This window comes from Cricetulus griseus, chromosome 4 (assembly GCF_003668045.3).
Source record: "Cricetulus griseus strain 17A/GY chromosome 4, alternate assembly CriGri-PICRH-1.0, whole genome shotgun sequence".
In the NCBI taxonomy this organism is placed as follows: domain Eukaryota; kingdom Metazoa; phylum Chordata; class Mammalia; order Rodentia; family Cricetidae; genus Cricetulus; species Cricetulus griseus.
In genome coordinates this window covers 218,767,378-218,888,124 of record NC_048597.1, presented here as the reverse complement: position 1 = coordinate 218,888,124, position 120,747 = coordinate 218,767,378, and the positions used below count along the sequence as shown (strand labels likewise).

Here is a 120,747-nt window from a genome sequence, read left to right as displayed (position 1 = left end):
ACAGGAGAACTGACCCTGGTGGTGTGGGCTCAGGAGACCTGGCTCTGCCCCTCACCTGAAGGGGAGATGGAGTGTCCCAGTTGAGACCTGGGTTAACCAATTCAGCTAATACCCAGGCTCATATCCAGGCTTTTGGGTCAGACAACCCCAGCATGTACCCATCTATGACTTGCTGAAGTGCATGAAGGGACTGATCCTGTGGAACCATAGTCACAGGGTCTCCATGACTCAAGGCAACAGCAGACTATCTGAGAGGAGTTTTTGTGAGGGTCCAGTATTGATGATGTAGCAGAAGCCAGAGGTCTTGAACCAGATCAAAAACCCACTGCAATGAAAATTTGTGGGTAAAGCTGTTTGAGCAGAAGGGTACCTGGGCCACACACAGCAGTTCCCAGTACTACTGCAACAAATGAATATGTGATGGATAGGTGAGCAAGACAGAGGAGAGAAGTGGGTTTGTTTTGGGTTTTGTAAAATCATTTTCCCTTTCTGGGGAGGGGGTGGGGAATCTACAAAGGTGGAGGACAGAAATAGAAGGGCTGGGAAATGAGTGGGATTGGGGTGTATGATGTAAAATTCCCAAAGAATCAATAAAAATGTTAAAGAAAATCTCCCTGCTTGCCTAGAGAGGCAAGGAGAACGTGCAAGTTCACTGACTCCCGCACATGGCTGTCAATCCCTGATAATTAGAAATTAGGGATCACGCATCTTGACACCCTCCGGTTGTGAGTCTGCACAAGGGACTAGAGACAAAGAAGCCTCCTTCCTTCTCTAAGCCGGCACTTCCAGAACTCTCCAGTGTGACCAGACTGGATGTTCTTCATCTTGCCTTGAGCCACCTGCATTTCCACTCCCCCAAGCACACTGCATCATCGCATCACACATGAATGAGCACACACACACACACACACACACACACACACACACACACACACACACACACACACGAGGGGGTGAAGAGACCAGCTTCCGTTGTGAATGCTGTGTAAAAACACAGAACCATGGGAGCCTGATGGAGAGGCTCGGGCTGTACCTGGCAGGCACCTCATCTTGCCCCGGAAATACCCACTGATAAGCTTCTCTATCTCACTCAGCCATTTTTCCTATTTCTTCATTCTTCCATGTTTGCTATCTTCTAGAAGTTTCCAACTGCTGCCTCGCGTTGTCAAATTCCAAATGGGACGTTCACTGTGGCAGGCTGCAGAAGGAGGCTCTGGTCCTGGACCCGGGAGGGGACAGTCATAAGCTATCAGCCCTAGGCGGGCATCTCGGCTGCACAGGCTTGCCAGGACAGCCCACACTTCGCTGGCCCACTTACTGAGCAAGCCTGACCATCTTCACCCTAAACCATCAGGCATCTTTGGGCGTCTAGAGCTCCCCAGCAGGCCATTGGAGGCTCCCATTCGTTCTGCTTTGCAGCTCAACTACCTTTTTAGGCCCACTTCTGCCTCCTTCCTCTCCCTTCCACAAGTATTGATCCTAAGGGTTCTATTTAATAAACAAACTGCAGGCTAAGCTCCTTCTCAATATGAGTTTCCCATGGAGCCCAACCTACAACAGACAGTAACATCAAAAACACTGCTATGTCCCCAGGCAATTAATACACACACAGTAATTCTTTATTTAACCTCCTCCTGCCATCCAAAACCAAAACCATCCAAAAGAATGTTTTTACATTTAGAACAAGGTTTATCAACCTTAACACTATTGGCATTTGAAGCTGAATTTCTTTAGATTTATTGTGTGTGTGTGTGTGTGTGTGTGTGTGTGTGTGTGTGTGTGTGTGTGTGTTTGCATGTATACAGGCACAGTCATGTATATGAAGATTAGAGAACAACTTATGGAAGTTGGTCCTCTTCCTCCATATGTGTCCTAGAGATTGAGCCCAGGTCATTCATCACACTTAGAGGCAAGCACCTTTACCTAACACTCAGCCATCTTGCTGGCCCCTCAAATAATTCCTATCATGGAAGCAGATCTGATCTGTGCATCCACTCAGCCACCTTCCTAACCCAAATAATTCCCGTGGTGTGGCTGACCTGTGTACCCACATGGTTCAGTGCCATTGCTGGCCTCCACAAGCCCCTTTGCAGTAGTGTTCCTTCATAGCTTTTGTCAACTTGATACAAACCTAAACCCTGAGAAGAGTTCATCTCAACTGAGGAATCGCTTCTGTAAGATCGTTCTGTGTGGTGCATGCCGGTCTTCACTGTTAGTTGTTGTGGAAGGGCCGATCTCACCGTGGGCCATACCATTCCTTAAAGTTGCTGTGTAGCTGAAGCTGGCATTGAACACCCAACCCTCCTACTGAGTTTACAGGGGCATGCCCTCACAACCAGCTATCCAAGTATATCCTACACCAATGCTATCTATGTACAGAGGCTACACATGTGAGCCAGACAGGCATGGTCGGGGTTTGAATATAAACCAGACTGCCCACCATAAGCTTCCTCTTTTTACTTCTGTGAAGAAGAACCTGTCTGTGGATCTCTAACCTCCTTCCAGACTTCCCAGTGCCCATACCAGAACTAGGCGAGCATCATCCTCACTTCCCCACTGAAGATTTTAGACCTCAGTTTGCCACTCTCAGACATCAAAGGGCTACTGGTAGTGACACATGACCTCGTCCATATAATTGGTCCACCTCAACCTGATGCATTCCTCCTCCTCAGTTCCCCTACATCCTCAGAGTCACACGTTCTAGACCCGCCCTCCATTTCCTCCCTGTCTTCAAGAGAATCAAGACACCTTGACTTCATGACACATTCCTTTTCCCCTCAGACCTGTAGGAAAGGATTTCCCTTCCACCCCTACCACTCTGCTTAGAGGGCCTGAAATCTCCTGAAGGCTCCCTCCCCAGTGCTGCTGTGTATGTGTGTGTGCATGGAGCCAATACCTCTTCTAAGAAATCTTTTACCCAACGGAACAATCCTCGTCAGTTCCCCCCTTGATTACCAAACCACCCTCCAAACCTTTTCATCTCCAGGATAGGGCAGTTAAAAGCACAGCCTATTTTCTGGGCACAAACCAGTGCTCAGAGCTAGTGTTCAATTGAGTGAAGGGTGATCTTCCCAAAAGAGGCAAGATGCAAATAGAAACAAGGAGCCATAAAGGATGTGATATGAAATATTCATAACTTTCATAACAAGTGTGCTCTGCATGTTATCTGACCTAAGGGACGGTCAGTGCTAAATAAAGTCTAATACCGACTGGAATATCCCTCTTTTGGCCACAGCAATAATCTTCCTTTAGAGATCTCTCTCCAGGGGCTATAGACTGAAGATGTTCCCTCAATATTTGTATATTGAAATGATTTTGTTTGCTATAAGCTATTTGGTCTCTGCCATTTTTGCTCTAGAAGCCACTGGGCATTGTTCAGCTCCCAATAAAGCAAATTTAACTTTTCCTTCCCTTGCCCATGGAGGCCATATAGGTGTTGGGCTAAAAATCCATCTTCCAACGTGACAAAGCAATGCCCCAGGGATTTGTCTGTGCTGTCTCATAAACAGTCACTATGGCAACAACAAAACACAGCAGCTACCAAATGTGCGCATCTCATCAGGCTTTTCCAGACCCATTTGTTCTGCACATGCTCCCCAAAAATGCTCTGGGGAAGTGGTGTGTGGGATGTAGAAAAAGGAAAAAGAGAAGAACTGGGGATTTTTGAGTAAGAAACAAGCAATGAGGAATGATTGGCGTTCATCTGAAGGTAACAAGTTAAAGGGCTGGAGAGATGGCTCAGCAGTTAAGAAAATGCACTGCTCTTACAAAGGGTGTGACTTTAGTCCCCATTACCTGAGCCAGACAGTTCACAGCAGCCTTAACTCCAGCTCCAAGGGATCTTTTGTCCTCTTCTAACCTCCATGAGTCCCCAAACACTCTTGACACCTGCACATGTGAGAGTACACACACACACACACACACACACACACACACACACACACACACACACACAAGTCCTTTTGTTTTAATTAAAAAACAGTAAAGCTTAATGTGTCTGAGGAGTACAGCATATGAGCCAGAAACCATCTGAGCTGAAGGTGGGAAAGTGAAGACGAATGTCTGACTCTTTGGGAAACTGCACTCCAGTGGGAGAAAACAGACAATGGGGAAGAAAACGAAGACTGCCATGGTACCCCATGCCTGCCATCCCGGGACTCAGGAGGCCGAAAGCAGAAGAACCGCTGTTTGAGGCTATGCTGGACTCTAAAGTGAGACCCTCCAGAGCTGCACAGGGGTCCTGTCTTAAACAACTAACCAAGAAGGGGCTGGTGAGATGGCTCAGCCATACAAGCATAAAGACCTGAGTTCAGATCCCCAGTATTCACATAAAAAAAAAAAAAAACAGGGCAGTAGTGTGCGTCTGTAACCCCAGTCCTGGGCTCCAGAATCTGGCTGGTCCTTACAGCTCATTGGCCAGCCAGACCAGCCAATTGGTGAGCTCCAGGTTCAGTAGGAACCCTGTCTCAAAAAAAGTAAGGAAGACAACTTGTGGCAAATTTTGGCCTCCATATGCACACCAACATACAGGTACACACATACATACATACATACACACACACACACACACACACACACACACACACACCACATACTCTCACACACATTCTCATATTCTCTCTCTCTCTCTCTCTCTCTCTCTCTCTCTCTCTCTCTCTCTCTCTCTCTCTCTCTCTCACACACACACACACACACACACACACACACACACACACACAAATTAATAATAAATAAATAAAAGAAAAAAAAAACAGTGGAATTGAAAGCACAACAGAGAGGCCAGGAAGAGTTTCTCTCCTGACTGGCCTCACAATAGTCACTCTCCAGGTGAAGGAGAGAACACAGGAGAGGAGACAAGCAGAGGTAGAGTCCTTTATCATGTCAGCAGACTGTTGTTGCTGTCTGAACCAGGTTACTATGCAACACAGCCACACCACAGGCAAACCTGACAGCCAGCTCCCAACCCAGGTGGGCAAAGCTGATTTTAAGTAGGAGAATGCTCTTCCAGGGATGACCCCATGTTTTTTGTTTTTTGTTTGTTTGTTTAGTTGGTTGGTTGGTTGGTTTTTTGGTGTTTGGTTTTTTCGTTTGTTTGTTTGGTTGGGTTTTGTTGTTGCTGTTGTTTTGGTTTATTCAAGACAGGGTTTCTCTGTGTAGCCCTGGCTGTCCTGTAACTTACTCTGTAGACCACACTGGTCTCAAACTCAGAGATCTGCCTGCCTCTGCCTCCCAAGTGCTGGGATTAGGGGCATGCGCCCAGCCACGTCTTAGGATCATAAAGGAGAGAAAAGACAAACACATGGAAAGAGGCAGCAGCATCAATGGTCCTCATGCCAGAACACAGAGGGAGATAAGAATAAAACATCTTTTTTCCCAAGACTTGCCTTGACCTCACAATGTAGCCAAAGATGACCATGAACTTCTGAACTGTGGGCTTTCACCTCTCTAATGCTGAGGTGATGTGCTAAATGCCCCCATAAGCAGGGCTACCGATAACATCCAGGACTGTGTGAGTACTGGAGTCTACCAAATGACTAAGTCCCCAGCCACTGAAATGTCTTTTGATCTCAGCAATGTCGACAGCAGCAATGGTCAACACTGTGTGTGTCTGTGTTCATGCCCTCTCATACTGGAGCTGGAAAACTAATCCTTGTCATTCCACTACTTCATGGATGGCCCAGTTCAGTGAGGAACTCATCTTGATCAGCCCTGGTGACCTGAGGTCCCTTTCCTGGGCTTTGGTAGAGAAGAATGAATGAAGAAGTACTCAGAGTCTGCTTCAACCTGTGATCAGTCGTGACCTGAGCCCTGTCCTGCCCAATGCAAGGTGTATTTACTGACTGGCTTAGGTCAAGGTCAACAACTCTTTCTCTTTATTTCTGGTAGCTTTGGCTTTTTCTAGTATGGATGGGGGTGGCATGGTGCATGTGTGCCAAAGGGTGTCAAAGGACCTTTACTATGACAGAGTCTCTTGTTCACCATTGCATATGACAGACTAGCCAGCCCTTGAGCTCCTGGGGATTTCCTGGTCCCCACCTCCTATCTTGCTATAGGAAACTGGCATTACAGGGACACACTACTATACCCCACTTTATATGGATCAGGAGGGATTGAGCTCAAGCATAACAAGCACTTTATCCAGTGAGACTTATCTCCAGCTCCCAAGAATTTTAGTTCTGATGTCATGTGGTCACCAACCTTGGGTCCTTGTGAAGAGAACCAAATCTAGCTCTCCTGGATGCCCATGTTAACATGTGAAAGCAGAAGGGAGTCAATTGGAGAACATTTGGAAAGATCTTAGAGAAAACAAGGGTACCCAGGGCCAGAGAAGTTTTTCTTGTTGTAATTCATTCTGAGGCCAAAAAGTCTGCTAGGACAATGAGTTATACTTTGGCCTCTTTGTGGTTTGTGGTGGTTTGAAAGAAAGTGGCCCCCCAAAGGAGTGGCACTATAAGGAGGTGTGGCCTTGTTGGAGGAAGTGTGTCCTGTGGGGGTGGGTTTTGAGGTCTCTTTTTTCAAGTTTCCCTCAGTGCGACAGTCAGTCAACTTCCTGTTGCCTCTGAGTCAAGATGTAGGACTCTCAGCTCCAGCACCATGTCTGCCTGCTTGCTGCCAGGCTCTCCACCATGACAATGAACTGAACCTCTGAAACTGAAAGCCACCACCTCAATTAAATGTTTTCTTTTTTCTGAAGTTTTTTAAACAATCATTTTACATATCAATCCCCCATCCCTCTCCCTCCCATCCTCCCATGCCCCCTATCAATCCTGCCAACCCACCCCCAGTTGCTCCCCAAGGATAGTGAGGTCTTCCATGGGTGATCATCAAAGTCTGTCACATCATTTGGGGGAGGGCCTAGGCCCTCCTCCATGTATCTGGGCTGAAATAGTATCCCTCCATAAGGAATGGGCTCCCAAAGTCCATTTTGCACTAGGGATAAGTACTGTTTCCACTGTTAGAGGTCGCATAGACTTCCCAGGCCTCCCAATTAGCACTCACACTCAGAGGGCTTGTTTTGGTCCAATGCTGGTTCCCCAGCTTTATGACTGGGGTCCCTGTGCTTTCACTAGCTCAGGTCAGCTGTTTCTGTAGGTTTATTCAGCACTATCTTGACTCCTTTGTTCATCCCTCCTCCCTGTCTACAACTGGATTCCAGGAGAATGGCTCAGTGCTTAGCTGTGGGTGCCTGCTTCTGATTCCATCAGCTATTAGATGAAGGCTCTAGGATGGCAATTAAGGTAGTCATCAGTCTCATTATAGGGGAAGGGCATTACCCTTTACAATAGCCACAAACAATATAAAACATCTTGGGGTAATGCTAATCAAACAAGAGAAAGACCTGTATAACAAGAACTTTGAGTCTTTAAAGAAAGAAATTAAAGAAGATACCAGAAAATGGAAAGATCTCCCATGTTCTTGGATAGGTAGGATCAATATAGTAAAAATGGCAATCTTGCCAAAAGCAATCTACAGATTCAATGTTTTCTTTCTAAGAGTTGCCATGGTCATGGTGTCTCTTCACAGCAATAAAAATAAAAAACTAAGACATGGATCTAAAACAAAGTCCAGAAGCCATCAAGCCTCATAACTTGTATACTCTATGGTTAAAGACAAATCAGAAGTAAAATATTTTTTACAAGGAAGTCATCTGGGTGGTCCAGAAAAATTTAAGCTTTGACAGTGTTGGTGTGAACAATAGTGAGGTTCCACAAAGAATTAAAAATCAAACTGCTGTATGATCTGGCAATCCTGCTTCTGGGTAGATACCCACAGAAAATGACACCATCATGTCACAGACATTGATGTACTCATGGTAGTGAGTATCCAGCACTAGCCATGATAATACACACACACACACACACACACACACACACACACACACACACACACACACACACACACTGGAAACAACTTGAGTCCACCGGCTGATGAATATATAAGGAAAATGTGGTGCACAACATATATAACCATACATAATGGTATATTATGCAGTACTGAAAATTATCTTCTGATATTAATTCCCAGAAACATTTTTAGAGATGGCAGCAGAATTTGAAAGGCGAGGTGATATGCTGCTTTCTTTGAGCCTGACACAGCTTAGATCCTCCCACGCACAGCAGAGGACCCACAGCCCGGATTTCCAAGGAAGCCAGTTTGCTCTGGCTACCTCTATTTAAGCTCAGGTTTGACACATAGCTGAAGATTTCCCAGACTTGGGTGGGGAAAGACCTGGAGTGCAGCTCTTTCCTCCTTATTGGCCACATCTCATTGTCTCAATATGATCCCATAGTATCCCTCTCATCTCAGAGTGTCCTGGTCCCCCAGGAATCCAGCCATCTGGATGGGCAGGGCAGAGGAGCAGAGAGGAATAAGGAGCAAATGAGACAGGCCTTCTCAAACATTATGACAGTCTCCCATGTTCTCACTCAAGTGCACACTCTTGGCCCTGATCCCACGCGAAACTGTGAATGAAAATGTGTTTCATCTAGACAAGAAAATGTGTCTCAAATAGCAACTGTTCACCCCCAGCCCTCCTTCGCACTTGTGGCCATGATGAGCATCAGGTGCTCCACTCCCAGCCCTTCCCCCTTTCCCACTGCCTCTGTCCTTAGGGTCAGTTGTAACTTCACTGTGGAAGTCCTCAGGGCAGGTCCAAGGGCCCTGAGACTTCTAAATTACAATTGGCCTCTGGATCTCTTTCTCCTTCTGAAACATTAGTTCAACAAATATTCATTGGGCACCTATTGTGTGTCAACTGTATGCTTAACAAGGGGTCAGACAGACAGGAGCTGGCTATCAGGACTCTAGTAGTAAGGGGAATGTTCTTTATTTTGTACCTGCATTGTCTGACATGTGACTACTAGACTCGAGTCTGCAGAGCACTTAAAATGTGGTTAATGCAATGGGGAAACTGAGTTTTCCATTTGATTTAATTTCCGATTATGTTGAGGCACACGGTTAGTGCTACTCCTTTATTAGATAGCTCAGGGCAGGAAGAAGCAAGCCATACTCCACAGCCCTATTCTACCTTCTGCTCCAAAGTCCTACAACAGAAGCCTGGAAGTTCCTAGGCAGAGGGCACAAAACATGATCCCTACAGCACAGAAAGAGGTAAATTTGTACCTGAGGATTGGGAAATTCCTCTTGGAGTTGGGTGCCTAGGAGAGGAGCATTCAAGGAGGGAAAAATGCTGGTGAGTGGAGATGTTAGCAGGAGCAGGAAGGATGAAGAGAAAGACAGGCTTTGGAGTCCCCTTAGTATTTTAGGAACCTTGGCCATGGCATAGAAAGGTATTTCAGGACAAGCCAATACAAAACAGGGTTAGAGTTTACTAAAAGTATAAAGACACTTGGGGAAAGAATAATGCACAGAGGAGTGTGTGGGAGCTTATCAAGAAGAATCGCACTTGCCCATCTTAGCATTAGTCATTTGTGACATCTTGGTAGCTCTGAAGTTACATCTCACACTCTTGCATGGCATCAAGAATCTCCTTCCCTGTCTCTCTTATAAGTGGCCATTGCAGGATATTTGATCACACTGTGAAACTCTGAGACTGTGTTAATAAAATTAACCTTGGATCAGGGGGCAGAGCTAGCAACTAGTGGACAAGATTCCATAGAGCACAGAGGACCCAGCAATACAGAGAGAAAGACACGGGAAGGAGTAGGGAGGAAATTTGAGAGTCTTAGTCTTTTTGGTTTGGGATAGTATGGAAAGGCTCTCTTTCTTGCTGGGTCTCCAGTCGAAAAGAAGGGACAACTGGTTGCTTCTCAGCTTCTCTGATCTAGCAGGTTTTCACCCCATCATCTGACTCCCAAGTCTTTATTGATAAATAGAACAATTTGGATAAAAACAACATTTGGCAGCCACAGCTGAGGCCAAGCCAGTGCTGGCAGAACAGAAATTCCACCAAACCAAGGTCTGGGAGGCGTGGTGCTGACTGAAGACGGAGGTTTCTGTCCTGCCAGGTCCCACCACCCTTCAGTCCCAAATAAGCACTCAGAGACATATTAATTATTAAACTGTTGGCTTATGGCTTAGGCTTCTTATTGGATAGCTGTCTTAATTGTTAACCCATTTCTATTAATCTGTGTATCGCCACGAGGCTGTGGCTTACCCATAATCTGGCATGTTACTCCTTGGGCAGCATGGCATCTCCTCCCCATAAATTGGTATGTCATCCATATATGGATTTAATTTTCCTATCTGTCCTGGCCCTATACGCTCAACCCATCTTGTACTTTGTTTTACCTGAGATAAAGTTCCAATACCTAGAACTTGAATATTTACCTCCTGAAGAGGCCAATCTGGATGCCAAGATTTGGGTGAAATTATTATTACATCTGTGCCTGTGTCTTAATAAACCTATAATTTCAATGCCATTTATTTGTATTTTTAGTTTTGGTCTCTGATCATTCATAGCAATTTGCCAAAATACATGTTTTATGGTCTCTCTTAAATTTTTTGTTCTATCTACTGAAGCTGTTCTGTCCTTGATCACATCCAGAGCAGTATGGTTTTTAACAACAGGCATTAAGTCTTGTAATTGTTCTGCGGATGAATCTCTCCAAGTGACAATATAAGCAAACCTTGGGTGAGATTGTAACCTGAGATAAAAATAAGGTTGCCCAAAGGAGTTAGAAGACTTCCATTTATGGCAAGAGAGGTGAAAGACCTAGAAAATTTATAATTGGCAAAGAAGAAAGGGATTCAGCAAGAGTTGTTAGTTATGTTGGGATTCTTTCTTTTTAAAAATAATATTTAAGAATACAAGTGTTTTGCCTGCATGTGTGTCTATGTACATGTGCATCGCTCACAGAGGCCAGAAGAGGGCATCAGAACCCCTAGACCTGGAGTTATGGATAGTTGTGAGCCATCATGTGGGTGCTGGGAACTGAACCCCAGTCCTCACAAGAGCAATGGTTGCTCTTAACCACTGAGCCATCTCTCCAGAATCTGTTCTGATTTTAATGTGCCCACGGGGACTTCATCTGATCTCACCTTCAGTGAATCTTCCACTCCCTATATACACTAACACTCCTCCAAGACCAATTATAGATTCAGGCTGCTTGGCCAGAATTGAGCCAAGCCTAAGGGTTGTTCAAGCTACAGAACAGGACTGCCAGCATCAACAGCAATACAAAGATGAACTGAAGTCCCTGGGACAGTTGAAAGTTCTCTGCCTGTTGTTTCCTACACACACACACACACACACACACACACACACACACACACACACACACCAGTGTGTGGTGATGGTCAGGTGACAGGTAGGTAAGGCCATTGTCATGCACCGTGTCCTCTTCTTTATGGGTCCAGGTGAGCATGCTGTTCCTCGGTCTGATGTGTCTGGTAACTTCTTGGACCTGTCTTTTCTGGCATGATTGTCAATTTACTTTGACAAATGTATGAAGTAGCACCTTTTTTACTTTCATAACAGGTTATTTAACCTGTCTGTGCCTTGAGGTGGTGTCAGGCAGACAGTGTTGTTTGCATGGTCATCAAGGTGCAGATGCCCTAGTTATTTAGATTCAAAATGGAGTCGAACGCTATGTGTAAGATGGAGTCTCTCAGGGCAAGGCACAGCCTTAAAATCCAAGTTTTACACAACATGGAGTGACGTAGAGTAGTCTGTGGCCAGGTGGCAACACGGGAGAAACTGCTTCATCCCAACCCATGCTTAAAGGGGCCCTGGTTATTGATGATAGGGTCACGGTTCGGCCCCATTTTTCCCCTTGATGCCAAGAGCAGGCATCCCACCCAACCCTGAGCGGAAGGTCCCTCTCCCTGCAGGGCCCTCCCACACACACCTACTGCCATCAGCACAGAGATGACACGAGGACTTTCAGAGCCTCTCATACTGCAAGCTCCCACCTCACTTTTTAAAATATCTCCAGGAGCGAGGGTAGACTAAACAGAGTTCGTTCCTTGGCCAAGACCGCTTCTCAGAAACATTCCCAGACTCTGCTTCATTTAGTCTACAGCGGGTTTAATTCCATCTGGACACCCTCAGGCAGCCTGTGCAGTTTTTGAACCTTTGAAAATAATGTAAAGAAGTAACAGAATGGGCAAGAGATTCACTTTTATGCACCCCTCCTGCATGCCCCAGCTCCCTCACATGGATGCCCACACACGTGTGTATATGCATGTGAACACACACACACACACACACACACACACACACACACACACAGAGAGAGAGAGAGAGAGAGAGAGAGAGAGAGAGAGAGAGAGATACAAGTACAGCTTTGCCCAGGAGCCATGTCCTATGCATGTCCAGTGCACATGTCCTATCAGCTTTAGCATCTTTAGAATCTATTTTCATTCTAAAAGGATTTATTTCTATTTTAAAATGTTTACATGTTGGTTTTGGGGGTGGCTGGGGAGATGCCTCAGTGGTTTAAGAACACTGCCCACTCTTCCAGAAGACCTGGGTTCAGTTCCCAGCAGATACACGGTGGCTTACAACCATCTGGAACTCCAGTCCCAAGGAATCTGATGCCTTCTTCTGGCCTCTGTAGGCACCAATTACACATATGGTTCACAAACATATGTGCAACAAAACACGCATGAACATAAAATTAAAATAAATACACTGCCTTTAAAATGTCAACTAGAAATTGCCCAGAGGTGGTGGTTTATGCCTTTAATCCCAGCACTCAGGAGGCAGAGGCAGGTGGACCTCTGTGAGTTCTAGGCCAGCCTAGTCTCAGAGTGAGTTCCAGGACAGGCTCCAAAGCCACACAGAGAAACCCTGTCTCGAAAAACAAACAAAAGTGTCAACCAGAAATCTCTATTAATTAATCTAATTAATTAGAGGCCACCTTGGGTCTTTATAGTGTAACTGAGGATAGCCTTGAACTTATCCTCCTGCCTCTACATCTCAAATGCTGGGGTTACTAGGATACACCACATCTAGTCTTATGCAGCACTGGAGAGCAAACCTAGGGCTTCAGATATGCTAATCCAGCCCTCAGCCAACTGAGCTACATTCACAGCCCACTGGAAAGCTCTTGATACAAGACATAATAGAATTCTGGGAAAGTACAACTGTTGCAAGCCCTGGCCTCCCAGGAAGCACTAGCTACCCTGGGTTCTTCCATGCAGAGTGCTGATAAGCCAGCAAAACAGATCAAAGGCATTACTTTGGGCTGGCAAGGAGGACTTTGATATTTGTCATCAAGACCACAAAATCTCAGTATGACAGATTGTGTCCTGCCTTCTATACAGCCATCTTCTGACATCATGTAGCCCCAGGAAGACTTTTTGCTCACCTCTGACTAAATTGAAAAAGTCACCACCTATGGTTGCTTATAGTTCTACATCCCCAGGAGCATATTATGTGAGTGATGCCTTCCATTCCCCAGAGGTGCCCAGTGCTGTTATTCTGGGGTCTCTCTTCAGGGCCAACAAGACTATTGGATTACAGAATTCCATCACCGGGCTCACCTCACAGCTCTCCTCCAAGAAAGTGGTTCTAAGGGATTCAGCCAGCATCTGGGCAGGTACCCAGAGCTCCTGGGCAGTGTCCTGGGGAAACGGGCCCTCCCACTCCCATCAGCACCTGTCAGGGCAGCATGGAAAAAGCCAAAGGGGGAGCTTGAGAAATACCTCAGTGATTCAAAGTGTGTACTTCCAGAACACCCATGTTTGGTTCCCAACTCCCGGCTCAGGTAGCCCACAGGCACCTGTGACTCCAGCTCCCAGGAATCCTATGCCCTATCCTGGGCTCATCAAGCACCTGTATACATGTGTGTATACTAATACAGAGGGGGAGAGAGAGTTTTTTAAGAACCAAGGGGGTCTAGGAAATGGAAATATGCTGGCATTGTTTGAAGGAGACTGAAGAAAGGAAGAAACTGGTGGTGGGGTGGAAGACGGAGGAAAGGTTTGCTTAACGTCAAGAACATGTCCACCCTGCTTCCACACCATCCAAAGACACCTGGAGTGTGGCTAAGGAGGGAATGTGGTGATGAAGGCTCCATAGAGCTCTCTGAGCCTCCATCTCCACCTGCACAATTGATACGGCAGGTGCATTCCTCTTGGACTCATAATATTCACTGGGAAGAGACTGTGTGCTCCAGTATGAAGAGGTCAGCCCATAAAGGGCAGTTAAGGAAACCCAGAGGAGGTAGGAGGACGAAGAGCCAGCTGTGAGACTCAAGGGCAAGGATGCTCTCAGGCAGGCAGGAAGAAAGGAGAGTCAAGGTTACTCAGAGTAGGACATGAGAGGATTTGGGGATGAAGAAGAGTTGGACAGACAGCCTTAGGGGCGAGGCTCTTTCTTGTTCACCAGAGGCTGCAGATGCATTCCATTTGGGTCACGTGGGCCAGTTGTGTGTGGAACTCCAAGGGTGTACCAAAGAGTTGCTTTTCCTGCTAGCTTGTCAACACCATGGAACGCATGACAACACGTCTTCCAGGGCTTTGTTAACACCCGAGTGCCTCCTTGTAAGCACCAGAATGAATTCTCTTCTGACCTTCTCTGAACAACAAACATTTACTTTCTTGGACCTTTCTCCAGTTTGACTTTCAGAAACATTTCCATTGCTTTGTGTCAACAAATATAATACAACTATTTTATAAAACCCACCTCTTACAGAATTCTCAAGGTCAACGCCATCAACAATTCAGGAATGCACTTTTACTTATTTTTTGACAAAAGTGTATTGAACTACCAAGCCTCTTGTGCCGCTTAAATATCAGTGAGTGATTGGACTTTGACAACACACCTGTAGCCTTATAAAAAGTCATTCAAATTTTGCTTTCTTGAAGATGACCCTGAAGTTAACATCTACTCATCAGTTGTAGAAATGTTTCTCTAATATGAATCCCTGAAAATGAAGCTGATGATTTCTTACATGTCCCAGAATATAACCTGGAAAAGGGAAGACATTCTGGCACATGTCACAATGTGTATAAACTATGAAAATGTTACACCAAGTGAAATAAATCAGACATAAATAGACAAACGCTACAGGTTTCCACTTGTATGAAGCATCTATAGTAGGCTTCCCTGGCATGGGAAGACAGGGAAAGGGGAGTTTGTGTTAATGGGTGATTCCAGTTACAGGTTTGTAAAAGTTCTGAGGTGGGTTGTATGGCAATGTGAATATACTCAACATGACTGAACTGTACCCTTAAAACAAAATGGTAAATCTTGTGATCATATGAATTTTGCCACAATCAAAAATGTATTTTGAGCTAGAGAGATGACTCAGTAAAGTGCTTGCCTCACAAACGCAAAGACCTGATATCGATCCCTAGAGTTTATATAAAATTAAATGTGGACATGGCACACATTTGTAATCTCAGCATCAGGGCAGACAGGTAAACTCCTGGGGCTCAATGGCTAGCCAGGCCAGCTGAATAGGGGAAATCAGTGAGCTTTCAGGTAAAAGTGAGAGACCTTGTCTCAAAAAGACAAGATGGATGACTCCTGAGAAATGATAATTGAGGTTTCCATTTGGCCTACACGTGCACACACACATGCACAAACACATGCACACACATATATTTGTGTGCAGGTGAAACCACACACATGTGCCTGCACACACACATACATAAAAAATAAATTTCTTGCAAAGAACAAAAAGAATGCTGGATCTGAAAGTGAATCCATGTTCATTTTAGTAGACAGTGTCACAGTTTTCATTCCCATGCAGTGGGGAAGAGGGCCCTTCTCCCACAGCCTCTCAACATAGTCTTCTCCCAATTGTGGCTTGGTGGTGGCAAGTGAGGGGAAAGGGACAGAAATTAACATATTTCACTTGGAGTGTAACAAAAGAATATTCCTCCTCCAGGCCCCATGAATATTCTCCAGACGGTGAATCTGGGTGGTGGCTTTCTGCAGGGTGGGTGGAGATCTCCATGGACGCCTCCAGAAACTCCAGAATTATTTGTGTTCTCTTCCCCCATCTCACTCCCTAACCTTAAAAATGATGACTCCCAAAAATCACAGACTGACCTACATATTTTCCTGAAACAGCTGGCCTGCAGAATCACTAAAACTTAAGTTAAAAATAGGCTCTGGCTCTAAAAAAAAGGGTGGGCCCTTGGTAACAAAGCCATCTTACAAATGTTCCCCTCTACACAAAGGGCACACAAATGCTGACCCAGCTTCGTTCTTTGAGCTCTTCCTTGCTTGTGACCACCACCCCCTGCTCTGGACACAGATTCTTGGTTCATCTATAGAAGGTGAGCAGGGAGGAAAAGGCATTTACAACTAGACTAGAAGCTGGGTCACTATTTCCATTTTACAAATGCCCATCTGGGCTCAGAGTTGAAATGAGTTGTCTGGATTCACACAGTCAGTAGGTGTCACTCCAGATACTGCAGTGGCTACAATCTGCTCCTCTGTGGCAGCCAAGGTCTCTGCAGATAATCCGGTCATGAGTGTGCATCTCCTAAGCAGAGAACAGAACCCTGAACAGGGCTGGAGTCCTGCAGGATGCGGGGATGAGCTTCTAAATAACTCACCTAAAGAATGGCCAGCTGTGCTGGGGAGACAGCTCAGTGGGCAAAGCACTGCATGAGGACCTGAGTTCTGATCTACAGAACCCACAGAAAAATACAGGTGCTGGGAGGCAAAGGAGACTCCCTGGAAACTTGAGGGCCAGCTAGCCTCAAGTGTGCAGCAGCCATGAGTGACCCCGTCTCAAAACAAGGTGAATGGCGAGTCCAGACACCCATCACTGTCCCCCACACACTTGCTGACACGAAGGTGCACTCGAGCATGTGTGGTGCGCGCTTGCTCTCTCTCTCTCTCTCTCTCTCTCTCTCTCTCTCTCTCTCTCTCTCTCTCTCTCTCACACACACACACACACACACACACACACACACACACACACACACACACGCATGCATCCTGGGTACCTTGCTGACTGATGGATTCTCCCTCCACCTGAGTGAAGAAGAAATTTTCCCAGGAAGGGTAAGTGAGTGGGTGGTCAGAAGGGAGGATCCACTGTCTCAGAAACCTGGCTTCTCCCTGCAGTGCGGAGTTGAAATACCAATGAACTGTTGATCTCTGTGCTGATGGGAATAGGGGCTGCTGAATGGGAAGAGTGGCATTTTGTTCCGGGGGCAGAATCTCTGAGGTGGATCTATAGTGACAAGATCAGGCCAAAGCCAGTTTCAGTCACCTAGAAAAAAACATTTGCATCAGAGACAGGTATCTTTTCAGTGACTTATCCACCCTCCAAATCCTGAACTTGAGGGTGACCCTGGAAGACACAGAACTGTGACAATTACAGATAATGGATGCTGGCACACATGTACGGCATCCTGGGCCCAGATAAGCCTGTTGGGGGAGCATCTCTGAAAGATGTCTTCCATTCTGAGAGGTGGAGAAGTTAGGGAGGAGAGGTAGGAACTGGGAAAATTTTGACAATTTCATGGCTGAAGAAGCTGTGATTCTGACTCCTGCGGCACACAGACCCTAAGGAGACTCTGCCTGGGGAGAGATGACCCAGAAGAGGGGGCAGGACCATACTGCTAGTACAGCACTGTGCCCCAGATCTGCAAAAAGGATACATGCTTCAACTGTACTGGCCAGTTTTATGTCTACCTGACACAGCTAGTCATGTGGGAAGGACTCTGAACTGAAAGAAAAATGTCTCCATAAGAATGAACAATAGGCAAGTCTACAGTGCAGTTCTTAATCAATGACTGATGTGGGTGGGCTCAGATCACTATAGACAGTGCTACCCCTGAGCAGGTCCTGGATGGTAGAAGAAATCAGGCTGAACAAACCATAGGGAGAGCCAGCCAGTAAGCAGCACTCCACCATGGCTTCTGCTTCAGTTCCTGCCTCTACTTCTCTGAGATGGAGTGTGACCTGAGAGTTCTAAGATGAAAGAAATACTTTCCTCCCCAAAGTTGCTTTTGGCTATCTCATTTATCACAGCAATAGAAACACTAAGATACTGGGTACATTCTAGTCTCCAGGTGCCCCTGCCTGCATACCTTTGAGTCTCTTTCCCTCTGATGTCCTGGGTTGCGGATAGAAGGCGGCAAGTCTGGCTGTTGGTAGATGAGAGTACACAGCCAGCCAATGGGTTCGGATGCATGACTGCAATATGCACACACCTGGGAGATCTTTTATAATATAGTATGAAGCATAATGGGAAGAGAGTGGTAGGTGTAGGAAACCTTCACCCGTATTTCCTTTTAAAAGGTTTGGGGGACATGATCTGTTTAATCCTGGCTGAACTAAAATTTACTGTGTAGATCAGGCTGGACTTGAACTTGTAGCCATTCTCCTGCCTGTGGCTCCCATGTGCTGGGATTACAGGCATGCATTACCACATCCTGCCTCCATCTGTACTCTTACCCAAGCTTCAGAAAATGTTAGCCTTATGTTGGCTGTCAGTGGTCCTGGAGAACCAGATCTCCAGAACTGAATGAAAAGGACCAGTGACATTGGTCAGAGGGGCTCAACCATATTTCAAAAGGCCCTGCAACTGATGGCAACTGCACAGCTAGTTAGTTGCCAGCAGAAAAGACAGTGAACACTTGGCTCCAGGGGAGAGTTTTGGGCGCCTCAGTCCTGGGGCCTTAGGGCCTAAGGTGCTGTAGTCCCCACCAGGCCAGGAAGGTGTGGGGGAAACTTTGCCTCCTAACAGCAGACTGAGCAATGGCTCCAGTTGGGAGCTCTGCTGTGCCAACCCAACCTCCTGCTTTGGCTTCAGACAAAAAGCTTTTTTATATTTTACATATGTCACTCCGGATTAAGTGATGTAAGGTTTGGAGTTGGAAGAATACCATTCCTCACAGTACCTGACAGGCAATAGGCCCTCACTTTAGTTCCCTATTTCTGTATAACAAACTGTCACAAACTGGCTGCTTTAAGCCAGGAGCTACTAATTCTATGACTTGGAAGTGAGGATGGGGGTGTCATACACCCAGCAGAAGGTTCTTCTCTATTCGAATCAGCCAAGGGCACTGACCCAGCTATGCTCAGCAGACACCTGGACTGAAACACAAAGATCTGTTCACTCACATGAAAGCCTGTGGGACTCCCCTTGCCTTCCACAGGCTCACCTCACACTAGCCTGGGTCCTTCACAGCATGAGCCCCAAGAAACTGAGTCTTCAGGTTGTAGCTGAGTTACCCAAAGTTGTCAGACCTTTAACAGGTAAGAGTAGAGTTGGCACACTCTTGCCTCTGCTGTCTTGGCTGCAATTCAATCCTAGATGAGGGGGCATTGTCTCCACGTTTAGCTGAGTAGAGTGGTACACACATACACAGATGGGATGAAGAAGCAGGTCATCCTTGAAGTCTACTTGGCCCTCAACTCTATTCATCTGTCAATATGTGCTTGTTCTATTTCTCTCCCCATTCCAGGAAAGTAACCAGGACTTCAGTCCCTCTGTTCAGGGGCAAAGAGAGTGCCAGGGTGTGCTGTGACCGAGCTGGGCTCATATCCATGACAACACAGTGGGGCATGAGAAAAATCTCAAGGGTAGGACACGCTAGTTCAGCCACAGAGACTGGAACACAGACACACCCAAGGCTCCCAGCCTTACATGTGCTCAGCTCTGAAGGACAGTCACCAATTGTCTCAAGACTGTCAGCTCAGAGAGACCTTGTGTCGTGGCAGATGTGGTATACTGGAAGGGAGAGGGACGTCCTCACTGCCGCCACATCACAGGAGCTGCCTAGTCCTTAGAGACTCCAAGTAAGCAGGGGGCTTCTCGATAATGACCTGTGTTGAATTTCCTCAAAAGGAGAACATGATCACAATCTGGGTCAAGTTAAGGAAGAGACATTGCATGCACAAGCAAGATTCATGTGTGAACCCTATTATCAGTCCATTAAACCCCAGGACTATAAGAGACTTAATGTTGTCAGCTGGAAACAGGAAATCTCAGCCAAGCCAGTAACATTTAAAAATAAAAATGCCTTGTATAAGGATTATGTAAAATGCACAGGTCAATTTGTTGACATTTTGAGAGTGTGAAGCTCAGGTCATTTTCCTGGACCACTGGAATAACCCCACTGTTTGGCTTAAAGGTCCTTCCTGTGCAGGAGGAGTGCAAGTCCTATCTACCCACAACCTTATCCCTTTCTCGGGCCCTAGCCCATGTGCCCACACAACAGCAATGACTACAGTGGCCCAGGAAAGCTGAAAGTTGATAGCTGATGTACTCTGGTCACCAGTAGGGGACCTTGTGACAATCAGGACCTACAAGGGTAAACATTCTCTCTTTGCACACTACTGGTAGCTGTGTATCATGAGCTGTTACATAGTGAGCTGTGCTCCTGCGGCAGCCACTGTAGACCAGGGTGCCTAGTAAACCAGGGGCTCATTTTGAACCATAACCTTCCACTTGAGAAACTTAGGCGGGTTGGCTAGGAAAAGGCACCTTCAGTCCTTGAAGAGCTGGGTGTACCCCGAGTGATTCTTGCACCTGGTACCCCTAACTTTGCACCACCTGCCTTTCCACTTTTGGGACATTCTTGGGTTACCTTTGCAAAGTAAATCATCATCATGACTTCTGTTCCACACTGAATCCTTGTATGTTTGTGTGTGTGCGGTTTTTTGTTTGTGGGAGGATTGCTTTCTTTTGTTTTGTATCCTACAATGGTCTTGGGACCCTGGTATATAGCACACTCTGTTCTTCCAGGCACACCTGGCACATGGAAGCTCCTCCCACAGGACTGGGCTCTTAAGCTCAGGTCTCTGCTGGCATTTCTGACTGTCCTGCTGACTTCCGTTCTCTTCTCAGAACTTTAAAAGCTGTGGAGAAGGACTGTTGGGGAAGGACTTTGGATACCTACCCGATGCCACAGGTAGGAAATGCAGTGGGAGCTCCAGTGCTGAGACCCTGAATTCTAAATGGAGCACTTGGAGCACTTGGCATGCTGCAGCTGGATGCCCTGCCACCTTGTGTAAATGCACACACATCACAGCACCAAGGCCTGAGGGCATCCAAACCCCACAGCTCATAGGCCTACTCTGTCAGGTAGAAAGGGATCTTAGGCCAACTTCTCAAAGAGCAAACTGAGACCCAACTGGGGTCTACAAATGCTGCCATTCTCATGCACTGTGCCTCACTATCACCACTGTTTTCTCAGGGCACCAGATCTCCTACACCAGGTCATGAGGCCCTGTGGAAGGTGGGGCACCTGAACACTGTGTTGAGCAGATCAAGCTCATCTCAGGATATTCAGCTCTTTATGGGCAGGAAAGGAATCTGATTCCAGGTCTCCCACCCTGCTAGGGGGAAGCCTTGGTACACAGCTCTGACAAAGTCATGCACTCCAAACCTTACTGTACAGAAGCAGTCAGACTGCAAAGAGTTTGTACAAGGCTGGCCCTCAGAAACACTGGGCTGTGTTTCTCTGAACTTGAATTTCTTCATCTCAGCAGGCACAGGAAGCCAGCATCAACCAGCAGCCCAGAGGAGCCAGCACCAACAGTCACACATTTGTTCCCAGTAGGAATTGTAAATAAACAAAAAGACAACAGCAGGTAAGAGAGATGCTATAACTTTATAAAAATGTGGTAAGACAGCAATATTTGATTAGAATTTTTCTGGCAAGTTTATAAAAAAATCTGGAAAATGAGAAACATAACAATAAAAATTACCAAATAAACATTTCAAGGAAACACATCTGTAGAAAGACAATGGAGGGCAACAGTGAGCAGTGAAAGCAGCAGCAACGTGGAAGAAAAGCTGGTTCTGTGGTGAGACAAAGCCTCCAGAGGCCGAGTGAGCCGGGGCTGAGTGGCAAAAGGGCAGGCAGTGACCATCAGAGGAAGGAAGGCTTCCCAGATAAGACCAGGCTGAGAGTTGCTGGCAGTGGGTAGAGGGGAATGCAGGCCTCATGCAACCCCTCTGGCAGGGCCTGCAGGCCACATGGCAGTGATCCACAGCCAAATCCCAAAAACGTACCATTAGAAGGCTGGTTCCTCCTCTGTCCATTGTTCCCCACCTGAAGAGTCAGTGGGTAGAAACTTGAGCTGTCAACCTGAGCATGGGTTATCAAATATATTGGGGAGAACCAAGAACACATAGATGTACAAGGTATACACAAGGCGCTTCTCTCGTCATCTACACAAGGCAAAGGCAGACCCCCTTGGAGCAGGCTGAAAACACCCTCACGTGTCCCTCGGATGAAAAGGATGTCCAAAGGCTGCTGGGCAGATGTGTGACTACATTCTGAGGTAGTCTAACCATGACTTGCACAAATAGCTGAGAATGATCACAAGGGGGGAGCAAGAAAAATCGACAGAGAGAAAAGGAAAATATACCACAGAAGCCACTCTGACAACCAGAAGGTAGCCTAGGCTGGGGCAGCTGATGGCAAGGCCCAAATGAACTCTGGGCACAAATAGTCTTGGTTCTGCTTGCTGATTTACAGCAGTGTGGCAAAAGATAAGGGATCCACAGATGGATTTCCTAGGCTGGAGCAGGAGCACTCCAAGATGAGGTGTGCCTATCTGAAATGCCTAGTCCTCTGCTAAGGACTCATCACACAGTGACAAGCCAGGGAGCCTGCGCTTCAGACAAAGTAGTCCCAGCGCTCCTTTCATCTACCTCCCCCCATAACTGGGCATGTGTGCTGTCTGGGGGAGCAGTACTACTGTTAGACCTCAACTTGGAAAACTGGAGGCCCCTGAATCTGAGGGAGCAATCTGACCCTACGCCACCAATAAATGGGCACTAACAATGAAGAACAAAGGTGGCTATCCTTTTCAACACTAATTTCACATTCTTTTTCTCTTCTGCCCCAGCATTCATAATTCTAAAACAGGATAGGATATTCTGAAGGTTTAAGAGGCAATAGCTGTGTGAAAATATGTTAGTATTTTCTCTGTTTTCCACATTTCCGGGAACGCCTTCTAGGGCGGAGCTCGCCAAAGTCTTCAGCTTCATTTTCATATTCCTCTTCCTGAACAATACCTAGTTGAAAAGCAAAGAAGCAAAACCCAAGTGAAAATGGCAACTTCCTGTTCTACCATAGTTTTCCATCCAGGTAAAGCCTGATGTGTCTGGAATCATTGTTTCAAGGTAAAGAAACAAAGCTTTGGCCAGGGTAGTGGAAAACAGAACTCTCCACTGAGTACTGGTGCTGTTCCCCAAGCAGAACCCAAGCAAATACCCTTCTCCAGAATTATATCTTCATAGGTTCATTCCTTGAACTGACATGCCAATTATCCCTTTTGAAATAATCACAAAGTCATGATACTCAAGAGGGACTACAGCATAGCAAAGAAATTTGTACCAAGTTCTCCAAGTTTTGGGGCCAGAGTTTTCCAGTAGCACCTGGAAGGGTCTGCAAACTAGATAAAACACTCAGACAAAGAGGAAATGTGGTGTGGCCCAAAGGAGGCAGCAGTCGGACAGGGCAAGAGGGAAGAAATTCCGTATTACATAGAATGCAGCAAGAAAATTATGACTCATGCTAAGAAACCTGATAAACTTTCCACAGAGTAGAGCCCTCTGCAACTTCCCTAGCCATTTGCTCTGTGTCTGAGGGAAACTCCAGGCCCATATTCATGCTGGCACATACAAGATCCCCAGGCTAACATGCCAGACTGGCATAGGCAAACACTCTTATCAAGGGATGGCTTTACAACACTGTCTCTCCTTGGGAACAGCTACACTGAGACTGCATGATGATTGGACATCTATAATAACTCGTAAGCAACCGCTACGAGTCCAGAAGAATGCCCTTCATCAGACAGAGAAAGTCTATCACTAACAGTTTGGCAGATACTCCTGATATCGCTGGCAAACCCACCTGACACTCACCTGGAAGCCAGCAGTACCAAAACCACAGGATCCAAAATATCACCTGTCCTAGGAGAGCAGGCCTTACCTTCATCTTTTAAACGGAGTTCTGTCTTCTTCAGCCACTCCTGTGCATTCTTGACTGACAGGGCCAGAATTCTGACCTGCCGAGCCATCACCTCCTCGGCTACAGAAACCAAAGAACAGAGGCTCTGAGTAAGGGGATGGCTTGAGATATTATCGCATCAAGCGCTAAGCCAACTTCCTCACATCACAAAGCTGCCTTCTGCCACCACAAGCACAGGCTGCCTTAACCACTAGCCCAGTGCCACAGCATCTGTGCCCTGCGGATTGCCAAAGAAAACCCTTCCAGGAAAGGTTTGTATTCAAAAAGTCATTAAGCCCTAACCTGGGAAAAGCGTCCAAACTATAGAACTTTTTTCAATGTAACTTTGTTAATTTTATGCTTAATTTCCAGTTTCTGCTAAGAAACAGCCATTAAAGAAGCAGAGGGGAAACTTGGCTGTACAGCAGATGAGAATGCTTACTAGTAAAGGCTCACACTGAGTGACTTGGGCCATCCTAGGAAGAGACCTGTGTACTCATTTCCTCCCCTACCGTTCAGCATCTTGTTGATGCTCAAGGAAAGCTCACTGGCGAGTAATGCAAAGGCACCTCAAAGTGTTTTCTCAGGGCCTGAAACAGTCTCCCTGCATCCTCTCCATGGAACTAGATAGTAAACCTTTCTCATCTGAAGCACCCAGAGAAGCCATCGCAGCTTGCACTCATCACAAACATCTAATTGAGGATGGCCTCAACAGTGAGATTTTGCTGGAATCTGAGAACAGCTCTTTCTTGTCTTTCTACTAATACTAACATCCCACCCCCACACCCTCAGTCAGCTGTAACTGAGCCCCTGGCAGGCTTACCCCTGTGTGACCCAGTCCCCGAGGCTCTCACCTTCGGCCCAGGCCTTCCGCCTGTAGAGCTCCTCTACCAGCTCTGAAAGCCTCCTGATGTGCTCCTGCACCTTCCTCTGCAGCATGTGGCTCTGCTCCTTAGAGCCCAGGTGACCCCGGATCCAGATGCTCTGCTCAATGTCCTGCACCACGACTTTGCCTTCTTCGATGGCAGGGTCCACCTTTTCATGGAAAAATTCCAGATATTTCTGGTAGGCTGCTTGCTGCCTCCTGTGGCCCTCCAAGCGAATGTGCTGCTCATAGGACTCACTGACTCTCTCTCGACAATCTTTCCCTTCCAGCTCAGCCCTGGAAATCATCACAGCCTCGGGTGCTCCCTCAAATGCTTTGCCAGGACTGAAGTAGCTTTCGGGGCTGCGGGTGAACTTCACCCCACACAGGTCACACTGGGTCCTGTCTACATCGGCCCTTTTGAAGTTCCCAGCCCTGAGCTCCGTAGCCTCCTCCCTGCTATACTCTGTCCGGATCCATCTTCTCCAGCTGATGCACAGAGACACCACCAGGCAGGCCCTGCGCAGCTTGCGCTGGATCAAGGCCTTCCGCTGCTTCTGGGAAAGGATAGCAGCCAGAAAATGATCTCGGTCTTCCAGAGCCAACTCATCTAATTCATGTGTCTCATCTTCATCAAAGTCCCACTCTGGGTCAGCAAACTGGTCCACAGGGCCCATACAGAGCAAGCGGTTCAGTCTGACCTCTTCATGACAGAGGCCACGGACCATGGTGCCTTTGGTGTGCACACTATCCCACCGCCAGTGGCAATCCACCAGGTACTCTTCATCCCGCTCAAAGAGCAGGTCCTGCAGTGCCTCGGCCACAGACTTCACACTGGCTGCCATCAACACTCGCTGTACCACCTTCAGCAGCCTCTTGGGCACCTGGTCTGGCCAGTTTATGCTCATCAGCTGCAGCCTTGTCTGGATCTCCCGAAAGCGGCGGTACAGAAGGGGCTTGCAGAAGGGCTGCAGGACTTCCTCAGCATTCACCAGCATCACCAAGCACAGCACTAGTGTCCGTTCTGCCTCCCCCGAGACCACACAGTCTATTTCACTGAAGGCATCAAGCAGGATATTGAAGTTCATATTCTCATAGCCGCACAACACCTTGACAAGGAAGGAGAGGTGGAACCGCAGGTCCCGGATGACCCTGGCCACATCCTTCGGCTTGTACTCCTGGATGATGGAGAACACATCCCCAGTTTCCTTGTCCTTCTTGCTGAACAGGAACTCCCAGAAATGCAGGAGTGCAATGTAGCTCTTGGGGAGGCACAAGACAGCATTCTTCCAGAGGCGAGCCAACACGGCTCCACAGTGGATGAACTGCAGCTCCAGCAGCACCACCGTGTTGGTAATGTTGGGGACCAGTGGTGTTTTGCACCTCCTAATGAGGACGTTGATGAAGCGGAAAAAGAGCCTCTTGTAGTCTTCGGGGTTCCTATGCACATAGAGCTGGTCCATGGAGCTCTCCAGCAGCCGGATGAAGCATAGATAGGACTTCTCCATGTTCTCATCTTCCCTGTTGGGCACTAACATGCCAAATTTCCCTTCGACGCCTTTCATTCTGCTGCCTCTGCCCTTGCTTCTCTCCTCTCTGTCAGACTCTAGAGCCTTCAGCTCCCGGTTGTAACTGTCCTCCTCCTGCTGAAGCAGTTTCTCAAAGTCCTCTGGATAGCTAGAAGACAGAAGGAAAGCCTGCATGGCACTCAGCCACAGGTCTGTTGACTCCCTGCGGCTGTGTGCACTTTCTTTTTGAAACAGGTCATGGATGTACTCTTTAAAGGCAAACCGGTAGGAGCGCAAGGACTTGTAATTTGGCTTGAGGATTTCTTTGCATGCCATGGGGTTTTCTGACAGCACTCTGTGATGGAAATGCCGAGGGAAGAGGAGGTTTAGGAAGGATTTGCAAGGGCCATATGTATCTAGAGACAAAATACAATCTATTTCTTCAAGTTCTTCAGCTAAGGCCTTAGGGAATACTTTCTTGGCTTCCAGAAGCAATCCATTGATTGCCACCAGGTGCATTTTTGACTGAACCATGCACTTGGCCTCACAGCGCCTGAGGGGCCTGTGGAAATCTTCACAACGTTCATCCACACATTTCAAACCCACAATAAATCTCGTGCAGATCCCTGGGTAGGTCTTCCCAAGCAGGATCTGTGTGATCTGACACAGTCTGCTCAAAAGGTGCTTGTTCAGGGCTAGCTTCACTTGCTCAGTCGCTATTAAGAAGTGATCTTTTGTTTTCTTCTCACTCAAGGTCAAATCCAGGTCAAAAATTATTCTTAATATGGGCCCAGGATCATTCTGGGCTATCTGGCAATATTTGGCATCCACTTGAGAAATTCCAAAAAACTCAAAGCAAGACTTGACCATTTCTTTCTCAGCATTGTTTGTCACATTTTTAAGAGCCCTGACCAGGTTGAGAAGGACTTCCAAGCCACCTGGAGCCAGGGCCAGAACCTTCTGCCGCTCAGATTCACACTGGCTGGCTGCTTCATAGAGAGCTTCTACCACTCCTGCTGAGTGGTTGAGCATATCAAACTTGACGAAGGCATCCTTAAGCTTCTGAAAGTCCCTCAGGATAATCCCTTGCAGGAACTGGGCTTCTGCAATGCCGGACAGCTGACTGGTTTGATAACAGAGATCAAGTGCTTCTCTCAGAATAGCTTTGGTGTGTTCTATGTCAAAGTCTCTGGCCACATTGAGGCGGGCAACCCCCAGTAGGCATGAGGCCTGGAAGTCCTTGTCAGCAGTGAGCCTGGCAGCCTCCAGGAAGCAGCCATGTTGTTTCATCAATAGGGCAGCCTCTTCTCTCCGACCCTCCCTGTTCAACAATTCTGCGGCTTCTGCTAGGCGTTTCCGAGACTTCAGGAACACCAGCTGATCTTCTACATCAAGCTTGGAAAGGACAGCCATCATTTCCTTGCTCTTATTTGCACTCAGGTACTTTGCAGCAGCTTCCAAGTAAAATTGACTGGCAGAATAGGAGAGCTTAGGGATGGGAAAGGTCTTGTTCTTTAACATTTCTTCATATCTGCAAAGACAGAGTATTGTGGGATATTTGTACACTGTGTGAAGATGTGCACCTGTGATTGGTGTAATAAAAAGCTAACAGTCAATAGCTAGGCAGGAGAACACAGGCAGGACTCCACACACAGAGAGAACTCTGGGAAGCAGAAAGGCAGGGTCATCAGCCAGATGCCAAGAAAGCAGAATGGGCCGTGCAGAGATGAGGTAATAAGCCTCATGGAAGAATGTAGATTTTAGAAAAATGAGTTAATTTAAGGGTTAAGAACTAGCTATGAACAAGCCTAAGCTAAGGCTGAACTTTTATAATTAATAGTAAGTCTCTGTGTCAGTATTTGCGGGCTGGCAGTCCTGACAAAAAAGTACAACTACAAAAGAGGGTACACATGTCAATTTGTTACCACTGAAATAGGAGAGTCCCTCCAAAATACAATACAAAACAAATAAAGCTCCCATAAGCAGATACTAGAGAAAAGATCTAAACTTGTCTTGCACTCAAACATTTCTAGAAATGCTTCATTATCCAGGCAAAATTTATGTATACTGAAAACCAAAACATAATAACTATTTTGGGTATTCAACTTTTGTAAACATGACTGTGGTACCAGAAAAGGACATAATGGTGGCTATGTAAACACCAGCTGTTGCAGTAGTCTTGGTTTTTATCTAGCTTGCAACTCTTCTCTTTAGCTAGGTATGCATGTCACTGGAATCACGTCCCACTGATAAAACTCATGGGTCCCTGCCCTCCACTGACTAGAGTCAGTGTATCCTATTACAAACATGTGGGACACATCCTTCGTCTTCAGCCCTCTTTTGTGATGGTGGGTCAGAGTTCAGCATGAGGCTGAGAGGCAGAGTCCACTCTCAAGGAGCTCTGAGATTGCACTGAAGAGTCCTCTCATGTGAGGGAGATTGACATGGTCAGCCACTTCACAAGCAGCAGAGTAACTACCACAGCAGGCCATCCCCTGAGAGAGAGGAGGAGGCAGAAAGATGAAAAGAATAAAACCACCTACTTTTCCACTGCAATAGCAGCTTCCTCAAACAGCTCCTCTTGGCAGTACATTCTGAGTGCAAGGTCAAATTCATGAATCTGCTCAAAGCATCGGAAAGCATCTTGGAAACATTGGCTTCGCTTATAGAAATAGGCAGCGTCTCTTATCTACAACAGCAAAGTTTACATATTTAAAATGTTCCAAGATTTTAATCTTAAAAACTAATGCATGAATAATAAAAGTGATTAAATATCTATTTCTTAGAATCCAGTTAAAACCACTATAGTATAGATAATATAAAAACTAATTCCTTTTAAAATAAAGGGGAAAAGTTAAATCTCAATGTCACATCATGTACAAAGATGGAGTCCAGGTGGATTACAGATTTAAACACAGGGGCTGGAAAGATGGCCCAACAGTTGACAGCACTATCTTTTCTTACAGAGGACCCAAGTTCAATTCCCAGCACTTACATGGCAGCTCACAACTATCTGTACCTCCTGTTCCAAGCGATCCAATGCTCTCTTCTAGCCTCCTCCTCAGGAACTGCAGGTATGCAGTACACATACACACATGCATGCAAAACACCCATATACATGAAAATAAAAATTAAAAAGTTTAAAGGTTCAAATACGAATTATTGAGGGGAAATGTATGGGAATATCTGTGACCTGTAAGTAAAAATGTTCCCAACAAAACCTAAAGATACAAATCTTAGGAGAAAAGTTAATGAACTTTATGACTGCAAATCTATTCAACCCAGGTCTCATGAAATAAAGCTAAGAAAAAAACAATGGAGCACTTGCTTAAGATTTGCGTGAGGTCCCAGGCTCAATTCCCAGCACTGAAAATGGAGGGAAAGAGAAGGGGCAAGGAAGAGACCCGTTTCATCAGTGAGAGCAGCACTGTCCAACAACTCTATGAGAACAGGCGTGTCTCACTATTGTGTGACCCAATCTGCTGGCCACTAACTAAATCTGAACAGAGACTTTGATGTATCGAGTACTATAACCTAAAAGCCAAAATTTAAATTTTATCTAATTTTAATTAATCTTAATTAGCCATATCTGACTAGAAGCTTTAAGAATTGGCAGGTCTACACATTAGCCAAAACTCACATGGATCTGCCTGCCTCTGCCTCCCATGTGCTGAGACCAAAGGCACACACTACTACATCTGGCCTTGGAGTAGTCTTTTTAATTAAGGCTTTAGCTGGCCTTAAATCCAAATAAATAAAAACATAATATTACAGAGTATTAATCTGATCTCATATGTTTATGACCCCAGACAACTATAAGGATATATTAATATAAGAACTCAAAACATCAAACTTTCTCTTATCCCCTTATCCATCATCTTTGAAAATTTATGTTATTTATTAAAGTGTGGCTATTTTCCACAATGCTTTTCCCCTCTTTCTTATTGCTAGACCTCCCCCAGCTGTGTAAATGTCTCTGTAAGGTTGTCACTGGCCTACTTATTGTTGCATTGTTGTGTGGATGACCCTGGTTTTTATTTTTGTTGTTTTTGTTCTGATGTGGTATTACTAAAGATTTCTAAATACTTTTTAAAACATTTTAAATAGAGTGCTGTCTTTGAAAAAGTAATAGATTAATAACTGTAAGCTTTTAAGTAATATAGTGGATGGACTACAACCATTAAAATAGGATTTAAATGGTTTTGAGGTTTTTGCTCCCCATGAAGTAGTCATCATGTAAAAAGCTTTGATTCATGGATAGTGTGTGTGCTGGCTAGTTTATGTTAACTTGATATAAGCAAGAGTCATTTTGAAAGAGGGAATCTCAGTTGAGAAAATGCCCCCACCAGACTGCTCAGTGGGCAAGCCTGTGGTCGCACCAGTTCACTATGGGTGGTGCTACCCCAGGGCTGGTGGTCCTAGGTGCTAGAAGGAAGCAGACTGAGCAAGCCATGAAGAGCAAGCCAGTAAGCAGCACTCCTCCATGGCCTCTGTATCAGCTCCTCCCCTGAGTTCGTATCCTGAAGTCCCTCAATGATGGACTGTGATGTGGAAATGGAAGTGAAATAAACCCTTTCTTTCCCCTCCCCCCCCAAAAAAAAAGAATTGGCAGGTCTAGATCATAAAAAGAATTCCTGTAGCTACAAAGTAAAGACTTCCTTGAAAATAGAATTTTAAAGACACTCAGAGGTTATAAACTTCCATTTACAATAGGCAAGTGTGGACAGCTGACATGAAGCTGCTCAACCTCAGTGACAATTAGAGGGATGGAAATCTAAACCACAGTAAGCTACATCTAGAGGCTTCCAAAACTCAGAATCTGTTAAACATGGCCAAGGACACAGGGGACACAGAATCTTTACACACAGTGTGGCATGGCTATTCTGAATAGCAAGGTGGTCACACCTAGTAAATGAAGATAACAGTCTCTGAAGACCCCAGGGCTCTAGGCTACTCCTATAACACATCACAAATGGCTACAGCAAGACTGAGTCATGCTACACCACAGTGCTGTGTGTTGCAGCCAGGCACTAGTGAGCAGTCTGGACTTTCATCACTGGAGTTATGAGGTAGTGAGACAGAGAACACTACTCTGGAATGTTACCATGGTCATAGACACAGCTGGAGCTTAACACAAGAGAAAAGGTGGGCAAGCCAAAGCATAGAGCAATACAAAGTTAGACAAGCCTAAAATCCATGTGTATAGAAAATACCACTATCTAATCTTCAGCAGTGCAAGCATGAGAGGCTGAGGCGAGGTTAAAGAAACAAGTGATACCTGGCTCCTTTCCCATGGCAGGCACTGGGAGGCAAAGGAGGGGTAGGGAGTGACAAGGAATGCCTGTATCTTGTAGTCTCTTATTTGGGTTCATGATGGAGGACAGAGACTAAAAAAACTGGAAAGCCTAGAAACTCTTAATTCCTAGAATGTAAGATGTCTGTTTCCACTAAAATGCAGTATTCTACCCCATCTCCCATATAAACCACATCCCATAACAAACATGGAGCCAGGTCTGCAGCATTGGGAGGGACTGATCTCCTTCTTAGACACTCATCTGGGGTCCACAACTCCAACTTCTCAATAGGTCTCATTCCCCATTCCCCATTCTGACTTCAATACCCAGGGTATGCTAGGGATCCTGTGTCTGACACAAAGACACAGAAACCCATTTTCCAAATGGAGAGTAGGAAACCTGGATGGAAAATGTAACAGCTCACAGCAGCATGATTTCTAGCACAGTTTCTGCAACTGCCAGACTTTTAAATTCTTACTCCACCACAACTGATACATTGTCAAGGAATTGCTGGGTTGTGGAGATGGCTAGGTAGTTAAAGTGCTTGCTATATAAGTCTAAAGACCAGGGTTCTGATTACCAGAGCCCACTTAAATGCCTGGTGAGGGGAGTGTGTAGGGGAAGCTGTAGCCACGCCTTCTTAGGGGCTGGCTACAGGTGTGCCTGACCAGGCTTGTGAGGGTGTGGTCAGAGTGACATAGTGGGACTGCATTTTGGTTTCGGTTTCTTTTTGCTTCTTGCTGTACAGACCGCTACCACCGGCTGGCTGGTTCGCTCTGTAAGTAAGGCTTTTCCCTATTAAATACCCTTATATTTCTACCTGACTCCGTATTGGTAATTTCCCACTATATCTGGTGTCAGAAGTGGGATGTCTTTCACTTTGCAGAGTTTGGAAATTTGAAATATGTGCATCATACTATAGACACATTCTCAGGGTTCCAATGGGCTACTGCTCTTAACTCTGAAAAAGCTGATTCTGTTATTATGCACGTGCTAGAGGTAATGGGAGTTATGGGTATTCCTGCACAAATAAAAACTGACAATGCTCCAGCATGTCTCTACGAAATTGGAACAATTTTTCAAATATTATAACATAAAGCATGTTACTGGTATACCACACAATCCTACAGGACAAGCAGTGGTTGAGCGATCTAATAGAACACTTAAGGAGATGCTCAACAAACAAGCTTGGAAGACTAAACCCCCCAAACATAGGTTGCATAATGCTTTATTAACACTAAACTTTCTTAATGCCAATGAAAAAGGACAAACAGCTGCAGAAAGACACTGGACTATGAAAAAAACTGCTGAACTCAATCAGCCAGTATACTTCAAAGATGTGCTAACCTCTGTATGGAAACCAGGACATGTGTTACGTTGGGGTAGAGGTTTTGCATTGGTTTCTACAGGAGAAGAAAAACTTTGGATACCATCAAAGTTGATCAAGATTCGAGTGGAAAAGGAAAAACCTCTCGACGAGGACAAATGACAGGTATTCTACTAAGGTATATCTTATAAACTAAATAGAAACCCCCAAAAGGAAAGGGAAGTGTTTTGCTTTTATCTTCACAGGAAAACTCATCTTCAGAAGGCAAAGGACACTGCATGGGTAGATACTTAAGAAGAAAAGGTAGCTATAACCATCAAATAGAAGGAATGTGCCATACGGTAAACTTTACAGCTGTCTCTCAAAAAACTCTATTTCTCTTTATTTCCTAGTCCCTATTCAATTAAACCAATGCTGGATTTAGAGGTGGATTTGGCTTTCCTCCTCTAAAATCCAAGCACGTTATTTAACTAAACTTTAGTGTTTCTGTGTTGTATCAAGAAGCCAATTGATGTAATACAGAATAAAAGAAGAATTTGGGGACTGTCTTTGTCTTTTCTTGGATCTTTCTCTCAAGGTGTACACCCTTTCATAATTGTTATGCTCTCATGGTTGCATTCCCTAGCATGTGTACATACACAAGCAAACATTTCTCTGCTAACTGTTTATGTTTGAGTCCCACACAGCCAATGAAGACCTGCCTGACAGCAATCCCTGGACACCCTGGAAAGAAAATGGGCCACACCTCCTCAACTGCACTGGATCCAACTTGCTCCATTTCAACTGACACTCTGGCCAGAGGTTCGGGTACTGACTTCAATCAAGTTGAGGATTTCAAGCGAGATCTTCAATCAAGTGAATCCCATCTAACATGGACTGGATACTAACATTTTCTTTCTACAGGACCCCACATGACTATCATCGTCCCATTTCAGCAGGAAGTAACTTGGAGAATGCTACGCCCCCTTTCCCCATTGTTGTCACTTAGGATAGTGTATATACCTAGTTAGGAATAGCTTCCTATTGTTTATGGTTCGGATTGGAAGGAGGTGTTCAGGCTTGGACACCTCTTTCAGATGACTTTAGGGTTTAGTTAAAATAGATAGTTAGGATGTGACATAAGCAGATTGTTGTATCTTCTTATATTTTACCTTTATACTGTTAAGTTTTAATCCTCTTTTAGACTAAAAGGGGAATTGTAGGGGAAGCTGTAGCCACGCCTTCTTAGGGGCTGGCTACAGGTGTGCCTGACCAGGCTTGTGAGGGTGTGGTCAGAGTGACGTAGTGGGACTTCGTTTCGGTTTCGGTTTCTTTTTGCTTCTTGCTGTACAGACTGCTACCACCGGCTGGCTGGTTCGCTCTGTAAGTAAGGCTTTTCCCTATTAAATACCCTTATATTTCTACCTGACTCCGTATTGGTAATTTCCCACTATAGGAGTGGCTTTGGAAAGTAAAGATGGAATCCCTACAGCAAACTAGCAAGAAAAACTGGCTGTATCAGTGAGTTCTGGGTTTGATTCACTGACCCTGCCTCAATAAGTAAGGTGAAAGAGGGATGAAAGATGATTCCTGACATCAAGTTTGGGCATGAGCAGACACACACACACACACACACACACACACACACACAGAGAGAGAGAGAGAGAGAGAGAGAGAGAGAGAGAGAGAGAGAGAGAGAGAGAGAGAAAGGAACTGCTGAGAAAATGACTGCCACTTGGGTATCACAGCAATGCAATGTAGCTATGAACAATTTCTAACTGCTTACTTTCTTCTTCTGTTTTAATATTGCCAAACAAGCAGCAGCCATTTATGGCCCACTGCCAACTTGGTGGCCACTGAGAAGCTGTGCTCCAGACTAGATGCTCTGCTCAACAGAGCTTTGCACCATGATTCCATTCTGTAATGATGAGCATGCATATTACAGGTAGTGACACTGAGGGTCAAGCTTTTAACTTCACTTCCTTTTAAATAACTTAACTTATTTAATTAACTTAACTTTAATTAGCTTAACTTACATCAAGTTGCTGCACATGGCTGCTGGATTAGACTGTGATGATCTAGGTAATTACTGGAACACAAAAAAACTTCCATGTATACACACCAGACTACTTACTCAAGCTGACTCCAGACTGTGGACATATGGAAAGAAAACCAGGACTATTCTAATATCCACCTGGTTTGGGTCTGCAACTTGGCCTCCCTGTGGCTGACTTCAGGCCTTGAATATTAACACAGGTGTGGATGAACACACAGACACACACACTTCTCTTGAGCAGGTGGAGAAACAAAGATCACAGCTAACAAGGCCAGCCTCTCCTCCCTTAAGGACTGTAGTCTCTTCCTGCCACAAGCAGAGGCTGAGGACTTGCCCCTCCATTTGCTCAGATAAAGCCCCACTCTTCAAGGAGTACCTCTGGGTTGGGGCCATACCTTCCCCAGCCTCTCACACAACTGGGCAGAGAGTTGGAACTCCTTAGCGTAGCTCAAACACTTAAGAGATAGCTTTGGCTCATTGCATTCCAAGTAAGTCTTAGCCAGTTCCAAGTACTGCAGCTCCTTCTCCCTGGGGGAAAGGGAAAAATCAGCATTGTCATGAAATGTGGCTAGTATAGCCAACCTGCTGCTCTCATCAGAGAGCATCTGAGATACTTACTTAGGGCTGACTTTCTTTGATTTCATATTCAGGGCAGTGTAATGGGCCAGCGCCAACTTCTCCTTCTCAACTGCATCTCCTTTCTGGTAACACTTAGCTGCAACCTGAAATAGATCAAAGGTTTGATTCCCAGCAGGTACTGGAGGTAACAGAACAAGAATTAATGCATGCATTATATTGCTACAGATAGAGCTCTGTGTCTGGCCCAGCCCAATCTGACAGGGAAGAGCAGGAAGGTGCAGGTGATTTAAAGTGAGGAGTCTCCAAAGACAGAGCCCAGCTGTGGAACCAGCTAACACAGCCTAAAGGTTTCATTTGGAAATAGCCAGTAGCCATGAAAAAGGTGAATACAACATATAAATCTATAGGTCACCACAACACCAACTTTTTTAATCTTCCAACAGCCACGTACAGAAGGCATACCCATCCTCATTGTATACAGCAGCAACCTTAGTCAGAGCCATGGAGAAATGGGCCCAAAGTCACCCAGTGGCTTTTCTGGGCTTTGACCTAGTTGCTAACTACAGTGGCAGTCTGTGTGCTAGTGGCTAGCAGTGTAGACATGGTGACGTAGAAATGCATAGAGATGGCATCAGAGCACATCCATATCCTTGGGGCATGCAGATCTATGCTAACAAACCTCTGACTACGAGGTGTGCTAAGGAGTGTCAAAGGGTCTCCAAGCATAACCCAGATCCTGACCAGCAGAAAACTGCTCTTCTGAAACAAGAGTCTTGCATTGTCTCAAAGCACCAGCTATAGAAGCAGTAGGCTCACACGGCACCCGCATTAGGTATCTCAATGCTGCTATGGGAGGCACTGAGAGGTGCTTTCTGGTGAATCCGACAGAACGACCTCTCCCACTCGTGCTCTGTGCTCCTGCCTTCTAGCCCCAGGGGCCTGGACCAGTGCCCCCCTCCTTCCCAGCTGGGGCCTTTGCATGCACTGTTCTAGCCGAAATGCTTCCCCATCCTTTCTCTGCCTAATTCCTCCATTTATTCTACAATCTCAGCTCAAGACCCCCTTTCTCAAAGAAGGCTTCCTTGACCTCCTGTGTCCAGGACAGGTGGCTCTGGGGACAGCTGGTTCTCATCTGTGATGCCTGCAGCCACTCAACTGTGCTCTTTGCTGTGTGTCACTGCTGCTCACCATCATATCTTTAGGATCTAAATATAATGACTGGCCCATAGCTCAACAAGTATTTGTTGGATGAATGATCTTGCATGGTGGTTCTGACACATTCATTGACATGCAGCCAAAAACTCAATAAGCCACCTGAGTCCTGAAGTCCTTTAGCGGGGGTCAAAATAAAGTCAGGCGAGGAGAAGGCTTTTTATAACATTCTCATCTGTGCCGGCTCCCCTAAAAAAATTTTAGATTCAAACATTCAAAAGGTATTTTTAAAGGGGTAAATAATTGGAAACCCATGGACAACACATATGGGCAACATCAAGGATGTTCTGAAAGGAATGCAGTCACATTGTAACTCTCCAGGCTCACGCCCACACCTGCTGCTGCCCATCCTGCCTTGCCATGCCCTCCCTGCTGCCTCCCTCCACCCTGCCAAAAAATATTTTGGTTTTACAATAGCCTAATATTCAGTACTTATTTCCAATTATAACAAGTGTCAATAATGAATAAAAGTTTGGGGCTCTATCAATTTCTACAGCTAAATATTACATATTTTAAAAATGACTTTCCATACATACGAAATCCATAATAGCATGAGATCAAAGGGTGGCCACAGCACCTCACACCTCTGAGCTCTGCCACACTCCTTTGAATACACCTTTGCTGCTTCTACCCTGGCATTCATGAGTCTCTGTCTCCCTGTCCTTATTATGGGCTGTTGACTTATCTAGCCAAGAGAATTCAGCAGAAATGCTACAGGGCTAATTCTAGGACCAGGCCTCCAGGACTGACATATTTCTTTGAACTCTGGCATCATATGAACTAGCTTAAATTGACATGCTAGAGGATCAGGGACAAGTTTTCCGAGAATCTTAGTGACCACCCCCCACCTCCCATTTCCAGAGCCAGAAACCAGCCAATCACCAGAAACAGAACATCACAACTGAATGGCAGCTAAGTGCAGACACATGAATTCCCCTAGGTGAGTCCCGAAGCTATTTAGCTAACTCAAACTGCCAGCCCACACAACTGGAAGCAGCACAAATGACTTGTGATAAGCCACTAAGGTTGGACGGGGTATTTGTTATGCAGCAACAGGTGGCTGGTAAACTCAGACAGGAGTTCTTTTCTGTACATGTGAACCATTTCCCCTGTCACAGCACACAAAACTCTTCTAGAATTTAGACTAAGGAAACTTGAAGAGCTCTGTCTCTGCTACACCTCATGGCATGGCTTTTATCAATTCTGACTTGTAGTATAGCATCTTCACCACTGCCTAGTTCCTTCACTCAGGCCTAGCTTTACAGACTCCAATTATAACTCTGTTGCTAGAGCAACAGAATGAGCCCCACAGAGAAATCACTGTCTCACAGTGTCTGTTCAGACACGGAAGGGAAACTGCAGGCATCTTTCTGGGACACTTGAGAAGCTTTACTCCACACATGAGGTACAGAAGGAAAAAAAAGCTATCTGCCAAACCCAGCACAGCTGCTTTCTGCTGTAGTCATGGGTGCCCAATCACCCAGGTGCCCAAACAGTCAGCTCCAGGAGGTGTGAGTTTCCTGAGTTCAGCCTGTGGTGGTAGATACCCACAGCCTTCTCCTTCCTTTCTTGCCAGAGTGAAAACTCTACTCTACATGTAGGGCTGAAGCTGTGAGGTGGGACTACACTCCCTGATGACTTTGCAGAGATGAGATGAGAGGCATGGGACCTAGTACTGTCCAGGAGAAGTATAAGGAAGTCCACTGGGGACTTGGGCTCTAAAGACAGATCCTAAAGAAGCAAGTGCCTCCCCTCACTCCTGCGTGGGATGCTGCTGAGTGGGATGCCCGAGCTGCTGAAGCAGGCATTGTGCGGCTACAGAGGGGGACATCTCTAACAAGCTGCAGCTAACAGAGGGAAGAGATAAAATAAAGTGGGGCCTGTAATGGTTTTGTTGAGTTGCAAAAATCAACCATAGAAGTAAATAGGATTTCTTGGCAGGGGACAGGCCATGACCCTCAATCTACCTATCAGTACATGCTGGCACTTTGCTGAAATGAAGGACTGCCATGCCTGAACTGATTGGGAGGGAACAGGGCAGCGGGCTCGCCTCCTGTCAGGATAAACTCAGAAATGGCACAATCTCTGCCATCCTCACTGTGTCCTAGTCACCAGTGTGATAGTGGGAACCCTTCCCACGAGACCTGTGAATGCCAGCCAGCGGCCACAGACATCCCTCACCTTTGGCTTCTGGCCCCAGCTCCTTACCTTCCAGCACTGGTGCTTGGCATAATAGTCTCCTTGCCTGATCCACTCACCAGGAGTTGAGGTCTTAACAAACATGCTATCGTCAAAGTCTAAAATGAAGGTGAAAAACAGTTTGTTTCTCCAGGCAGTAACCACTGACTTATACCTGTTTGACCTAAACTATATCTCCCGCCCCACCCCCCAATTCCTTTGTTGAATACTTAATCTCTACTACTTCAAAATAGGGCTTTATTTGGAGAAATAAAGCTATACAATGAAGCCTTTAGAATGGACCTTAATCAAGTCTGACTGATATCCTTGCAATAGCTCAAGATACATACAACACGCACACACACACACACACACACACACACACACACACACACACACACACACACACCATTGCACCACACAAGGAAAGACCATGTGAGATCACAGTGAGAAGCTTTTCTTCATCTGGAAGCCCAAGAGAGGCCTCAGAAGAAACTAACCCAGCCTAATTCTTGATCTTAGACTTCTAGCTACTAGAAATGGGGAAAAAAAAACTTCTGTGGTTGTTTTGCAGGCAAATGCACTGTGTTGGCCTTCTAGACTTCATCAAGATGTATTTTAGCACCAAGACATGTTGGTGTGGGTTTCAGAAGGTAGAGGTAGAAGTAAGAAACATAGATAATTGGCTTTTGAAATTCTGGTCTACTTTCCTTGTCTATAGCTATAAACTAGAAGATGAATAGCAATTATTAATTCCTCCTTGAAAATAAAAAGCCAACAAGTTCTTAGCAAGCTCCTAGAATTCAACATGAAACAAAGTAACAGTTTACAACACACATGCTACTCAGCTTTTGTGAAGCTGCATCTCAATAAACCTTACAGTAAGCTGGAAATATCGTAATTCAAAGGGGTTTTAAATACACCTAAACTGCCAGACATCAAGGCTTAGCAACCAAGCACACTGTGGTTGCTAACTGTACCCACTTAATACAAGCTGAGGACAGGACAAAAATTTGATATATGGTTTCCACTGAAGTGTACTAATTCTATACCATTGTGAAGGTGAAAAATTCCACACCGCACAAAACCCATTTTTTGTGCTTCCAACTGCAGATGTTGTCCTCATCACAGTCTGTGCTTTCTGTTCCATACCAGCCTTCCTCTAACTGCATCAGCCCTCCCCAGCCACGGCCCTCAGAATGTCACCAGCAACGAGCAGCAATACATAGTCCATGAAGTAGCAGAGACACAGTGAATGCCAAGACAATGTCAGCAAACCATATCAAAGATAAAGGGGCCAAAGATGCCTAGACTAAGAAGTAGCAACTAGAAAAGTAAGACAACCATGACAGAAGGAGCAAATCCCAGGCAGAGCTGCCCAGCCTGCTCCCTCCCTACTTTCCTTCCAATAGTCTTCTGAAGCACAACACAGCAATGACTGTGGACTCTATGTTCCAGGTGGGAGTATACTATCATAGCAAAATCCCATGCTACATCTGAAGAGGCAAGCCAAGCTGACCATGCTAAAAAGCCCAAAACGTATCGTCATCACAATCGCCCCACCTTCCCCTGTACTGGAGAAACAGATGCTCTAGAAGAGTTGACTGTGTTCAACTATAGCTTGTGGTTAACAATGACCTTGCTCTTGTGCTCCTATTGCTGCCATGATACAAAAACAAAACAAAAAACCTTTCCTTCTTGAACATTGTAACTTGAAACTATTGCTCTTAATTATCTCTTCCAGTGGGTATTAGAGCATATTTCATGACTAAAAGGAGCATGAGTGAGCCATGCCTTTAAAGGTTGGAGAGGCAGGTGGATCTCTGAGTTCGAGACCAGTCTGACCATCTGGTCTACAGAGTGAGTTCCAGGACAGCCAAGACAGTTCCGAGACAGAGAAACCCTGTCTTGAAAAACCAAAGGGAAAAAAAAGATTATAAGTTACAGGATAAATTGCAAATTATATACTAGGCCAACCTTTTACTTTTCCTTTTAGTGAGGAGGGAAAGGGGCCCATGAAGAGGAAGTCAGGCCTGAACAACATCATATGACTATTCAAATGGCAAGGTCCTTGAGAAAATGAATTTTTAATTTTAAGCCTTCAACTTTCTCACCATAGCACAACAGTTGGGCCCTAAGAAAAGAACACTGGATTCTGGTACCCAACTGAGCGATGAGCAATAGCCAGAAGTAGCCAGGCAACCAGCAAGCCTCTCTAAAGTAGGTAGGCTCCGCTTCTTCCTGATAAGTAGATAACCCTTAGAGAAATAAACCAGAGTCCAGAGGAGCCAACTCTAACTGGTTCTCAAGGAAAAAGGAAGTTTTCTTCTCCATGGAGAGAAGATGGTTTTTCTTTGTGGCTATCTTACTCAAAAAACTTCATTTTTTAATTAGCTAGCCTTTGTAAATATGATAATAATAATATATGCTAACTTTTCAAACCCTTCTAATACTACAGAGTGTCTAAAGGACAAGGAAATAATGTCCACACCTACTCAACAAACACATACCCACAAGATCGATGCAAAGGTAAACACTGTAAGTCTGCTTCAGAAGTAGCCACTGTGCAAATGAGTATTTACACATTTTCTTTATCCAGACCCTCTCACCATGGGGCCTTTTGTTACTCATAACCAGGAGTTTAATAGATACAAATGATGACTCCCTTGCTATCTGAATTCTTGACCCTTGTGCTGTGACATTCTGAAGCCAGAGAGTCCCCTATTGGCATATGTTTGAATGCTTGATCCCCAGTTAGCAGAATTGGAAAAAAAGATTATAAGTTACAGGATAAATTGCAATGTTTGGGAAGGATTACGTGGTGTCTACTTATTGGAAGAGGTGTGGGGATGGGTTCTGAGGTTTTCAAAAGCCCATGCCAGGCCCAGTGTCTCCCTCTGCCTGCTGCCTGCAGGATGTAAAGCTTTCAGCCAGTACTCAACACCATATCTGTCTTCTTCCTACCACAATGATCACTGACTAACCCTCTAAAACTGTAAGCAAGTTCCCAATTCAATGCTTTCTTTTTATAAAAGTTCCCTTGGTCATAGCATCTCTTCATAGCAATAAAACAGTAACTAAGACACTCACTAACCTAATTCTTAATGTACCAGTGTGCAAAATGAGTTTGGTTTGACAGTTATAGGCACTCAAACAGATTTCATATGCATATACACATACATATGTACATGTAAATGTCCTATTCTGCTATATGCTGATGTACATAGTTTTTATATTTATAGTAATATAAGGTTCTTTAAAATTGGATCATTCTATACTGTTTTTATTTTGCTTGTTTTTATATATTACATCTTGAGTATCTTTCCTTATCAGCAAATAGAAATCCATCTGAGTCTTTTTAATAACTGCATGGTATTTTAGACTTTTCCATATGGGATGCTTGGACTACTTCCATTTTCTTGTTATTGCAACTAGGGCTATATGTTCTTAATTTTGATAGGCAATCTCAATCAAGCTGCCCAAAAGCTTATAGTAACTTGTGTTACAACACTGTGAGCTAGTTCCTGCAAACCTTATCCAAAACACTCACTTTTAAAGGACAAGTAACAGATCTTTCCTAAAGTAGCAAACTCTCCCAAATGCCCCCACAGTCTTTCCCAGATACCTTAACATTAAAAAGCTAAAATGCTTTTTCTGAGAAAATCATTCAGAGGGTACTATTAAACAAAGCAAAATTCTACACCCCAGACTGCAAGTATAGGTCAGTGGTAGAGCCGTTGACCTCAAGTGCATAAGGGCCTGGGTTCAATCTTCAGCACTATGAAACACAAAAGAACGAAAACTACCCTTTCTACATGACCATCCAAACAACAGAGACACATCTCTCCTCTGACAGCAAGAATATTTTAATGAGATCTTACCTTTATTTTCATCTGTCTTTACAACTTGAACAAAATCTCTCCTAATGAAATATTTGAAAGCAGGAGCCCGTTTCTCTAGGTTTTCATCAAAGATCCAGAGGTTGACCCGAGCCCGTGTGATGGCAGTGTACAGCTGCTTCAGCTCTCCATTGAGGAGCTAACAATGAGAGTGAGGACACAGATGGTGAGCCCTGTGTCCAGCTGACAATGTGAATATAGTTTAAGGGGCTTATCTGATCTGGGAAAAATACAAAAACTAAGCTTTATTCATTACTGGTATGTGTAGGATATGTGCATGTGTGGGCACGTGTGTACAAGTCACAGAACAACTTTGTGGAGTAAGTTCTCTCCTCCTTATATGTAGGTTCTGGGAATTGAACTCAGTCAGTCAGGTTTGCCTGGCAAGCATTTTACCCACAAGCCATCTCATTGGCCCACACAAAACAAAAGTTTTAAAGCTATAGAGTTTGTTCTAAAGTTAAGAGCACTAGCTGCTCTTGCAGAGGACTGGATTCTATTCCCAGGCATGTAAGCTCCCAGCAGGTAACTCATAAATGACTGTAACCCCAGCCCCAGCCAGTCCAATGCCCTTCTTCCAGCCTCCACAGGAACACAGGAATCCAAACACACGTAAAGAATAACATAAATCTTTTTTAAAAAAAATTTAAGGTTTAAAGAATTACTGCAAACCTTTGAGAAGGATCCCAGGCCCTCAAAAGTGCTGCGACTTGCTTTTTAAAATTAAGGCAGCCATGCCTTGTATAGCAACTATCATTACTGCTCAACTACTTCAGACACATTCTGTGACTTCACCAACTTTTCTGAATAAAGTTTAGTTCCAGAGGTGAATGGAAGGCGCTTCCACTTCCACTGGTGCTCTGCAGACAGGGAGGGGGCAGACAACACTGCGTTTCCTTCCCCACTCCTACTGTCCATGTAATGGAAGGACAGCCTGGTGCAAGGCTCCATTTTTCATCTCATCTTCTCTCCAAGCCTTATTGTCTGGTCCCATAGTAAATCCCTGTGAGGACACACTGCAGATATTCACCTTGTACATTTCAGGGTTCACCATATGGGACCGAGCCTGAGAGGAGCTTGATTTCTCCAGGGGAACTTCAGTCAATGGCCAGTTTTCCTCTCTGGAGTCAGAGGACGGCGTGAAGGAGGAAATGATCTTCCATTCCTTGTATGCCTAACAACAACAACAAGTTGAAGAACAACAGAATTTGCTTTTGAAGTGCCTCCCAAACTTCAAAGAAAATTGAGCCCCAATCAGAGGTGTAGAGCCTTCAACACAAGCTGAGGTATGAAGGCCATGCATCCCATGGCCTCAGAATAGATGGGAGGAACTAAGGTTTCACAGGCAGGAGTCAAAGAAGCTACCAGGAAAATACACCAACACTTGGGTAAGATGATTAAGAAGCCAAACATAGGTACCCTCTATGGGAAGAATGCTAAGGGCCCAGGGTGTTACAGTAATTCAAAGAATATCAACAAGCAGTAAGGACAGAGGAACCCTTACTCCTTCTTACGACGTGGTTAAAAAATACCACATAGGAACAACATTTAGACACAGGTGGCAGAATTATCTAAATTAATCAACCAATGAATGGAGAAAACCAGACATTGCATGTGACATGTTATAAGGCAGACAAGGTATACTAATAACTAATTTTTCCACTTAACTATCTGACCTTGGACACAATGTTCGTAACAGTGGATAATAGAACAACTCAGATTTGTTGGTCAAAAAAAACGAAGATAACACTGAGGGTCTAGTACTTGGTTTTTAGTTCATTCTTGCTTTTACCCAAACCCCCAAAACTAAGGTACTCATATGACTAGGGGATGGGAATTTTTCCTCTAAAGCAGTGGTTCTCAACCTGTTGCTCAAGACCCCCTTAGTGGTCGAATGACTCTTTCACAGGGGTTGCCTAAGACAATCTAAAAACATAGACATTCACATTACAATTAATAACAGTATCAAAATTACAGTTATGAAATAGCAATAAAAAATTTATGGTTGGGGGTCACCACAACATGAGGAAGTATATTAAAGGGTCACAGCATTAGGAAGGTTGAGAAGCACTGTAAAGGGTCATAATTGCATGTACATGCTCTTTCATTGGTCAACCTGCCACAGTGCTAAAGTAACCACAGACAACATGTGAGTGAATGGACATGCTATATTCCAATAAAAATACTGGTCAATGCTAAATTTAGTTTCATATAATTTCCATGTGCCATGAGATATTATTCTTTGAGTGTTTTCTAACCACTCCAAAATGTCAAATCCATTTTTAGTACCAAGATGGGAGGAACAGCCAGTGGGCTGGAATTGGTCAGCAGGCTTCAGAATTGGTTTCTGACCCTAGCAAGGCTGAATTGCCCAGGTTATATGTGATACTTAAAATGCAAACTTCCTAGGAGTCTCGAATTTCCCAATTCACTGTGTCTTCTAAATGTAGTCACTTTATTCTCCTAACCTTTCCATTTTGTAAAGCGCTGCCAACTTGACATCTCTGTAGTGTTCAAGAATGCCCGAAACATGAAGTGGATAGTGCTGATAGATTTAAGCTGATAGGGCTGCTTGCTTTACGTTATTCTACTTAACCACTTGATTAAACTAAGTAAATACCTAAAAACACTGCATACTAAACAACGATGATTATTTACTATAAAAATCGATCATTGGGTTCATCACCATACTCTGGAAAATGATGTCAACCATAGGTGAAGTCATTTGAATAGTTAAAAGGTTTAGAAAAACTCTTTAGGATATACTTATGACATCCTCTTTGCAAAGCTACTTAGAAAGCAGAGTCAAGGAATGCAGGTAAAAATGCTAACATTTCAAGAGGACCCTCCTTGCAGGCAAAAAGGCAAAAAAATGACTGCCAAAGGGGCCAGGGAAGCATGATATATTTTAAAACTGCTGGGAGAAAAGCAAACCTGCTCAGATGGTTTGTGATCCCTATTTCCAGGTATGTTTCCAAGACAGGGACAGGAAGGGGCACATGTGCTCACAGCAAAGAGAAGAGGCCTGCAGCACTTGAGGCAATGAAAAAACTGCTTCTTACAAGGGAAAGGCCTGGGTTCCACTAGCAAGTGTCCCACAGGATGTGTGGTTTTCAAGGTCCCCCACCCCTCTCACATATGAGGGACAGTGTCCACCCATGTCCATGCACATCCAGGCCCAAACCCCCACCCAGGCCCAAATGCCAAATGTTTCAAAGCAGAGCCTGCATGGACACTAAGAGGGACAAAGGCAGATGACCTCTACTGTTCCCCATGTCAAACACTGATCACTGTTCAGCAACCTTCATCCAGCTACCTTGAATTCCAGATCATGGAGGGTGGGAAGCTGTTATCTGCCTTCCCTCTCCTTTTTTTAATGCATTTCCTCTCCCTGTAGCATTTTCTGGTCTAGAGATTGCAAAGGATAAACTGGGGCATACTTTGCACTAGGGAATGCACAATTGCATTACACCAGGAAGCACTGTATCAAAATCTTTATATATACACAGAATAAAGCAAATGTTTACCAAAAGATTCGGTTTAGGTGTCTGTTGCTTTTGTGTTTCTGAATTTCACAGAATTCTGAGTCAACAATGGAAGGACATTGAGAAGCCTGTGCCATTCCCAGGAGCAGGTGAAAAGAAACTGATTTTTCTTTAGAAAGCAAAGCTCCCCCACACAGATCCTTAAATCTTTGACCTTTGACTTTATCACTGGCATGTGCATACAAATGGCACTTAATAAAGGACAGGAACAACAAATTCTTACCCCTTTCTCTTTCAGGAGAGCCTCAGTCCAACCATGAACAGTGGATGTGTTATTAGGAAAAAAAAGTTAGACCTCAGAGATGAAAAATGGTAGCAGGGTTAATGAGCATGCATCTGCTTTCATCAACAAGTCTACTGGGAAGGGGCTGCACAAAAGAAATGGCAATGATATATTTATTCGTTGTGGAAGTTTCTGGAAGCCAATTCACATGTGAAAAGGAAGGCAGGACAAAGGATAATTATTTGGAGCTCAAAGCATTTGGGTTTTCTTCAGATTCTGCTATGAGTATTGTAACTAGGGACAACTTACTCAATCATCTTTGGCTTTACCTACAAAAACGAAGGTAATAAAAATACTTAGGACCTCAGAGCATTGGTGGGATGAGACATTACATTTAAAAAGTTCTTTATAAGCTGTTGAGGCACCTGTTGCAGTACCAGACATAAATATTGTTAAATCAAATATGACATTTAAGAATGATCAGAAAAATGTAAGAAAGGATCCTATTTCAAGGGTCTGATCAGGACATATTTTAAGGTATCAAAGCTCTGATTTAGGTATAAAACAGCCCTTCCAAGCATGTAACAGAAAATCTGCAACAGGGACCAGAACACAGCCAGCTATAGCACAAAGAACAACCATAGCAGCCAGCCTGAGTCCCCACCAAAAGACAATGTTAGTGAAAGGAAGCCAATGGCTAGAAGCCAGAGGGCAATGGTCTTAACTTGGTGGTTCCCCTAACAGTAATTTTAAGATTAAAACACACACACACACACACATACACATGGCAAGGACCCAGGAACCACATTAAGGCAGTGGCTGGCACAGAAGTCACTGGGGGCCAATGCAAGGACCCTGGCTACTGTGGTCTACATGTGTGAAGCTGTGATTGTGAAGCATGCCAAAGGGCTCTGGAGACAGGGTGGCTGTTCTTGTCACCACATTCCCTGATGTAGCAGACTGGCACCAAGCCTCACTGTCTTCTTGGAGTTGTCTTTCTATCAACTGACTTTGCCCAGTTCTGTCCTCATAAGAGTGGACATCGCTAACCTTGCCTTCATGTATGGCTCTCCTTAAACTTGTTTTAACTTAGGCATCCCTGGGAGTCAATGATAACAGCAGCTAATGAAAATTGGCCCCTGAATGCTGGCCATTCAGAAGACACAGATGTATAGAGGGAAAAGTAGCTCATGACATACTGTGGAACAACCCACAGCTATTCTCAAACCCCCTATTAGCTGACAAGCCCCCACACTAAATACAAGATGCTCTACAACACACACAGGCACCTGTGACAAACTCTTAACCTTGGCTCCAAGCTGTCTTCTGCAGAGCAGAAGTTCCACTCAGGAACAGACCTGGTCTGTGTGAATAGAACTCAGTGTGACATACCTCAGAATCAGTAAAAAAGTTGTAAAGGAGGACATCATCAAATTCCAATCCTTTTGCCTCATAAACAGTTAGCACAAGTGCTAACCCCAGCTCTTCTGGAATTTTCTCCTTTGCCATTTCATTAGCAACAAGAATCACCTATAGTAAAATAAACCCAAACAATATCAGAGTCTACAAAGACAAATAAAGGAAGTGTCACCTGTCTCCCTAGGAAACAAGTAATGGCTTTAAAGAGAAATGGCCAGGGTTGACTTGGTCAGCTAGGACTGGGAAGATAGTCCCAGTCAGAGGCCTCTCTCAAGCACACACCCACCCTGGATCAAGAGCTACTGGATTTGTGCACAGTAGATAATTCAGCTGCTGTTTCTTCTTCTTCATGATTGCAACTTCAAACTGACTTATCTCAGAACATGCAATCTCAACAAGCTTACCTGGTGGGCACCAAATTCAATGGGCTGGGTTTTTCTTTTGTTCCCTCGAAGCAAAATTGCCAAGTCGCTTACACTACATGAGTCCAAGAGAGTTGGCTTGGGACCATCAAAAAGTCCAGAATCTCTTGGAAGGCGATCAAAGGATTCTGGGAAGTAGAACTGAAGTAAGTCCACTACTCCAGATGCAAGATTGAGTATTCCTAGGATGAAACAGAAGCACCTGTCAGATATTACACACCATGGCTGGGGTGTTTGGTTCTCTTCTTCACAGAGGAGACAGCATACATCACTGACCCAGGCAGAATACCTCATTTCAAGCTTATATCTAGTCCCCACTTGGTTAACAATGTTCTCCTAACCCATATCACTCTGGGTGTAGTGGATGGAGGCAGAAATGTGTTGCTGGTGGGAGCTGCATGGATCTAAACTAGGCCCCCCTACATGCAGGTGACAGTGGATGGCTTGAGCAGTTTGTGGGGGCAACTGGCAGTGGAACCAGGACCTATCCCTAGTGCATGAACCGGCTTTCTGGAGCCCATTTCCTACAGAGATACTTGCTCAGCCTAGACACAGCAGGGAGGGCCTTGGTCCTGCCTCAACATAGTGAAGGGACAGACTTCGTGGACTCCCCATGGGACGTCTCTGAGGAGCAGATGGGGGTGGGATGGGGGAAGTGAGGGAGTGGAAGGAAGGGAGGGAGGGGGAACTGGGATTGGTGTGTAATAAACAATAAAAATAAATTAAAAAGGAAAGAAATGTGTTGCTGTACTGAGAGGGTTTATGAACCCTCAACTGCAACTTCCAGTGATAATGGAAAAGATCACAGGCAGACATGTCTCTACAATTACAGGTACTGGAATGTCCATATAAATATGGTAAGAATATAGTAAGAAATCAAGAAACACTGTCTCCTCTCATTTGTCCCCACAGCACTGTAAGAACATTACCATGGAAACAGCATCAGTAATTGTTAGCTGGAGACAACCAAAGCCTCTATCATCCTTTTCCTCCATGTTTACCTAGCTGAAACAGTACCATACAAAGGAAAATTGTCAGAGCCAGCGAGAAGATTTTCTCATTTCTTATCTATGCTCTCAAACAACAATGACTAAAGCCTGAGATACAATAGTCACCTTCATGAAAATCACTCCATGAAATCCTTGCAAGAACCCAATGGGACAGATGAAACAATGGAGATGTTATTAATGGACTCTACCACCTAAATAACTGAAGTCCTCTGAGTGATGGAGCTTAAGTTAGACTGAATGCCTATCTTCCTGAATCTCTCTAGTTCCATTAGACACATCTGTCATTTGCCGCCAGATAGATTACAATGATCAAGGCAGAACACTGTGAAATTCCATGTGTTATGACAACGATTATCAAATAGTAAAGAAAAAATAAATTGTATAATTATCTAATTAATACAAGTTTCCAATATTGAGCAATCATGAATGTAATTAGCAACTGCTGTTCCTAAGAAAATCTGTTGCCACTGTGGTTCCCTGTTTGTTAAAAGCTAGCAAAGGCCAAAGATTTGCACTAATTGGGAAGCCCAAAAAGGGGCACAAAAGTACTGTGGTGAACAACTGGAATTCAATCAAATCATCCAGGAAACTAGGTAAGTAAGTAATTTTTGCTATTACCACATACAAGGAATACAGGCCAAGCATAAAAGGAAAACACACACACACACACACACACACACACACACTATGCTTGGTTATAACTTTGGTAAACCTTTGGTGAACTTAAAATGGCCATATATTGGATATTTCTACTCACATGAGACATCCATAACAGGCAACTCCAAAGAAACAGAAAGATGATTTGTTGTCAGGGAGTGGAAGGAAGGGTGACGGCCCTCAATGAGAAAGTTAGAGAAGGATCAAGGGAGACTTCTAACTGCAGCCTTGGGCCTCTACATACATATGCATGTACACATGTATACATATCTGCATAGACAAATGTACCAATATACTTATGGACACACACACACATACACAATACACAGACACATGAAAAATGCAAAAGCAAAAAAGTGTTCAAGTGTACAGTATTTCCCAATTGGCTTGTTTGGGGAAAAAAGCTGTTTTAAGGACTGGTGAATTATTAATAAAATATTACTTACTCTAAACAGGTATTCGTGAGACAGATAAAGTAGACCTGCCTTTTACTGATGGCACTGGACAAGCATTAAGCATTGTTAAAACACAAAGTTCATTATTAGAGTTAATAATAAGTCTGTTTTGTTTTTGTTTTTGTTTTTGGTGTTGAGACTGGATATCACTATGTAGCTCTGCCTATCCTGGAACTCACCAGGCTGGACTTAAACTCAGAGATCTGCCTGCCTCTGGCTGTAAAGTCCTGGAGTTAAAAGTGTATACCACCACACCCAGCATTAATAAGTTCTTTAATGTCTTATAAGTAAGCAAGGAAGTTGGAAGGTAGGGCACTCTGATGCCCTAATTGACAGCTGTTGGATTTTCTCTTGCTGCCCTAGCCATCTTGAGCAAAAGGACTGTCAGTCAAATAGCCAGGGGAATTATCCTTGTGCCAGCACTAGCCATTTGTAATTCCATGAATGCCTTGAGAAAATTATGCAAGGTGATATCTGAGTGTCCCATCTCCTGAAGGCACAGTCTCAGTCAGGACTCTTTCAAACAGTTTCTATGTGACTTTGCTATCATTAGGTTCAGTGAACTCTAGACTGCCCTGCAACAATTTCCACCTGCACCAGAGAAAGTGTAAATCCCCTAGTGACTCAGCAGAAGGGCACTGGGAATAGCATAAAAGAGACAACCTTCATTTGCATTCAAGGTGTGCTGTGATTGGTACAAGTACCCCTTCTCTGGCTATATAAGCAGCCTGTTTGGTTTAAGTAGCCTTGGTGCCAAGGGTCAAGAAATCCTGATTTTCTGCCTTGTTCCCCAAACAATGCTAACACCAACAGACATGCTAATGTAAAGGGGGAAAGTGAGCCCTACCACTGTTGCTGGACTTTGGAGAGAGGGATAATTAGTCTTCCTTGGGGATAAGACCCCTATTTGTTTATCCAATACTAAGTGGTCAGCCCTGAAAATATATACATACAAACAACATTAAACAGACTGAGTAGGTGTGGGGGGGTGAGTAAAAATAACTAAAGAAAAGGAGGCCATGAATTTGAGAGGGAAGGGGTGGGTGGAGGGTTTGGGGGGGAATCTAATGAGGGGTAAAGTGATGTACTTATATTTTTTAAAGTTTCAAATTAAAAAAAACCAAACAAAAGAAATTCTGACTTCCTAGGCCTACACAAGAGCTGTAGCATTTGTAGAGCTAAAGTTTCGAGTCCCTGATGCCTGCAGAGCTTCTGTACCAGTCAACAATGCCACCTGCTGTTGCTCCTGCCTGCCTGCCTGTCTGCCTGCTCTCACTTCCTACTACTATAAAATTCTGAGAGATACAAAAGCTGTTAAAGAGCAGCATATGAAGAGTTGTTCCTTGTCATCAACAATCTCTAGCAGGTTAGCACAAATGCACCCTGGCCAGGTGACTAGTGTCACTACAAAGGAATGTTAGTTAGCAAAAGTTTCCAGAGCACTTTAAATGTTAACCTGAAATGTCTGCATCACAGAAACTCCCTGGAATACACACACACATGGTCACTTAAGATTCATTTCTGTCAAACCACATTTTCAGTGATCTATCTACAGATGAGTGGAGACAAAAATCCTAAGTTCTCTTACTCGTGAACATATTTACTAGCAAACTTCAAATCACTAGCTCTTACTTCTGATATAGACCCAAAGCCAATGCTCCAGCCCCTCCCCAGCAGATGAGCCGGAGGCCTGAGGTACCTGAGTGAGATCTGTAGTTCTGGTACAGCTGGTGAATTCTCTTGGGCTTTCTGACAGCACACTGCTTATCTACTGTGTTTCTGCTGGCATAGTGGAACAGAGAGAGCAGGTCACTGAAGCGGAAGGCCACACCCTTCATGATGCTTTGGGCAGTGTCTCCAGTGAGGAACATAGCATTGGGGTCATTGATGCATTTCATTAGCAATGCCAGCTCTGCTTGGGTGAAGTCCTGAATCTCATCACCATAGAGCTCATGGATGGACCAGGGGAGTACCCTGAGCTTTGACAGCCTCCAGGACAGGTTATACAGGACATCTTCTTCATCAAAATACCCTTTCTGGGACCTGATCTGCTGATACAGGCAGAAGAGGCTATAGATCTCACTCCGGTCTTCCTTGAAATTAGGGGATCGTTTCCTCCCTAACTTCTTATAGGCTTCCTCAGTCAGTCTCCCATGAGGACAACTAAGAGCCTCAAAAGAACCCTTCAGGAATGATTTTATTTCTTTCCAAATCAGTGCTGGGTTGTAGGAACTTCTCCCTTTGATCATTTTGGGCCATATCTCATTGGTGAACACCTCAAATGTCACATATACCCGGGGGTCACTTTCACTTGCATGTGTTTCTGTAGCTTTCTCCTCCTCACTATAGTTCCCATCAGCCTCAACCTCGTCATCATCCTCTTCCCAGCTGGGGATGCTAAACTCTTCCTGTGTGGACCATCCTACAATGGTTCTTTTTAAGCTTCCATCTTCATTTCTCAGAAAAAATGGTTTGGGCAGAGAAGCATCAAGCAGGAGGAGCAGCTGCTTGGAAGTGACAAACAGAGGGAAGTTCTCATCCCTCAGGTCCTGGAGTTTGTGGACACTCGGATCCAGTGGTTTGTAGTGACTGGTGGCCTTGGAAGATTTGGTGAGCTCGATAAAATTCCTTTGCACCTCCTGGCACAGGACGTGGTTCTTGGTCACAAAGATCTGGTGTAGGTGTTCCAGCTGGTGCGGGTGCTCTGGCACACATCCTTCTGCTACCTGGCTGTCCCCTGCTGGCTCCACTGTGGCTCCCCTAGCACAGGCTTCACTCTCTTGCTCTTCATCTATATTATCCACTGTCTCCACTTTGATGGAACCCTCCTCTTCATCTTCTTCCTCCCGACCTGGACCTTCTTTTCCAAGCTCTACTTGCAACCTTCTCTTTGGCAAGATCTGTTTGGACAGCAATGGGCTTCCTGCCTGCTCAGCTTTCTCCCAGTAAACATGGAATTTCTTCCAAAGCCTATACAAGCAACAGGTTGTTTTCCCAGTGCCACTCCGCCCAATGAGAATGATAGGCTCCAGAGGCCTAGGGTTGAGGTCAATCACAGCATACTCAAGCTCACCCACTCGGAATGGATATTCCACCGTTGTTGTCATATCATTGAGGATGTTTAAGGCCATGTTGGTGCTGAAGCTGTGGAACTTCATGATGTTGTATTCTGTCTCCACAGCACTGGCTGGAGGAAAGTACTCAGGAGCTACCTGCTCTATGCTCTTCTCGGCCTCTGTGTCTTCCACATAGCATCGGGGTATTCGCTTTTGGATTTTCATGTTAGCTGATACTTGCCCTTTGTTGATACCCTTCAGCTTCTTCCGAAGGACACAGGACAAGCCCCGGGTGTAGGCACTGCAGATGGCCATGATGGAATCTGACAGCTTGCAGTGATCTAAGACAATGTCCCAGATGCGGATGATCTCTGTATAGACCCTCCCTGATTTTTCCAGGGAGCAGGAGTTCCGTTCTGTCCCTATAATTTTCTCAGAGTTCTCACTGCACCGAGCAGAGAAGTCAATGGCAAGTTCCCACAGCATCCTGGCACCTTTATCCAGCTTTGCTTCAAAGAGTTGGATGTTTCCTTTTGAGTGCTTCAGCCTCTTCTGCAGGCCTTGGGTCCACTCGCCATTCCCCAATTGCTGGATGGCAAGGATTATTTTCTTCTTTATAACTTTGGTCATAACCTTACTGGACATTTTCTTCAACATCTCTGAAGTACACTCAATCTCCCAGGTCATGTTATCAAAGTCCTGCAGACAGGCCTCAATCTCCTGCATGGTCCAGTTGTCCTGATTATCACTGGCCACTCCCAATCTGTTACCTACAGGGACAAGCTGTGAGGCGCCTGGACCTGCCTGAGCATGCCTATCCCTAGCCTCAGAGACCAAAGGGCTGTTTCTACTACAGCCAGAGCTCTCTACACTCTGGACTCGCTGGAGTTTGTCTTTCTTTCCTCCTGTGCCCGCTAGTACCTTGAAAGAGGCTCGCTGGGGATAGTTCTCTGGTAGAGAAATATTCAACTCAACCTGCTGAATCAGAGCTGTGATCTCCTGTACAAGGCGGTCTCTCAGGGAGCGTGTCCTGATGGCTTCATGCCTGCTTGCCTGAACATCAGGGAAAATCTCCATGATGCTGGTTTCATCAGCGGCACCATATGGCAGAGACCTAAAGGAAGTCTGGGACTTGAGCTGAGACATGTGGCCTGGGGCATTAGACCTGGAGAGCCTCCCCAGCTGGGCCGCAGGGTCCTGCCGGCTCTTCCGCTTGCTCTCCATCACAGCTTTGTTCCAGGCCAAAAGCAGAGCGTCGTTTTTCTTAATGCGGTGCTTTACGTCTTTGCCCTCTTTGTTCTTCAGGTTGAAGTTGATGTCAAACTTCACCAAGAGGTCTATCAGCTTCTTCGTGCGCTTCAACATGCCCTTCTGGAAAAGCAGGTGCATCAGTGTGTTCCCATTGCTGTCTTGAACGTTAGGATTCAGGTAATAAAATTCGGTAGGGTTGGACAAAAATAAGTCCAACAGGTGGCTGAGGAAGCTAAAGCCAACGTCAGCTGAAAGACACAAACAAGAGTCATATGAGTGCAAAGTCATTTTTCTCAGGGGACAGCAGACTGTGGGTATGAGAGCAATGCCAGTTTGAGGCATCATGCAACAGACTTTCTCCAAAGACGTGACCCAATGTTCTCAACCAAGGTAACTTGCCCCATGGGAAATCTGGCAGTGTGGAGGCAGTTTGGTTGTCCCAATCAGGAAGATATACTAGCAACCAGTAAGCAGAGACCATGCACAAGTTAGCCCTGTCAGCAAATAACTCCCTGTGCAGCTACCAGTGGTACCTCCTAAAATTACCAGATGTTATTACAGCAAGATTCTGTAGTTGGGATTATTGAAAATACATGGAAAATATCTGTACGCTATACACAGACAACTTTAGAGTCTAAACCCCACTCCCACTATAACCTGGTCATTCACCATGATGTACAATGATCATTTCTTCAGTCCTGCTCAGGACACAGCCTTTGCAGATGCCTTTTTCCCAGATGGCAGAGCAAAGCACCGTTTCTAACATCCAGCTTCCTTCTCCAGAAACAGACTGCTTAAGGAAGAGGCTCACCATTGATGTCCAGAAAGATGTGGAGTGCTGCATGCAAAGGAGTGTCACCTTCCATGAGAGAAACACTACGGGGGTCTGCACCCTTGGTCAAGAGAAGAAAAGCCAAGTCGAAGTCCTCGTGTCTCAGGCACGTGAGAAGTGGACTCTCCGGGCTCTCTTGGAGACCCTCAATCAGTGCTGGGAGTAGAGTATAATGGGAGAAAGAGGCAGAAAAGAGAGCATCATGACCCTGGAAGGAGGCAGAGCCTGGCTCAGTGAGAGGGGGAAGCTGCTGATCTGACTTCCAAGATGTTCCCCTACCACACACACCCTTTCTAAGTAGTAAAGCTTCCTGGGCCCTCAAAGAAAACCTTGCTCCTTCAAGGGTGCTGTTCTCTGGCCACGCCCCTCCCATTGCTCCTGTCCCTTCTCTAGTCTTACCACTCTTCCTAACACAGAGTGAGGACAGAGCACAAGAACAATGGAAAGCTTTCTATCACCGTCTGCCTGACCCGGTCAGGAGTCAGAACCTGAGTAGACTTCTGAACTCTACTTCTGGCACGCCTCCACTCCACCCACCACCTCCCCTTCTTCTGAGCTCAGGCCACATTCCGTTTCCTCCACCTGGAGACAGGCAGCCCATCCCTGTCAATCTGCAGCCCATCCCTGTCAATCTGCAGCCCGGCTATACTAGCACCGGTTGCTGGAGATGCTCTGTGAGTGTTGGCTGAATCCAAGACTAAAACAGGAACTCCGTCACAGCAGCAATTTCTGAGATAGCAGCATACACAAGGAAGAGGCTTGAAGAAATAACTTGTAAAAGGCATTCCATCTTCCTGTGAGTGGAGCCAACACTTATCAGCTCTGTGCTGTGCGCAACACTGGGAAAGATGAGGATCAATGTGCTACTACTCTTTATGAAGGGTTACAGCACAAAAGGGAAAAACCACACAGCCAGGCACTCTTCCAAAAGCCTGTACACGCAAGCTCATTTAATATGCAAACGGCTCTTAAGAAGCATGGACTAATGTTATTCCCACTTTATAAACAGATAGGACATGACAGCCTGCTCAAGGCCACATACCTAGTAGGGCAAGAATGGTGATGTGGGGAAATTGGGCAGGAAGAGGCTGGTATTTCTGAATAATTTTTTAAATTAAATCCAATTTAGCACACTATCCTGCACATTCTAGACACAGCCAATCAGTGCAACTACTTGGCTGTTTCTCTATAAACAAGCACCACAAAATCCCAGTCCACTGATTAGGAAAGAATGCCACAAGAGTGGACAAAGGGCCACATGATATATTTGGGGAAGAAATGGTTTGGCCAAAAGCCAGGTGGAATTGAGCACTGTGACTAAGCCAGAGCCAACAACCCTCCACATACATGGTGCTCCCCACATAAGAGACAAATAGGAAAGGACTAACTGGGATTCAAAAGAATGCAACATTCCTCAAGGCAACTCACTCAGGGGTTAGACACTCTTTAGCCCCCTAACTGTTTCAAAACTAGGAGGTAGTGAGAGAACAGGATGTAAATGTACTGTCTTCTCTATAGGAAGGGACAGCTAGGCCATAGCTGAGACTCTGTCCAGACAACCCATAGAGCCCTCTGGCCCATGATGCCCAGGCACACTCACCTCCACTGTCAATCAGGTGGCTCAGAAGCTGGGTCTTCCGCTGGTCCCAGGAGCTGAGATGGGGAATGACAGTACAGATGTCCAAGTCTGAGAGGTCACAGTCTTTGATGAGGCAGTTTCTGAGATGTGGCTGCCCACTGATTTTTCGGGTGAGCAGGAGAAGGACTTCAGGCCACTTTTGTCTCTCCAGTAAGAATTTGATGAAGGTGTTGGCACAATCTCGGTTAATATCACAAACCAGGCCAGCAGAAATTTCTTTCAAAAATAAGAATAAACTATACTCCAAAATTGTCCATATGATTTTCCTTCCTCACCCAACTAAAATCCAATATATACACATAATTAGAATGGTTTGTAAATCAAAACCTTTAAGCACTGTGAAAGTCTCATGAAGAAATAATGGATCACTTTGGACAAGTTATTTAGCCACTAATGAATATCAGAACAGGCACTGACTGACTCAGGCTCCAGGACCAAGATTTAAAATGCCCAGTGGAAAAGATAGAGCTTATCCCAAAGTCCAGAATTAAAATGTGTTTGAAGACAGAATGTTTGGGTTAGGGCAAATACTTGAGTTAGAAAAGGTCTGCCTTCAATTTTTCATAACATTGGGAGGAACATTGAGTTACAGGAAATACGAGAGAAGAGCTGAAAAGTCAAAAAGAGTTAGAGATGAGCCAGAAGATACATTAGTCTTCATTCCTAACTGGGTCATGGCACATAGTGTTTCTATCTGATCTAGAGATAAACCAAGGACTAGCCCCTTTATTGATCTTGCTGAGTCTCAAGGTTAGAAAAAATTTAAATAGGTCCCTCAGTAAGAAGACTGCCAAATTTACTATATAAATTTACTGTATAGAGATGGACCTGGGAAGTTGGCTCAGTAGGGCAAGGCATTTGCCACCAAACTTTATGATGAGTTTGATCTCCAGGACCCACATGGTAGAAGGAATGACTCCCACAAGTAATACATGCAAACTGGCACATGTGTCTCCCAACCAATAAGTAAATATAATTTTAAATTACAAAAACTAAGGAATACCAGTTAATTTTTATTCATTCCATCTTTGCCTTTCTTTCCCTTCCTCCCTTCCTCAATCCCCCTCTTTTATGGCTCCTGGGATGGAACCCAGAGCATTGTACATATAGGTAGGCACTACCACTGAGCTATATTCCTGACCCATTTTTTAAAAAATTGAGGGGTATAAAATAAATGAGGGGGGTCTCACTGAGTTACACAGGCTGACTTTGAATGTACTTTGTAGCCCAGACAGGCCTTGAACTTAAAATCCTCTTGCCTCAGACTCCTGAGCAGCTAGTACTGATGACAGGTATGTGCCACTGCTTGTAGGGGACACTATAACCACACCTGCGAGGGCATGGTCAGGGTGACGTAGGGAAGGTTTAAGAGTAAGGGGAGCGCATGTGGAACTCCCTTCTTCCTTTTCATTATCTGCTTGCTGTATTTACTCCTGCCCTGCCGGCCGGCTAGGTTGCTCTGTAAGTAAGGCATCTCCCTAATAAATACCTGTAGGGAGACACTGTAGCCCTGCCTCCTATTAGCCTGGACAGGCGTGCCGGGACACGCCCATGAGGACGTGGTCTGGGGAGGTCTAAGGTGACTCGGGAACCATTCTTAAGGGACCACGCACACGTGAATAGACCCTTCTTTCTGGCCCCTCTCTCTGGCCTGACTGCCTTGCTGCCCCTGGCATGCTCTGGCTTGTGTTTGGGCTGGTGTTTATCTGAATAAAGAAATCTGAGCCTTACGGACTACGGATCATCTTTGAGCGCACACAGCATGCAATAATCATCAGTTAGCGCCCAATGTGGGGCACGAACCCACAACCTTGAGAGTAAGAGTCTCATGCTCTACGGACTGAGCTGCATGCTCCAGAAAAATAATTGGGCCATACCTCTCCAACTGCACTGGATTCAACTTACTCTGTTTCAACTGACACTCCGACCAGAGCCTCGAGTACTGACTTCAATCAAGTTTAGGATTTCAACCTAGATCTTCAATCAAGCAAATCCTATCTAACTTGGACTGGAGATAACCCAATAGAGACTTTCACTGTGCTAACATTTTTTTTCCACGGGACCCCACAAGGCTACCATCGTCCAATTTCAGCAGGAACTACGCCCGCTCCCCATTATTGTTTATTAGGGTAATATAAGCCTAGTTAGGAATAATTTTCTTATTGTTTAGAGTTAGGAATGGAAGGAGGTGTTCAAGTTAGACACCCTTTCCACATGACTGTGGGGCTTAGCCGGAATAGACATAGTTAGGATGTGCAATAGCAGATTATTGTATCTTCTTGTATTTCACCTTTATGATTGTTAATTTTGGATGTTTTACACTATTAAGTTTTAATCCTCTTTTAAACTAAAAGGGGAATTGTAGGAAGACACTGTAGCCCCGTCTCCTAGTAGCCTGGACAGGTGTGCTGGGACACGCCCATGAGGGCGTGGTCAGGGGAGGTCTAAGGTGATGCGGGAACCATTCTTAAGGGATAAGAATAAACAACTCCAAAAAAGTTTCCTATGATTTCTCTTCCTCCAACAAGAGCAGATGAGAGAAATGAAAAACTACCCAAATAAAAGAAACTTGGTTTTCTCTTGTTGGCTTCTGCTTCCTATCTTTTTCTAAATCTTTGAAATGAATATTTATTTTAATACAAGAGAAATTAAATGCAGGCTAGTCTGTCATCTTACTTTAACAAGGATCAGAACAAAAGTGTAAAGGTGAACTTGTAAAACAGATCTGTGTGGTTCTGACCTTCAGAGACCGACCGCTCATGTCTTCTGGCAGCAGCACACTCCCTGCCCAAAGTGAAGGAGTCAGGCTTGAGTCAGCCAAGATTGACCCCTGACTACAGTGTTGGTTCAGCTGCTAAAGCAAGGGCAGGGTTATTTAAGCATTGTAAGAGAGAGATGAATCCATAAATCCAAACATGTTGGACAAGTCAGAGGTTAGAGACTCAGATTTAATTCCACTGAAGTCTAAGACGAAAGATGGCTAGAGGACAGGCTAAGTTGAAGATGAAAGTCAACGAGTCCAGGTGACAATGAAGACAATTGTGGCATTTCTAGCATATAAGTAAAAATATATTTTTAAAAATAATTTAAGCCTATTGTGAGGTGGGGTGGTGAGCCATAAGAAGCACAGCAGCAATACAGTTCTCAGAGAAGCCAGGAGGCCTGAGGCCACAGGCCATGAAACACAGAGCCTTTGGGGAGATTTTTGCCAGACTCCAGTTATTGAAGCTTTACTTTCATAACCTTAATTAAATTTACAAGAGGACAATTCGGCTGCCATGAAGTTCCAAGCCCAAAGACTTCCTAAATGCAATTTTCCCAAAATGTCTGCATCTAAAAGAGCTCAAAGGAGGGGGGCCCATCCTAGAGTCTAAAGTGTGCCATTTATCCTTGACCCATTAATATACAAAACTAGGTGATATTATATATAATCCAATTTACCTAACCTCACTCACCATAACAGCTATTGGGCACAAGCATTTTAAGTGAAGGTTGATGGACTGTTTACATTGTGCAGTTGGTTCTTAGCTGAGGCAAAAAAAAAGGGGGGGGGACAGGATAACAGTACCAGAGGCGATGGATCGATCCAAGGTCACATATCTGGTAAATGGTGGAGCCAAGATTCCGGTACTAAGCTTTAGCCATAACCACTGCGATATGCTACATACCCTAAAAAGCATTTGGGGTTTCTCCGGCCATCCTTTCTTGAATTCTCAGAAGACTGATACAACCCCTTACAAAGCCAATCTTTATAGTACTAGGGATTAACTCAAGCTCTTAGCCTTGTTAGGTAAGTATTCTGCCATTGAGCTATATCTCTAATCTCACCACTTTTTTGAAACAGGATCTCAATGTGTATCCTTAGCTGGTCTGTAACTCACTCTGTAGACCAGGCTGACCTTGCACTTATAGAGATCCATCTGCTTCTGCCTCCTGAGTGCTGAGGATAAAGGTGTGTGTCACCCCCAGCCCTCAATTTTTTAAAATGCTAAACTTTAGCTACTTAGAACCTAAAATCTTCCATAATTATTTAAGATTTATCATCTAAAGTTCTTCTAGGATAGTTTCCTGATTTTCTCAGGAAGAAAAAAAAATAAAACAACATTCAATTGTACAATAGCCTACACATCAACCTCAACCAATATCTACAGAAGACAGAAATGACTATGGCATTGTGGTTGTTTCAAAGAAAATGGCCTTCAAAGGGAGTGGCAGTAATGGGAGGTGTAGCTTTGCTGGAGTAGGTACGGCCTTGTTGGAGGAAGAGCATCACAGCTGAGCTTTGAGGGCTCATATATGCTTGAGCCACACCCACTGTCTCAGACCACTTCCTGTTGCCTGCAAATCAAAGATGTAGGACCCTCAGCTACTTCACCATGTCTGTCTGCCACCATGTCACACCACGATGATAATAGATTAAACCTCTGAAAATATAAGCCACCCCAATTAAATGTTTTTCCCTTATAAGAGTTGTTGTAGTCATAGTGTCTCTTCAGAACAGAAACTAAGACAGGCATATAAAAAAATTACAGTACCAGCCTTTATTGCCAGCACTACAAAAACTTGAGAGAACATTAGCAAAACAGCCTCCATAAGCCCAAAGTCAAAGTGAAGGCACTCCAAGATCAGGGACACCCAGAATGGTGAAAAAGACCCAAGGAGATCCTGGAGGGTTACAACATTATCTGACACGCCTTCTCTCCACACCTGTATTTTAACAAAGAAAGTCAAACATTAGAAATATGCATACACCAGTGTCTGTGATAAATACCCATGGACTCACAATCAAAGAGCCTCTGGTGTGAGGCAGCAAGAGGAGCCACCAAACCACACCACACACTACAGGGAGGACATGGCAGCCACTTGTCAAAGGCCCGGCATCACCTGCCTGGAGGCCCACATTGAGACAGAAAATGTACATGCTGTTACAGAGACTGACTAGCACTCCTGGACTCTGCCCCTGACCTGCATCCTAAAATACCTATGACTACACTGAAACCCACAGTACAGGAGGAGAGAACAGGGCCCTTTGTAAGAGAATCACTTACTTTCATGCCAGGCTGATGAAAGTTTGCTACTTGTCTCCCTGCCCCACACCCTTAAGGTCTTTCCAAAAGATCATTCGTCCTCCAAAAAAATTAGTTTAGCATAAAAGTCACATGAAAATGAACAGGAGCAAAGAGATAACACTGCAAAGTAAACACACGACTTCGGGACACAGACCAGTTAAGAAGACACTGAAGACTGGAAACCCTCCAGCATGGGGGAGTTCATAAGATGTTATAAACAACACAAAATGTTTAGAAGGAGCATTCTAATGGGACAATGGAACCCCTGGATGAAGGCTGCGGGAGCCTGTTTATTATCTAAGTTTTCCGCTCCTTTTTTCAAAATGTAGTCTACAATCTTAATAAGAGAAAAAAGAAACACCAGAAAACAAGGTTGCTTGTGTCCCATAATCACAGATTTTTTAAAAAATTAACTGAAACATAGCAATAGACAGAATAAAAATGCACCAAAGTATAATTAACAATAGATTCATTGTTACATAAAACTCTAATTTTATAACATATTTGAAGTCAAAATTAAAGGGAGCTTCTGAAGTTGCAACAGAGCTCAGAAGTCATCAAAAAATAGAAATAAATAATTTCAAAAGAGACTTCAGTTTTACTCAAATTCTATCACTCAAGACAAAACTAGTAAGTTTTATTACACACAATTTAATAATCAAGCTAATATATCAATCCCATTTTATAAAAGAAATACAAATATATATATATATATTTATTCTAAATATATATATATTTAGAATAAAATATTAAATGATCAGTTCACAGATACTTTAAGTTTTCCTGGTAGGGGAATCTACATAAAATTAGTATTTTCTTTCCTACATTTCATGCATTTTCTTTAAAATACTGGCTTACAAAAAGGACGACTATGACTGACATTCTAGGTCAATGCCCCAGCCTGCACTAACTGAAAAGAAGCAACCTCCCTTCCAGTGTTGAGAGAACATAGCAGAGCTCTCCCAGAGCCTGGATCCAAGCTCACTAGGCAAAGCCTCAAGAGACAGTGGGGAGACCACAGGCAGCAGCAGACAAAGGCTCCACCTTACTGTTGGTCATAAGAAAAGGCCTAGCTAGCAACAGCAACCAAAACAAGTGGACATGATGCCATCTGGTGGTAACCACCAAGAGCTGTCAAAGACATTTTATAATCTTGACTGACCAAGATTAAAGCTTTATTGCTCAAAATGGCATTCCCTGGCACCTGGTGAGAAATGCAGAATCTAGGGTCCCCTCTGCACCTCCAAAATCACAATCTGCATGCACACATTGAGAAATCTCTGGTCTTGAGAACAGTAGACACATTTAGAAAATCATTTTTTCCTCACTTGATGCCAAAGGCTGCCCTATCCGAAGAGATCAGTAGCACTACCAGAAAACGGGGTACACGGCTTCTGGAAAGAGTAAATGGAGAAAGCACATCTAATCCTATTCTGCAAGCTTGTTTATTCTTCCAGGTCGGGGGAAAAAAAAAAAAAAAACTTGTCCTAACAGTGCTGATCTCAGAACCACATGTGTAAAAACCAAAACTCATCAGATCAGACTGACCAAGATGAAGATACAAGCAACCTAGAGGTGGGTCTTCCACAAACTAGGACTTTCATTTCTCCTTGCAAATGATGAGAAGGAGGTGGTAGGCCACACAACTAAAGTTAGATTCATCTTTATATCTGTGCCCCAACACTCTTTTCCTTTGGTTCTTACATCTTCTCAACTTCTGCTTGAACAGAAAGGCCTCTTGAAGGCCTAAAATCTAAACAAAGGTAACTTTTCAATTTTCCAAATACATAAGCCATATACATTTATGGCCATATGTAACTAGTAACTATCATGTCAGATTAAAGGATTGTAAAAAACTTCCATCTCCTCAGATATGCATGGTTTCTCCAGTAAATACAACTTAACTCTGACGAGCACAATGGAGACCAACATAGAGTCCACTGAGCTTCTTCTCTAATTTTGGAAAACCAGGATACTTAATTATGTCAAAGAAGACAAGGAGGAAGACTGTCTCAAGGTTAGAGTGTGGCTCAAGAACACATGCTTAGCAGGGACTTCCCTGGGTTCAACCCCAGCATCACAATAAATTGATTAATTAATTAAATCCTGTCTCAGATGAGATGTCTTTAGGGTTAGATGATATTAAAAGGCTCCATTAAAAATATTCAAGCTATTCTGAGAATTAATAATAATTTGTAAACATGTCAGCAACTTCCTGCCTATTAACTAATGGTCCTTTTATTATTATTATCTTAAAACTTCCAAATTTACAGAGAAAGTAACCTCTTTGGTTACTTTGGATTTCTAAAATTGTGGCAATAAACAATGGGAACTACGTAAGGAAAAGCTGAAAACCAAATTAAGTATATGAGGGGAAAGTAGAGAGACGTCTAAACCCAAGAAACCTGCTCAGTGACGTAACAGTAGAAGAAAAACTGGAGGGGAATAAAATGATAGGAGATATTTTCCCTGAGCTAAAAGAGGCAGATTAAAAGGAACCAGAAAGTGCAACAAAAGTATAAGTAAAACCTCCATCCTGATATATCCCAAGGAAATTTGAGAACTCAAGGCCAGAGAATGTTCTAGAAAAAGAAACAAAAAGACTAACATCAGACTTATGGTCAGTGACAATAGGGATTAAAAGGAAATTAAATATTTTTTTCAAAACTGCCACACAACTTTATAGAATAGTGTATAAATCTAAAGATACTATGGATACCAGAAAAGGCTGCCACTAAATGTGGCAAGTTACTGTTGGTGAAACACAGTCTAATTACAAAAGTGGTAACAAGGGGGATAGGAGAAAGGCAAATTTCTGTCAATAAAATAGAATAACTATATCCAAATATTATTAAGTAATGTGAAGATAAAGACATTTTCAAAAACTCTCTAGTTTTACCATCCATACCTCCTCCAGTAGGTAGTCTCACAAGTCAAGAACGCAACCTCTAGGTAACAGGAAGTATAAATGTCATACATGAGTACAGGAGATATTAAACACCATTGCTTAAAGAGTGTCACAGAGGAAGAGCAATGCTCTCAAGACAGTTAGTGACTCATTCCTATGGGCCCAGCTATACCGCTTATGGCAGGAAGAGTAATATTTTATACAATCACACTACCATGAAAATGCCACCCACTGGTTTCCAATTTTAGAATCAACCCATAGATGAAGCTGAGAAAACCTTAAAAAGTTAAGGATAGAAGATAAATGTTACAAACTGTATAACCACACAAGCCCAGCAGTAGATCTGGAACAACCATTCACTCTTACACAGCCAACTCTCCAAATCAACAGTCAAGAAATAGAGATGTAAGTGTATTTTGAATTGTCGGCAGTGACAGTTTCTGATTAGTAGGCTAATTTTGGCTGTCTCCAATTCTATATGTTTTTCTCCCTTTTCCCATATGCCTACATTGAATGGGGAGGGGGTCCCCCATACTGTTGAAATGTAGACCTGGAAATGTTCCTAGATCATTGTAGATGCTCTATAAGAGTCATCTCATACTATCGTTACAAACACATATTCTGGACATTGGAGGGGAAAGGTCTCACTTCCACTTACACATGTGAAGAAAAGATAAATCAATTTATATCTAGTACCCACAAAAAGTAAATTTACTGGTGCCATACCTGATGGGCCCTTGGAACGTGAAGCCAGCTTTTCCAGGTGGCTGTTGATTTTCTCAATAGCTCTGAAGTTCTTGTTCCTCTTCAGAACATCCACAGCAGAGCGGGAGTGTAGGTCCAGCAGAGTAGGGTCTGCTCCAAAGCTCAGCAGCATTTGCACATCTTCTGTTTGTCCTAGGGCAGGCCAAAATGAGAAGGGGTGATGATCATGGTTCCTTCCATAAGGAGATGTCCCCATGAGTGCTCAAGAGACTGGGTTCCTCTAGTTTAAGGAGCCTAAAGGACAGCCTCAGGCAGTCCACCCAACTCCCCCAAATTAAGGAGTCCTGGTGTGGAGTGGGAAGGACAATAGCTTTTAAGAGGTTCAGAAGTGCGCTCCTCTCTACCTTTCTCCCCTCTCCTTGGCAACAAGGAAAGAGAGGGGAAATCTGGTTACTAGGCAACAGTTACAGCTGTAAGGATAAAAGCAAGCTGTGACTTCAGATTTCTTTATCCCCCAGAGAGGAAACAGAAAACTGACCCAGAAAAGAATTTAAATAGATCATTTCTATATATATATACAATATAGAAATTGTATTGTATGTGTAATACATATAAATATTACACACACACACACACACACACACACACACACACACACACACACCTTTCTGGTGCTAGAAGAAAAAAGTAGCAATTGCTTTGGCATCAGGGTTTTTGTTGTCATTGTCACCACTCTCTAGCCCCAACTTTCCAGCTGTCAGCTCCATTTGAGCTCTGATGTACTTATCTGACAAGCATCAAGGTATCTCAGTGATTATAGATCTGACTAGTTACAGATTGAAACAGGTATGTCCCTGGGGTGCACAGGAGGCAGGTACAGAGAATTAAATCAATGTTAGCCTTCAATTCCCCTGTGTAGTATTTACTAAACTTTACTATCTGACAAGAATCTCTGTGCCAAATGTCAGGTTGTTCACTGTGTTGTCTTCTCTCCCCACACAAAAATAGAAAACTTAAGACTTCCTATCCACAGAGACCTTACTGTCACAGGCACAATACTCAGCTCTAAGATTCCTGACCCATGGTGCATGTATACCCAATCACATATTAATCTAGGTACTACAGCAATGAGAACCTGCAAATCCCAGGTCAGCTAACCTTAAGGCAAGTCAGATTGGGCATGAACTAGTTATATGAGAGTCAGATGCCAAAATTCTAGAGATCAGAGAGGAAAACCAATCATCAAAATTCAAAGAATGAGAGGGACTTGATGCATAGGAAGGTCTCCCCTACTGGTTTTGAAGGTAGAGAATGCCACAGGTGACTATGTGTGGCCTACAGAAGCTCAGAACAACTTCTGTTAGACATTCAAAAAAGAAAATTGAGACCTTAGCCCAGCATCTTAGATTCTGCCCCATCAAATATGCCTGAAAGCAGACATGAAATTCTAGATGAGAACACAGCCAAAAGCAACATCTTGAATTCAGCCTTTCTGAAAATCTCCAGAAGACCCAGTTGCATCAGGCCAGACTACTGACCCACAAGAACTGTGAGCTTAAAAATGGGCATCAAACAAAGGGAGGAAGTGTCACTGCAAGCCACCACACTGTTGGTACTTTACTATACAGCACATCTGCAGGGTATCATACAGTCAATGAAAACTAACTGATGCTCGTCTTACATGGGCTGGCAAGATGACTCAGCAGGTAAAGGCACTTGTCACTAAGGCTGACAACCTCAGTTCAACTGCTAGAACCCTTATGGTGGAAGAAAAAAATCAATTCCCAAAAGCTGTGTTCTACCTACACACATCACATGCGCGTGCACTCCCATACACGTGCGCGCACACACACACACACACACACACACACACACACACACACACACACACACACACACGATGTTCATGTTTAAAAGAAAGGAAAAAAACCCTATTGCCAATGTTGCTTGTCATCAGAAGACCACAGCTCAGCTTAGCTCACCAAATCTGCCCCAGATGATAACACCACCATTGCTGCCACCTCCATTCCAGTGGCAGTGGAATATATCCAGTGATATTTCATTTCCATTGTAGAAAAACACAAAGTTCTCAGTTTGTTTGAGACAGGATCTCACTATGGAGAGTAGACTGGCCTCAAACTAAAGCGATCCACCTGCCTCTGTCCTCCCAAGGCTAGGATAAATGTATATGCCACCACACATGATGGAAAAAGAATGTTTTCTTATATGACCTAGAGGAAGTAAATAGTGACGGGTCTGAGAGTTTGAGGCAAGTGAGTGTCATCAAAGAACTCCATGGGAGTGAACAACTTTCCTCCTTCTGAGTTCAGCAAAGCGTTCCACGTCACAATAACCAACCCCTTTCAGCTATGCCACTGTCTCTTACACGTGGCCTGTATAGCACCATGTGTATGACAGGATACAATTCCCATGTTAGGTTCTAAGGACCATAAAGACTATGTCAGTTTCCTGGTTCACAGATTATCTCAGGCAGCCAAAATACAGATGTGGCATAAAGTAAAGGCACTTTGTAGCCTATAGCAAGGGAGGGTGGGTAGGGGAGTTGCCAGAAGCCTATGATCTTGAATCATTTAGCCCCACAGAAGCAACTTGAAAAGCATAGGAGCCCAGTGAGTCTCTTCTCACCCACTGCCTTCATGCTTGCAGCCTGTTCTGCCAATCATATTTAATTCAAGGGAAAGTTTGGCCCTCTGAACCTTCCTGTGTGGCCTTCTCACGTCTGCAGCCACTGGACCCACAGTACACCTTCCAGCACAGTGTGTCTACTCACGCCTGATGGAGTAGCCCGGGAAGTGGGCAGCAGCAACATGCAGGACAGTGCAGCCAGAATCGTCTCTGTTGTTGATGCGGCCTTTCCACTCAGGCTTGTGCTCCATTATCCACCTGAAGAGCTGACTTTCCCCTGGCAGAAGTAAGTTGCAAGTAGTATTTTCCACAGAAAATCAACTGTACGCCCCTAATGGATCACCATGGGGACTATAGCACACATTTCTACTCTCCAACCAAAGGTGTGAGGACAGGGAGGCTTCCATGATGATCTCAGGTCTGGTCCCCAGAAGCCTGACAGCGAATCTTTCCCACATCACTTACTGAGGGGGAGGAACTTGGGAGAAAGGGTGTGAACAAAGCAGGGCAGGGCAGGGCAGGGCAGGGCTGCGGAAGGAGCTAAGCAAGGATTTGGCCTGAGCCTTGTCTGGTCCCAGTTATTGTAAAGAGGAAACCAGACCAGGTCTTGACCTTCAGGACACAGGTAAATTTCAAATCTTCACATGTCTCCTCATTTGAAAATGGGTCCAGGGTCAGACTGCATGTAGTCAGGCTTTACTTTTACATGTCTGTCTACCAATCCCTGTATAAGAGGAACAACAGTACCATGTACAAAATTCTGAGTATATAAAGTGGGTAATGGTGGAACACAAATAAAAGATGGAAGGGTAAAGCCCCAAGCCAGAGCTCTCTTGGCTCCTCCTGGTCCAGAAAGATGTCAAACTTACACCTGTCAAGAAAACACAAGTTTCTATCTTGTGTTTTGGTATGAGTGTATGTACATTAATGACAGACTCAAATATTTAATTTGTAAAACAAATGATAAAGCTTTAAAGAGTCGATCTTATGAAGACAGAGGTCCTGTTGAGTCTAGCACATGCCTGTAGTCCCAGATACTCTGGAAGCCAAGGCAAGAGGAACAAAATGCAAGGTCTGCCTGTGTTACAGAGTGAAATCAAAGCCAGAGAGTAACTAGCAAAACAGAGTCTCCAAATTAAAAGGATGTGAGAGTGAGAGCAGCTGAGTGGCAGACAGCTTGCCTATCACATGTAAAGGCTCTCCTTTCCATCTTTAGAGAAAGAGAACACGAAAGAGAGTGTGTACACGTGTGCCGTCCTTGGCAATATAAACAACTGTATCAGTATTAGTCCATGTTCCTCTCAAGGATCCTCCAGCCACAGTCTCAAAACACAGCTGCAGGCCCTCTAGGCTACACAGAAAAGCATGCTGAGGGGCAGAACCATATAAGGTACCTCTGTCTTAACAGTTATCTGTTCCAGTACCTATCTGGGCTCTACCCTTCTGTCTAGACTCTAAAAACACAAGATCTTTGCAAGCTGGATCTCTTGTAACTATTAGGTGCCAGGAGAAATAAAGATGCTTTGTCTTTGCTGAAAACCAGAATGGCTTGGATACTCTGCCTTCAAGTAGCTCAATTCTGGGCAGAGCCCTCGGGTTCTGAGTTGTCAATCAGCTAGGTAGGTGTGTGAAGGGGAGAACACTCACTTGCTTGGATGCAGAGCCGCATGAGAGAATGGAGAGGGTTGGGTCCTATGGTTTCAACATGTGCACCAATGGAGATGAGCCACTGAACCAGCTGGGGCACTTGTTCCATTTTTTCATAAAGCCCAATGAAAACAAACTTCTGGAAAAACAATAGCACATGCAAGCAGAGCCATGGAAGTTACTACATCAATACAAACTTAAGCTCCTTCAATCACACATTTTTAAATCGGTAAAACATGAATTAACCATTCTCAGCCTGAGAGCATCATAAATAACACATCTACAATAAAGCAGTTACTTGGGAAGACCTAAACACAAGTGACATGGCCTCCTGTAAAAGCACATTTCTAGAATCATCCCCCTTACCTCAAAGAGGTTTTTCAGTGACAGCTCAGGCATATGGATATTGCTTGGCAGTCGGTCTTTCTTTTCTGACAACAGTAGAAATGACTGCTTGTAAGAAAGAATAAGAAAGGGTTGGCATAGTAATATTCTCCATGGCTTATTAAAGCAGAAAGGTTATTGTATGACCCATCAGCAACAAACAAAATACAAGCTTCATTTACTTTTTAAGCTATTTAAAAAGTTTGTCAGTCTGAGCCATGATAACCAGTCTCCAGGTCTAGCCATCTGCCTGGCTGATTGTAAGCAAAGCTCTTTCCGCATTCCTTCACAACCTGCTAAGACAAGATTCTCTAATATCAAGCATCGTGGCAGGGGATGGGGGCAGTCTGATGTCACACAAACCTAAAACTCCAGGCTCTGTATGACCAAGCCTAGAGATATCTCCCTCATACACATCCCTGCCAATGGACTAGGGGCATAGAAACTCAGACTAAGGCCACATTTTTGCTTCTAGATCCTTTCAGTTTAATGTACAGTCAATGCTTGCCTTTCACAGGCCCACTGTTCATGCTCAACCCTAGACAATGCATTCAGGGCTCTGACAGTCATGACCACTGGCCTGGCTTTTACAAGATGCCCCAGTCTCCAGTACTTGAAAACTACCCAGACATCACACAGCCAGGATGTTGGGCCTGCTCCTTTGGACTGGATTCCTTAGCCTTCCCTTGATTGTGTTCAACGACAATATCCAATTGTTATAAAACTCCCTAGCTCAGCAGTTAGAGAAATGGCTCAGTGGTTAAGAACACTGGCTGCTTTTCCAGAGGACCAACGTTCAATTCCCAGAAACCCTATGACAGCTCACAACCATTTGTAACTCCAGTTCCAGGGGACATGATGCCTTCTTCTCCCTGTCTTGGCAGACATAATTGCAGGCAAAAAAAAAAAAAGTCATACACATTTAGAAAGGAAAAAAATTTGTTAGCTCAGTGCTTAGCACATTGAAAGACTTCAATATACACAACAGATTATCACTAGGTGCCCTTAATCATTCTTTTTAAATTCTCAAAAAAAAAAAAAATCCTAAGGAAAAAAAAAGTAATTTTGTAACTTACAAATGAAAATCTGAGATTCAAAAGGTAAATGAAGGTTTGAGGCTCAAGGACACCTCCAGCCTCTTTTAGCTATTATTCACCAGTTAGCGGTTTCTTAAATCTGCACAGGAACCTTGAGTTGTGAAGATGTCTCCCTTGGTAAAGTGCATGCCATGCAAGCACAGGGATCTGAGTTCAGGTCCCCAGTATCCACTTAAAAATCCAGGCACAGAAACAGACATCTGTAACTCCAGAGGAGGCAAGAGAAGACAGGTCAATCCCTGAATGTCGCTGGCCAACCAGCCTAGCTGGTTGATAAGCTCCGGTTCAGTGACAGAGCCTGTTCAACAAAATAAGGTGAAGAGTGACCGAGGAAGATACTCAACATCAACCTCAGGCCTCCACAAACAAGCACATACATATGTGCGCATGCATCTACATGCACATATGAACACACAAAGAAGTAACATCACACACACTGTACATAACAGACGCACATCCACACAGAGAATACATAAGTAGATGTTTTTTTAAAAGTTACTCTGGTATTAAAGTAAACAAATAATGAATTAAATTCCCTTGGTACCAAGAGAAAAAACTATTTAATAGAGTGTGTTTCTAATAAGAAAGCCACCTCCTGTACTCACATGCCATAAGCCTTTCTTTGCCAGTTTCTCTATTACAGATTGCCACACTTCTGTTGAAAATCCAGTAGTGAAAATATGATCAAAGCAGGGCAAGAAACTCTGCAAAACAATGGAGTCACCTGAAAGAAAATTCCAGACTTTAGAGACGTTCAAGTGAGGGAAGTCTAGAGCCTTGAGGTAAGGTTCCCCAGTGAAGACCACATAGAGTCAAATGTTAAGTTAAAGATATCAGGAGGAAAACTCATCTCAAAGCGTAAAGTCCATGCTGACTGAATGGGGTGACAATCATTTTAAGTTTGGCCAGGGTCCTGGATACCGTCAGGGCAGTAGACTGCATCATCTCTGGCCAGGGACATAATACATAAGGTTCCTCTGAGCCCTCCTGGAATGAGTAATAAGGCCTCTGATCCCTAGGCAAGGAGTGTTAGAGCTATGACACCAAACACACATTGTGAGCTGTCTCACAGTACCCTTCATTAGTCCTCTAGGTTATTTTCATAACTGACAAGGGGTCAGTAAAATGGCACAGCACATGAAGGCTTGCCACACATTCTGGAAACGTAAGGAAGAAGATACATACACACTAAGATTAGTAATGTCATTTTAAAAAGAATAACTTTTAGCATATTAGAGGAAAATACTTAAAAGTTGCGAGAAGGAAAAAAATCATCTAAAACAAGTAGTAGAAGTAGGAAATCTCTAACCAGCAACAAAGGAAACTTACAGGCTATAAAACAAGACTCCAAAAGCTTTAAGTCATTAGTGTCATTAGTGTCATCAGACTGTCCTGTTTTCACAAAGGCACAGCCACTCAAGCTTCCAAACTTCCAAAATGCTTTCTGGTAACACCATTTTCATTCCAACTGAATATATTAGCCCCCAAAGAACATTATGAAGTCATTTTCCCATGACGCATTCAGGGTAAGTAACAAAGACGTAAAACACTTACTCCCAATTTGACTTACTGCTCATAGTTGTGAAAACCCCGACAAGGAAATCAGGAACCTGCACTTGGTCTTGGCTTCTCTGCAAAAGTCGTAGACCCTCAAAAAACATACGAGCAGCTTCATAAGGCTGGAGCAAGTGCAGCAAGGAGTAACCAGCTTGATAGTATCCCTGGAGAAGGACAAAGTAAAGCTGTGATGTTCCCATCACCTATGACCTGCTGCTGGAAACAAAAGCAAGAAGGCAATGCAGGGAGATCCATCTCCAGAAGCCTCACTGTGTGCAAAGAAGCTCTCCCCTCTCTCACACCCACTCTCTGTCTCTGTCTCTCTCTGTCCCGCCCCCCCCTCTCTCTCTCTCTCTGTGTGTGTGTGTGTGAGTGTGTGTGTGTGTGTGTGTGTGTGTGTACGCCAGTGGTCAACTTCAGGTGTCTTACCCTATTGCTCTCTACCTTATTTTTTTTAACAAGAGCTCTCACTGAACCATTACAGCAAGACTGACCAGCTGGCCAGCCAGGCCCCAGGATCCACCTATCTCCCTCTCCAACTAGTGCTGGGGTTACAGGTTTATGGGTATGAGGGGTTGCAAACTGAGGTCCTCGTGTTTGCACAGCAAGTACTTTTCCCCAATTCATCTCCCCAGTCCCAAGAAAGGCTTCTAAAAAGCAGCAGCACAGGCTTCCCACATTACACTCTGTGCCACAGCATCTGACCTGTTAGCAAAGTGTGTAACCATCTAACATGACAGAGAGAGAAAGAAACAAACATGAGTATGGTGTATTGTTCATACTGCTAATCACAGTCTGGACAGGAGAATGAAAAGTGTCCTATTGCTGGTGTTCAGGAAAAGAGTGAGACTTCCGTGTAAACACAGAAGTTGTTCCTTGTTCTCTTTATTCAAAGTAAACACAGTTTTCACTGGTATGTAAGGAAAAACTTCACTGACAGGCACTGAGAGTTACTGAGCTCTGTATTATAAGCAATAGGAACAAGAGGCAAAAACATTTTTCTGTAAAGAAGAAAATTACAACTCAACTATAAGGGAGAAGAGGCCACCAAGATGGCTCAGTGAGTAAAGGCACTAATTGACAGGCCTGATGACCTGAATTTGAGTTCAAGACCCACAGTGACAGGCAAGACCAACTCCCACAAGTTGTTCTCTGACTCCACACACATTAGGGCACAATTATGCTACCACACGCGTGCGCGCGCACACACACACACACACATACACACACACACACACACACACACACACACACACAGAGAGAGAGAGAGAGAGAGAGAGAGAGAGAGAGAGAGAGGATGGATAGATGGATGGACGGATAGATAGATAGATAGATAGATAGATAGATAGATAGATAGATATAAAATAAGTAATATTTAAGAGCTCCAGGGGCTGGAGAGATGGTTCAGTGGCTAAGAGCACTGGCTCTTCTTCCAAAGGACCTGGGTTCCCAGCACCCACATGGCAGCTCACAACTGCCTGTAGTTCTACCTCCAAAGGATCCAACGCCCTTTCACAGATATACACGCAGATAGAATAACAATGTACATCAAATAAATAAATCATTTTTTAAAAGAGGGAGAAGGGTCTGGTTTTACAAATATACAAGTGCGGGATCCCACATAAGAGTAAAAGAATACTGCCTCCCCAGTTTTGTCAACTGCAGTGGCAGGGACCCACCAAGACTATGCACTCTTGGCCTGGACACATGGGGAGGGCCTAGGCTCGGCCCAGGATGATGTGGTAGACTTTTGGGAGCCCCTGTCAAGGGCCCTACCCTGTCTGGGAGTGGAGGGGGGGGGAGTGAGGGAGGGGAGGGAGAGGGAGAAGGGATTGACATGTGAAGCAAGCTTCATCCTAATTTGAACTAATAAAAAAAAGAAAAAAGAAAGTGGTCACAACCTGGGTTCATGCAAAAGCAAGCATTCAGAAATTCCACTTAACCTTTGATCTCTCAGTATTTACTGATTGGAATTAACCTTTCTTTGAATGTCTAAAGAGCTCAAGTAACAACTTGACAAAAAAGGGAAAACTACATCTGTACTGTGTTGAGTTTGTTTGTTTTTTTTGTTTGTTTTTGTTTGTTTTGGTTTCTTGTTTTGTTTTTCCCAACCATGTGAGTTAGCACAGAATGTCCCATTTATTTGCTTCCTCAGATCTGAAAAGTCATCTTTTATTCTTGTAGGGGTGAAGATGATGGGAATATTCTATCCCCAAACATGTTACTTTGACATGAAGATTATTTTAAGATGAAGGCATCTATGATTGAAAGAGGCAGAGTAATGCTTTCCTGGGAGGACAGTTACCATAAACCGCTGGATCACAGAGAAGAGCAACCATCAGCCATGACATGGCTGCACACAAACTGCTTCCTACTTTCCATGTGTTTCCAGCACAGGCTGCAGCCCCTCTACCTAAGCTCCTTTTCCTTTGTCTTTTCACTCTTGTTAAAAAATAGCATCAACTTTCAGGCTTGCCTCTTTCATTAGAATCTTCTAGGAAATACACATAAAATAGCAACAAATAAAATTTATGCTTTTTCCTCAGTTTAATTCACTGGGACTTCAGCCAATGAACTAAAAGAGGCTAGCATTTTCCCTCTACTACAGAGAACAGTGAGAGGGGGAGAAGAAAAGAGACACCTAGGAGCTCTGAGAAAGAATGGAAGAGTAGCTATGGCTGCTATGCTGTCAGAAGCTTGGAATATAACCACACAGGGAAACTGGGTGTATCATTCAGAACTTGCCCAGGTCACAGCCAGAACTGAGGGTGTGCCAGGCCCCACTACTCCCCACCCAGAATATCCCTGAGAAGTCTCAGACATGTGCTTCCATTTTCAAACTCAGTCACTTCTAAGGTATCCATTCTCCACACTGGGAATGTAGCTCAGCAGAGGAGTGCTTTCCTAGCATGTACTAAGGGTAAATGCCTACTTAAAATGCAAAATATTCAAGTCTCTCTCTTAGTATTTGAGTCATTTGTAGCTCCAACCTCCCCACCTTTTCCCATTGTACTCTGATGCCAACTATTTTGTTTAGGATTTCCTTGATTCTTGCAGCCCAGGCATCATCTCATTTTACAGCTGAAGAAACTGAATTTACAGCTAGACTCATGCACATACAAGCATGTAACAGGAAGGCTAATGTTTGGTGGTTTCCCAGTTTACTCGGTAGTTTCTCAACTACTCAGACCACTAATTTAACACTTCATAGCCTGTTGCCTCAGATAGCTATGAACAACTGTTTCACTTAACTTCCAGGCTTCTCTTCAGTTTGAGTATGAATTACTCAGGGTCTAAAATGATGTCTCTCACTCCTTTTGTGTGTCTTGAAACACCAATGATGAAGCTGCCTTACAGGGTTGGCACTCAGGACATTTCAACTAAAAAAGCATCAAATTGGTGCTTACCAGACTAGGCATAGTGGTGCATGCATTTAATCCCAGCACCCAGGAGGCAGAGATAAGAAGATCCTCTTTGAATTCAAGGCTAATCTGGTTTATACAATGAGTTCCCGGCCAACCAGGGCTGCATAGTAAGACCCTGTCTAAACAAAAAAACAAAAGAAGAGCACACACACACCACCACTTATTGACCTTTGGTGACAGCCTTAAAGGGTCTCACTAGCCTCTCAAACTTCCCTCTCCCCTCAAAGGGTCTGCTTTCTACTGACCTGTCATCTGAAGTGGAGTTTTGCTAAAATGAAGCTCAGGCATCTTCATCTAACTACATCTGGTCTACATCTAACTACATCCAGCCTCTCACTGAGCTCCATCTACCAGGGAGACACCATGTTTCAACACTCACCATCCTTGTATGAACTCCTCTGGAGGTAAGGCTCCCCTAGCCCATGAACCTCTGAAGAGCAAGTTCATTCCCAAAACATCCACTTTGACAAGAAGGAAGGAAAACAACAAAGTAGGAGGAAGCAGCCACCGCAACCATACCTTCAAATAGGTTGGGTCCCACTGCAGACACTCCTTGGCAGCAAGAAAAGCCTCGTTCCATTTCCCAAGGTTGTAAAATGCATTGGATTTGTTGCACAACAGCACGGCCAATTCCCGAGGGGGAGTCCTGTGAACAAGAACAACCCAGAAATCAGCAAAGCCATCATTCTACAAATTCAGGGCACTGTCCTCAAAGGTCACCGCTCTGGAACTGACTGCTGTCACCAGGCAAAAGATTTTAGTTGGAAATACCTGCTATGCATATGAGATCTGTCTTTAGTAACCCCCTAAAAAGACTGGAGCATTCATAACATATAAACTTACGTTTCCCTGTTCCTAAATACTCTGTTCATACTTTTAATGACAAATGCTTTCAATATCTTAATCCTATCCCCCACACTGATCACTACAAATGTCTATTTGTAGAGAACGGTGGTAAAAAATGTAAAAATGATGATGCCATATAGGGAAGGCACTCCTACCAAGACTTTAAAGAGTGTAATGTGGCATAACCCATTCCACACGCACACCATATCATAGAAGAACCTCTCAAAACACATGATTACACAATCTCCATTGCCAACCCTGAGAACAGGCTATAGACAAGTGGCCTCTGCAGACTTGGAGGCAGGCTCTACAGGCAGGCAATTTCAGGAGACTTGTACCAATTGTGTGCTCAAAGGGAAGTCAAGATTTCTGGGCGAAGGAGGCATTAGCTCCTAACTCCTGCTTGTAAGGAGAGAAACAGATGGAAGACAGCCAAAGAGGGGTCCTCTGAAGCACAGCAGAGCAGGTGCCACCATGCCTGCACCTAGGGCATACAGGGCAGCAAGGGTAGTGCTGGAAGCAGGCTGGAAGAAGAAAGGTTCCAAATGCCCCACAGTGTCAAGGAAGCCCAAATGCTACTGGGACGTTAGACACACAGAGGAAGAAAAACAAGACTTGTACTTCTTTTTCATTTTGTAAGTGTGAAAATAACAAGTTACTATGCAAAAAAATTATCTACATACTGTAGATAAAAACAAAAAACTGCAAAAATTATCTGTTGCTGTCCCCATTCTCAATCTTCTGTATGTCTGCCTTCATTAACTTCCCAACTATCCTTCCAAGTGAAGGGACGTAACCCCAGAAACACACAGGAGGCAGTGGAGCCCAACAGCAAATAATAAGCAGAGAGAGAAGGAAATAAAAGACAAACAAAGGAAATCTCTCACCAAACAGGAAAGGCTTTGGATGAGGGAGACCCCCACTACACAGATGACACCTACCATGAGAGGGACACTGCACTTCCTCTCACAGCTCCCCTCTGTCCCCCACCCCCACTCCCAGCAAAGCAGCAGCACTGCTAACCCAAGATTTCTGGCCTCCAGAATCATAAGAGAACAAATCTATAATCTTAAGCCACTAAGTGTGTAGTAATTTGTCACTGTGGCAACAGGAAACCAACAGAACAATAATGCTGAGGTACCACATGCTTTTTCATGCATACAGGGAACTTTCCAGAAATGGCACCATAACAAACTAGATAGAGAAGCAGGCAAGATTTGCAAAAGCAAATTTCTTATGATGTTGTTTATTTTGAGAAATGTACTATTCATAAAAGCATATCTTCATGCATCTAATATTGCTATTTTAATTTTATTTCTATGTGAAATGAACTTTTGTAATTACTATTTTAGATTAGCTTATCAAGTTATAGACTTCATCATACTATTTATGTATGTGTCACTATTCTCTGTTCTTATTTGTTCTCCTTCCCACTGCCCTCTCTTGCATCCACATCCTACCATGGCTACGTTCCCTTCCTTCACTTAGATAGTTCCCCATTAATGATTAATGATTTTTTCTCAGCTTTGAGTTATAACATACTATATTGGTATAGTTATAACCTACAGAAATAAAGACTCTCAATCATTTCTAAGCCTGTCACGTGCTAAGTTTGAAAACAGGTTTTCTAAAGCTGTGAGGAAGATCCAGTGAACCTCAAAGCCTGTGGTATGGCCCTGTGGCCAGGGGTAAATGACAGAGAAAATCAACAAGATGAAAGCAATAACGATGAAGAAGCCTGGGGGTCCAGCCACCCCAAAAACTATAATCCCTTAACCATATGGGAGAGGAAGTTCCGTTGTGTTTCCTAGCAGACCATTTCCCTGATCCAATAGCATTCCTTGACCTTCTTACTAACAATGAATAGAGGACAACAGGAGGTGGTATGAGAAAGGAAATAGAAACCAGATGGTAAGAAATATGCAGAAAACATAAGCAACAAAGCCCTAGTTTAGTCAAAAGGAAACAAAGGCTGAACACTCACCCACACTGTATAACTGCAAAAGGATCTGGATGGCTTCCTTATACTTTTGGATAGCCAAAGAGAAGTTCACACTCTTAAGAACCTGGGTGCCAGATTCTTTCAACAGGTGAACTTGAGCAACTAGGCCCACTCTGTAGAAAGCGGAAGGCTGGCTGCACTGCTTGCTCCCAGGTCCATGTGGGCTACAGTCACCTCCAAGCCAGTTTTGTGGTGTCCACAGCAGTTCATTCTAATCCCAACAATCTTGAGAGAGCACACTCTGCCCACACATCCTGCCTTGGCAGGAAGTCTGAGAGGACCTTTCCTTTCTCAGTTTCCTTGAGGCAAGACCATTCCATTTACTCAGTGGCCTGCTAGAAGTTACTTCCAAGCATAGGACATATATTCTAGCAGGTGCTGAGCACTAAGACAGTCACATTCACTTGTCACCACAGCCCATAAGGAGGAATTGTTTCCATTGTTCACATGTGAAAACAAGCTCAAGGAGCTTCAAGTCACTTGCCTACAGATCTGCAGGTGACACTGTCCATTTTTTTAACCCCAGATCTGATCAATTCCAAGTTTCTGACCTAGATCTTATGCATTTTAGGACAAGTAAAATTCAGTAGATAGTCCTTCTTTCCCTTATAACATCCTGACACAGAAATGCACTGTAGTTCTAAAGACCTCATCTTTAAGTGGTTAGGAAATGGAGCCACAGCTTCTCCAGGCCCTTCCTTCTTAAAACTCTATTAAACAAGCCTGGGAACATTTGACCCAGAGGTTTCTTATATCATCCAAAAAGTCCTTCCTCTTTCCAGTCATAGTTCACAGCTCTGTTACCTAGTAAGCCATGCCACTTACACAGCTGTGGTAGAACCATTTGAATGCCAGACATGGAAAGGGTACAGATGACCACCTCAGATTTGTCTCAAAGGTTGGGGGAAAGGGTCTGACAGCCCTAGCTACATGACAGGGACCCTAAATATGTTGAACAAAGGCAGGAGCCTGAGAAAGCCTTAAGAAGCAACTACCAAGGAGATGGGTTTCAAAAGAGGTATGCCTTCCAGTATGGTAGTAATGAAGGCAAAGTGGTGAGGAGAGTATTAAATAATAACAATACAGCCATTCATGTATACAACATACTTGTGGGTATAAAGCCTGTTGAGAGTCTTGTTAACCAAATCAATTATTGGGTATGTAATAATTCTCATTACTTTTATCATTTCAAGTTTTGTCAAGGAGTTGGAGGAAGGACTAACTAGAATTGAGCAGGTATGATGGTAGCTTAGTTTAGACACACATGAACTGGCTGGGAAGGAGATTTCTGAACCTCACTACATTCCTTGGATAGAACTTTATAAAAATGAGGTCCTTATGACTCATATACAACTCAGAACACAAAACTCAACCCACACTTTTCATTTATACAGAAATGACTAAAGAGGACATGAGAAAATGTCAAGAACTGACTTACAAGGGAACAAAGCAGTATGTTTCCCTTTCCAATACTGTCAGCCTTTTGCCCAACAAATATTTATCAAACTGACCATTACCAGAGAGCTAGAACATGAAAATCCCTACAACTGCCAAAGGATAATACTTGTCCTTTAAAAATACCTTTCTATTGGTAGAAATTTCCAACCATACCAGCATTCTAGATGGTAACACAGGATAGTGAGTTTGAGGCCAGTCTTTACTACACAATGAGACGAAATTATTTCAAATTTGAGGGAACTGTTCACAGGGAAATAGCCTCATAGCTGTTTGCCACAGTGAAAAACTTGAAATAATCTTAAATGTATCATCATTCATAAAGATATAAGTCAATTATAGATTGCCCATGCAATAGAATGCCATATATCAGCTATTTTTAAAATCATATAATGGACATTTAGTAACAGAGTGAGTTAGTAAAGGAAAATATGGGATACACAAAGTCATATAATCCCAAATTAGATTTGCAGTAGATAATGTACTGAAAATATGGCAAAATGGCAGCAGCCACACCACTGAGACCAAGTAGGGTTTGGATTTTCTTCATAGTTTTTCCTGAATTTTTAACACTTTATAGTGTGTGCCCTTGATAATCAGAACATAAATGTTAGCAAAATGAGAGCATAAGAGTTTAACTAAATCACAGCACAAATGTTTCTCTAATATTTACAAGTACATGACATTTGTCACTGGGGAATGCTTTCACAGTAGGTGTTGCATGGCAAACACGAAGACAGTCCCACCCCACATTCTGCACCACCTCTGTGTTTCATGTCACAAGGAAAGAGACTTACTACAGTAGAGACTGCAACCTCAGACAAAAATCTCTCAGCTCCCTGAATCTCTGCTATGAAATTTCCAAGGCAAGGACAGCAGGACTCTCTGGCTCTTTATTAAAAAATAAAAATTACAAATTGATAATTCAAACATTTTGTGGGGCTGGGAAGATGGCTCAGGATTAAGAGCCAACACCCACGTGGCAGCTCACAACTGTCTATAATTCCAGTCTCAAGGAATCTAACACTTTCTTCTAGCCTCCTCTGGCCCTCCACACACAGAATGTGCAGACATTACATAAAGGTAAAACACCCATACACATAAAAATAAATAAATCATTTTAAATGAGTTTTTAAACATCTTATCAACTAGTTCTTTGGACAAAGTGATATTTTGGCTATGAGTACTCTGAAATCTGATTTGATCTTTTTCTTCATGAGACACTCTTTGACTTCCTTTATCTTTGCGTATCATTTGTCATAGAGTGAATCCATAGATAAAAGCTCAGGAGTGGGTCTAAACTAGCCTATTGCAGCTATCCATGCAGACTGGAATCCATATCATGCCAGGGTCTAGTTAGACAGAATTGTACTGTGGATTCCTGAAACAGCAGCAATGAAAACTAGATGAAGATTACATTCTCACCTTGTCTTATGCCATACAAGTCTGGCTCTGTGATCAAAAACTAGTCTGTTCTCTGCCAGACAAGAGACAGAGGTGTTAGCCTGTGTCTTCTCAACCAGCCCCAAAGTTGGGGATTCTTGATCTCAAAGACATTAATCAGATTTCTGCTCTCAAATGAGCTTGCCTTAACTAGGTGACTATACTCCCATATACCCCAACTTACAATTTCTCTTTGTATTTAATTATGCCTGTCCCATCACAAAAATGTTACATGATAATGGAAAGTTCTCAATGAACTTTGGCCAGCATGGCCAAATGTTCAAAGCCCTGCTGTCCCCTGCCATATGAATTTAAGGATAAAGAGGGGAGGTAGGGTTGGAGAAAGAGAGAGAAGCCCTTCAGCTCTCCTCAGTCAAATCTTCTATCTCCCAATTGTACTTTTAAAACCCATCATACATTCCTCTTTTAGTAAATTCTTCTTAGTTGAGAATAAAGAAGGTAGAAATTGTTCTGAACTATTCATGACTCCTCAATTCGGCACACCCTCGTAACACTTTCCTCTTCCACTGACAGTTTCTGAATTGCTCATCTTTTTGTTTTGGTTTGGTTTTGGTTTGTTTTTCAAGGCGGGTTTTTTCTGTGTAGTCCTGGTTATTCTGGAACTAGCTCTATAGACCAGGCTGGCTTCAAACTCACTGAGATCCGCCTGCCTCTGCCTCTGCCTCTGGATTGCTGGGACTAAAGGTGCGCACCACCACCGCCAGGCTGATTCACTCTTAGCAGCTCTTTCTGACTTGTTGCCACTAAGGAAAAACATGGGTGACCTGGAATTTGCATACAGGCCAGTTGAAGGGTAGAGCCCCAGAATACGGCTGGACAAAAATCTGAGTTGCAAACACATACTCAGCTAGCAGAGTCTACCCTCTTGCTCCAGTTGTAGAAACCAGCTTCTTGTTTGTTTTGGTTTTGTGTGTGGCTTAGAGTTTGAGCCATCTGCTTGGATATGCCTTTGGTTAAAAACTTTGGTTAATATTTACAGTATTATATCAACTTTTGTTCACTATTTTCTCCAGAGCTGAAACAGAACTATATATCCAAAAAAAAAGAAGGCAATAAATTATTTAACATATTTCAAAGACAAGCCACTGAAATAAAAATCTGGCAATTTTTTTTTAAATTTTCATCTTGGCTACAAATCACTCCACATTGTGGAAAACTTCAATACAACCACCTGGTCAAAAAGTTCAGAGCCTCACTATCACTCACGCTAAAGCACAAGATGAGAAGAGAATTAAAAGTAACTGAATTTGTTCTACAAACTGTCCTGAATATACATTTAAAAAACAATTTGAAGTCTGTCTGTTGATGTCAGAATATAAGAGGCCTGGCAAGAAAGACGATATTCTCAAAAGTTACACAAATCCCTTCCTTTGGTTATAAGACTACTGAAACAATGGTCCCCAAGAAATTAGAATTTCCCCAGGAGTCTCCCCCTGGGAGAAGGAGAAGGCTGAAGCTTGGTACCAGTCAGAGAGGGAACTTGTCTCTATGAAAGAAATTACACACACTTTTGACAATATCACACTGCTTGGCAGGAAGAGACCAGAGCCAAAACAATGATTGGTCAATGAAGGGTATGTTCACACCTTGACTATAACCGCATAGCCAGGCCCACCTCTAGTCCTCTACATAAACCACCCACAAGTCAGGACACCAGACACTTGGGCAGAGGCAAGAATGCCTGTGGATACTTTAAAAATAAAAAATAGAAATAAATTAATATATCAGGGCATTAAAAATGACACTGCCTAACTGGTTATTTGACACTTAAAAATCACTGCATATATTTAACTGAGATAATTTGTTGAATAAACATTCAAAATTCTAAAAATGCATTGTAAATAGCAAGAAAGACTAACTATGCATGAAATAAAATAAAATTTAAATATCTTTTCTTAAAAATAATTACACTGCCTGCCCCAAAAGGAAAAAAAAAAAAAGAAGAACAGAAACATTTACCTATTATTTACCCTAGCTATATTTAATCAGTGCATGTCTCCCAAAACTTCTTCGTAGAAGCACACTATTTCTCTCTGATCTTAAGATATAAAAGGGCCAGTCCCACTTAAGACACTTTCAAAATGAAACCCTGATGATTCTCAGGAGAGAAAAAAGGCTAAAATCACTTGTCGTCCAACTCAATTAAAACCTGACAAGGGTTATTTGTTGGGCTTTGGGTTTTTTTTTCAATTTTCTTATTTTTACGTGGATGAGTGCTCTGCCTGCAAGTATGCCCGTGCACTATGTGTGCACAGGGTCCACAGAGGCCAGAAGAAGGCAACAGATTCCCCCTCACCCCCTGCCCCGAGACTAGAGTTACAGACAGTTGTGAGCTGCCATGTGAGTGCTGGGAAGTGAACTCAGGACCTCTGGTAGAGCAGCCAGTACTCTTAACCACGAACCATCTCTCCAGTCCTGATAATGAGATGTTTTTAAAGAGTTTTTTGTGTTATTTTTTTTTATCTCTATGGTCAATTCAATTTAACTGAAAGTTGATACTCAGTAAGGTCAGTTTACAATACAGAAACCGGCATACTTGTGTTTTCCATAATTGTTCATAATAGTCATGTTATGGAATCTGCCTAAGTGACAACCAATAGACGAATGGATAAAGAAAATGTGCTATGGAGGCTACAGAGACGCCTCAATGGTTAAGAGCACTGGTTGCTCTTCCAGATGACTTGAGTTTAATACCCAGCACCCACATGATGGTCCATAACACAACCACCTATAACTCTAGCTCCAGGAGATCCAATGCCCTCTCCAGGTCTCCACAGGCACTGAACATACATAGTGAACAGACATACATGCAGACAAAACATCCACACACATAAAATAAATATAAATAAATCTTTTTAAAAGTAAACAAAATTTTATCTACTGAAACAGAGAACAACTGTTTGAGATACATACAATGTAATATTAGCCTTTAAAAAAGAAATTCATGGATGAACCGTGAAGACAGTATGTTGATTATATAAACCAAACACAAATGGATATACAATGTATGATTCCATTTCTCTGGGATACCACTGTAGTCAAATCCAGACACAGAAAGCAAAATGTGGTTGCCTGGAGTGGGGAAAAGGAGAAAGGGAGAGTTATTAGGGACACAGGGGTTCAGTTTTACAAGTGAAAACATTCTCTGCATCAGCTGGACAAGGTGAATACGATGGAGATCCTGCCTCAAAATTGAAAGGTAAGATGGTAAACTGTGTGACCTTCGCGTGTGTGCGCGTGTCTGTGTGTGTGTGTGTGTGTGTGTGTGTGTGCGCGCGCGCGCGTGCATGTGTGTGTGTGCGCGTGCATGTGTGTGTGTGTGTGTGTATGTTAGTGTGTGTGCGCGTGTATGTTAGCGTGTGTGTGTGTGCGCGCGTATGTGTGTGTGCGTGTGCGTGTGTGTGTTTGGCAGGGCTAGTGATCAAACCAGGGCACTGAACCACTTAAGTAAGCCCCCTCGACCACTGAGCGTGCAGCTCTAGCCCTTGGTATTCCGAGACAGGGTCTTGCTTTGTAACTTAGATCCTTCAACTGTGGATCTCCCTAAACTCCATCTTCTGAATGATGGGATTACAAAACGTGCCATCATACCCCATTTGCTTTGCATTTAGCTTTTGATTGTTTTTTAATTAAAAACAGATAAATAAACAGATGTTCAGATAAAATACAAGTATGGTATAAGAGTATTTTCCTGACTTGTATTTCTACTTAAAAAGTATTTCCTCATGTGCACTATGCTATGCCAAGATACCTATCAAGCCTTCCTCATCTCTGGGAGTGCTGAATGGCATGCAGCTCAGGAAAGAAAGGGCAGGAAGACACTGTTTCTGAGCCATGCTGGGGTCCTGGCCCACTGACAAGACAGCAGCTAAACCTATCCTGTATCAGGCATTACATGTTAGGGCTTTCAGCACCCCACATGTACCTCCTGTGATCATGAAAATGAGCACATTATGTGACAGGTGTTATTACTAAGTGTATATTATTACCAAATAACACACATCAACAATGAGGTGATAATGAAGTTTTTAAGATGTTTTGTACATGTCTTTCAATAGATAAGTCTGCATTTGTGAGTGCATTCAGGGAGTAGAATCACTGGGTCACGTGAGGAGAATGCACTTTCCAGTAAATCCTGCCTGTTTTCAAGCTGGCTCAGTCTATGCTCTCAATGGGAGAATATTAGAAACATAAATCACCAACACCTTTTGGATGCTAGGTTTTATCAGTCTTTTTAATTTAACCCAAGCTGGTATCTTGTGGTTTTAAACCACATTTTCCTCATGACTGGTACTGTGGGTCTTTTCCTGAGTATATTGACTATATGAATCTCACCTTTTGAAGTTCCTAACTCACCCAACCACCAGGCCGTGTTCATTTTTGTTGTTGTTGTTAGATTTGTAAATAAGAACATGCCTTTGGTTGTGCTGTTTTTAGTAAATAATTACTAGATAACAGTATATCAGACCTGTGTCAGCAAACAGTGTCACTACTAGACAGATGAGAGCAGAGTGGACAGGGACTTGACACCTGTCATTCATACAAGCCCTAAGCAGCTCAGGAAATAAATTTCCTAAAGACACCTATTACTAGCAAGTGGCTTAGGAGGTCTCGTTAGACTCTATTTTGTTAGATAACATGATGCCAATGTATGGTTTTGTAATTAAAAACTAAAAATAGATGAAACTTTTATGGCAGAAATGTGACAGATGACGCTTAATAGCTATGATGCTTGGAATTTAGGAAGCTGACATTCTCTCCATTTGGCTGAAATGAGCCATTCTTGTGCCCTTTAAAGTAGCTGCTCCTGCTTAACTGAGCCCAACTTTGCTTCTATTATCTACTTCCACTGCCGAGTCCCTTGGCATTAAGAAAAGCTGGTTCCACTCTAGTTGCCAAAGGTTTGATGAGCAAACTGTATCTCCCTGCCAGAGACTGGTTCAGTACTGAGCATAGATTTTTTTGAAGGACTAAAGAGATGTTTTTGAAGGACTCTGAGACAGTGAGAGCGTATTTTCTTGGAGGAAGGGTAACATGCGCGCATGTTCATGTGCACAGGAGTGGATGTCCATGTGTGAGTGCATCAGAGGAAAATCTTGGGTGTTGTTGCTTGGATACTGTACACCTTGCTTATTTTATATTGTTTTTAAGATACAACCTCTTATTGGCCTGGGTCTTACACATTTAGCTAGACTGGCTGGCCAACAAGCTGCATGGGTAAATCCATCTCTGCCTCCTGGGAGCTAGGATTACAGGCATGCAGCACTGGGTCTGGATTTTTTACATAGGTTCTGGGGATGGGCCCAGATCTAATGCCTGCACCGAAAACATTGCACCTCCTAAGACAATAGTTCTCAACCTTCCTAATGCTGTGACCCTTTAATACAACTCCTCATACTGTAGGTCACTGCTACTTCATAAAGTCATTGCTACTTCATAACTGTAACTTTGCCACTGTATTGTAATATAAGTATCTGATATTCTGGATATCTGATCTGCAACCCCTATGAAATGGTCATGTCAAGGATGAAGAAGGTCTCTGACACTCTAGGCATCATCCTAAAGGCAGGAAGAGGGGAACCAGAAGAGCTACCTGGCTCTCTGTCACCATTCCATGCTTATAAATAAGGAAAACTTTCCCAAAGTCCCCCAAGTAGACCTCCTGAGTCCCACTGGTGAGAAATGGGAGTTGGGGGAGGGAGGAGTTATCTGGTTATTCAAAGAGAAGCCTGACAGGAGCTATAGGGTTTCCAACAGCAAGGCCTCTCCAAATGAGCTGGTGTCCTTATTGCATATCTATTTCTTAAGAGTTCACAACAGTGGCTTTACTCTGACTACTGTCATTCTAGCTACAATGCTGTCCCATATTATTTTTAGTATGTATTTTATATGTGATGAGTGTTTGGTTGTATGTATACATGAGCCTGCTACCCAAGATCAGAAAAGGGGATTGGATTTCCTGGAACTGGAATTATAGGTGGATATGAGCTGTCATGTGGGTGCTAAGAATCCAACCCAGGTCCTCTGCTACGCCAACAAGTGCTCTTAATGTCTTGGCCATCTCTCCAGGATAAAGTTCCCATTCTCCAATCAACCTAACGGCATCTCAAATGTTCCATGGCTACATAGCTAGTGAATACTACTGCCCTTTTAAAAGAGTGGTTCTAAACTCTTTCCATAATATCAAAAAGTCCTACTGGAGAGTGCAGTTCTGGGTAGAATTGTCACCCAGGTAAAATGTCAAAATACTGTTTTTCTCAGTGGAAAATGTAGTCTCCACCAATGTATGAACAGCCAGGGCTGGATATTTCTGTGCACTCTGAACTATCACGTTGCCATTTTGAGTACCATGCTTCTTCCCACTCTGACCATCCCTAATGTAGAGCAAGTAATACCTGTGATCATGTGCTAAGCTCTTTTGGAACAACTCCTTGAACCATAGTTGGGAATACAATGTGGGGGTCACAGATAGTGCTGGGCAAACTTAACCCACATCTAGAGCATGTCCTCTCTGTACCCAGAGCATTTGCAACTAGAAATGTGTTTAATACTCCACAGCTTCTCCAACTACTAAGTTTCTTTTCTACCTAATTCCCTTTAAAATATTAGCAAGGGCTGGCAAAACTAAAGTGAGATCCAAGAAATCCACTATTGACATTGCAAAGCAAACATGAAGAAAATGTTCTGACATGGTTTCATGAAACAATTTTGGTGTTTGTTAGTTTGTGTCTTTGTTTGCAGGATGGGAAAAGGCCTAATATTTTACTGGTTTGCTCTGGACTTGGACTGTTACTGTGCAGATTTTCAATACAGTCAATCTTTAGATGGTAAATGTTCCCTGACACTCAGACTAGGACTTGACTCACCTCAGACTGACTCACTCTTGTCCCTTGGCTAAGCAGCACTTCAAAATATGTTTTTCATTGAATTTCAGATTACAAATGGAACAGCTCATCCTGTGAGAAAAGCAAAAGCAGGACACCTAGGGAGGTTAATTAACTTGACACTGCTGTATGACTTGTTGTTTACAAGCTGAAATTAACACAGGACCAAGTAACTTGTATCTGTCCAACCTGAGGAAAGAGATTTGGAAAGAAAAACTAGAATAACAACATGCTAAATTTAGTAAACATATACATGTAATTCCTGTAGGAACTGTTAAAGAGAATCTTTATTAAATGTCTATGAACACCCTTAAGTTTGCAAGACTGATTTAAAGGAAAAGTAAAATAAATTTTACTCACCTATCACAACCTCCACTTTTACAAATACCCTGCATTTCTGTCTGGGGAAATTCATGACTATAAAGTGTCAGATCTTCCTTTATTAATGATTATATTTCAACAAAATTTGATTTAAATTTTAATTACATGTATTTATCTATGGGGGCTGTGCTTTGGCACATGCATGGAGATCAGACGACAAGTTGCAGAAACCCTAAGGAAAGTGACAGACATGAGTCCATGAAAACCACAGCTCCTGTCCATCAAGGGACCATGAAGTAGCTGACAGCACTGAGGTCATCAAGAGTGTGGCAGTCACTCTCTCCTACACTGGTGGCCAGATATGCATCAGTCAACAGAAACATTCAATGTTCAAACTTGGAGCACAGCTTTCAGTCGTTGGGAATTTGTTCTTCAAATATGTTTTATTCACTGTATGATTCCCTGTAAAAGCAAAAACTGTTCAAATGAAAAAATGCAACAGATAAATTTATGTAAAGTGTGGTACATCTTAGAACAGAACAATACTAAGATATTTAAAAATAAGAGGTACATCTATATAAAGTGTAAGAACTGTCAAAATATGCCAAGTGAATAAAGCAAATTGGAGGGCAATTTGTAGAGCAACTTGGAGAACAAGTGAGAGAACTTAAGGGTGGGTGTGTGTGTGTGTGTGTGTGTGTGTGTGTGTGTGTGTGTGTCTACAAGAATATTTCAGAAACAATAAAATGGGGAATGGAGAGACTGATCCATGGTTAAGAGTTCATACTGCTCTTCCAGAGCAGTATCCATTCCAGAATCCATTTCTCATCACCCACATTGGGAAGCTCACACTGCCTTCAAGTCCAGCTCCAGAGAATCTGATGCACTCACTCTTCTGATTTCCACAGGCACTGCACTAATGTGCACATACCCCCCCCCACACACACACAGTTAAAAATAAAATAAACTAATCAAAGTAGTGATCTTCATGAAGGAGTTCTAGAAATGGGGAGAGTGTTCCTGAACCACGAAAGATTAAGCTTCTGTTAAATCCCTTGGTTTGTGGTAACTCGTTCTTGCTGCTTTAGGAAGTGAATGGGCCACCTTGCTAAATATATCCACTGAATCACAGAAAGAGCTTAATAAATGATGGTTGGACTCCAATTGCTACAGCCTACAAAGCCTCTGCATGTGCTCCAGACTGGTTTTTTTCTGTTCACTGCTTCTAAGAGAGTAATCCAAAGCAGCTGCAGGACAGCAGGGAAATGTGCTGCATACTTCCTACCCGAGCCCCATGACAAACCATTCTCAGCCATTTTCCAGGGAATATGTCCAAAAAAAGTCAATAAAGGAGACATGTAGTTATTCCAATCTGACAGGTCAGGAAGCAGGCTTACATAGGAAGGAATCCTTCTTGAATGGCACAAGCTCAAGTCTGAAACCAAAATCTGTGCTCACTATCCCCTGGCAAGACAAGTAATACAAAGAGTGACAGTGACTATAAAAACTAATCACTAGAATTTCAAAGTTAAATGCAAATCCTCAAAAAGAAAACCCAAAGAAACAGAAAATAGTGCATCTATACCTCTTTCAAGACAAACAGGAGAGATGGCATGGCCAGGCTACACGGCATATCCATCCACACTCCCACAGACACAGTGCTGATTTCTAGAGCCCATAGTTTACTGACACAGGATAAACTATTATTATTGATGTTTATATTTGTAGTACAAACATCAATATTATGTTGATTAATAATACATTGACTAATACTCTTAATAAACAGCTGTTCCTTTAATCTAGAGTCTTCCCCTATCCCTCCTGACGCCTCTCATCCTGCCTGCCTGAATGTCTCTTCCTATATCTACATACAGTTTAAAACTGACTTCCAATTTTTCTTCCTGGGAGGACTGAGGAGCTACAATCTGAGTGCCTGCACACATTTCCACTTGACTATTCTCAAAAGGTCTGCCGAGCACCAAGTATGTTCAATCACATTAGCAAAACATCAGTTTATACCCTTATTAGCATCAAGTATCTCTGGGGATCAGAAAAAAGTCAAACATAAGTTTAAAACAAGTAAAAAGGAATATATTGAAGACAGCATCCCAAGGACCCACTTAGTACCTGGTTGGTGTGCTTAAATGGACTCTATAAATTATCAATGTGTGTGCTTCCCAGGCAATGTAGGTGCTGATGGATAGAGAAGAACTGGTCCAAGGTTGACTAAAGTGACAGGCTCACTTCACAGTGCATTATAATACCATGTTGGCACTACATTCTGTGGGAAAGAAACCACATGTAGCCCAGCACACACACATACACACACTAATAATGGTTTTTCTGATTTAACTTCCAATCTAGATGTAATCCAAGCAAATCTTCTCCCTAATACACAGAGAGGATGATGAAGAAACACAAAACTACAGAAACATGGCCACAGGCCTGCTCAGAAGGGTAGGGCTAAACTTTGGCATGACTGGAAGCCTTTTTTCCCTTCCCACAATAATCTGCTGGCTGAAGATGAGGTGGAAGACAAATCTTTGGAATGGTTATTCCGTCTTCTCAGACCGCTGGCTTTCTGAACAAAGTGCAGTTAAAGGTCACTTCCTGGGGTCAGTGAGATGGGCTCACTGGAAAAAGACACTTGCCACCAAGCCTGACACCTGAGTTTGATCCCCAAGACCAACCCACATGGTAGAAAGAGATAACCAACTCCAGCAACTTATCCTCTGACCTTCACTCATGTGCTATGACATATGTGTACTGCACACATACCCACACTATGTATGTATGTATGTATGTATGTATGTATTTGATTCCTTCTTTTTGCTTATGTGATGAGTGGCATAGGCCACTTAGAAAGGAGAGGGCCTTGGAAGTGCCATGGAAGCACCCTGGACCTATCCTTGCTCACCCCTGGTTATATACAAGCTGCTGAACTTTCTTATCAATGAATCACGATGGCCAATGATTCTATGTTTTCGATATTGTACACCCTTAGTCTTGTTTCCTCCCAGCTGTCCTCCCTGTTTCTCAGACTAGAAATCCTGCCCATTTTCAGTGCTGCCCTTGAGGTCAGGAAGACCCACTGCTGAGCAAATCAAGAGTCTACATAAATGGTACTTGACCTTCAAAAGCAGATACTGATAAACTCAGATTTGCCTTGAGCACAAAAGACACATAGTCCTGCCAGCTCACTAGGTTCATGGAGTTTAGTTACGCAGGCTGTGGTGAGTGCAGAGTAGGCAACATCCAGGCAAAGGATAGAGCTAATTCAAGCAAACTCAGCCTGGGGTATCATAGGTAAAGATCATTTACCCTTCCAGATTTTTAACAAAAGAATGAAACAAGGCCATATTCATTTCATACACTTTGAGATCAAGGAAAATGTCTGGTCAAGGAAAATGGTCAAGTGCTGAACACCATTCTTGGTTTCAGCATAGTGACATTTCTCCATTTCAGAAGTATCTGTCTATCTAGTGCAATGCTCTCTTTCCCCAGCACTTTTCCCAGCTCTGCCTCCACTGTTGATCTCTGGTTGTAACTTAAAAGTATTATCTTTGCTGTGTGTACGTGTGTGTGTGTGTCTGTGTGTGTGTATGTGTGTGTGTATGTATGTCTCTCTCTCTCTCTCTCTCTGTGTGTGTGTGTGTGTGTGTGTGTGAGAGAGAGAGAGAGAGAGAGAGAGAGAGAGAGAGAGAGAGAGCCATTCTTGCATGTAAAGATCTCTTGTAACATTCTGCACTCTTAAGGAAACCTGATGGAAAAGTGGACTAAAGCACTGACTTTTCAGCTCTACTTCCCCATCTAAAAAAGCAAAGGGATCTTGTTCCTCACTGTTGTTAAAAACAATGGCCAGTAAAAGAAAATTAATTTAAATATATATATATGTATATATATATATATATATATTATAAAATGCATATACACACATAAGCTATAAAAATAAGTTTATTTGCTGGGCAGTGGTGGTGCACGCCTTTACTCCCAGCACTCGGGAGGCAGAGGCAGGTGGATCTCTGTGAGTTCAAGACCAGCCTGGTCTACAAGAGCTAGTTCCAGGACAGGCTCCAAAGCTGCAGAGAAACCCTGTCTCGAAAAATAAAACAAAAAAAATAAGTTTTTGTATGACATAGATCATTACACATAGTACAGCATTGTATTAGAAAATTATTTTCAGCCGGGTGGTGGCAGTGGCGCACACCTTTAATCCCAGAACTCGGGAGGCAGAGGCAGGTGGATCTCAGTGAGATCGAAGCCAGCTTGGTCTACAGAGCTAGCTCCAGGACAGCCAGGGCTGTTACATAGAGAAACTGTCTCAGGAAAAAAAAAAAAAAAAGACAGTCATTTTCATATACATGATTCAAAATTATAAATAAATATTGGAAAAAGAAGAAAAAAAAAAAACACCAAACAATGCTGAAAGCCAGCCTTTGAGCTCCACTTCAGTTCTTAAATGGCCTTAGAGTCTCTCTACCACCCTCAAATAGAACCCCCTGCAGGGTGGATTTTCACAGCTAAGAGGAATTTCATCCCAAGAAGCAACAATAAAGTAACAAGAGAGCTCAGACCACAGAAATAGGTCTTTGAAGGCAACCACGGGAAATAAGAACCAACCAGCAACAGAACTTAAGAATTCCACGGGAACTAGGCCTGTTTGTCATGGGTTGGGAAGTTCAAAGAACAGGAGTTTAATCCAGATGTACCCATAATGAACCCACATTCATTATAAAATGACTGTGATCCTGTTAGTGAATTGTGATCAGCTTTTTAAAAGGTCAAATATACTTGAAAAATAAAAAAAAAAGTCAAATATAAGTATCACTGAAAAAATTACTATACGGAAGTTCTTGATTCTATTTTAGGCTCATCTAAGCATGTAGATTGGTGGAAATGGCTCTGTGCAGCAGGCCTTGGTTTAAAACCAGACTTAGAAACTCCTAGGCCTGTGGTAGTGAGACCAGTTCTAGATGGGCATGTCACATACACTCACCCCATCTCTATCTCTTCTAGAGGATTTAAACACCTACAAAAGCTACTTAGACTCAATAACCCAACCACATGACATGGTACATAAGAATTTAGGTTAACAAACAATGCATCATATTCCAAAGACAGTAGAAAACACCGGAAATCACAAAGGTAGAGGTAAGACAACTGAGAAGTGTGGATATACATAGGGCAACCCAGCAAAAAAGGACAAGCCTCACAGGGCTCCAGCTGCATGCTACTCTACAGAAAACAAGCAGGCAGCAAAGGGTTTATCTGAAAAGTGAGCCAGGCAACACCGATGCCACAAGACTGGCAGTTCCACCTACAGGACAGACCCAGGTCATACATGAGAAAATCAGTACCATAGATAGGAGAGAAAGCAGCAAGCATGGAGAACCTAGCAATGAAATTGAGATTTTGAGAAAAAAACAGAAATGTTTAAAATGTGGGGCTGGAGATTGCTTAGTGGTTATAAGCACTTGCTGTTTTTGCAGAGGGTCCAAGTTCTATTCCCAGCACCTACAAAGTGGATCATAACCATTCATAACTTCAGTTCAAGGGGATCTGATGCCCTCTTCTGGCCTTTGGTGGCACTATGCACACACATGATACACACATGCAGAGAAATAGTCATACAACATAAAATTAAAATAAAATAAACAAAACTAAATGTTAGAAATTAAATTTTGGCCAATTTTGTTTTAAGTAGAAGTCACCAATAGACTAAAAAAGGCAGAGGGAAGAGTATCAGGGATGGAAGATAATGTTTGGGTAATGCAGTATTCAAACAGAAAGAGAAGAAAAAATATAAGCATGACCACAATGTCCAAGAATTCACAGCACAATAAATATATCAAGTAAACAGAAGCCATAAACAAGCTAGTGTTAATATTCTGATATCAAAGTGGACTGTAAGACAAAATTAGTCTGCGAAATAAAGAAGGCTATAGCATGAAGAGGAGAAAATCCCTCAAGATGGCAGAATAGTTGTAAATACTATTTGGTGAACCCCAAACATCGGGCTTCCAATTTCATAAGACAAATACTAACAGGCATAAAAGGGATAAGAACTCAAATTAATAAAAGTAGAGATGAAAAGGGGCATATTGTAGTAGATACCAATGAAATCCAAAGGATCATTAGGAGATCCTCTAAAGTAAAATTTTCAACTCCTAAAGACTTGAAAATCTATACAAAATGGATAAATTCCTGGGGACAGACAGATGATTTACCAAGATAAAAATTAAGAGGATATAAACAACTGTAAAATATCTATTGTGGTAATATATTGTTCATGATCTAATAAAGCAACTAGAGTTCAAAATGCAAAACTAGCCACAGTCATAGAGCCAAGCAGTGGGGGCATACACCTTTAATACCAGCAGCCACACAAGCTAGCCATAAAGGCCAGGCAGTAGTGTCACATACCTTTAATTCCAAGACTCGGGAGACAGAGGCAGTTAGTTCAAGTACACACAGAGCTACAGGAAATTGACCCAGTCTAAAAGAGAAGAGAAACTCACACAAAGGTGATCTCAGCACTTGGGATCACACAACTTTAATCCCACCAATAGGAAAGTGGAGACCGGAATGATAAGGCTGGGCAGAGAAAGGAATATAAGGCAGGAGAAGACAGGAACTCAAGGATTGCAGTCTGAGGCTTGGTGGAGATAGGATCACCCAATTCAGCCTGGGGTAGTGGCTGGCTGTTTTGTTTTTCTTATCTTCAACTTGAACCCCAAAATTTGTCTCTGGGTTTTTACTTTTCGTGCTACACTCTATCGTGATCAGTAGGATTCAAACAGTAATAAAGAGTTCCCCCAACAAAGGAAAATCCAAGACTGGATATACTTACTACTGAACTTTCCCAAACCTTTAAAAGCCTAATACACCAATGCTCCTCAAACTGCTCCATAAGATAGGAAGTGAAGGAGCACTCCCAACCCATTCTGCGAGCTAGAATTTCTTGAATTCTAAAACTAAAAACACAAAGAAAACGATGGACCGATTTCCCTGACAAAAATAGATGCATACTTTCTCAATAAAACGTTAGGACACTGAACCAACACTTTAAGAAAGTGACCATGTTGGTTTCATCCCAGAAATGCAAGGATGGTTCAACACAACCAAGCCAGTAAGTGTAACACAGCACATAAGAAACCTAAGACCAGAAACCATGCGACTGCCTCAACCAATGCAAAAAACACCTCAGATAAAGTTCAACATCAATTTATGATGAAAGCCCTAAAGAAGTAAGAACAGAGAGAGGACATAATAAAAGCTGTTATAACATCATGCTAAGTGAGGGGGGTTAAGAACAATTTCTCTAAAATCTGGAATGAGAAAGAGATGTCCATCCTTCCTGCTCTCATTCAACATAGTGGCTCAAAGTCTTAACTAGAGTAGTGTGAAAAAAGAGAGAAAAGTGACATGGGAAAGGAAGAATAATAATATCCATATTTGGTGTTTTGTTTTGGTTTTGGTTTTGGGAGACAGGGTTTCTCTGTGTAACAGCCCTGGCTGTCCTGAAACTCGATTTGTAGATCCGCCTGCCTCTGCCTCCCGAGGGCTAGGATTAAAGGTGTGTGTCACCACTGCCTGAAATATTTCTATTTGTAAACATCATCATCTTATACTTGAAAAACTCTGATACCTGATAAATACTCTCAGCAAAATAGGACACAAAATCAACATACAAAACTCAGTAGCTTTTCTACATTACAATAGTGAACTTGCAAAGAAAAATACCAGGAGGAGGGAATCCATCCACAATGCTTCAAAACTAAAAAGTAAAATACCTAAGAGTAAACCTAACCAAGAAGGTAAGAGACCTTCATAATGAAAATGTTGAAACACTGACTGAAGAAAATACTAGAAGATGGAAGATCTCCCATGATCACAGATTGTATGAGGAGTGAGTGTTGCTGTATTACTGAAAGCAATCTACAGATTCAAAGCAATCCCCATCAAAATGCCAACATACTTCGCAGAATTTAAAAAAAAAAAACAAAGGTTTATATGGAAGCACAAAAGACCCTAGAGAGCCAGAGTGGTCGTTAGTAGAATGAACAATGATGAATTATCACAATGTCTGAGCTCAAATTATATTACAGAGCCAACTTAACAAAAACAATATGGTACTGGCCCAGAATTACACACACAGACCAACTGAGTAATATAGGAGACTCATAAGTCAACATACACAGTTATAGCCACCTAATTTTTGGCAAGCACGTTAAAATGTACATTGGAAACAAAATTCCACAAATGGTCCGGGGAAACTGTATATTCACATGCAGATACATGAAACTAGATCACTAACAGGTTAATGTGAGCCTTGACACTCTGAAAGGCAAGGGCTTTCTGAAAAGAGCTCCAATGCCTGAGAAAATAATTGCAGTGATTGACAAATAGGATTGCATGAAATTAAAATACATCTGCACAGCAAAGGAAACAATCAGCAGAGTGAAAAAATAACCTACAGAATGGGAGAAAATCTTCATAAACTATACAAATCTGATAAGGAATATTCCTTAGAACTAATTCCTAGAAGTTAGTAAAGAACACCAAAATTAAAAACCTAATGATTTTTATTTTTTCATATGGATGTTTTGTCTGCATACATACATGAATATGCACCGCATGTGTGACCAGTGCCCAAGGAGACCAGAAGAGGGCATCAGAAACCCTGAAACTGGAGTCAACATTCTTAACCATCAGGAAAATGCAAATTAAAACCACAATGATATTCCATTTCACTTCGGTAAGAACATGTATTATCAGGAAAATTCTTCACAACAAAGCTGGTAAGGTCATGGATGGGACTAGAGGAACCCTGGTGTCGTCTGTGTGAAGTGGTGGTGCAGCCACTACAGAAATCAGTGTGGAAGTTTCTCAAAAGACTAAAGAGAGCTACCGTAGTAGCTACTACTCAGTAGTATCTACCATATTATCCAGATACTCAATGGTATCTACTCGAAGGATTCTAAGTCAGCAAACCACAGAGATACTGCACATTCATGTTTCGTTCTGCAGGATTCACAATGCCCAAGATACATTCTGACACTCATCAAGAGATGTGGATAAAGAAAATGGTGTACACACACAACTTTTACTCATCCATAATGAATCAAACGGCATCATTTACATGAAAACAAATGGGATCATCAAGTAAAACAAAATTAGCCAGATTCAGAAAGGCAAATATTGTTTTCTCTCACATGTACAATCCAGATTTAGAACACACACACAGCGTGGAGGCAGAAAGGGACTATTTTAGTAAGTGGAAGGTGACTGGTGGGGGGTAAATACGAGCAAAACACAATGACATATATGTATTAAAAAACTCTTAAACCCACTGCGTATACTAAAAAATTCATAAAATACTGAAATAAAACTAGTATATGTTAAATGTAAAAAAGACAAATACTTTATATTTTCTCATATGTAGAATCTAGATTTTATATATATATAATACATATATATAAAGATAGATGATAGATGATATGAAACAAGGGGGACAATTTGAGGGGAGCACAGACGATCAAGGTGGTGGCAAGTATGTGCAAAGTACAGTAATATTCATGTCATCATGAAACTCATTATCTTGTACACACACACACACACACACACACACACACACACACAAAGGAATTCATTCTGCAATCCTACAAAACAGACCTGATAGGAAAACAGTTCAAAAAAAATCTGATCCCGCTACAAAAAGGTACTTTCTAGAAAGCACCAAACAGGATGTTGAACAAAGGACCATGCCAACAGAGTAAATAGCCTTTCTTCAAAATCAAAACGATGCCTGGCAGTGGCACTGCCTCAACACTAGGCAGCTGGAGATAAATACTGGTGCAAGGGGCGCAGGGCCTCTTCAGCACACCCTCTCCAGCTAAAGAAGCAGTGACTGGGACAGAGATAACTGAGCCACAGCAAGTCCCCAGCCTGCAGACCTCACAGCCCTCTCTTCTTTCTTCTTAAATGGTTTTCAAGTTGCACATCTCCCTAAGAACAGCCTGTAAGCTGCAGCCCCCCAAGCTTGACCGCCTTTAAGAAACGCCGCGAGCAGGGAACAAGGCAGCGAGCGAGCGGACCAGCGAGTCCCCCGCTGCGGGCGGCTTGCAAGTACGCAGAGCCCCCGAGGGCGAGAGCGCGGGCTGAGGCCGAGGAGGAGCCAGGCCAACCCGGGCCGAGCCGCAGGCTGAAGCCCGCGCTTCTGCCATTCGGGTGGGCCGGCCGCGGAGGGTGGGCCGCGGAGGCCGCAGGGATGGAGGACAGAGGCCTCCCCTTCAGGGGCGGCCCGCGCCCGCGCGCCGCCCGCCGATCCGCGGCTCCCCGCCGATCCCGCGCAGCATCCCCGCGCGGCTCCGCGCTACGCTCGAGCCCAAGGCTGGAGCGCGAGGTGCGTGGGGCCCGCAGGGTGGCAACGAGGCCCGCCCGGTGGTCCCCGCCGGGGAAGCTCCGCTGGGCCGCACCGCCCCCCGGCCGTGTGGCCGTGTGGCCGGCGAGCCCGTCGCCCGCGCCAGGCCGCGTCTGGGGGACGACGACCCCGCGGGGCCTTCGGGGACCTCGCGGCCCGCCAAGCCCCAGGCGCCCCCCACCAGCTACGCACCTGGCCGCGCGCGGGTCCCACATGGCCGGGGGTCGCCGGCGCCGCCTCGGCACGCGCGTAGGTGACTCGGAGGCCCCGCGTTCCGGGCTCGGGGCGAGGCGGGAGGCTGCTTCCCGCGGTTCGTGCGGGACGGGCTGGGACGCCGCGCAGGCTCGAGTCCCCGCCGCTTCCAACGCGGCGGCGGCGGCGGCGGCGGCGGCGGGGGAGCCCGAGAGCCGTCACGTGTCTCCGCGCGAGGGAGGGGAAAGGTGTCGCCTTCGCTCGCGAGGAGCGTGTCTCGTCCCGCACCGCCGCGCGGGAGAGGCCCGCGGCGTGGAGGCCCGGCCTCCGGGGTCGTGAGCTTCGAGGCAGAAGTGCGGGCCCGCGGCGTGGGGCCCCGTCGCGAGCTGCGTCTCCTCGGAGGCCAGCGGCGGCCCGCGGTCATGGAAGCCATGGCTCCGCACGCACACGGCGGCGCGCTTCCCTCGGGCCTCCCGCGTCGTCCCCTCAGACGCCGACGTCGCACTCACCGCGCTCCCGGCGCACCCGCGCCGTCCCCGGAGGTCTGGAGCGGACGGGGCAGCACAGCCCCGAGCTGAGAGACGCTCGTCGCCTCGGTCATGTCGAACTCCTGTCAGGCGGGGTGGCGGGCGGACCGGCGGGCGGGAGCCGTCCAGGAGCCTGGCAGAAGGAAGGGCCTCGAAGTCCTGGCGGGGCGGTGCGGTGAGGTGCGGTGAGGTGGCTCTCGGGAACCGGGATGCACACTCGCCCCCCACCGGGTGGTCCTCCAGACTGAGGGGTCCCGAGTCACGTTCCCACCCTCCAGGAGCCCCGACCCAATCAGAGGGCGCGGCCGTGGCACGCTGCCTCCTGGTGGCTCATGGGCCTCCTGGGCCAGCGCCCAGGGCACGTCGAGGGGAGGCAGGCGGGCGGAGGGGAACGCTTAGGTCTTTCCCAGCACGCAGCGAGCCCCCACCCCACCCCACCCCTCGCTCTGTGGTCTTCTCCCACTCCAGCCCCGCAAACTGTGGCATCATTCCTTCCCCCTAAAAGTCCTCGGGTGGGGGCCGTTAGACGCCACAGTTTTAGCCTACCGTCCCGGGTACATCCCTCACACACGCGCTGTGTATTACATTACTCCAGTAATTCCCAAATTCAGTGGTATTAAAAAAAAAAAATACTAGTGCCTGCCTTTTATTCTAATTTAATTGTTATGGGGCGCATCTCCAGGGTCCAATTTTCAAAGCCCTCCAGGTGATTGTATCATGAAGTAAAGTTTTTGAGAAGCTTGCTGTTTCCAGGGATTCCAAGTCCTTTCATTTAAAGAGACTTCATAATATCCTCCCTAGCTCTAACTTGTTTCAGTACACACACACACACACACACACACACACACACACACACACACACACACACTTATTCAACCTCATAATCTCCATTTCCAAAAGGCCTAATGGGTTTCCTACATCAGAGTAAAAGATTGCAGAGGCAGTATGAGGTTAAAATGTGCCCCTGTACTTTTCCATCCATTTCCATAGCTTCTCTGACTCTTCTCACACTTTCCCCTCTAGTATCTTTTGTTATACTCTTCAAAATCATCACGTAAGTAGATCTTGCTTTTCAATTTTTTTTTTAATTTTTATCAAAGTGAAATATTGGTACTGTTAAAAAAAAAAAAAAAAAGCAATCTCCTGCGGCCTTCCTACCTAACTCTCCCCTGAAGTCACCTTTAAGTCTTTTAGTTGCCGTTTATTTAACTGCTCTGTTCATGTCTGTAAAGGTGTTTGATTGTTACTTGTTGGGATTATTTCTTCCCAATTTTATATGCTATCCCTATCTGGTAAATATTTTGAGACTGCTTATCAAAAGCCTTCATCCTTGGTATCTAGTTTATCTGGGTATAAAATTCTGAATCATAAGTCATTTTACTCCAGTGACTTGGAGCTTCCAGAGTTATTGAAAATGCTAAATAACATTCTATTACTGACCTCTTTTATTGTTTCTTTTTCTGTTCAGTATTTTGAAGTTACACAGTGCTTTGCAGAGATGTGGGCCCATTCGTCCATTCCACTGGCTACTGGGTGTATTATTTCATCCTTAGCATTTGAGCTCCTGAATGAACTTGTTGGTTATTTCTTCTCCTTTTTCATTGTTTCCCCTTCTTGGATAACCCTATCATTCAGATACTGGACTTCCTGTGATTCTGTACCTTAATTTTCAAAACATCATTGTCCTAGATGACATTTGTGTTGTTTTCTTCTCTAGTTTGTTTGCTTGTTTTTTCGAGACAGGGTCTCACTATGTAGCCTTGGCTAACCTAGAACTTACTATGTAGACCAGGCTGGCCTTGAACTCAGCAATATCAACCTGTCTCTGTCTCCCCACAGCTGGTAATACTCTAGCATATGAGCAGTGTCCTCAACTTTATTTTCCAGTTCATCTCAGTGATGATTTTTATATCAAATCTTTACTTTGCCAAGAACTGTTTATACTGTGAGCATTACTTTGTTGGCATGCCATTTTCTTTTCATGATTGCATATTTTTCCTTATCTCCCTTTACAAACTAATGGCCATTCTTTCTTCTGCATACTCTACTCCTCGGGAACTTCTTTATATTGCACGCTTTGTTTCATTATGCTTCCTATGGCCTCTGTACCCATGTCTGCTGCCTGTGACGAAGACCAGAGAGCAGGATGTCCGTCAATGGAGAACGAGTGGATAAACTGCTGTGTTGGTACCTTGGGGAGCTATGAAGCTACACTCAGGAGAGAAGGGCATCTTCATGCAACTCCATAGGTTGGCAGCCAGGAAATGTGAAGGGGCAAAAATCTAGGTGGAAATGTGCATACTATGCTACTTTTGAATGCTATCGCTTGTTGATGTGTTTTTATGTTGTGTATTGGGGGTGTATGTGCACTAGGTGCAATTGAGTATAAATGATCATAGGAGCCAGAAGAGAATCAGATTCCCTGGAGCTGGAGTTACAGGCCGATGGATGGGCTGTGAGATGACCAATGTGGGTACTTGGAACCATACTCTGGCCCTCTGTGAGAGCAGGACACACTCTTAACCACTAAGCCATCTCGGCAGCTGCAGTGTGCTACTTTTGGAGCAAGATAAAGACTTGGAGATACATACGTTCTGAAAGAAAGAATGACAAGCAAAGCAAAGGCTGTGGTGCGTGGCTGTCTTTAAAAGGGCAGTGGGACAGCAAGGACAGAGGCAAGCAAGCCTTCCTTAAAAACACCTGATTTAATAGAGGCTTAGCTTAGGAGCCACGTGTGCCTTCAACATAGCTGAAAATTATATCTGAGTTTCTAAAAGTATATCTAAACATGGAAAACCAACAGAGATAAAACTATTTGTCAAATAAGTGGCATCACATAGCATGCCAGTGAGCTATGCCTTAAAGTACTGGTAAACGCAAGCTCCAGAGAGGCTGGGGGTCACATGAACTGACAAGAAAACCAGCCTGGTCAAATAGACCTCATTCCAAAAATAAAATGAAATCTAAAAGAAGGTGATTGTTACATTATAGTTTTTAATGCTTTGATGACCATAACTCATTAATTTCCTCTGTAGCCTCAACATTTTACTTTTACATTGAACAGTATTATTCTCAGCTAAGGGAATCTGTGAAACATAAAAGGATAAGAATCCATGCTTTTCATTTCTCTCTCTCTCTCTCATGTTAAAAGAATAATCAACCAAGAGGCTAGTGAGGTGGCTCAATGGGTAAAGGTGCTTGCAGCCAAGCCTAATGACCTGAGTTCACTCCCTGCTAAAGGAGAGACATATCTGGAAAGGAAAGAGACAGGATGAAGGGGTAACTCTAGTAGACTATGAGAGTTAAATGACATATAGATCAGCAAAATGCCTCATGCTAACCTTGAGTCCTGATTCTTACAAACTAACTGTAAAGATAAATTTTAAGACAGTCGAAGACACTGAACACAAGGTGAGTTTCTATATACTAAGGAATTATTGTTAGTTGGGTTATATATGATAATAGCATTCTTTTAATTCAAATTTTAAAGATTTATTTTTGTTATTTTTAGTGTGTGTGTGAGTGAGAGTGTGTGTGTGTGTGTGTGTGTGTGTGTGTTCAGGTACCCATGAAACGTGGAGGTATTAGATTCCCCTAGAGCTGGAGTTATGGTGGTTGTAAGTCTCCTGACACACGTATGCCTGTAACCACTGAGCCATCTCTCCTGCCTCGATGGTGATCTTTTAAACAAGGTTTTCTGCCAGAAATAAGCTTTGTTCTTAAAAGCAATGGAATGGTAATTATATTGTGTTGAGTATTTGATTTAAAATACTTAAGTGGGCCTTCGAGATGGTCCAGCAACTGAAGGCACCTGCTGATAAGCCAGACAACATGAATTCTGTCCCCATCCCACATGGTGGAACAAGAGAACCAACTCAGAAAGTTGTCCTCTGATCTCCACCTATGCTCCACCACCACCACCACCACCACACCCCCCCAGACTAAATGTTTAAAATTAAAACACTTAATCAGAATAGAAGAAACGAGATCGTCCTACTATAGGTAATCGGTGAAGCTGAGTCACAATAGGGCTGTGGGTGCTGATAATCCAGTAGACATCTCCTGAACCACTGTGTAGCTTTCCACTGTTGCAGTCACCCACGACAGCCATAAAAATGTGAAATGGAAAATTCCAGAGATAAACTTTGTGAGTTTTAACTGGGCACTGTTGAGCATGATGAGATCTTGGAGCATCCTGTTCCATCCAGCAGGGAGCATGAGTCATCTCTTTGTCCACACTGTACTCACTGCCCGTCCTTCAGGCACTTAGTATCCTTCCTGGTTATCAGCCGGACTCTCAAGGCCCTTGGTGCTTGTACTCAAGTAGCCCTTATTACCCCAAATCATAGCCCCAAAGCACAAGGAAAAGGTTACCAGCAATTGTGATATGTCAAAGCAAAGCCATAAAATGCTGCCTTTAATTGAAAAGGTATATAAATTCACCTAAGATTGGGGGGGGCGGGACAGAGAGAGAAATGTCAAAGTTGTTAAGATTGACAGGATGGTTTTCTGTGGTCACAGTTGTGAAGAAGGGAAAGAGAATTTATGCCATTGTTATAGTTACATCTCAAACCACCAGTGTTACAGCCACCACCAAGTGCAGGAGTTAAAATGGAAAACACATTCAATCTGTGCATGTGTGTGTTTCAGTAATACATCTGCTGAGGGTCATCAAACATCACTAGCCATTTCTTGATAGTTCTTTAATTTTTCCATGATGAAAATATTTGATGCCTGGAGAAAGCATTCTGTCTGTTGAGTGCTTTCTGTGTAAGCATAAGGTCTGGATTCAGTCCCCAGAACCCATGTTTAAAAGGCCCAGGATGGGTGTGTGCACTTAGACCCCCAGTGCTGGGGAGAGAGGCAGATAGAGGCCCAAGGATCACTGGCCTGCCAACCTAGCCTACTCTGTGAGTTCCGGAGCAGTGAGAAGCCATGGCATTTTTTAAAAAGTGGCTGATACATGAAGAAAAGCATTCCAACAACACCACTACTGACCTCCACCCTCCATGTGCTTACTGGTGTGTGCACAGAAAAGAGATATATTTGGGTTTTTTTAACAATGGATTTTAAAGTAATCGGCAATCAGAACTATCTGGTGCCAGCAATTCTTTAGCCTGAATCCGTTGTGTTAAACTGAGCTATCCCTAACCCCCGAGCCTCCACACTGTCTGCTCACCAGTTGTCATCTCCATTCCTGTAATAGCTTCCTAACCCCTAGACTTTGTTGCTGTTGCCATCTCTGCTAGGCTCCTCTCTGCATATCCATTAGGAATTCTTTTACATGGGGCTGAAAAACTAACAGGGGCTGGGAGAGCACTCACTGTGTAAGAGTGAGAACTGGAGTGTAGATCCCTGGCATCCACATGAGTGCTGAGCATACGTGGTGGCTGCCTGTAATCCCAGTGCTGGTACAGATAGTGTCTTTAGAGCAGGCTTGCCTTCCAGACTAGCTTAATCAGTGAGTTCCAGATCCAGTGAGAGATTGCTTCAGTATACAAAGTGCAGAGCAATTGAGACGACACCAAACACCTGTTCTCCACATAAACATGCAAACACACATGCACACACACAAACACATGCGTACCCCACACACATGAGAAACGTTCTAGCTAGGAGTGGTGGTATACACCTGTAATTGCAGCACTTCAGAGGCAGAGGCAGAAAGATAAGGGATTTAAGGGAGTTTGAGATCAGCCTGGCTGTCTGAGACCCTGTCTCAAAAAAGAAAAGAAAAGAAAAAGAAGTGAGAGCTGGGTAGATATCTCAGTTGATAAAGCCCTTGCTGCACAAGCATGAGGACCTGAGTTCAAGCCCCGGCACCCACATAAAAAGCCCAGCATGGTGGCACACATTTATAATTCCAGACAGGTGGAGTCCTGGGGCTCACTGGCCATCCACCCTGGCCTCATCATGAGCCCCAGGTCCTAATAAAACTCTGTGACTCAAAAGGCAAGATGAGAGGCTCCTGAGGAGGCCATACCCAAGGTTGACCTCTGGTCTCCACACCCATGGGCACAGTCATCCTTGTGCACCCTCACACACATGAAATGCATGTGTGCACGCACACATGCACACACATACACACATACACACATACACATACATATACATACACACATGCACACACACACATGAAATGTGTGTGGGCACACACACATACATACACACACAGACACACACATGAAATGCGTGTGCACACACACACATACACATACATATACACATACATATACATACATGCACACATGGACATACACATACAGACACACACACACACACACACACACACACACACACACACAGCCTTCATATGGTTCTAATGGGGCACGAAGAGGGAAAAGTGCAGATATAAATGCTCATTCCACTATGGTGTTCCCATTTCTCCTTCAGTGGTTGAAAGAGCTGCCTCTGCTGACATGTGCCTCACCACGTCATTGTGTCGCTCCTGCCCACCACAAACACCTACGCCTGAGTGCAGCAAAGCATCTGCACTGTGACATCAAACATCTCTCTTTCTGCCTTAGATTGCAGAGCCAAAACAAGGGTTGACTCATCAGGGCAGCTGTCCGTGTTACTCACACTGCTGAGAGGCCTGAAATGTTATTGGAAAGCTGGTAAGATGGAGATAGCTGTACCTATCAAACTGTAAGAGTTTTATCGAGGCCTGGAGAAAGTACTTGACGTGGAGGCCAGGGACAGAACCCTGAAGGACAGATTCTCTAACAACAGATGCCTGTCCACTTCTCAAGACTAGAGGGTCCTGGTAGGGTCCTCACAATGAGCAGAGGCTGATCAGAGCCTGTGAATTGTGTCCAAGGAAAATTCTAGACCCCAGAAGAGATGTTGTTATTCCAGAACTCTTCCTGTCTGACTGTGCTCATGCATTGCTCTTACTGTCCATCATAGACAGACTAAACAGGCTGAAAGATCATGTATTTGGAGTCTTTAGAGGTAGCTCAGTTGGTAAGATACTTGCCATGAAAGCATGAAAGCCTGAGTTCGAATCCCCAGTTGGTCATGGCTAGGTATACTTATAAATCCCAGTGCTGAGGAAGCAGAGATAGGCAGGCCACTAAAATTCACTGGCCACCCAACCTACCCAATTTGGTGAGCTCCATGTTCAGTGAGAGAGCCTGTCTCAAAAAATAAGGTGGAAAGAGAAAGACACCCAATGTCAACCTCTGGTTCCATGGATACAAACGTGCATACATTCCCTTGAACACACATACACACACAAACATGTACACACATGTAGCCCACACCCATGTACCCCATACCCATGTACCCCACACACAAAAACACACAAAAAAATGACCTGGACTTGAAAATGCAGGAAAATTACTCAACCAGGCACTAAGGCCTCTATTCTGAGTCTGTGGCTCACCTCTTACTATAAGATCTTACAACCATATTCTTGCCTACACGTCCTGTTTTTCACTTATGAATGGTCAGTTGAAGAATAGTAAGCCTGTATCCCTTAACTGAAAAAAGTCTTAGGAAACAACAAAAACAAGTAATTGAGCTATGCATGGTGGCTACTATACCAAGCAAAGAACACAGACCCAAACCTACATTCCCAGATAGCTCATCAAGTAAAAAGGAAAAAACTTAAGTACCTGATCGGGATCACAGAGTATGTCTTGTCAGATACCATGCAGTGAGGCTTATTTCAGTTGATGGCATTCTGCAATGCAGTAATGGTTCTATATATTTATAACGGTGCCACAAAGTTCTACTTAACTAGTGACAGGGTATCTGTTGGAGTGTTAGTCTTTGTTCACATGTTTGTGATAATTAGAATGAATGTTTGAAACAGTGAAGGAAGTTCTGCCTCGTTGGGGATTACAGATTACCCCAGAAAAGATACAGAGGGGAGATTCTATTAATTATTTAGGTTATAAGATAGACTTACCAGCCGCTAGGCCTACCCCATATCAAAGAATAGACCTGCAAGAAGCTGCTCAAGGAGCCCTTACAGGGTCACTAGCAACCTTAAGGCCAGCTGTGCCATAAAGTTCCAGTTTTCTTGTTGAGAAAAGCAGACCTCTGCCTGGTGGACAATAGGACACCAGGTGACAACTATTTGAAAGTCAAAACACTGTTGTGTTTAGGACTTGCCTGATCAAGCAAGGCTTTTTTTTTTTTTTTTTTTTTTTTTTTTTTTTTTTTTTTTTGAGACAGGGTTTCCTTGTGGCTTTTGAGGCTGTCCTGGTACTAGCTCCTTGTAAGGAACCCTGTAACCCGGCAGGCAAAGGCCTGGCTGAAGAAAGATTAAAGGAAAGGGAGTATAGGCCCACTACGCAGCCGTTGTAGATAAGAGTGAGAATGTGTGGAGTGTGGCAAAGTGTGATTAGCAAGATTTAGCAAACTAAGGACCAGCTCAGAACTTTGAACTTTAGAATGTACCACGACTCTATGTCCTGGAATCTCCTCTGCTAACCTTAAGCAATCAGTCCATCAAACTGAGTGCCACCTGTTCTGAACCCTATACCAAGACATCTGGCCCTCAGGAGACTCCACAGACTGAATCCAGAGGAACAGAAGTCCAGAGCCAGAAACTGCAGGCTGCTGCAGGAGAGGTACCCCCTGCTGTGAGCCTATTGTCTATGGTTCTTAGGATTGTTTGCTTATGCTTGTGTGGTACTTTGACATAACTGTGAAGTAAAACTTATATACTCAAAACCAAAAAAAAAAAAAAAAAAAAAAAAAGACCTTTTACAAAGAATCAGACCTCAAAAAGTACAAATTAGAAGAGATAGTTATCTAACTCTTAATCGAAGCTACTAGGTGAAATTTCTCAACTACAGATAATAATTGGTGTGGAAGGACATGATTTAAAGCATTTAAAACTGGCCCTTACAGGGGACAAGGACTTGAACAGTCCGTGAATATTGCCCGCTGAAGCGGAAAAAGAATAACAATGGGTGGAAAGCAGAATACTGGATGTACATGTAGACCGTGTGGGTCCTAATTTAGACTGTATTCTGGTTACCTTACCATCCAGAGAATACCCTTCAGGGATTCTGATGCAGAGGGAAGATATTATATTAGAATGGATATTTCTGCCACATAAACAGAATAAAAAGCTAAAGACGTACATAGAAAAGATTTCTGAATTGATTCTAAAGGGCAAATTAAGACTTTGTCAACTGACTGGAAAAGATCCAGCAGAAATTATAGTACCTTTAACTAATGAGGAAATTTCTACTTTGGAAGGACAATGAATACTGGCAGATTGCTCTTACTGACTTTTTGAGAACAATTAGCAACAATTATCCCAAAACTGACAGAATTGAATTCATAAAAAAAGACAATCCGGATCCTTCCACATATTGTAAGACAAACTCCCATTTCTGGAGTTCTTACCTTCTACACTGATGCCAACAAATCAGGTAAGGCAGGATATAAATCAGGAGAAGTAAGTAAGTAGTTCAAAGTCCATATACCTCTGTACAGAAGGCAGAATTATATGCAATTTTTATGGTACTTACAGATTTTACAGAGCTTCTTAATATAGTTACTGATTCTCAATATGCACAGAGAGTCATTTTACACTTTGAGATTGCAGAATTCATTCCTGATAAAACAGAATTAACTTCACTGTATATACAATTACAGAACACAATCAGGAACAGAATTAATCCTATATATATAACACATATCAGATCCCATACAGGTCTGCCAGGCCCACTAGCACAAGGCAATGATGAGATTGATCATTTATTAATAGGAAGCATGCTAGAAGCCTCAGAATTTCATAAAAAGCACCATGTAAATAGCAAATGTGTGAAAAGGACTTCTCTATCACATGGCAACAAGCCAAGGAGATAGTGAGAAACTGTCCTACCTGTTCCTTTTATAATCAAGCCCCATTGCCAGCAGGCTGTAATCCTAAGGGCCTTCGGAGAAATGAGGTTTGGCAGATGGATGTCTTTCACTTTGCAGAATTTGGAAATTATATGTGCATCATACTATAGATACATTTTCAGGGTTTCAATGGGCTACTGCTCTTAGCTCTGAAAAGGCTGATTCTGTTATTACACACCTGCTAGATAGAGGTGATGGCCATTATGGGTATACCTGCGCAAATAAAAACTGACAATGCTCTAGCATATGTCTCCACTAAATTGGAACAGTTTTTCAAATATTATAACATAAATCATGTATTACCACACAATCCTACAGGACAAGCAGTGGTAGAGAGATCTAATGGAACACTAAAAGAAATGCTCCATAAACAGGCTGGGGGAACAAAACCCCCCAAACATAGGTTACATAATGCGTTATTAACACTTAACTTTCTTAATGCTAATGAGAAAGGACAAACAGCTGCAGAAAGACACTGGACCACGGAAAAAAACTGCAGAACTGATCAGCCAGTATACTTCAAAGATGTACTGACCCTCTGTTTGGAAACCAGGACATGTGTTACATTGGGGAAGGGGTTTCGCCTTTGTTTCCACAGGAGAAGAAAAACTTTGGATACCATCAAAGTTAATCAAGATTCCAGTAGAAAAAGAAAAACCTCTCGATGAAGAGAAATGACAGGTAATCTATCAGGGCGTATCTCATAAACTGTATGTATAGAAACCTCCCAAGGAAAGGGAAGTGTTTTGTTTTTATCTTCACAGGAAAACTCATCTCCAGAAGTCAAAGGACACTCCATAGGTAGATACTTAAAGAAGAGAGGATACCTATAACAAACAAAACTCAAAAAATAAATCTACATTTATTTCTCTTTACTTCCTGGTCCCTATTCAATTAAACCAATGCTGGCTTTAGAGCTGGATTTGGCTTTCCTCCTCTAAATCCAAGAATGTTGTTAAAATAAACTTCAGAATTTCTGTATTATATCAAGAAGCCCATTGATGCAATACAGAATAGGAGAAAAATTGGGGACTGTCATTTGTCTTTTCTTGGCTCTTTCTCTCAAAGTATACATTTCCTCAGAATTGCTATTTTCCCATTGTTGCTTTTCCTGATATGCATACATGTACAAGAAAAACATTTCTCTGCTAACATTTATGTTTGAGTCCTACACAGCCAATGCAGACTGCCTGACAGCAATCCCTGGATGCTCTGGAAAGAAAATGGGCCACACCTCCTCGAGTACACTGGATCCAGCTTGCTTCGTTTCAACTGACACCCTGGCCAGAACTTCGGGTACTGACTTCAGTCAACACAAGAACTTCAATCAAGATAAGGATTTCAACCTAGACCTTCAATCAAGCATCTACCACCAGACGTGGACTGGATAGAACCCATTCAGGACTTTCACTACACTAACATTTTTCTCCCACAGGACCCCACGAGGCTGTCTTCATCCCAGTTCAGCAGGAAGTAGCTTGGAGAATACTACACCCTCTTTCCCCACTGTTGACACCTAGTTAGGGCTAGTTTCCTATTGTTTAAGGTTGGGTTTGGAAGGAGGTGTTCAAGCTTGGCCATGTCTTTCAGATGACTTTAAGGTTTAGTTGGAATAGATATAGTTTAGATGTGACATTAGTAGATTATTATAATTTCTTGTAATTCTCCCTTATGATTGATAATTATAGATAATTTACACTGTTAAGTTTTAATCCTCTTTTAGACTAAAAGGGGAATTGTAGAGGGAAATGCCAATTGGGAGCTGGCACGGGTGACACTGATCACGCACTCTTGGGCGTGGTCAGAGTGACGTAGCAAGGCCTTAAATATGAGGGTTGAAAGCATGCGGCTCTCTCTGTTCCCTCACACGCCCGGTTGTACAAGACTGGCTCCATCGAGAGAGCACTTTTCTAATAAACCATCTGCTTTTCAAACTAGCTCTGACTCCATTGCGATCCACATTAATTGTGTTTCACTTTAATCATGCTCTGTGATGACACCATTGCAATCCGAATTAATTGCGTTTCACTTTAATCATGCTCTGTGATAACAGCAGCACCTCACACATCTCATGGCAAGTGCGTCTCTTGATTCTATCAAGAGACCATGTGAAGCAACTGACCTATACCACCTAGGTTGATATAAATCCATTCTACGATGTTGGCACAAAGACAGAATTACCTAATGATGTATTTCTTAGAACATGCCCTGCTTTAGGCTGTATGTACATAAAACTGGTTTAAAAGGAAGAGCTTTCATGATGCCGTGTACAGGGAGAAAAGTAGTTTAATTTTTAGGCACACTCATGTAATCTTCGTGATACTTTAAGTCCTCCCTATGACAATCCAAGTTGTCTCCAAAACAACCCTCAACCAAGGGTATAAATTAACCTCACTTTATAGAAAGAGAACTAGAAAAATGCAAGGTTGAGTAGTTCATGTATGCCAGTCCATCAGGAATGGGCTTGGCTGTGTCTGTTGGACTCTGGACTCAGAGTGCCCTAGATTCTGATTCTAGAGAACAATTTCATAGGAGACTGTGGTGACATTTTGTTTGTAATCAGAGGCTGGAGGTAGCCACTAGTTAGCCATAGAGACCAGGCAGTGGTAGCACACACCTTTAATCCCAGCACTCAGGAGGCAGAAGCAGACAGATCTCAGTGAGTTCAAGGCCACCCTGGGCTACACTAGACTGATCCAGTCTCAAAGAGAAACAGAGCTCATACCTTTGATCTCAGCACTAGGAAGGTGGAGACAGGAAGTGATATGGCTGGTCAGAGAGAAGAATATTAAGGTAGGAGGAGACAGGAGCTCAGCCCTTTTCAGCATGTGGTGCTGGCCAATGATGCCTGGACCACTTCTTAATGGGTGTTTGATATGTAAACAGGTTTTGGGTTTGGTTTGGTTTGGTTTGGTTTGGTTTTTTGGTTTTTCAAGACAGGCTTTCTCTATGTATCTCTGGCTGTCCTGGAATTCACTCTGTAGACCAGACCGGCTTTGAACTAAAGGCGTGCACTACCACCAGGTAAGTAGATAGATAGATAGACAGACAGACAGACAGACAGACAGACAGATAGATATCTTTTTATTTCTTTTTTAAAAGATTCATTTACTTTTACCATACGAATATGAATATTTTGCCTGCATGTATATCTGTGAACAACACGCATGTCTGATGGTTGTGGAAGCCAGAAGAGGTCATTGGATCCCATGGAACTGGAATTTAATGGTAGCTGTGAACCACAATGTGGGTGCTGGGAGTTGAACCCAGGTCCTCTAGGGGTTTCCAATACTCTTAACCACAGAGCCAATGAATCAATGATTGCAGGAAACACCCACACATGACACAGAGATATTACTGTCCCAGTTCCTCATTTTTATTAATTACAGTTACCTGCACCACACCCATGAATACTTTCATCCAACCCACTGCCTAGGGCAGGAGCTTCCCCTCTCTTCTGCTTTAGTCTGACTTTTTTGTCACCTGAGAGAAATAACTGAGAAGACAAAGGGTTATTCTCACTCTCACAGTTGCAGATGTCTCAGTCTGCATTTAGCTGCCCAGTTTCCTGAAAACAGCAAGGCAAAACATCAGAACCAATGGGCAGGGAGAACAAGTTGTTCCCCTTGAGGAAACCAAGAAGGCTCCAGAGACAGGGCATACTGTCCTAGAGCACGCTCTAATGTCTACTTGATTCTTCCCAGTAATGCTACCAAATACTGCACCCATTGATGGATTAATTCATAGATGAGGCTGAATGCCTTCTCATGCAATCATCTCCCAGTGAGAGAATCTACCATCTCTCAGTGATAGCCTCTACACCTCATGTCCAAAGCATAACAAGCCCTTGCGTCATCCCCGACAGAGACATATCAGTACCAGGCAACCTCCCTCTCTCAATACTTACTACACTCCTTAGAGTGGGATAAAGTCCAGGCCACCCATGTCCTTACAACAGTGGACATTTGGCAAAGTCTGGAAACACTGTTCATTGCCTTGGTTTTGCAGGAGAGTAGATAGTTGCTACTAGTACTTGCTTTGGTAGAGGCTGGTGCTGTTGTGAAACATCCTATCTGGCTCACTCTTCCTCAGCCACCAATCACAAGCTCGAGATGTCAGTGGTGCCAAGGTTAGGAAAGCTTCTCTTAGAAGAAACAGTAAATTAACCTTCCTTTAGCTAGCTGCCAATAAACTACATGGAGGTGTGTCTTCCAAGATAACTAGGCTTGATTTTCCTTGTGAGAAGCCATGCCTGGACACAACTATGTTTGCTAGGATGGACAGACACTTACCTCAGGGCAGCCAACATACAGACTAGCCAGTTCCTTCCCCTGAGTCACATTAAGCTCAAAGCTCTCCCAGCAGAGTCTGCAGTGATTTGCTGAACCAAACCACCTCTCAGGGATCTGAACTAAGCACTAGGATAAAGAACCAGGGAAGCCGATAGTGGGAACAAAAGAAAAATTAAGAGAGAGGATAGCTACAGGGGCCATTGCAGTCAAGAGTTAGCTGAGCTGAAGCCACCAGAGAGAGGCCCACAGAGTCGGGCAAGGCTGGTAGTTGAAAAGGGAGCAGGGCGGTGGAGATGGCCAATGGACTCTTGGTTAGCGTGAGTCAGTGAGGATCAGGCTACTCTGGGGAAGCCTTCTTTCTTTCAGTCTGCAGAAGGCCTGGGTGGAGGATATTTTCTGTGAATCTGAGTCCTTGTCACTACCTGTGACCTGACATAGACCTTGATGTAGGTTGGAAACCAGAAATCGGTTCATATTACCAGTCACCTACAGAAAGAAGCCTATAAGCAGAGACAAAACCTCTCTCTCTCTTTCTCTCTCTCTCTCTCTCTCTCTCTCTCTCTCTCTCTCTCTGTGTGTGTGTGTGTGTGTGTGTGTGTGTGTGTGTGTGTGTGAGAGAGAGAGAGAGAGAGAGAGAGAGAGAGCTAGGGGATGTGCATTACACACATGGAAGCTAGAGCTTGGTATTAAGTGTTACCCTTTCTTATTCTTATATTTGAGACAGGGTCTCTCTGTAAATCTGAATCCCACCTATTCAGAAAGACTAGGTAGGCAGAAAGCCCAGGAACCCTCCTGGTTCTACCTCCTCAGTACCGGGATTATAGGTGCACCACAGTGCCACCTTTTCTGGGGTGTTCTAGCTTTCAAACGCAACTCCTCGTGTTTGTGCAACACGGGCTTTACTGAGTGAGCCATCTCCCTAGTTCAGGAACTGAATCTTAAAACTGCACTTTATCCAGAGAGCTGGCAATCTGAAAAGAGAGTGGCTTCCTACCCTGGCAGACTATCTCACATTGCTTCACCAGTCAGCAAATGACATAGGGAGAACGGGGGCTACAAGGGCAGCCAATCATTCTGGACTTCAGTTTGCCCCTGTGAGCAAGTGGTCACTCATGTGTTTTTGAGCCCTGGGTATCTGTGTTTTTCTCATCATCCATTGCATTCTTCCCTTATCCTGTGGCTGTTTGGGCTCCCGCACATCTTGAAACATTGAATCAAGTTGGTTCTTGCTGTATCTCCCTTGCACTCTTCCAGGGACATCTAACCTCAGAGGGAGGTTAACTCAGAACAAACAAACCATTAACAGCCTATTGGCGCTGAGCTAAGCTAGCTGGTGACAGTGTGTACCTGCTGATAATGTTTTACAATATGGAGTACAAATGTGTCTTTATAATGCAGAAATATAATTGTGTTCCTTATCCCTTTCATTCTGCACTGTCAACAGTAACTCTTAAAAGATGTATGTCCTTGGAAGGGTGAGATCCTGTCACCATGCACCTGGTGGATTGTCACCATGCCTTTTCACCTCTGAGGAATCACCCTATATGTAGATACGCACATCAGAAAACACCATATGTTTAATATCCAGCAACCTCTTTTAGTTAGAAAATGCCTGAATTGTCTGCATGCCTGCAACAAACAGCATAAAACAGTGTAAAAATATGAACCAAGTTATCGACGCTAGCTGTCAGGTAAACCTCTCTGCATTAGTTATCTGGAAGGGCTGGCGCAAATGATTCTATTCTTGCTGCTAGCTGTGAAACAGAGTCTTGTTACAAAGGCCAGGCCGGCCTCAAGTACATGATGCTCTCGCTGTAGCTTCCCACGTGCCGGGATTACAGGCAGGCTTGATCATATCCGGGGGCTTTACTCCAAGCCTGGCAATATGCCTCTGAACAACATGCTTGGGAGATATCGCCAATTAAGCATCTGGTGTTTGATCCTAATTGTCCCTCATTGCCAGGACCAGGATGAGATCTCTCCTAGCTGGTCTCATTTGATTCCACAGTGTGTGTGTGTGTGTGTGTGTGTGTGTGTGTGTGTGTGTGTGTGTGTTGGGGGTGGGGTATGAATGACTGATGCCAAGGAACTATAGCCGATTTTAAGCAACTAAACAACATAGAAGGAATAGATCTTAGGTCAGACATAACTAGAGTCTATCTTATTTTTAATGTTTATGTCCTATAAGTCATATCCTAACATCTCCAAATAAATAAATATAAATAAATAAATAGCATCACTCAGGTTTCTCTGTCAGTAGCTGGACCTCAGCAAACAGCACCCATACAGCTAGCTCTACAAGCAGAACACAAAACATAACTAACAGGAGCACATTTGTGTAAAAGGTAAGTAGTCCTCGACAGATGCACATGGAAGCCACCTTAGGGGGTGAGCGCCTGGCGCCTCCTGTGTGTCAGGAGCGGTTGCTTAGAGTGCACACTTCTGGGGCACGTCTATTGTTTTTGCTTAAACGCAATGGTTTTAGTACAATTAGTAGCACATTAACACAGGCCTGGGGAAGGTTAGCCACTCTGGTTTGGAAGGCACCAGTATGGTAAAGTGTCTCAGACCCAGTACAATTAGCATTACTACGCAGGAGAACTACACACATGTCATATGTATACACCCATATGTGTTGGTATGTGCACATATACATGGAGTTGGTTTTTAAAGATTGTTTTCTTATATTTTTTTCTTTGCCTCACAAAAGTCTGTGAGTTACATTATACAGTCCAGCAAGAGCTGGCCAGGACAACGAAGCTTTCAGTGACCTTGGACAGCAAAGTAGCTTGCATGAGCAAGAAAGCAGAGGAGAGAGAATACCCAGAGAGCCAGAAATCTTCCTAAGTTAACCCTGTAGTTTCAGCTGGGACAAGAAAGCCATTTGGTTCACTAAGAACTAGGCAAAAGAGAAACAGGAAGGGGAGAGAGACACAGAAAGACAGAAACAGAGAATGAGAAACAGACAGAGAGGCATAGAACAAGTGCTCGCCAACAATTGCTTCTTTTCACAAACATAATTAGGCCATTTTGACAGATCATGCTTCATGAGGCTGTCAGCAAGAAAAGGGTCTGTGCCACCCATTCTAAAGACTGAGCTCTGAAATAAACCAGACAGAAAAGAACAGAAACTTCCTTTAACTCAGAGGGCAAATAGGCCATAACTTGGGAAGCAGAAAGCAGTAGAAAGGGCTTTGAAACCAGAGGCCAGGCAAGCCTTAACCCAGGAACCTAACCATAAGGGGCAGAGAGCCAGTACAATACACTTTGTGAAGATGGGGAAAGTGCTGAAGTAGGGAGAAGGAACGCCCCCCACCCCACCCATGGAGTTTCTCCACCATGGAGCCCCCAGGGGAGTTTTACACAGCCTTTGACTCTCCACGTGAAGTCATTAACTTACTGGAGGCACCTGGAGCTGTCCAGAGCAGTTGCCAAGAATATGAAACTAGCTGGTGGTGTATGCCTTTAATCCCAGTATTTTGGAGGCAGAGGAAAATGGATCTCTGTGAGTTCAAGGTCAGTCTGGTCTATAAAGTAAGTTCCAGGCTAGCCAATGCTACAGAGAAAGAGCCTGTTAAGAAAAGAAGGAGGAGGAAAGAAAGAAATGAGATTGGAATTTAGTTCATGTTACCTGTCACAGAAGCCAATAAACAGAGGCAAGACTCAATTATTCTTTTTTAACATAGTTTTTAAAGATTTATTTATTTTTATGCTGTGTGTATGAGTGTTTTGCCTACATGTATGTAAGTGCCTGTGTAGGCCAGAAGAGGGTGTTTGGATCCCCTGGAACTGGAGTTTCAGATTGTTGTAAATTACCCTGTGGAATGGTGGGAACCACACCCAGGTCCTCTGCAAGAACAGTAAGTTATCTTAACTTCGGAGCCCTCTCTCTAGCCTTTTCTGTTTTTAATTCAAAGATATATAGCTGAGTGGTGGTGCACACCTTTAATCCCAGCACTCAGGAGGCAGAGGCAGGCAGATCTCTGAGTCTGAGACCAGCCTGGTCTCCAGAGTGAATTCCCAGGATGGCCAGGAGGGTTACACATAGAAACCCTGCTTGAAAACAAAATTTAAAAATAATTCAAAGATTTACTCTCTCTCTCTCTCTCTCTCTCTCTCCTCTCTCTCTCTCTCTCTGTGTGTGTGTGTGTGTGAGAGAGAAGAGAGAGAGGAGAGAGAGAGAGAAAGAGAGAGTGTGTGTGTGTATGTGACAGAGAGAGAGAAAGGGGGAGAGGGAGAGAGAGAGAAAGGGGGAGAGGGAGAGAGAGAGAGAGAAAGGGGGAGAGGGAGAGAGAGAGTGTGTGTGTGACAGAGAGAGAAAGGGGGAGAGGGAGAGAGAGAGTGACAGAGAGAGAGAAAGGGGGAGAGGGAGAGAGAGAGTGTGTGTGTGACAGAGAGAGAAAGGGGGGAGAGGGAGAGAGAGAGTGTGTGTGTGACAGAGAGAGAAAGGGGGGAGAGGGAGAGAGAGAGAGTGTGTGTGACAGAGAGAGAGAGGGGGAGAGGGAGAGAGAGAGTGCGTGTGTGTTCTGGAGGTCAGAGGTGTAGGATCCCCTGAAGCTGGAGTTCCGCATGACTGTGAACCACACCCAACACTTATGCCAGGGATTAACCTGGACCCCTCTGACAACAGTGTGCCCCCCTAACCACTGAGCCCATCTCTCCAACCAGGAACTGACTCTTGAGCCTTCCCTGTACTCAGGCAGCAGCAGACTAATCTCTAGAGATCTGTCGTATGTCTAAGTCCAGTGAGCAGATGACATGGGTCAGGTCACACAAACGAGTTGGCCATTCTGGACTTCAGTCTTGCCCCCTCTGTCAGGTGTTTAATCACATTGTGGGACTTGTGATGTCTGTAGCTCTTTCATCATCACTCCTTGTTCTGTGGATGCTTGGGTCCGGGCACACCCAGACTCTGAATCAAGTTCATTTCGGCTGGTATCAACCTTGTCCTTCTCCAAGGACATCTGGGCTGAGGGCTTGGGGGTGTTAACAGAACAAACAAACCGTTAACTGTGTTCCTGCTGATCTCTTCTACTATGCAGACTACAATGTATCTTTGTAGTAAGAGTAGGATAGCGTCCCTATCTGTCCTTCCTTTCCCCTATCAGGTTCAGTTATGTCCCTCAGTGAAGAATTGAAGTGCTTACCCCAGCACCTCAGAATATGACCATGTTTGGAAATATAGCCATGAGTTGCCTAACGCTGGGGACAGATTCTGAAAAATGTGTTATTTGGTAATTTCCATGGTATTTAAACATACGTAGTGAGTACTTACAAAGGCCTAGATGGTAGAGCCTACTACATACCTAAAATATGATATATACATATATACTGCATATATGATTATAATGTGTGTATGTACATATATGGTGTGTCTATCTGATATTATAAACAAGAGATGCCAAAATCACAACATGTATGAGGCCACTGCCAGTATAATGTAATTCACAGTAATGACTCTTTTTTTTTGAGACAGGGATTTACTATGAAGCCCTGACTGGCCTGGAACATACTATGTAGATCACGTTGGCCTTGAACTCACAGAGACCATCCTGCCTCCACCTCCTGAATGCTGGGATTGAAGGTGCGTACTGCCCCCACTCAGCTACAACCTTTTTTTAAGTAGAATTATATTCTAAATATCAAAAAGTGTAGACAAGCAGCCACAGTAACTCATCATTATCAAGCATTGTTCACCGTAGAAAAGTGTGAGCACTGTGCTTTTACAGTACAGACAGAGCAGGAAAACCATTTACACGAGTATTGAGCAAATGGAT

At 43.7% G+C, this 120,747-nt stretch overlaps 1 protein-coding gene across 1 annotated transcript; it reads right to left on the bottom strand.

Annotated features, from left to right (window-relative positions):
* Positions 1-21,499: 21,499 nt before the first annotated feature.
* Trank1 (tetratricopeptide repeat and ankyrin repeat containing 1) lies at positions 21,500-77,773 on the bottom strand. Its single transcript, XM_035444240.1, has 22 exons — positions 77,742-77,773; positions 77,214-77,340; positions 73,283-73,433; positions 72,318-72,436; positions 70,598-70,681; positions 70,232-70,370; positions 68,730-68,861; positions 65,960-66,130; positions 57,218-57,472; positions 55,597-55,773; positions 52,178-55,033; positions 48,339-48,538; positions 47,908-48,045; positions 43,778-43,921; positions 42,730-42,886; positions 38,879-38,967; positions 35,498-35,601; positions 35,275-35,407; positions 28,767-28,912; positions 24,705-27,754; positions 23,833-23,931; positions 21,500-22,913 (listed from the first exon to the last, which is right to left on the bottom strand). Exons 1-22 carry the CDS (start codon positions 77,771-77,773, stop codon positions 22,813-22,815), a joined length of 8,604 nt encoding a protein of 2,867 aa, XP_035300131.1. The 3' UTR covers positions 21,500-22,812.
* Positions 77,774-120,747: the final 42,974 nt, after the last annotated feature.

What these genes read in the sequence shown, in the direction of transcription:
- Trank1 (XM_035444240.1), bottom strand. Translation starts at nt 77,773, where the DNA reads ATGTGTTTTGAGAGGTTCTTCTATGATATGGT. An exon ending in TTGAATTTGGTGCCCACCAG is followed by an intron (nt 48,046 to 48,338) that starts GTAAGCTTGTTG and finishes ATTTTACTATAG; the next exon opens with GTGATTCTTGTTGCTAATGA. An exon ending in TGAACCCTGAAATGTACAAG is followed by an intron (nt 42,887 to 43,777) that starts GTGAATATCTGC and finishes TCTCATTGTTAG; the next exon opens with CTCCTCAATGGAGAGCTGAA.